Genomic DNA, 144,179 nt, shown 5'->3' on the forward strand with positions numbered 1-144,179 from the left:
GGAGCATCTGCTTCCAGACCTCGGTTGACCATGAGCAACCAAAATCATGGATATGAAGTCACTGCTGTAATTTTGTATTTAACAACAACAAAAAAAGGCCCCACAAGTTTCAGGCCCTACATACAGAGTATGGCCCTTCTCATCCTCTATATCCAACTAGCAAAGCTCAGATGGCTGTACTGTCAAAATATATTCATAACCTATCCCCTTCTCACCACTTGGATGGCTACTACTTCAACTCAAGCCATTGCCACCTATCACTGGGGTCACCATGATAGCCTCCTGACCAGTCTTCCTACTTCCTCCCCATCATTTCCCCTCCCAATAGTCTACTCTCAACAAAGCAGAGAGATATTTTAATAAAATTATTTAGATTATAGAAGCATTCTACTCAAAACCCTTTAATAGCTTCACATCCCACTCAGAAGAAACCACAAACTCTGAAAAGCAGCCTACACAACACTTCATGATCTGCCTTCCAGCCATACCATCCTCCTTGCTGTTCCTCAAACACACTACACAAAATTTCCCCTCACAGGTTTGCACTGGCTTCTTCTTCCCCCTAGAAAGTTCTTCCTTTGGCCATGCCCATAGCTTCTTCTCTTACCTCCCTCAAGTCTTTGCTTAAGCACCACCCTCTCAATGAGGCTTAAAAATTTCACCTACCCATTAACAATTTCACCCACCTACCACCCTTTGCACTCTTGATTCCACTTACCTTGCTCTCTACTTTTTTTCCCATAGCACTCATCACTTTCTAAAACACTGGACAGTTTACTTATTTATTGTATTTATTATTGTCATCTCTCCTCCTTCTAGAATGCGAGCTCATGGTCACAGGAGTCTTCATTTTACTCACTGCTATATCCTCAGTACTTATAATAGTGCCTGGCACCTAATAGGCACTCAACAAATACTTGTTGAATAAATGAATCCATGAATTCAGAGTGGTCCAAGCAGAGGAAGTGTGCAAAGATCCAGAGATGAAAGTGGGTGTGGCTTGCTTATTCAAGGAACTCAAAGAAGTCTCAAGGAGAAAGATCAGAAAAGAGAGTGGTTCCAGCCAAGTCAGGCAAGGCAGACAGGAACCAGGGGATGAAGGACTCTGTAAAGGATATTGAGCAAGGATATTGAACTTCAGAGCAAGGGAAATCCATTGAGGAGTTAGTAACCAAGTGAGTGGTGTGATTTCAACCAAGTGAATTTGGCGCCATCATTGGCAGTTGTATAGGAAATAGATCGGTGTGGCAGTGGAGTGGGGGTGGGGGGTGAGGGTTGAGGACTAGAGGCAGAGACACCAGTTAAGAGGCTTTTGGAGCAGTCCGGGTAAGAGGGGACAATCTCAGACTAATTGGGGCAGTGACAGTAGATATGGAGAAAAAATGGGAGAAGTGGAAAGATCTGTTGTTTAGGCAGTAGACTCGGGAAGTTCTGGATGAACCAAGGGCAGAAGGGGTTCTGATAAGAGTGTCGTCATCTGTGCTGACTGTTGCTGGGAGGTCAAGCTACCAAGGACTGAAGTGTCTGTTGGAATTAGTTACAGGGCAGGTGCTGGCAATCTTGTCCAGAGTATTTCCATGAAATGGAGATGGTGCAAGTCCACATGCCATACAAGTGACGAGTAAGTGGGGTCTGAGGAAGTAGAGGCCTCTTTCAAAGTCCACAAATCACCTGACACCTAGTAGGCTCTCAATACTTTCCTCCCTCCTTTCCTTGTATTCTTTTTTTTTATTTACTTAAGTAATCTCCATACCCAACATGGGTCTCGAACTCATGACCTCAAGATCTAGAGTCGCACACTCTCCCAACTGAGCCAGCCAGGAGCCCCCTCCTTTCCCTGTATTAATGGTGTTGTACATCTGCAACAGTATTGCCGATTAAAGTCTAGGTAAAGAAAAGATGTTAAATTAAAATAATATCATAAGTAGTCAAATATTTACTATTCCTTTGGTATCAGGTTTCTTAAGGTAAAATATTAAATTCAACTATTAATGAGGAAAACAGCTGGTACTGAATATTCAAGCTCCCAGGGGACTGCATTAATGAATCATTTTTAAAGCTGGACAGCTTCACACTTAATCTGTTCGAGGAATAGGAACACAGTCATTTCTCAATTACTGTTTTATAAAATGAATATAAATTTCCGATTAGTCTGTTCCTGAAATGGAAACAGCCTTTTAGCATTATAATAATAAATGTTTGTTATAGGAAATTCAGGCATTAACCTGGTGCATCAAGAAGATAGGGGATACAGAGTTTCAGCTTTGTAAGAGGAAAATGTTTTGTGGCTGAACAGTGGTGATAGCTGCATAGCAGTATGAATGTACTTAATGCCAATCAACAGTACAATTAAAAATAGTAAAAATGGCAAATTGTATGTTATGTAGATTTTACAATTTAAAAAAATAGTTAAGATGGAAAACAGTATGTTATATATATTTTGCAATTTAAAAACTAAAACTTTAAAAAAGAAAAAAAGAAGAAAGGGAATGGTTACCAGAGAGGAGGTGGGGGGGGGGGCAGAAAGAGGTAATGGGGATGAAAGAGGGCACTGGTCCTGATGAGCACTGGGTGTTGTATGAAAGTGTTGAATCACTATATGTACACCTGAAATTAATATAACACTACATATTAACTAACTGGAATGAAAATAAGCTTTAAAAAAGAAAGGGAAGACCACCCCCTAATCCCACTGTATAAATTAGCATAAAGGATTCATTATTCATTCATTCACTCAACAGATATTTATTGCATGCCTGCTATATGCCAATCCCATGTCTAGGTGCTGAGAATACAGGAGTGAACAAAACAACGTCCTCCCCTTGCAGAACTTACTTCCAATGGAGGAGAAAGCACAGAAACAGGGGAGTATGTATTATGTCTGATGGTAATAAATGATATAGAGAAAAATAAGGCAGAGAAGAGAGAAACTGAATGATAAAGAAGTTGTAATTTTATACAAGAAGTCCCCACTGATTAGGTGACATTTGAGCAAGGATCTAAAAGAAGAGCATTCCAGGCAGCAGGAATAGCCAAGGCCAAGGTCCCAAAGCAAAAGCAAGGCAGTTTGGTGTGTTCAAGGACCAACAAGAAAGCCAAGGTGGCTGGAATAGAGTCAATTAGGGGAATGGAGGAGAAAAGGAAGTCAGAGAGGCATGGAGGGGCACAGATCATGTGGGACTTTGAAGGCCACTAAAGGACTTTGGATTTTACTTGGAGGGAGGATGGAAATCATGTAAGAGTTTGAGCAGAGGAGGGACCTGATAATAATTCGGTTTTTAAATAACACTCTGGCTGCTGCATTGAGATTAGACTGAAAGTGAGCAAAGCAAGAAGTGAGGGAAAAAATTAGGCTATTGCAATAATCCAGGTGGAAGAGATGGTGGCTGAGACAAGGACCGCCATGAAGATGGTGAGAAGTGCTCAGACTCTGGACATAACTGGAAGGCAGAGCCAACAGCATTTGCAGGGTTAAATATAGGTGGGGGGCGATGTAGATTTTTGTGGCCTAAAGCTTCTATAACTTGGTGGAGGAGATGCTCTGTTAAGAAGAAGATACAAAATTAAGTACAAAAGTGAATGTTTTGGGGATGACTGGGTGACTCAGCGGTTGAGCGTCTGCCTTTGGCTCAGGTCATGATCTTGGGGTCCTGGGATCGAGTCCCGCATCGGGCTCCCTGTAGGGAACCTGCTTCTCCCTCTGCCTATGTCTCTGCCTCTCTGTGTGTGTCTCTCATGAATAAATGAAATATTTTTTAAGTGAATACTTTTTTCCAATGAGAAAATAAATCCCAATATATTACAAATTTATAAAAGCTGACAAGGGGCGCCTGGGTGGCTCAGTCGGTTAAGAGATCCACTCTTGGCTTCAGCTCAGGTGGTGCTCTCAGGGTCAAGACATCGAGCGCCCCGTCCCCACCCTGTAGGGCTCTGTGCTTAGCGGGGAATCTGCTTGGGACTCTCCCTCTCCCTCTGCTCCTCCCTCAAGCTCTCTAAAATAAATAAATAAATAAATAATTTTTTAAGCTGACAAATATTACAAATATCGGAAAACTTGGAAAATAATATTAACTTCCTGCCACACCCCTACAAGGTCTTTTGCCTATATTGCTGGTTGCATACCATTTATTCACCTATCCATATGATGATTTTTACAATATTATCTATAAAAGAATAGAAGGATAGTTCTTTCTTCTAGCATAGTTGATCAAAATTTTTCTTTTATTACTGATACTTCCATTTATTTTACTATTGACCGAGTATTTGTCATTGTGATAATAAGACAGGTTTTGACAGGCTGGTCTTTCTCTCAGTTTACAGATTTTGCTTCCTTCCTATCATATTTAAATTCTTGTTCATTAAAAATTGCCAAAAACATACAAAACTGATCTGAAAATAAGGCATTTATACAGGCAGTTAGAATGTGTTTAAAAATTTGAGGCACCTGGCTGGCTCAGTCAGTGAAGTGTGCAACTCGACCTTGGGGTTGCAGGTTTGAGCCTCATGCTGGGTGTGAAGATTACTTAAAAACAAAATAATTTTAAAATTGGCACTGTATTGTATTATATAATTATATAATTAAATATTCTTAATATTGTGTACATTGATTTATTGATTAATATGTTTAGGCTTTTTTGTGACTAGAACACTTGTTTCTTTTTTTTTTAATTTTTATTTATTTATGATAGTCACAGAGAGAGAGAGAGAGGGGCAGAGACATAGGCAGAGGGAGAAGCAGGCTCCATGCACCGGGAGCCCGACGTGGGATTCGATCCCGGGTCTCCAGGATCGCGCCCTGGGCCAAAGGCAGGCGCCAAACCGCTGCGCCACCCAGGGATCCCAGAACACTTGTTTCTTCAGGCTATCCTGCTGGGTCTATGACACTTGAGTGTGTCATTTCATCTGAAACTTCCACGCTTCATCAGAACAAGTTGAGTCAGATACACTAAAACACAATGTGATATGCTAAGATGCATAAAACATGCAAATTCATACGTGGAAAAAATCAGTTTGTAGTACTGCTACAGGCTTGTGGTCTGCAAACACGGGATTTCTGATAAATTCTAGTTCACAAGATTCCCATAGAAATGTGCTGTACCCATTATGGAAAACAGTATGGAGTTTCTTCAAAAACATAAAAATAGAACCACCACATGATCTAGCAATCCCACTTCTAGGCGTACATCCAAAAGAACTGAAATCAGGAGCTCAAACATCTGCATTCCTATGTTCACCGCAGCATTATTTACAAAGTCAAGATATGGAAACAACCTATGTGTCCACAGATGGGTGGATGAACAACATGTGATATAGATGCACAATGGAATATTATTCAGCCTTAAAGATTCTTTTTTTTTTTAAAGATTTTATTTATTTATTCATGAGAGACGCACAGATTGAGAGAGAGAGAGGCAGAGACACAGGCAGAGGGAGAAGCAGGCTCCATGCAGGGAGCCTGACGTGGGACTCGATCCGGGGTCCCCAGGATCACGCCCCAGGCTTCAGGCAGCGCTAAACCGCTGCACCACCGGGGCTGCCCTAGCCTTAAAGATTATTTAAAATTTATTTATTTGAGATAGAGAGAGCATGCAAGCATGAGAGAGCTCATGCTCCCAGGAGGGAGGGGCGGAGGGAGAAGCAGACTCCCTGCTAAGCAGGGAGCCCGGCATGAGGCTCAGTCCCAGGACCCTGGGATCATGACCTGAGCTGAAGGCAGACGCTTAACCAGCTGGGCCACCCAGGCACCTGAAATATTATTCAGCCTTAAAGAAGGAAATCTTTGCATGTGCTACAACATGGAAGAACCTTGAGAACATTATGCCAAATGAAATAAGTCAATCACAAAAAGACAAATACTGCATGTTTCAACTTATATGAGCCATCTAAAATAGTCAAACTCAGAAGCAGAGAGTACAATGGTGCTTGCCAGGGGCTGAGAGAGGGGGTAATGGAGTCACTCTTCAGTGGGTATAAAGTTTCAGTTATACAAGACAGATAAATTCTAGAGACCTTCTGTACGACATAGTACCTATAATCAACAATAATGCACCAGACATTTAAATTTTTATTAAGAGGGCAAAGCCTTGGGGCGCCTGGGTGGCTCTGTTGGTTAAGCATCTGCCCTTGGCTCAGTTCATGATCCCAGGGTCCTGGGATTGAGTCCCACATCAGGCTCCCTGCTCAGCAGGGAGTCTGCTTCTCCCTTTGCCCTTCACCCTGCTCATGCGCTCTCGCTCTCTTTCTCTCTCTCAGTCTCACTCTCTCAAATAAATAAATAAATATTAAAAAAAAGAAGATAGAGCTTCATATTAAGTGTTCTTACCACAATTTAGAAACTTGATGGTGCCATTATTTATAGTTGTGTAAGCTGCATTATTGAGTATATTAGTGACAGATGAGAATTCCCACTTTGACTAGGCAGTACTGAGTCCTCCATATGTAGTTTTGAAGGTTTTTTTTTAAGATTTCTAATTTATTTATTTGACTGAGAGAGCACAAGCAGGGCAAGCAGCAGGCAGAGGGAGAGGGAGAAGCAGACACCCCACCGAGCAGGGAGCTCAATGTGGGTCTCAATCCCAGGACCCTGGAATCATAACCTGAGCCGAAGGCAGACACTTAACCCACTGAGCCACCCAGGCTCCCTCCATATGTAGTTTTATAAGTCCTGTGAAAGGCAGAATTTTTCACAAGCTTGTTTCTGGCTCTGTACATTCCAAACCTCATTTCTCCTCAACTATCTGTATTTCCAAGACTGGGTGCTATAGGATACATTGGTACCAAGATGAGATCTGTGGCCCTACACCATTAATCAATATAGTGGAAGGTAAAAGTATTCCCAGAAGCCGTGCCTACACTGGGATGACCTAGAAATGACTGCAAGCCATGTAAATATATCTGATCAAACCCCAAAAAAATGTAAACCTAGTTCAATTTCCCCTTTGTATGACCCCAAAACATCCACAGCCCCCCAATGCCAAATCAGCCACAAAGGCAAAAATGACAGAGGGTAAGTTGGAGTGAAAACAGTGGAAACAAACTGTCTGAACTGATTACAATTAATTACTATTATTAAATTAAAGTATTTTACTCTGGCAAATTTTACAAATGCACGTAGTCATGTTGTCCCACTGTTAGGGCCTTGTGAGAAGCTGCCACAAATGAGGAGCTCCGATGCTTAAGCTTCATTAACTTCGTGGTGAATTTGGGACTAGATGTGGAGTGTGAGAGAAAGAGAGGAGTCGGGGGATAATGCCTGGGTTTTTGGCCTGAAAAACTGGGTGAGTGGAGTTGCCAGTTGCTGAGATACAGAAGATGAAGACAAGTTCTTGGAATGAACATCAGAAGTTCGGTTTGAGGCAGGAAAAGTTGAAGATGTATATTGGACAGCTAAGAGGAGCTACCAAGTAGGCAGAGGTAGGAGTCTGGAGTTTGTGAGAGGGGTAGATTAGGGAGACATCAGCACATGAACTGTTTTTGGAGCCATGAAATCGGGTATGGAGTGGGAAAAGAGAGAGAGGCAAGAGGTGGACCAGGAAGGAGCCCTGGGACACTCTAGCACTCGAGGACATTGATGAATAAAAGGGCTGAGAAAGAAGCCAGTGGGGTGGAGAGAAACCAGGAAAGTGTGGGGTCCTGGAAGCCAAGTGAAAACAGTGTTTCAAAGTGGAAGGAGCATTCAGCTCTTTCAAGTAATGAGGACTGAGAATTGAACATTGGACCTGAGATTGAACATTCACATCAATGAGGTCAAGGATGATGGAGAACTTACTGAGAGTTGCCTGAAATGAGTCGAGAAAATGGAAGAACAGAATTACATACATTGGTCATAGTTGGCATTCAAAAACCTGCTCTTGGGATTGCTCCCTATCAGCACATACAGATCTATTTTATCATTTTTAAGTTGTTTAGTGCAGGGGTGCCTGGCTGGCTCAGTCTGTGGAACGCAAGACCCTTGATCTCAGTGTTGTGAGTTTGAGTCCCATGTTGGGTGTAGAGATTACTTTTAAAAAATTATTTTTTGAATCTTAATAAAAGAAAAAATCTTAAAAAAAGAAAACATTGTTTAGTATAAGGATGACTATATTTCTCCAGTTCCCCTTTGATGGACATTTAGGCTCTTCATCTTGGTGATTATAAATAATGCCGCAACAAATCTCTTTGAACATAACATTTTTCTGCACGTGCAAAATATGCCTCTAAAATAGATTTCTGAATTCTGAAATTGCTAAATAAAGAATATGCCACATTTCCAGTTTTGACGCATGCTGTCAAATTGCCCTCAATTGACTTTCTCATCAGTAATATATGAGAATTGCCCTTTCCCCACACCTTTTATTTATTTTTTTAAAATATTTTATTTATTTATTCATGAGAGACACAGAGAGAGAGAGGCAGAGACACAGGCAGAGGGAGAAGCAGGCTCCATGCAGAGAGCCCGACGTGGGACTCAATCCTTGGTCTCCAGGATCACACCCCAGGCCGCAGGTGGAGCTAAACCGCTGAGCCACCGGGGCTGCCCTCCCCACACCTTTTACACCTTTTAAAGCACTGGATACTAATAACCTTTCCATCTTTGCCACTCTGACAGGTTTTTAAAATAGCAACATTATCTTATTTTGCATGTCTTTGATCACCAGTAAAGTAGGACAGCTTCTCGTGTTTACTTCCATTTGTATTTCTTCTTTTGTATCACAACAGGGGTCTTCGTCCATTTTTCTATTTGAGCATGTGTCCTCTTTTTATGCTAATCAATTTGTTACAAACGTGTCATATGTGTTACAAATATTTTCCCCAAAATGGTGTTTGACTTGCAACGTTATTTATGGGGTTTTTGTAGAGTTTGGGTTTTTTCTAGGTGGTCTAAGCTTTCATTGTTTTCTTTTAATGGTTGCTGTTTTCCATATCACAGCTGATCGTTTTTTAACAAGAGCCACAGAAATGGATTTTAAGATTATTAACCCAAAGCTTAAAGAGAACACGTTCTCTTTTCATAGCTAATCAGACATCTGCAATAGAGACAAAATTGCCCCTCCCCACCCCCCAACTTTAATCAAGACATTTCTCTTTATATTATTGGCAAAAACTACTGCCTAATTGAGACTTCTGTGTACTGGATGAATGCGTCTGTGTATTTGGCCTCACAATGCCCAGGGGCTAATAGGACCATGTGCTTTCTCTAACAAACACGAGAACAGACATGAGTAAGACAGCCTATTATGGGCTTTTTCAGCCCTTTTGTAAAATATAACATTTGCAGCATGCAAATTACATAAAATGGTAATAATGCAGTTTTCTAGGTTTGAATGCATTTCAGTTCATTCCGTTCATAAAGCAGACTTGAAATAAAATAATTCTATTCCAAAATATTTTTCTAAAGACTTTATTTATTTTACAGAGAGAGTGTGTGCAAGCAGGGGGAGAGGCAGAGCAAAAACTCAAGGACACTCCCCAGCTGAGCACAGAGCCTGATGCTGGGCTCTATCTCACAACCTTGAGATTATGACCTGAGTCAAAACCAAGAGTTGGATGCTTAACCAACTGAGCCACCCAGCTACCCCCAAATACTTTTTAAGTGTGAGTTTCTTTAAAGTTCTTTAGATAACTTGTTTTTGCCTTACATGAGTTAGAAACCATCACTGGTCCATTAAATTAAATGGTTTCCACATACATGAATATTGCAAGTTGAGTTTTTTAAATTTATTTTTTTAATTTCATGTTTTTACTTAAATTCTAGTTAATTATAATATAATATCAGTTTCAGGTGTAGAATTTAGTGATCCATCACTTACATATAACACCCAGTGCTCATCACAGGTGTCCTCCCCAATACCCATCACCCATTTAGCCCATCCTCCACCCACATCCCTCCATCAATCCTCACCCAGCCCATCAACCCTCCATCAACCCTCAGTTTGTTCGCTATAATTAAGAGTCTCTTAAGGTTTGCCTCCCTATCTTTTTTTTTCTTCCTTCCCATATGTTCATCTGTTTTGCTTCTTAAATTCCACATAGGAGTGAACCCAAATGGTATTCGTCTATCTCTAACTGATTTATTTTGCTTAGCATAATACTCTCGTTCCACCCACATCATTGTAAATGGCAAGATTTCAATCTTTTTAATGGCTGAGTAATATTCTATCTCATATATATACCACCTCTTCATTATCCATTCATCAGCCGATGGACATTTGGGCTTTTTCCATAATTTGTCTATTGTTGGTAATGCTGCTATAAACATCGGGGTACATGTGCCCCTTTGAGTCAGTATTTTTGTATTCTTTGGGTAAATACCTAGTAGTACAATTGCTCAGTCATAGGGTAGTTCTATTTTTAGCAAGTTGAATTTTCTTTAAATCTGAAAGCTGACAAAAAAGAGTTTTGGTATGAGCTGAATTGATATAGCAATTTTCTTAATGATTAACAGATCAACCCCTCAAAAATGCTGTCAGCAACACACAGAATAAAAATCTCTCAATCTTGTTTCTTTCCCAAGGTATCCCAGATGTTTTAGAGGTAAATACTGAATTCAGTAAGTGAACCAAAGCAAGAAAAACTAAATAGAGCACCTCAACTTCAATTACTACCAAAAAAGTTTACGAAACCTTTCAGATCACCAGAAACTGTGAAGTTGTGAAAATATCAGAATGCAGACACAGACACTTCAAGCCCTCCTGTCAAGGAAGCAAAAGCGGGAAAAAGAACATTCTCTATTTTAAATGTTTTCCTCATACTTATCTGAAATGGCTGCTTAAAAGATTATCATATAAAATCAATAATCAGACTTTATCAAAGAAGAAATGATCCAACAATAGTAATAAAACCCATAAGATATCTAGGGCTAAAAAATGAGGAAGATGACCTCTAGAGAGAAAACTATAAAACTCTTGTAGGACATAAGACTTCAATAAATGGAGATATATTTTACCCCTAAATAGGAAGTCTCAATATTATAATAACATCAGGGACGCCTGGGTGGCTCAGCAGTTAAGCATATGCCTTCAGCTCAGGGCATGGTCCTGGAGTCCTGGGATCAAGTCCCACACTGGGCATCCTGCATGGATCCTGCTTCTCCCTCTGCCTGTGTCTCTGCCTCTCTCTCTGTGTGTCTCTTGTGAATAAATAAGTAAAATCTTAAAAAACATATATATATATATATATACACACACACACACACACACACACAACGTCAGTTCTCCACAAATCAACCTAGAAATCTAACGCTTCCATGATGAAAATTCTGGAAAGAAATTCGCTCAAGGGAGAGATGGAGAACTTGACAAAATTATCATAAAATATGCTAAAATCTGGAAAAGGAAGGTAATAAGTAGAGATTAATCCTACTAGACAGTAAAGGATATTATAAAGCCACACTAATTAAAAGAATGTGATATAGAGCGCCGGGGTGGCTCAGTGATTGAGCACCTGCCTTTGGTTCAGAGCATGATCCCAGGGTCCTGGGATCAGGTCCCACATTGGGCTCTCCACAGGGAGCCTGCTTCTCCCTCATCCTGTGTCTCTGCCTCTCTATGTGTGTGTCTCTCATGAATAAATAAGATCTTTCTTTTTTAAGTGTAATACAGAAATTGACAGGAATTGGCAGTTTAAAGGATCAGAATGGAGTAGAGAAATAGACTCAAATATATGGGAGAACATAGTACTATATGATAAAGTTGACATTCATTCATTCATTGAACAAATATTTATTGAGCTGTATGTGATATAGACATGCAATACTCAAAATTTCTGTCTTAAGTGGAGTTTAAGTTCTCAAGGGAGGAAAAAAAATACAATAAATAAAATACATAGAACAGCAGACAGTAATTAGTGCTATTCCCTTAGTGTGTACTTGAACTGATTCCTTGGAAGAAATTGCTATTAGTTCAGGATCATCTATTTTTTAAAAAAATATTTATTTATTCATGAGAGACACAGAGAAAGAGAGAGAGAGGCAGAGACACAGGCAGAGAGAGAAGCAAGCTCCCTGCAGGGAGCACGATGTGGGACTCGATCCCAGGACCCCGGGATCATGACCTGAGCCAAAAGCAGACACACAAGCACTGAGCCACCCAGGCATCCCGAGGGATTGTGATTTTTAAACAGAGTGGTCATCTCTGAGAGGGTGACATTTCAGCAAGGACCAAGAGGTGAAGTGAGGGGCCATGTAGATATCTGGGGAAAGAGTAGACCAGGGTTTTTCAACCTGGGACATACTGACAATTTGGGTGAGATAATTCTTTGCTGTAGGGAAAGCTGTCATGTGTATTGTGGAAGGTTTAGCAGCATGTCCTAGCCTCTACCCACTGGATGCCAGGAGCAATTTCCCCCAGGTTGTGACAATCAAAAATGTCTCTAGGGGCACTAGGCTGGCTCAACCAGTGGAGCGCACAACTCTTGATCTCAGAGTCATGATTTCAAGCCCCACATTGGGCATAGAGCCTACTTTTTAAAAAAATTAATTTGGAATCCCTGGGTGGCGCAGCGGTTTGGCGCCTGCCTTTGGCCCAGGGCGCGATCCTGGAGACCCAGGATCGAATCCCACATCGGGCTCCCGGTGCATGGAGCCTGCTTCTCCCTCTGCCTGTGTCTCTGCCCCTCTCTCTCTCTCTGTGACTATCATAAATAAAGAAAAGAAAAAAATTTAAAAAATTAATTTAAAAAAAGGTCTCCAAACATCACCAAATGTCATGTGGGGAGCAAAATGGCCCCAAAATGAGAACTTCTGAATTGGAGAGAACAGTGAGGGCAAAGGTTCTGAATGGCTGAGGAGAGTGATTGGCATGTTAAACGAATAGCAAGGAAGCTATTGTGACTGGAGTGCAGTGAGCGTGGTCAGGGATCTAGGTGGGAAGGGATGCTGGAAGGAGAATGTGAGGTAATATATTTCCAGGGGAGCAATCTGCAGGAGGTTGTATAGGACCTTATAAGACACTGTGATGCCTTGATCTTTTATGCAGGATGAGATGAAAAAACCATTGGAAGATTTTGTGCAGAGTGATTTGATGTTTTTTATTTGCAAAGAACCACTCTGTGTTCTTTGTTGAGAGTATATTATAGGGAGCAAGGGAAGATGCAGGGATACTAATTATTGTGAGAAGCCAGAGAAGTGATGGTGCCTTCCAAAAGGCTTGGACTAGGGTCATAGTAGTGGACATGGGGAGAAGTGGTGGATTCTAGATATATTTCAATGGTAGAGTCAATAGGATTTGCCAACAGATTCGAATAAAAGAGGGCTATTAAGAATGAGCCCTAAGATTTTAGCTTAAGCAACCGAGAGATAGAGTTGACATTTACAGTTATAGGGAGAACTTCAAGCCTTGCAAATTTCGAGAGAAGATTAGAAGTTGGGTTTTGGACCTGTTGAACTTCAGTGACCTTTTGTACATCAGAATGGAGGGGATGTGGTCAGTGGATATGTGGCTCTGGATTTCATGAGAGGTCAGGGCTGGAAATATAAATTTGAGATTATTGGCATATGGGTGGTATTTAATGCCTTGAGAGCAGATGAGATCACCATAGGAGTAAATTCAGACAGAAAAAGATCTAAGGACTGAGCCCCAGGATAGCCCCATGTTAAGAGGCCAAGTATGGGGTAGAAGGGCATGGAGAGGAGTGAGGAGCTGGCAAAGGAAACTAAAAAGTCAAGTCAAGAGAGATGAAAGAAAACCAGGACAAGGTGTCTGGGAGGCTCAGTTGGCTAAGTGTCCAACTCTTGGTTTCGGCTCAGGTTGTGAGATCAAGCCTCACGTTGGGCTCCATGCTCATCATGGAGTCTGCTTGAGATTTTCTCCCTCTCCCTCTGCCCCTTCCCTCCCACATTCTCTAATAAAATAAATAAATCTTTTTTTAAAAAGTGTCTGATTCTTGATCTCAGCTCAGGTCTTGATCTCAGGGTCGTGAGTTTGAGCCCCACATTGGGCTTCACACTGGGCATGGAGTCTACTTAAAAAAAAAAAAAAAAGGAAAGATAAAGAAAACCAGGAAAGTCTGTTTCCTGGAAACCAAGATGAGAAAATTCTTCAAGGAGGGAGGAGTAAACTCTGGAAAATGAACAAGGGGTAGTGGAAGGGGAGGTGGGCAGGAGGTTGGGGTGACTGGGTGACGGGCACTGAGGGGGGCACTTGATGGGATGAGCACTGGGTGTTATGCTATATGTTAGCAAATTGAACTCCAATAAAAAAATATACAAAAAGAAAAAGAAAAGAAAACGAGGGAGGAGTAATCAATTATGTCAAATGTCACCAGCAGGTCACTGGATTTAACAACAGGGAAGTAATTAGTCACCTTTACAACAGAAGTTTTAGCAGCACAGTGAAGGTGAAAGAATGGCTGGCTTGAGGTTTATGCGAGAATGGGAGAGGAGGAATTAGAATTCCTGAGAATGGGAAACTTCTTTGGGGAGCCTTGTTTTAGCAAAGAAAGAGAAAGTAACTAGAGGAGGAAGTGAGCTCAACAGGGAATTTTCAGATGAGCTCTAGAAATAACGTCTTTGCATGCCTCTCAGAAAAACACAGGGATCCCTGGGTGGCGCAGCGGTTTGGCGCCTGCCTTTGGCCCAGGGCGCGATCCTGGAGACCCAGGATTGAATCCCATGTCGGGCTCCTGGTGCATGGAGCCTGTTTCTCCCTCTGCCTATGTCTCTGCCTCTCTCTCTCTGTGACTATCATAAATAAATAAAAATTTTAAAAAAGAAAAGAAAGAAAAAAAAGAAAAACACAGTGGAGAGGCACCTGAGTGGCTTAGTGGTTGAGTGCATTTGCCTCAGGTCATGATCCCGAGGTCCTAGGATTGAGTCCGGGATCAGGCTCCCTGCAAAGAGCCTACTTCTCCCTCTGCCTCTGTCTCTGCCTCTCTCTCTTTCATGAATAAATAATATCTTCAAAAAAAGAAAGACAGACACAGTGGAGAGAAAACAGGAGAGAGGAGATTGCTGGATTGAGATCTCTGCATAGAAGGGAATGGAATCTAGCATACACACACACAGAGATGAAAAGGTACTACCAAAAGAAATGTGAAGAGCACTTTTGCTCTTATGAAAAAAGCTGTTACTGAACTACTGTAGGTCTTTCATAAAAGTGAAGTGGTATAGGGGCTCTTGGGTGTCTCAGTTGGTTAAGCGTGGGACTCTTGGATTCAGATCAGGTCCTGATCTCAGGTTGTGGGATCCAGCCCTGAGTCAGGCTCCACACTCAGCAGGGAGTCTGCTCGAGATTCTCTGTCTCCGTCTCCCTCACCTTCTCTCTCAAAATCAATAAATAAATCTTTTTTTTTTTAGATTTTATTTATTCATGAGAGACACACACACAGAGAGAGAGAGAGAGACAGGCAGAGAGAGAAGCGAGCTCCCCGCAGGGAGCCCGATGTGGGACTCGATCCCGGAACTCCAGGATCATTCCCTGAGCCAAAGGCAGACGCTCAACCGCTGAGCCATCCAGGCGTCCCAATAAATCTTTTTTAAAAAGTGAAGTGATGTAACGCAAACTTTCAAAGAGTGGAGGATATTCTTCGCTTTATGCCATTTGGGTTTACAAAAGGATTTGAGTCATCATTCTGCTTTTGGATAGTGAGGGAAACCTGAAGAAGGATTTTTACTGTAAAACAGTTTCTAATAGTAAAATCTGAACACACATAAATATCTATCACAGGGCACTGATTTTTTTTTAATTTTATTTATTTATTCATGAGACACAGAGAGAGAGAGAGAGAGGCAGAGACACAGGCAGAGGGAGAAGCAGGCTCCATGTAGGGAGCCCGATGTTGGGACTCGATCCTGAGACTCCAGGACCACGCCCTGGGCCAAAGGCAGGCACTAAACTGCTGAGCCATCCAGGGATCCCCAAATTTTTTTAAAATACCATATACCCAACAGTGTAATATGCTGCAGCACTGTACAAAGATTGAGGCACCACTGCAAGTGCTGACACAGAAAATTACTCAGGCAATATTTTAAATGGAAAAAGCAAGTTGCAAATCACAGGGAAAAGATGATCTTATTTTTTTAAGAAGAGAGAGGGAGAAAACTAAAGCACCATGACCCAATGACAGTGGTCTCTTAAGGGTGGTGGAAATGGGGCAGGAAAGGGGGCCCAGAAAGCTTATACTTTTTACTATATACAGTTCTAAGTGACTTAGTTTCTACAACAGACATTTCTTAATTTTGTAATAATTTTTAGATAAAATATTTTTAGAACGATCAGACAAAAACAGAAAGATATGCCACATTTTTGGACAGGAAAACACAACATTAAAACATATCAATTCTTTCAAAGTTAATTTATAGATTTAATATGATCCCAGTAAAATTGCCTACCTTGGGGTCTTAGAGAAGCTTATCTAATGATCATATGGAAAAAGAATCAAGGAAGAGTAACCAGAAAACTGCTAAAAAGGTAGAATAATAAGGCAAGAGGGACTAGTCTTATTAAAGCATATACAATATATATAAATAGCAAGGGTGTGTATTGCAGCAATATTTGTATTAGAGACAAACTGTAGGCCACTGAAATAACTACCAATAGAGGAGGAGTTAAATATAATATTGTTCATCCATGTTACAAGTACCAAGCAGTCATTAAAAATAATGAAATAGAAGGGTGCCTGGCTGGCTCAGTTGGGCGGAGCATGCAGCTCTTCATCTCAGGGTCATGAATTCAAGTCCCACATTTGGTGTAGAGATTACTTAAATTAATAAAAAAAAACTTTAAAAAACATAATGAAGTAGAGGTGCTGATATGGAAAGATGTTCATGATGTATTGCAAAATCCAAAGAAAACAAGTTGCAAAATAATGAACATAATTTAATCCCATTTATGAAGGAAACACACATGCACATATGAGCACACATATATTACATGTATGTAATGCATGGGGATTAGATGGAATTGTGCCCATTGAACTGATCACAGTGGTTCCTTCCGAGGAGAGCACTGGGATTCAGGTGGTGGGAGGAAGGGTGATAAGATTTGTTCTATAGACTTCTAGGATGCTTGAATCTTTTATGATGAGAATGTATTTGTGTATTACCTGTGTAACTTTAAAAACAATTTTTTTTTATTTTAAGTAGGCTCCATGCCCAGCATGTGGCTCAAACTTAAGACCCCGAGATTAAGGGTCACACTCCACCAACTGAACTAGCCAGGAGTTCCCTACCTGTGTAACTTTTTTAAAAGTAGAATATAATTTCACTGCAAGAGCAGTCGCAACCTGCTTTTTTGTCAGTGTTTGGCCAAACTGAACCACAAGCAATTTACAAATGAGTTGATGCTGATTCATTCGGTCACATGTTCATTTCTTCATTCATCCAACAAATATGTCTTAAGTTCCTGCTAGGTGCCAGACAGTTGGTGTCCTTGGTGATTAACAAACACCTATCCTGAGGCAGCTCTCTCACAGGCTGGTTGCTAAAGCCCACACTCAGCCTGAAGTGACTGTACCACAGGAGCAGTTGATATCAATTGTGTAGGATCAACAACTATTAATAAAATTAGAAGTTACAGCCTATCTCAAGAATGTCCAAAAGTTGAAGAGAACGTGACAGAAGTTGAAGGTGGTGGGTTTTTTTAAGTTTTTAAATTTATTTAAATAATCTCTACACCTAACATAGGGATCAAACTCACAACCCTGAGATCAAGAACTGACTGATCTGCAGATGAAGCCAGCCAGGCACCCCCAGAAGCAGAAATTTTGAATCTAATAATAGAAAAGGAGAAAAGTAAGCAATATCAGAAACATCCAACATGTCTCTTGTGAAATGTTTGCCCCAAGCCTTTCCGGCTCTTGGAATTGATGCTGCACTCACTTGAACTTGTCAGGCTGCCAGAGGGGAAACCCACCCATGGAACTCTGCATTTTTCTTCTATGCCATCATAGACTCAGGGAGAAGAGAGTGGTAGGGTACTGCCAAGGCAGCCAGTGGGGACCTCAGGAACCACAGATTCATGGCTAACTATCCAGATCCTCTCATCCTGAGGAAGATGGGTCTTATGGAGCCAGAGCCAGAGCATGAGGCTTCTACCAGAAGCAGCATAGTCTGCCAAGAACCTGAATAGCAGGTCAAGTCAAAGCCCTTAGGAGAAAGCGTAGCTCTGATCACCAGGATGCCCTGGTGCCAGACCAAATCCAAAGAGCCAGGAGCAAGATCCAGACTGAGCCAAGAATTTGGTGCTGTGTCTCCACTCAGTTTGCCTGCCTCCATCTCTCTGAGCTACTGAGCTCCCTCCTCACATTCTCCTTTCTGTCCTCCCACACCCTCTGGACTCAATGCATGATGTTGGCTTTCCTGTTACAATGTTGGCTCTTCTCCACACAGTGCCTGGCTCTCTGCCCCAGGCTGCTGGAAAGTCCTGAGACAACCCAGCCCCTGGGACCCTGCTGCCCAGAAGTCAAGCCCGTGGCCAGCACTCCCACTCATCTGCCCTAGTCCCTTTGGTCAGGGGGAGACCAGGACCCAGAATATGGGCATGAGGATCCCACTAAAAGACCCCTGGCAAGGCCCTTGGCAACATTGCTCTCTTGGCAATACTTGCAAACACTTGGCAGGCATATGTTTCAGCATTCTGGATTAGCAATCCATCACTCGTAAATTTAGATAGGGCAATTCTGTCCCTAGACCAGAATGCTCCTGAGGAAGCCAACAAGACAAAGTTCCTGAATCTTCAAATTTGACAGACACTAGACCCTTTCAGAAACAGACTCCAAGCCCCTGGGAGGCCCTGCTCATAGAGCCAGCTGGTTTCTTTCTTTGCCACCTCATCATGGCAACAGGCAGAGTCTAAGGGATGATCCTGAAATGTAGGATCCTCTCTGGAAAGGCAGGCTTAAAGAGGGCCTCCAGGAGAGTCCCCGGGGAAAGCGTAGAAGGTATGTGAGCATATGGCGGCAAGGAGGGATCAACAGCAAGAACAAAGATGCAGAGTGGCAAAGTGGTTAAGAATATGGGTTCTGGAGGCCCCTGGTTGACTCAGTTGCTGAAGTATCTGACTCTTGGTTTTGGCTCAGGTCATGATCCTGTGGTCACGAGATCAAGCTCTGAGTCAGACTCTGCACTCAACATGGAGTCTACTTCAGATTCTGGCTCCCACTCTTTCTCTCTCTCTCCCCTCCCCTAAATAAATAAATAAATATCTTTTTTTTTTTTTTTTAAAGAATGTGGGTTCTGCCTGTGTTTGCCTCTCAGCCTTGCCACTTAAAAGCTGCGAGACTCTGGGCAAGTTAATTAACCTGAGGCTCAGTTTCCACATTTGTAAAATGGAAACATAATAGGACTTATGGCTACATTAGTAAGAATTGAATGAGATAGCGCCACAGAAGACAAAGCACAATGCCTGGCACAGAGGAAGCACTCAAGAAATATCACCTGTTTCTAGAGGAGAGAGTACACCTAAGGACATTCCAACAGGGAAGAAACGAGAAATGAAAGTGAGGTGACAAAAGCTCAGATAAACTTTACCTGGTTCTTACTTTTTCCCTAGGGCCAACCTTGAGTATTACAGGCATTTACCCAGAATGCATTTGCATGCTTTGTACATTTCCCTGTCATTACTGATTTCCAGTCTCAACTCTGTCCTTGTCTAGTTGCATGACCTTGGGCCAGTCTCCTGATTGTTCTATGCCTCAGTTTCTCCAAATGTAAAAACAGATGGCTATAGTAGAAAAATCTTAAGGTCACTCTTATCTAACCATCCTGTTCTAGCTTACATTCTTGTCTTTTTCTCTAGGAAAGTGCTATGGGTTGAATGGTATCCCCCAAAAAGGTATATTGGAGTCCTAGTCCCTGGCACCTATGAATGTGACCTTATTTGGAAATAATTACAGATGTAATCTCATTAAGAGGAGGTCATTAGGGTCAGCCCTAATCCAATATGAGTGGTGTCCTTCTAAGAAGAATAGAAAACATTCGGAAACACATAGGGAAACATTTAGCTGTGAAAAGTAGGTCAACAGGCACATAAAATAAGTGTTTCATTCCATTTTTACACTCAGAATCATGCTTTTAGAAACAACTGTATTAAGCATCAAATAACATTCACATGAAGATAACGCAACCCAAAATACTTTTAAAAATCATCAAAGAACTTGATATACCTTTCAAACTATGTATATCTGTATGATGAAGTAGGATTTCTACCCTAAAATTTTCTCAAAATAAGAAAATACCCTTTAACAGATTCTCTAGTCTTATTTTTCTGACTTCTGGGGCATTTGATAGTAACTTAAAACATTATGAGACATTCTTAAGTACTTTATAGCAGCCTGCAAAATTTTACTCATAAACTTTCCAATAGACATTAATGAAATTTGTATTACTACAGTAGTATGTATATAAAATCACAGTTCCTCAAATTTCAATTAATGAGCTGAAAATAAAGCTACCAATTGTTAAATATAGTGTACTTAATCCTTTCATGAATATAGAACCCACACCAGGGTGTCCGGAAGGCAGGCTCATTCCATATGCCTTTTTTTCTAAAATAGTATCAACAGCAGCCAAAAACTATAACCTCAAGGGAACCATAAAGTTTAGAGCACCTTAACTTTTAACATTTCCAATAAAATGGTTTAGTATATGCTTTTGTTGGGGTGCCTGACTGGCTCAGTTGGTAGAGCGTGCAACTCTTGATCTCAGGGTTATGAGTTAGAGCCCCTACATGAGGTATAGAGTTTACTTAAAAATAAAATCTTTAGGGGGCAGCCTGGGTGGCTTAGCGCCGCCTTTGGCCCAGGGCCTAATCCTGGAGAACCAGAATCCTGGACTCCCTGCATGGAGCCTGCTTCTCCCTCTGCCTGTGTCTCTGCACCCCCCCCCTTTGTGTGTGTGTGTCTCTCATGAATAAATAAAATCTTTTTAAAAAATAAAATAGGGATCCCTGGGTGGCGCAGTGGTTTAGCGCCTGCCTTTGGCCCAGGGCGCGATCCTGGAGACCCGGGATCGAATCCCACGTCAGGCTCCCGGTGCATGGAGCCTGCTTCTCCCTCTGCCTGTGTCTCTGCCCCTCTCTCTCTCTCTCTGTGACTATCATAAATAAATAAAAATTAAAAAAAAATAAAAAATAAAATAAAATCTTAAAAAATATACATATATGCTTTTGTTTAATAAAAAAGGGAAAAAAGAAGGGCACTTGGGTGGCTCAGTTAGTTAAGTGTCTGCCTTCAGCTCAGGTCATGATCCCAAAGTCCTGGGATCGAGCCCTGCTTCAGGCTTCCTGCTCAGCAGGGAGTCTGCTTCTCTCTCTCCTGCCACTCCCCCTGCTTGTGTTCTCTCTGTCTCTCTCTCTGTGTGTGTGTCAAATAAATAAATAAAATCTTTTGTTTCTGTTTTAAACATTTTATTTATTCATGAGAGACACACAGAGAGAGGCAGAGACAGGAAGAAGCAGACTCCCTGCGGGGAGCCCAATGTGGGACTTGATCCCAGGACTCCGGGATCATGCCCTGAGCCAAAGGCAGACACTCAACCACTGAACCACCCACGCATCTCTAAAATCATCCTTTAAAAAAAAGGAGAAAAAGAAAGAAATACACAAGGAGAAGACACCCATGTAATGACAGAACCAGAAACTGGTAGGATGCCTGGGTGTCTCAGTCAGTTAAGCAACTGACTCTCGGTTTTGGCTGAGGTAGTGATCTCAGGATCGATCCCCGCATTGGGCTCCAGACTCAGCGCAGAGTCTGCTTGAGACTCTCTCTCCCTCTTACTCTGTCCCCCCTCCTCCTCATGTGCTGGCTTGTGCCCTGTCTCTGTCTCTCTCTCTCTCAAATAAATAAATGTTTTTAAAAAAAGAAGCAGAGACTGAAGCAATGCATCTACAAGCCAAGGAACATCAGCCACTGTCAGCAAACAACAGAAGCTTTGAGAGGGAGAGAAGAAATGCTTCTTCCTGAAAGGTTTCCAAAGGAGTAAGGCCATGCTGATACCTTAATTTTAGACTCCTAGCCTCCAAAACTGTAAGAGAATAAATTTCTGTTGCTTTCAGCCACCCAGTCTGTGGTACTTTCTCATGGCAGCCCTACAAAACTAATTCAGAAAGTTTTCCCCAAATCATGTCTATCTTTTACTATCAGACTGTGATTTCCCAGGGTCCTGACTGCTTCCCTATCTCCATTTCTAATTAAAAGCAGATTAAGCGCAGCATTCTAACTTCCTGATTTAGTAATTTCATTAAATGATAAAAATTAATGCATGATATACCAGATATTCAGAAAATGTAAATTGCTAGAAGATTGTTATAGCAACATCCATACTAATTATCATGTCTTGAGAAAGGCCATGCATGTTTAGCAACTAATTAGAATCATACAATTAAAAGAATAAAGAGTACTTCCTTGGGGACATAAAATAAATAAATAACTACAATATTTTCATTAGATAGTTGGCAGTGTTCCTTTAAACCTATTTGAGTGTTAGAAATTGATGTATAAATTAAATGGTTTTATAGTTTAGATTTGATAGAAGACTTAGGCCATTAGAGAAAATTGTTTTAAAACGTACCATTCATTTGAGAAATGCTATGATGCTTATGATGCTATGTGAAGAAAATGAACTGTAACTCATCTCAAATCTTGAAGAATGTTTTAGGGACTCATTTCCATATTCTTATAAGACCTGAAAAAATCCCAAAAGTTTAGAGGGTTTGGTTAAAAAATACACCAATGCCTAGACCAGGGGTTGCCAACTATAACACACAGGCCAAATTCATCTCACCACTGGCTTCAGCCCATAAGTTAAGAATGGGCTTTTTAAGATACTCTGATTTGTTTTAAATATATATATATATATTTTTTAAATATTGCCACAAGTTTAGTGGATTTCATTTTTTTAATTTTCATTTATTTATGATAGTCACACAGAGAGAGAGAGAGAGAGAGGCAGAGACATAGGCAAAGGGAGAAGCAGGCTCCATGCACCGGGAGCCCGATGTGGGATTCGATCCCGGGTCTCCAGGATCGCGCTCTGGGCCAAAGGCAGGCGCTAAACCACTGTGCCACCCAGGGATCCCTATATATATTTTTTTTATGAAGTAAACTCTATGCCCAACGTGGGGCTCAAACTCACAACTCCGAGATCAAAGGTCCAGGCTCTACTAATTAAACCAAACAGGTGTCCTTCTAATTTTTTTAACATCTTTTTTTATTAAAGCATAGTTGACATACAATATTACATTAGTTTCAGGTATACAACATGGTGATTCATGGTGATGTTTTTGGTCTTGCTTTTTTTAAAGATTTATTTTTTTGAAGATTTTATTTGTTTAATCATGAGAGACAGAGAGAGAGGCAGAAACATAGAGAGAGGGAGAAGTGGGCTCCTCTCAGGGAGCCTGATGTGGGACTTGATCCCCAGACCCGGGATCACGCCCTGAGCCGAAGGCAGATGCTCAACCACTGAGCTACCCAGGCATCCCTCATTTGTTTATTTGAGAGAGAGAGAGGGAGAGGGAGAGAGAGAGAGAGAGAGAGAGAGAGAGAGAACGAACGCATGGCAGGAGGGACGGAGGAAGAGAGATTCTCAAGACTGAGAACATGGAGCCTGACATGAGACTTGATTCCATAACCCCGAGATCACGACCCGAGCCAAAACCAAGAGTTGGACACTTAACCAACTGAGCCACCCAGGTGCCCCTTGACAAGTCTATATGTTATGCTCTCCTCCCAAGTGTAGCTCCCATCTGTCACTGTACAACACTATTACAATACCATTGACTATATTCCCTATGCTGTGCATTTATCCCTGAGGATAGTCTTTATATATTTAAATGGTTGGGGGGGAAAAAAAACAAAAAAGCATAATACTTTGTGACATACAAGAATTATACAAAAGTCGAATTTCAGTGTGCATAAAGTTGTACTGAAACATAGCCTCCCTTGTTCATTCATTTACACATTGTCAGTAGCTACTTGTATTACCGTCCTACTTTGTATAACAAATCACAACAGACTTAGTGGCTTAAAACCACACAAATTCATTACCTCATCGTTTCTGTAGGTCACAAGTCTGGGCAGGACTTAGCTAGTTCTCTGTTCAGGATCTCACCAGGGTGAAAGGAAGGTGTCAGCTGGGGCAGAGCTTTCATCTGAGGCTCAGAGTCTTTTTATCAAGCTCTCATTGTTGCTGGCAGAATTCCTTTCCTTGGTTATAAGACTGAGGCCTCCTGTCTCCTACTGGCCATCAGCTCTGTGCTGCTTTCAGCAACTGAAGCCCCCCCACCGCACACCCTGCCATTCCTTGCCACATGGCCCTTCCATCTTCAAAGCCAGCTACAGAGAATTTCACGTTGAACTTCTTTAACACGTTGGGTTTGTTTTTTTTTTTTAAGATTTTATTTATTTACTTGAGAGAGAGAGAGAGCACAGAGGGAGAGGGAGAACAGACGCCCCGCTGAGCAGGGAGCCCAACACGGGGCTCGATCTCAAGACCCTGAGATCATGACCTGAGCCAAAGGCAGAGGCTTAACCCACTGGGCCACCTAGGCGCCCAAGCACTTTGAATCTCTCTTACTGTAAAGAGTCCCATTCCTTTTAAAGGGAAGCAGTTCAGCTGATTAGGTAAGTCTACCAAGGACAGTCAGAGCAGCACCTAGATTAGTGTCTAATTGAGCAACTGGAATAAAGTGTGTGTTCAGCAGGGACCGGGAATCTTGAGGACCATCCTAGAACTCTGCCTGCCCCATTGCTTTTGAGCTACCATGGCAAACTTGAGTAGTCGCAGCAGAGCTCATGTGGCCCACAAAGCTGAAAATCTTTACTGTCTAGCCCTTGACAGAAAAAGTTGGCTGATTCCTGCTCCAGATGAAACTGAGTTTCAAATTCAAATACTGTATGATCCCTGTTCAGCAAATACCAATAAAGCTGGGGCAGTGTAAACAGCAAGAGGCCACGAGGGTGGGAAAATAGTAGCATTAACAAACTGTTTAAGCTCTTAACTCAAGCATACACCAAAATAGATGATCCTGAACTGGTTCGCCTGGGTGGCTCAGCGGTTGAGCATCTGCCTTGTAGTTCAGGGTGTGATCCCACAGTCCAGGACCAAGTCCCGCATCAGGCTCCCTGCAGGGAGCCTGCTTCTCCCTCTGCCTATGTCTCTGCCTCTCTCTCTCTCTCTCTCTCTCTCTGTCTCTCATGAATAAATAAATATTTTTTAAAAAATAGATGATCCTGAACTAATAGCAATTTCTTCCAAGGAATCAGTTCAAGTACACACTAAGGGAATAATAAAATAATTACGTCATGGCATGACATCATCATTACCCAACTTTGTCAAGTTTTCATATATTTGCTTCTTTCTAAGGAGCAAAACAGGGGCACCTGGCTGGCTAAGTCAGTAGAGCATGTGACTCTAGATCTCTGGGTCATGAGTTTGGACCCCGCGTTGGGCATAGAGTTGACTTGAAAATAAAATAAATAAAATAAAACTTTTTAAGTAGCCAAAACAGATACAGTTGAAGCTCCCTGTTGTACCCTCCTCTAATCTCCTACCACCGCCTCCCACTGCAGAGGTTAACCACTACCCTGTGACCCCATGTTCCATAGACAACACATGTCCCAGTTTATCATGTCTTAAACTTTACATAAATGGAATTATACAGCATGTATTCTGCAATTTGCACCTTTTGTTCTGGGTGCTTAGAGGTTCATCCACAATGATGCGTGTAGTTACAATTTGTTCATTTTTACTGCTGTATAGTATTCTGTTATACAAATATACCATTCTTTGTCTATTGTACCAGTGATATACATTTGGGTCATACCCAGTTGTTTGCTGTTAAAATAGTGCTGCTGGGGCACCTGGCTGGCTCCGTCGGTAGAGCATGCAACTCTTGATCTCAGGGTTGTAAGTTTGAGCCCCACATTGGGTGCAGAGATCACTTAAAAATCTTTTTATAAAAAAATTGAAAGATAAAAAATAAAACAATGCTGCTATGAATATTCTTGTGTAATCTCTTGACTCAGATATGGAAATTACCTCTAGTGTAATGTGCATGCTTATCTTTATTAGATATTACCAAATTCTTCTCCAAAATGGTTATGCCAACAGTGAACAGAGTGCTCTTTTCCTCAATCCTTCCCAATAATTGGCATTATCAGACTTTTTGTCAATTTCTGGAGGGGGACATGGTGCTTCATTATAGCTTAATTTTGCAACATCTCGATTGCAAATCATAGTAAATATCCCTCCATATTTTTATTGTCCCTTCAGCTTTCCTCTTTCAAGAATTATAATTAAAAATTTTCCTATTGAGGGGTGCCTGGTGGCTCAGCTTTGGGTCAGGTCATGATCCCGGAGTCCCAGGATCCAGCCCTGCATCGGGCTCTCTGCTCAACCAAGACCCTGCTTCTCCATCACCTTTGCCCCTCCCCCCACTCGTGCTCGCTCTCTCACTCTCACTCTCTCTCAAATAAATTTAAAAAAATCTTAAAAAAAACAATTTTCCTATTGAGCCATTTGTTCAAAAGCTTCTAATGTATCTGTAGTTCTTTATACTCTAAATACTAATCCTTTATCATTTATATTAATTTATTCATTTAGTTTTATTAGTACATATCAGGGGATAGACATGGGTTGAGAGCTAAGAAATATGGCAATCAACAAAACAAAGTCCTTGTCCTCAAGGAGCTTGAATTCTAGGGGAGAAGTGGGCAATAAATAAATGAGCAAATAGATACAGAATGTCAGGTAGTAGTAAGTGGTATGAAGAGAAAACAGAGGATGACGTGACAGCAGTGTTCTTTTCAATAAGGAGGTCAGGAAAGCCTCTCTGAAGAGGTGACATTTGGACAGAGACATTAGTGAATCAAAGGAGAGAGCCAAATGTGTATTTTGACGAAGACTGTTACAGGCAAAGGAAGATCAGTTTCCAAGGATCTGAGGTGGGAGCAAGGATGACACAAATACCTTTTCCTCGTCCATGCTTATTTTTTCATCTTGCTCATGATTTATTTACTTGTACACAAATTTTAAGCTTTCAACATAGTAAAATATATCAAGCTTTCATTGATGATTTATTTACTTATGTTTTGTTTAAAAAATCCTCTCCTATCACAAGAACATATAGATATTTGCCTATATTGTCTTCCAAAAGTTTTCAAGTACTTGTCACATTTAGGTCATAAAACCACTTTGAATTTGTTTTTGTATATGGTGTGCAATCAGGATGTAATGTTATTTTTTTCCATATGGATAACCAATAGTTCCGGCAACATTTACTAAATAATTCCTCCTGACCAGAGGGGAAGGGAGGGAAAAATAAAACAAGACGAAATCAGAGAGGGAGACAAACCATGAGAGACTCTTAACCATAGGAAATAACCTAAGGGCTGCTGGAGAACGGGGTGGGGGTTTGGGTAACTGGGTGATGGGCACTAAGGAGGGCATGTGATGTAAGGAGCACTGAGTGTGATGTGCAACTGATGAATCAGTAAATTCTACCTCTGAAACTAATAATACAGTATATGTTAATTGAATTTAAATTTTAAAAAAGACAAAATAAATAAAAGTTAATAAATAATTCCTCCTCTCTGCAGGGGTCATGTATCAAGTTTCCATTTATGCGCGGGTCTGTTTCTGGGCTCTCTATGTCGTTCCATGGGTCTATTTCTTTTTCTCTGCACTGTCTTAATTACTACCACTTATAAAAAGTGTTGACATCTGCTAGGGTATATTGTGCTGCTTTGATATTATCTTGGCTATTCTCAGTACTATTTAGAATTTTAATTGAAATTGCATGAAATCTCTAGGTGAATTTAGAGAGACTTGATATGATTACTTATTAAGTTTTCCTATACAGAAACATGTTTTATCCCTCCATTAACTTAGGTTTTCTTTAATGTCATTCAACAAAGATTTATGCTTTTCTGTATACAAGTCTTACATATCTTTTGTTAGATTTATTCTTTTTCTTCAAAGATTTTTTATTTATTTATTCATGAGAGACACAGAGAGAGAGAGGCAGAGACACAGGCAGAGGGAGAAGCAGGCTCCATGCAGGGAGCCGACGTGGGACTTGATCCCAGAACCCCAGGATCACAATCTGAGTCAAAGACAGACAATCAACCACTGAGACATCCAGGTGCTCAGTTAGATTTATTCCTGGGTGACTTTCAGTATCTGCTGCTACTGCAAGTTCTATTGCACTAAATTCTATTGACTTTTACATATTGCTTTGATTCTCAACCTTACGAACTATTCCTAATTTTTCAATAATTTGTATATTCTCTTGTATTTTTATGTAGACAGGCATGCCATCTGCTAATAGTAACCTTTGTTTCTCCTTTTTCAATCCTCACTTTTTATTTACTTTCCTTTTCTTACTATACTGATTGGGACCTACAGGGATTTGTTGAATAGAACTGATAGTTTTGCTCCTTTATTATTGTAGTGATTCAATAAGTTTTTCTTTTAAAGATTTTTTTTATTTATTTATTTATTTATTTATTTATTTATTTATTTATTTATTTATTAACAAAGGGAGAGGAAAAGGGCACAGAGAGAAAGGGAGAAGCAGACTCCCTGCTGAGCAGGGAGCCTGAGACAGGACTTGATCCCAGGACCCTGAGAAAGGTAGATGCTTAACCCTTAACTGAGCCACTCAGGTGCCCCTTAATAGATTTTCCTAATGCTAAAATATTCATACTACGGGGGCACCTGGCTGGCACAGTCAGGCGTCCAACTCTTGGTTTCAGATCCTGGGTTGCTCTGTGCTCAGCACAGAGTCTACTTCAGATTCTCTCTCTCTCTCTCTCTCTCTCTAATAAATAAATCTTTAGGGATGCCTGGGTGGCTCAACAGTTGAGCATCTGCCTTTAGCTCAGAGTATGATCCCAGGGTCACGGAATCAAGTCCCACATCAGGCTCCTCGCATGGAGCCTGCTTCTCCCTCTGCCTATGCCTCTGCCTCTCTTTATCTCTGTCATGAATAAATAAATAAAATCTTTAAAAATAATAAATCTTTTTAAAAATTCATATTACAGAGATGAAAACAACTTGGCCATAAGTATTTTTATACATTATTGTTTCTGATTGCTTGTATTTTGTTTTGCATTTTTGGATGTATGTTCATAAGTGAAGTTAGCCTGTAACTGTTATTTCTTATACTAGCTTCACTTCATTTGGTATCAAGATTATGTTAGCCTTATAAAATGAGTTGAGGGCAGGGGGTGCCAGGCTGGCTCAGTTGGCAGAGCAAGCAACTCTTGATCTCTGGGTATCTTCTTGAGTCAGTTTTGGTAAATTGTAGTTTCATATGAAATTAACCATTTCATTTAAGTTTTTAAATTTATTGGCATAAAGATGTTCATAGAGTTCTCTTATTACTGTTTCAATATCCTATTTACTGTATCAGTTACTTTATACCTATTCTCATTCTTGTTCATTTGGACCTTCTCTCTTTTTCTGTCAGAGAGTTGTCGGCATTATTCATCTAGTCTGTTCTATTCATTTTTTCAAGCAATCAGGTTTTTCTTGTATTTTTTTTTGTCTGATTTGTGAATGCGTTTACTGGATGGACTTAAGGCTAAACCACATTTTATCCTCTATTTAATCAATATTTATCAGAAAGAATAAAAGTACATTAGAAGAAATACACATATTAATAACAGCAATTATCTGTTAACATAACAGGCATATCTGGCATGTATATTTGTCATCTTTATATTCATATTTTTAAAAATTTTATTTTGTTGTTCCTCTTGATTTGGCTTGGTGTTCTAATGCATTAATTTCTTTCCTTCTACTTTTGTGTCATTTTATTTCTAACTTGACTTACTTTTTAGCATTTCACCTTTTCTTTTCTAATATAAGAATCTAAAGCTATATATTTCCCCCTAAGTACCACCTTAGCTGTATCATTACAAGCACTGGCATTTAGTTCTAAATATTTTCTAGTTTCCAGTACAGTTTCTTCTTTGACCTATATGGTATGTGATTATAAATATCCAAGTATATGTGGCCTTATTTTTTTAAGGTTTTAAGTTTATTTATGTAAGTGATCTCTACACCCAAAATGAGGCTCAAATTCACAACCTCAAGATCAAGAGTTGCATGCTCTATTGGCTAAGCCAGCCAGGCACACCATATGTGGCTTTAAAATTATCCTAGGGATGCCTGGGTGGCTCAAGTGGTTGAGCGCCTGCCTTCAGCTCGGGGCATGATCCCAGGGTCCTGGGATAGAGTCCCGCATCAGTTTCCTCGCAGGGAGCCTGCTTCTCCCTCTGCCTATGTCTCTGTGCCTCTCTCTCTCTCTCTCTCTCATAAATAAATAAATAAAATCTTTTTAAAAAGTTATCCTCTTGTTTATCATTTCTAACTTAACTTCATTAGGGTCAGAGACCTCCATGATATGATCTCCGTGACAAATATTCTTTGATATTTGTTATGTATTTGGCAAGTTAATGATCCATTTTTTAAACATTTATATATGTGCTTGAAAAAAAATATGTAACACCGAATTGTTGGATGTAAGATTCTATGTATGTTCAATAGAGAAAGCCTATTAATTGTGCTTTCAAATCTTTTATACTTCATTAATTTCTTGTCTTTCTGTATAACTACTCAAATATGAAGAGAAGTATGTTAAAGTCTGTCTTATTTGTCCTTTTCTCCTTGTAATTTTGCCTTTTTTGCTTTTTTATGATACTATCATTAGATATATACAGGTTTAGAATTTCTATGCCTTTTTTAATTTTTTAAAAAATTTATTCAAGTAGGCCCCACACCCAGCGTGGAGCCCAACATGAGGCCTGAACTCACAACCCTGAGATTAAAAACTGAGCTGAGATCAAGAGTCAGACACTTGACCAACTGAGCCACCCAGGCACACCATAATCTCTATACCTTCTTGATGAATTATTCTTTCATCATGATGTATGCCCTTATTTAGGTCTAATCATGTTCTCTACCTTAATTTCTATCTTGCCTGATATTAATACTGTGGCATTAGTTTTCTTTGAGTTATATTTCCTGGGCATATTTTTTCCTGTCCTTTTACTTTTAAACTTTCTATGTCCTCAGTTCAGGTGTCTCTCTTATAAACAGCGTAAACCTGGATTTTTCAAAAATACAATTTCTCAGGGTACCTGGGTGGCTCAGTGGTTGACCATCTGCCTTTGGCTCAAGTCGTGATCCTGGGGTCCCAGGATCAAGTCCCACATCAGGCTATCCACAGGGAGTCAGCTTCTCCCTCTGCCTATGTCTCTGCCTCTGTGTGTGAATGAATGAATAAATAAAATCTTTCAAAAAAAATACAATTTGTCAATATATGTTGTTGAACTTATAAGTTTCATCTGTTTACATTTTCATTGCTAGTTTATTAGATTTCTTCTTACCACCTTAATTTGTGCTATTTACCCCACTTTTTTCCCCTTTGTTTGCTATTTATTTGTGCCTGTAGTATTAGAGTTATTTTCAGTCTGTGGCTGGGTTTGTAGGGAGAGGGGGCATGGAGTAGAGGGGTATTTGTTTTTGCAGTTTTTTTAAAGATTTTGTTTATTTATTCATGAGAGACACAGAGAGAGAGACAGGCAGAGAAAGAAGCAGGCTCCATGCAGGGAGCCCGATGTGGGACTCGATCCGAAGCCTCCAGGATCACACCCTGGGCAGAAGGCAGGCGCTCAACCACTGACCCACCCAGTCATCCCTGCAGGAATCTTTTTAATCCATATGTACATTTTGTAAGGGTTTGATTAATTGAAACAAGATCATATTATCTATGAATTCATTTAACTTGGCATTGTAAATGGCCAAACTTTGCAATACACCGGAAGTTGAGGATCTAGTGCAGCAGCACTGCCAACCCTGCTGTGCAGGGAACCCCTGAGCTTCTCTCAGGATACCTTGCATCCTGCTTCTGCCAGCAGTCAAACATAAGACTAAGTGAATATGCTCATGATGCTAATATGTAGAATAAATATTAATATCTTACTTTTTGGTTTAAAAAATGAATATATATTCTAATATTTTTATCTCCCTCCTCAACAGGGTTAGTGCCATGGGTTGAGCTATAGCCCCCCAAAAAAGATATGTTAAGCTCCTAGCCCCTAGTACCTCAGAATATGACCTTATTTAGAAAGAGGATCCTTACAGAGGTCATCAGGTTAAAATGAGGTCATTAGCGTGGGCCCTAATCCAACATAACTGGTATCCTTTAAAGAGGGGAAGTTTGGACACACAGAGACATAGGGAGAGCTCCATGTGAGAATGAAGACAACAATGTGTCTACAAGCCAAGGAACACTGAAGATTGCCAGCAAAGAACCAGAAGCTAGGAGAGAGGCGTGGAAAAGATTCTCTCTCACAGCCCTCAAAAGAAAAGAAACCTGGGGCGCCTGGGTGTTGCAGTCAGTTGGGCATTGACTCTTGGTTTTGGATCAGGTCGTGATCTCAGGGTTGTGGGATCAAGCCCCGCATCAGGCTCCACACTTAGTGTGGAGTCCGCTGGGGATCTCTTCTCCCTCTGCCCACCCTCCCCCAACACATTCTGCCCCTTCCCCCTCTCCCTCTAAAATAAATTTATTAATTTTTTTAAAAAAATAAAAGAACCCCAGGAGCACCTGGCTGACTCAGTTAGTAGAACATGTGACTCTTGATCTCATAGGGGTCCTGAGTTTGAGTCCCATGTTGAGTGTAGAGATCACTTAAATAAATAAATAAATAAATAAATAAATAAATAAATAAATACAAACTGAAAAAAGAAAAGAAACCCTGCTAACACCTTGATCTCAGACTCCTTGTCCCCAGGACTGAGAGAAAATAAATATCTGTACCCAGTCTGTGTTACTTTGTTACTGCTGCTGTGTTAGCAATATAAATGAATATTAGTGTTATTGATGCAGTTGTGAAGCATTGACCTTGTCCACCACATTACTGGAACTAGATTCCATAAGGGCAATTCTTTATTTCTCTAACACACAACTTATTTTTAAGATTTAATTTTAAGTGATCTCTATGCCCAACGTGGGGCTCAAACTGACAACCCCAAGATCAAGAGTTGCACGCTCTACCAATGGAGCCAGCCAGGCACCCCTCTAATATACAACTTTTAAAGTGCTTTCATTAGATAATAGAAGACAATAAGAGGATTAATAGAGTATGGTATTCCAGGGACAAATATATGGACAGTCAGTAAGGATATTGTTTAAGTATATATTTTTGTAAAACAGCAATAGAAAAGAGACTGAGGGTAATGCCCCAATAAAAAATCATAATCCCCTGTCCAGTTCCTGACCTGAGTCACTTTTCAGACCCAAAACCCATTGACTAAAGAGGTGGCTGGGTTCCCAGGAGGAAGGACACGGCATCACCATGGCAATTACATACCATAATAATAGTACCAGTCCTGGACAGCTACATGCAAAAGAATGAAACTAGATCACTTTCTCACACTATAAAAATAAACTTGAAAAAAAAAATAAATAAAAAAAATAAACTTGAAATGGATGAAGGACCTAAATGTGAGACCTAAAACCATGAAAATCCTATAAGAGAGCATAGGCAATAATATCTCTGATATTGGTCGTAGTATAATCTTTCTTAGATCTATCTCCTGAGGCAAAGGAAACAAAAGCAAAACTATTGCAACTACGTCAAAATACAAAGGTTCTCTACAGCAAAGAAACAATCAACAAAACTAAAAGACAATTTATCGAATGGAAAGAGATATTTGTAAATGACATATCTGATATAGGATTAGTATCCAAAATATAAAAAGAATTTATACAACTCAACACTAAAAAACAAATAGTCCAATTAAAAAATAGACCAAAGGGGCACCTGGATGGCTCAGTTCTTTGGGCATCCGATTCTTAATGTTGGCTCATGTCATGATCTCAGGGTCATGAGATTGAGCCCCACATCAGGCTATGTGCTCGGCAAAGGAGTCTTCTTGAGATTTTCTCCCTCTCTGCCCCCCAACCCCTCTCCCCACCTGATCTCTAAAATAAATAAATATTTTTTAAAAATGGACCCGAAGACATGAACAGACATTTCTCCAAAGAAGACATACAGATGGCCAACAGACACATGAAAAGATGCTCAATATCACTTACCAGAACAATGGAAATCAAAACCACAATGAGGTATCACCTCATACTTGTCAGAATGGCTAAAACCAAAAACAAAGAAACAACAGGTGTTGATGAAGATATAAAGGAACCCTCTTGCACTGTTGGTGGGAATACAAACTGGCACAGTCACTGTGCAAAATAGTATGGAGGTTCTTGAAAAACTTAAAAATAGTTACCATATGATCCAGGAACTGCAGGATGGAGTATTTACCAAAGAACACATAAACTAATTTGAATGGATACATGCACACCTATGTTTATTGCAGCATTATTTACAATAGCCAAGCTATGGAAGCAGCCCAAGTGTCCATCAATAGATGAATGGAGGGATCCCTGGGTGGCTCAGCAATTTGGCACCTGCCTTTGGTCCAGGGTGCGATCCTGGAGTCCCAGGATCAAGTCCCGCGTCAGGCTCCCTGCATGGAGCCTGCTTCTCCCTCTGCCTGTGTCTGTCTCTCTCTATCTATGTCTATCATGAATAAATAAATAAAATCTTTTAAAAATTGCTAAAAAAAATAGATGAATGGAGGGGATCCCTGGGTGGCTCAGCGGTTTGGCACCTGCATTCGGCCCAGGGCGTGACCCTGGAGTCCCGGGATGGAGTCCCACGTCAGGCTCCCTGCATGGAACCTGCTTTCCCTCTGCCTGTGTCTCTGCCTCTCTCTGTGTGTCTCTCATGAATAAATAAATAAAATCTTTTTTAAAAATAGATGAATGGATAGGGACGCCAGGGTGGCTCAGCAGTTGAGCATCTGCCTTCAGCTCAGGGCATGATCCGAGGTCTGGGAATCGATCCCTGCATTGGGCTCCCTGTGAGGAGCCTGCTTCTCCCTCTATGTCTCTGCCTCTCTCTCATGAATAAATAAATAAAATCTTTTAAATAATTAGATAAAGATGTGAGAGATACATGTATTGTGTGTGTGTGTGTGTGTGTGAACATTACTCAGCCATAAAAAGGAATGAAATCACTATTTGCAACAACATGGCTGGATCTAGAGAGAGTATAATGCTAAGTGAAATAAGTCAGAGAAAAACAAATGCCATATGATTTCACTTATATGTGGAATTTAAGAAACAAAACAGAGAGAAGAGACAAGCCAAGAGACAGACTCTTAGCTATAGAGGACAAACTGATGGTTACCAGAGGGGAGGTGGGTGAGGCATGGGGGAAACAGGTGAAGAGGATTAAAAGTACACTTAGATTTATGAACATTGAGTCATGTACAGAATTGCTGAATCACTATATTGTACACCTGAAACTAAACTAATACAACACTGTATGTTAACTGTACTGGCAATTAAAAATTTTTTAAAAGTTCGTTCTTCCCTGAAGTAACTTAGAACTGTTACTTGGGTGACTGTACACTGGGGAAGGGGGAGACATTTAGAGGATGATAGGATGTTAATGACCAGAGAGATCCAAAGTGTCTCTCTAGCAATGGGTAGATAAGAAACAGGGAGATAGCTTATTAATAGAGGAATATTCCCCCTGGGATACAGGATTTAACACCCTGACAAGGACCCTGAAAGATGACAGAAACACATGGCTAGGATGGATCCTAGAAACACAGAAAACACGTTGGCTGATACTAAGTTGGGTAGAAATGCCTGAACTGCCCAGACAGGCAGTGATCAGAAAGCTCAGAGGTGGGCATGCTGGAATGGATAAGTTACATAAGGCCAGAACAGTCACAGGAGGACTAGGTTTCACAGAACAGCTTAGGGAACACACCATTCATCAAGGCCATTAGGAATGTGCTAGTGAGAAGGATACCAACAGCACTAAGACGTTCAAGTGCCTCTTCTCCATAGGTCAGGGCAGACAGTAGGAGAGGCAATCACAGAGCTGGCCTCATAGCCATAATGGGACATCTTCCAACCTTGAAGGACCAGCGATTCATTCTCACAGAAATGGACACTTATCCTGGGCACGGTGTTTGCCTGTCCTGGCCCCAGGACCTCGGCCAGCACCACTATCCAGCACTTAAGGAATGCCCGATCTACACCATGGAATTAAACACAGCACAGCATCTGACCAGGGACTTACTTCAAAGCAAAGGAAGTATGGGAGTGTGCCTGTGACCACAGGCTGAGCATGTCACATTCCACACTACTCAGAAGGGGCTGATTTGATAAAGCAATGGAGTGGCCTACTGAAGATGTAGCTAAAGCACCAGCCCTGCAAAGATGGGGTACCATCCTCCATGATCCAGTGTGAATGCTAAATCAATGACTCTATAGGACACTATCTCCCCAAGACGAAAAACACATGGGTGCAGGAACCAAGGGATGGAGGCAGAAGTGGCCCCATATACATTCATTCCCAATAACTATGAAGAAGATAATGTCCTTTTAGTCCCTATTATTTTGAGGTCTGCAATGTAAGAGGTCCTTGCCCCCAAAGGTGACATACTCCTGCCAGGGGCACAGCAAGAGTCCCATTGAACTAGAAGCTATAGCTGTCACCAATGCACTTGGGAGGCCAGAAAGATAGAGGTAGGAAACAAAAATACTGTCACAAGGTATCTGTCCTACATGTTAAACAGTACAATATTATTTGAAGTTAGACTTAGATTAGTTAAAAATGTGTGCTATATGGGCGCCTGGCTGGCTCAGTTGGTATGTGACTCTTGATCTCAGTGTTGTAAGTTAGAGCCTCACATCTGGCATAAAGATCACTTAAAAATAAAATCTGGTTTTTAGAAAAAAGCTCAATTGCAACCATAGAAGACAGAAAAAGAGGGTGGGAAGGAAACAAAGAACAAATAAATAGAAAACATAAAGATGCAGATATTAATCTAACTATATCAATAATCACTTTAAATGAGAATAGTCTAAATGCACCAATGAAAAGAGATTGTTGGGCAGCCTGGGTGGCCTAGCAGTTTGGCGTTGTCTTCAGCCCAGGGTGCGATCCTGGAGATCCAGGATCGAGTCCCATGTCAGGCTCCCTGCATGGAGCCTGCTTCTCCCTCTGCCTGTGTCTCTGCCTCTCCCTCTCCCTCTCTCTCTCTCTCTCTCAAATAAATAAATTTTTAAAATCTTAAAAATAAAAATAAAGTAAAAGAGATTGTTAAGTAGATTTTAGGGACAGCCCGGGTGGCTCAGTGGTTTAGCGCCGCCTTCAGCCCAGGCCCTGATCCTGGAGACCCAGGATCGAGTCCCACATCGGGCTCCTCGTATGGAGCCTGCTTCTCCCTCTGCCTGTGTCTCTGCCCCCACCCTGTCTCTCATAAATAAATAAAATCTTTAAAAATAAATAAATAAATAAATAAATAAATAAATAAATAAATAAATAAATAAAGTAGATTAAAAAAAACAAGATCCAATTATATGTTGTCTATAAGAAACTCACTTTAAATGTAAAGACAAAGGGATGCCTGGATGGCTCAGCGGTTGAGCGTCTACCTTTGGCTCAGGGCCTGATCTCGGGTCAGGGGATCAAGTCCCACACCGGGCTCCTTATGAGGAGCCTGCTTCTCTCTCTGCCGACGTCTCTGCCTCTTGTGTTTCTCATGAATAAACAAATAAAATCTTCAAAAATAAATAATAAATAAATGTAAAGACACAGATAGTCTAAAAACTAAAAGGATAGATACAAATGTAATAGGAAAACACTAAGCAAAAGATAACTGGTGTAACTGTATTAATATTAGACAAAGTAGGCTTCAAAACAAGGAAGACAATCAAAAATAAAGAGGACAGATGACCTAATGATAAAGGGTCAATTTTCAACAGTTGAGAATGAAAATAAAAAATGGGCAGAGGACATGAACAGACATTTCCCCAAAGAAGACATCCAACTGGCCAACAGACACACGAAAAGCTGCTCATCATCACTCATCATCAGGGAAAAGCAAATCAAAACCACAGTTAGAGGGATCCCTGGGTGGCGCAGCGGTTTGGCGCCTGCCTTTGACCCAGGGCGCGATCCTGGAGACCTGGGATCAAATCCCATGTCAGGCTCTCAGTGCATGGAGCCTGCTTCTCCCTCTGCCTGTGTCTCTGCCTCTCTCTCTCTCTCTCTCTCTGTGTGACTATCATAAATAAATAAAATTTTTAAAAAAACCACAGTTAGATCTATCACCTCACACCTGTCAGGATGGCTAAAATCAACAACACAAGAAATAACAGGTGTTGGCAAGCACATAGAGAAAAAGGAACCCTCTTGCATTGTTGGTGGGAATGCAAATTAGTGCAATCACTCTGGAAAAGAATATAGAGGTTCTTCAAAAAGTTAAAAAATAGGATTACCCTATGATCCAGCAATCATAGTACTGAGTACTTATGCCAAATACAAAAACACTAATTCAAAAGGATACATGCACCACTGTGTTTATAACAGCACAATAGCCAATTGTAAACTATTATTTACAATAGCCAAGATAGGGAAGCACCCCAAGTGCCCATCAATTGATGAATGGATAAAGAAGACATGGTTTATATATACAATGGAATATTACTCAGGCACAAAAAATGAAATCTTACCATTTGCAATGACATGGATGGAACTAGAGAGTATAATGCTAAGCCAAATAAGTCAGAGAAAGACAAATACCATAGGATTTCACTTACATGTGGAATTTTTTTTCTTAAAGATTTTATTTATTTATTCATGAGAGACAGAGACAGAGAGAGAGAGACAGAGAGAGAGAGGGGCAGAGACACAGGCAGACAGGCAGAGGGAGAAGCAGGCTCCATGCAGGGAGCCCGATGTGGGACTCGATCCTGGGACTCCAGGATCACGCCCTGGCTGAAGGCGGCACTAAACCGCTGAGCCACCCAGGCTGCCCATATATGTAGAATTTTAAAAACAAAAGAATCAAGCAAGTTAAAAAAAGGAATTGAGCAAAGGTGGACAAAAGAGAGAGATACAAAACCAAGAAACAGACTCTTCACCATAGAGAACACACTGATGGCCACCAGAGGGGAGGTGAGGGGAGGAGTGAAATAGGTAATGGGAATTAAGAAGTGCACTTGTCATGATGAGCAGCGGGTATTGTATGGAATTGTTGAATCACTATTCATACACCTGAAGCTAATATAACACTGCATGTTAACTATACTGGAATTAAAATAGAAACTTTTAAAAAACCAAATGTTAACTTCATACAGAAACACCCTTACAAACACACCCAGAAAAAAAAAAGAAGAAGGGCACCAGGCTGGCTCAGTCAGAGGACCATGTGACTCTAGATCTTGAGGTTGTAGGTTCAAGCCCCATAGTGGGTGTAGAGATTACTTTAAAATAAAATCTTAAAGAAAGAAAGAATGCCCTCTTTAAAAAAAAAAAAAAAAAAGGAAGAGCATTACCTAATGATAAAATGTCAATTCTCTACAATTGAGAACTCTCTTTTTTTAAAAGATTCTATTTATTCATTCATGAGAGACACAGAGAGAGGCAGAGACGCAAGCAGAGAGAGAAGCAGGCACCCCACAAGGAGCCCAATATGGGACTCGATCCTAGGTCTCAGGATCACGCCCCGAGCCAAAGGCAGATGCTCAACCACTGAGCCACCCAGGTGTCCCGAGAATTCTTTTTTTTTCCTAAGGATTTATTTATTTTAGAGAGAGAGTGCAGTGGGGAGGGTCTGAGGAAGAGGGAGACAGAAACTCAAGCAGACTCCCCACTGAGTATGGATCCCAATGTGGGGCTCGATCACAGGACCCAAGATCATGATCTGAGCAGTAATCAAGAGTCAGATGCCAAACCAACTGAGCCACCCAGGCACCCCAACAATTGGAAATTCTTAACAGCCCTGAATGTATTTGTACCTAGCCATAGTATATCAAAATAAATGAGGCAAAAACTGACAGAACTACAAGGAAAAATAAATATACCGACCACTATAATTGGAGACTTCAACACCTTTTTGTCGGTAATTACAGGTCAAGTAGACAGAAAATCAGTACAAGTATAGAATGCACACGGGAGAAAGGAGAGGCTGAGAACCAGTGGAAGCCCTAAGAGTAACTAGAGCACGGTGTAGCGCTTGGCACTCACCTCTTCTAGGTTTCTCCGCAGGAAGAGAAGTCCACAGGAGCATTGAACATGTTCGGAGAAGCGCATCCATGCCGCACCAAGGGTGGGCTGTGGTGGGTGGGGCTGCACACTGGCTCTCTCTTCGGGTGAGAGTGTGCCATATACCTCTGAGGAGCGCCATGAGCTGATGGCCTCCAGCTACAGAACCTGGCAAGATCAGCTGCAGCATTCTTGACAAGACCACATGTCCTTTTGGAAAATTCTAGCCAATGACCAAGCACAGTGGCAGTACCAGGGCCTAGCCACTTCTGCCCAACATGGGAGCCTTCTAACAGGCGGTCTTTCCTCCAGAACTCCCCATTGGGTTGACCAAGACTTTGCCACATCTGCCTTGCAGCCTAGGGTAATTCTGCCCATTTCCCTGACTCCCCCATCCCTTGCACGTGCGCGTCAGATCCCCTTATGGTCTAAGGGCTTTCCCTGCCCATTCTTGCTCCCTGCCCTTGCTTCTTTCACAAGCATTGTCCCCAGTCAACATCTTGCATTCCTAACTCCCCATTAGCATCTGCTTCCTGGAGGACCCAAATTGGCACAATTAGCCACTCACCACTGCCATCCACTTTGGAGAAATTCTGCAGAAGACACTTAATCAAGCATTTCAAGAGTCTCTTCATTATGATCAAAATGTTTGCAGCAAGTTCCTCAGTTGATTTCAAAGCTAGGTAATTCAGACCATGAAAACCATTTAACACTCCAAACTCCTGTCTCCACCCAGGCGTATGTGCTACCGCTATATGGCTTTTGCCATCCTGGCATTTAGTTTCCCTCACGTGGCACAACACCAATGAAGCCTGTCGTAAATTTGGGTTGTTCAAAGTCAGTCCTCGTCACATTTACGATCATTCAGACTGAAGACTGGTTCTTCCTCCCAGAAAGACACAGATTTTTCTTAAAGCTCAAATAGTCAAGTGACAACTTTAACTTATGAAAGTCAGTGCAAAAGCAGTTATTTATAATCATCTCCTGTCTCTTCATAAAGCTGAAGGAAAAAAATTCTGAAGGTAACTGACAAGCATTAAGTGCCTCCCCTATATCTTCATGAGTAGCTCAGGTGGAGGGCTTCTCTGGGGACAACCGTGTGTAGATATGTTAGTCAGGGTAGATCAGTCTCTGCTATGGTAACAAAAAAAAACCCGAGGGGTGCCTGCGTGGCTCCCTTGGTTAAGCGTCTGCCTTTGTCTCAGATCATGATCTCAGGGTCCTGGGATCAAGCCTAGCATCGGGCTCCCTGCTCAGCAGGGGGTCTGTTTCTCCCTCTGCCTCTGTGGCTCCCCCTACTTGTGCTCCCTCTTGCTCTCTCAAATAAATTAAAAAATCTTTTTAAAATAGCAGCCCAAGGGTACAAATCCTCTTCCACCTCTGCCCCAGGGTAACCCCTAGACTCATTATAATGCATTTGCTTTGTGGGTATAGCCCCCTCCGTGGGGAAAGGCTGCCATGCTGATTCCAATTCCCTACAAACCTTGCAGGGTCAGGGACACCTGGGTGGCTCAGCGGTTGAGCGACTGCCTTTGGTCCAGGGCGTGATCCTTGGGTCCCAAGATCGAGTCCCACATCGGGCTCCCTGCATGGAGCCTGCTTCTCCCTCTGCCTATGTCTCTTCCTCTCTCTGTGTGTCTCATGAATAAATAAATAAAATATTTTTTAAAAAAACCTTGTAGGGTGAGAAACTCTCCCTCCCAACCTGTGGGAGGAGCCCTGCAAGTGATTGGAAGCAGCCTCCATTAGAAACCACCTTGCCCTTGAGGCAAGACCCCACTCACAGAAAAGAAGAGGACCTCCGCCGTACCGCAGGGCAGCTGCCACCTCTGGTGCCTGCCTACTCTAGCTCCCTTACCTTGAAAGTGTACTGGCCTTAATAAAACTGCTTTCTGCTTTCACTTTGGGCACTGATCACTAATTTTTTTTTTAAGATTGATTTATTTATTTACTTATTTGAAAGAGAGAGAGCATTTGAGTGGGGTGGGGGTAAAGACAGAGAGGGGGAGAGAATCCTCAAGCAGATTCTCCACTGAAAGCAGAACCAGTCATGGGGTTCAATCCCAGGACCCTGAGATCATGACCTGAGCCAAAAATCAAGAGTCAGATGCTCAATAGACTGAGCCACCCAGGCGCCTCTGATCCTTACTTCTTTATTACGTGGGTACTAAGAGTTGAGACACCATGCTTTTTGCACTGACACTAGGTCTTCAGATAGGTACTAGAGATGTACCACTCTATCACTTGGACCATCTCCTAGACTTGTAAAAATACTAGCAGCCAGGAAACTATAAGTATCATGGGACTACTGAAATTTGGATTACTAAGGTCTGGTAACGGGAGTTAATTATATTCCATTATGTGACAACATAATTCCTGATATAGAATAAGTACTGGATAAATATTTGTGGAACAAATGAGTGATTGATGGACTGAATAAAAAAGGCTCACATATTTTAATATGAAACCTTCCTGCTTCAAACATCATCAAAACCTTTTTTAAAAAATTTATTTATTTATTTATTCATGAGAGACCTAGAAAGAGGCAGAGACATAGCAGAGGGAGAATCAGGCTCCCCACAGGGACCACAACACGGTACTTGATCACCCCAGGATTACAACTCGAGCCAAAGGCAGACACTCAATCACTGAGACACCAGGTGCCCATCAAAACTTTTGAAGCAGGGGCACTTGAGTGGTTCAGTCCATTAAGCATCTATCTGCCTTGGGCTCAGGTCATGATCCCGGAGTCTTGGGATCAAGTCCCTATGGGGCTCCCTACTTAGCAAAGAGTCTGCATTTCCCTTTCTGTCTGCCCCTCCCCCCACCCTGGTCTTGCTCTAATATTTTTTTTTAAAAACTTTTTATTTTTTTAAAGATTTTATTCATGAGAGACAGAGAGAGAGAATGGCAGAGACGCAGGCAGAGGGAGAAGCAGGCTCCATGCAGGGAGCTTGATGTGGGACTCGATCCCGGGACTCCAGGATCATGACCTGGGCTGAAGGCAGGCGCCAAACCGCTGAGCCACCCAGGGATCCCCTAAAAAAAAAGTTTTGAAGCAAAATGGAAGGCTATTTGTGCATCACCTAAATACTGTGTGCCAAGGAATAAAAAAATGCAAAAGCCATAGAAGCCACATTTTATGGTGTTTATTTTTTTAAGTTTAAGTAATCTCTACACCCAACATGGGGCTCAAACCCACAACCCTGAGATCAGGAGTCACATGCACTTCCAACTGAGCCAGCCAAGTGCCCCTATGGTGTTTACATTTCATTGCAAAGGCTAGAGATGCTGAAGTCATTGTTGACTTGCCCACACTGCTGCAAAGACATGGTGGAAATGATGACTGGGGATAAAGCAAGTGGCTCTGTCAAATTCCAGTTCATTTTTGAACTCCAGATGTGGCTATACACATAAAATGGCAAATCGCCAATTCTGACAAGGCTAAATGTTTATTCACTGCAAATGGAGGAATCCATCGATCTTGTGAATTTAGCTAATCTTCTGCTATTTATCATACATGACATAAAAAACTTCAGGAAGACATTGTGTTTTGTTAATCTTTGCTAAATTGTACAACTGACAGAGATCCCATTTGTCCCTCCCTTTTTCCCTTCCTGTAACTAACAATTGCAGAGCACTATGTGTCAACCAGCATTCCAGGCACAGGGGAGGAAAGAAAAGCAGCAGATGGGGAAAAATGCTATACAGAGAATTGAAATAGAGCAATGTGGCAGAGTGAACGGGGCCCTCTGTAGATTGGGTAGAGAAGCCTACACCATGAGAGGAGGTAATATTTCAGCTGATCTCTAAATGTCAAGAAGGAACCAGCTCTGCAAACATCTGGAGAAAGAACTCTCCAAGCAGAGGGAGCAGCTGCTAGAGCAATGGTTCTCAAAAGGAATGGCTCTGCCTTACAGGGGGCCTCTTGCAAGTTGGAGGTGGGGGTGTCACAACAATTGGGGTACTCTACTGGCATTTAGTGGGCAAAGGCCAGGGATGCTGCACATCTGCAATGCTCCAGAATGCCCATAGATCCTACCAGACACCAGTGGAGGTGGAAATGCTGTTAATAATGATCAGAGCTGAGAACTTAATTCTGCTTAACCCTCAAAGAAAAAGCGTGTTTTGCGCAGTGTTTCTGTACACAGAATTTTCCAAGGAATACAAGTACCATGCAAAGAGAAGGTAGGGGGCAGCCAGGGTGGCCCAGCAGTTTAGCGCCGCCTTCAGCCCAGGGTGTGATCCTGGAGACCCTGGATCGAGTCCCACGTCGGGCTCCCTGCATGGAACCTGCTTCTCCCTCTGCCTATGTCTCTGCCTCTCTGTGTCTTTCATGAATAAATAAAAATCTTTAAAAGAAAAAGAGAGCTGTTCAACATTTCAAAACCAACCCCTCCCCAAGGGCAAGGCAAATGTCAGAGAAAACACTGCACCAAATGGAAATGCTTCAGGGGAAAGTGATGGTGGACAAGAGGGTTTTTTAACTAATAAAAAGATTTTTTTTATTGGTAAAAAGACAAGAGAGGGGCAGAGCAAACAGTACTGTGGGGGAGGAAAAATGATCTCTGCCTTCCAGGATACTTCTAGCTGGACTAAGAATTGAACGGACAATGAGGCACAGTGACAGGAGATCAAATTTAATTTCATACGCAAAGGGAATCCACACATACATGAGATTCCAAGGACAGTCAGGCAACATGAAGTCATCCTGAACTAAGGAGAAGGGGAAAGGGGTCTGAGACTTCAAAGGGAAGGGAAGAATGAAAAAGAGCAAAGGTTTGGTGCACAAACGTTTACTGGTCCATCTAGAAACAATGGAACACAGAGAGGACTTTGATCAAACAGGCCTTGCTAAATTCCTCCCTGTCTACCACACCTCGTGCATATTAGTGCAACGTAAGTATATCTGGTGATAGCTCCCTTCCAGGAGCAGACCCCCAGGCCAAATTCCTTCAGGCAGTTTTTTGGGGAAAGTGAAAGTTGATTCCTGAATTGTCTGGGCCTTGACTGTTTTCAGCTCAGCAGAATCTGCAATGCCAAAGTGGCACACCTTGGGGGCAGTGGGCCTTGGCCCCTACAACACAAAAGGGCACAGTCAGAAGTCAATCTCCCTGGCACCTCTGTTCCCAAGTCTCCCAGTTTCTTTTCCTACAGATAACCTGATTCACAGCTTTTTTGGATATCTCTCCAGAGGAATTTTATCACTTTTGCTTAAAAGGAGGGAAGGAAGGAAAGAGGGAAGGAAGGTAGGAAGGAGGGAAGGAAAGATTCAATAGTAAAAATTCAACTGATGGGATGCCTGGGTGGCTCAGCGGTTGAGCATCTGCCTTCGACTCAGGGCGTGATCCCACGGTCCTGGGATCAAGTCCCATATTGGGCTCCCCGTGGGGAGCCTGTTTCTCCCTCTGCCTATGTCTCTGCCTCTCTCTATGTGTCTCTCATGAATAAATTAATTAAATAATTTTTAAAAATTCAACTGAATAAATTTATTTTTTAAGATTATATTTATTTATTTGAGAGAGAGAGCACACAAGCAGTGGGGAGGGGTAGATGGAGAAGCAGACTCCTCACCCAGCAGGGAGCCTGATATGGAACTTGATCCCAGGACCTTGAGACCATGACCTGAGCAAAAAGCAGAGGTTTAACCCAGGTGTCCTCAACTGAGTTAACTTAAAGGCCAAATTGGCTTTATCCAGCGATTTGTGAATTGGGCAGTATCCCATCTAGCAAACAGTAAGGAGCTCCCCTGAGCAGCCAAAAAGAAAAGTTTTCTTCAAGATGGGGGTCGGGCAGGGTGGTATTATTAGCAAAGAATGCATTGTTTTAAGCAAGGTGGCCCTCCTAAGGGGCATGGAAGGCTCCATCAGCCGATTACCCACTAATGCTGACCAGAAAAATTCCAGGCTGTCTGGTTAAAGATCACATTTCTGGGAGAAGCTGGGAAGCTGCAGTTAGATTAGATACTAAGTTCTGGTGAGGTTTAGCATTAAGTAACTCCATTTTTTTTAACCTTTTTTTTAAATTTTTATTTATTTATGATAGAGAGAGAGAGAGAGAGAGAGAGAGAGAGGCAAAGACACAGGCAGAGGGAGAAGCAGGCTCCATGCACCGGGAACCCGATGTGGGATTCGATCCGGGGTCTCCAGGATCGCGCCCTGGGCCAAAGGCAGGCGCCAAACCGCTGCGCCACCCAGGGATCCCAAGTAACTCCATTTTTAACATAAGGAAGGAACAAAGGGAGGGAGGGGAAAAACCCATGTAAACGAATATTTGAGCATTAAAAAAATGCAAGGAAGGATGCACACGTGTGCACCAAGCTCTTACCACTGGTTTCCTCAGAGCATATGCAAGGGGACTTAACCCTCTTTAATACGCTTCTGTACTGTGTATGGTAGGTATATACTACTTTTGTAATTTGCGAAATTCCATAAGGCTAAAGAATAAAAGATAAATTAAGAGAGTAGGAATCAGCCAACATTGGTATGATTATAGCAAGATAAACTATAATCTGAGAAACATCAGCAAGTCAAACTGAGGTAATATAGTGATAAAAAAAGAAAAACAAGTGCAAATTGGTGTCACTGGCCCCCTATGACAGCATGCCAACATTTAACTACAGTTTCCACCTGTAATTAATAGTCAGTCTGAAACGTGCTGATCAGCACTAGTAATCTGCATGATAAACACCCCACCATTCCCTTCCCCTAAAAAAGAAAATGTCTTGGCCTACAATGATCCTTTCTTTTGCTAATAACTTCTTGCCCTACCACCCTCCTGCCCAGAACAACCTTTTATTTTGTATAGTTCCTCTGAGCATCTCTACTTGCCACAGTGTATGCTGCTCCATTCAAGAATCACTTAAGAAAGCCAAAGAGATCTCCAGGGGCATCTGGGTAGCTCAGTAGGCTAAGCATCCAACTCCTGATTTCGGTTCACGTCATGATCTCAGGGTCTTGAGATCAAGCCACACATTGGGCATGGAGTGCTTAAGATTCTCTCTCTCTGCTGCTCATACCCTTGTGCAGGTTCTCTCTCTCAAAAAAAAAAAAAGGAATGAAAGAAAGCCGATTAGATTTTCAAAATTATTCGGTTGAATTTTTTTTCACAGTACAATGGAGAAAAGATATCATATAGAAGAGAAAGCAAAAAATGACAGTTGTTGAATTTAAAACTCTTAGCATCTCCCAGGGCCTGACCAGGGTGACAGGAGGCTGCCTATTGCCTTTCATCAGCCAGCCACCTTTCTCCTTATGTTAAATGACTGTTTTACTAACTGCCCCCTTTTTAAATGTTTATTTTAAAGTAATCTCTACACCCAACATGGGGCTGGAACTTACAACCCCAAGATCAGGAGTCGCATGCTGTACCGACTAAGCCTGCCAGGTGCCCCCTGCCTCACTTTTTAAAAGCAATTATACATTTATTCTCACATCAGCTGCCTTTTCCAAAGTTGTGGGTCCTTAACCAGTTGTGTGTCTTCACAGACTTTTCACCAAATGTGCAAAAGCAGCAGTAAGGTTAGCCTGAGTCTACAAGGCACAGTCCAAATACGGGACACAGTCAGGAATTGATTTATGTTTAAGATCAATATACATAATGCTCCCAATGGTTAGTAAATGAATGCGGCTCTGGTTGAGTAAAATATTAACGCACCTCATTCTGTTAGTGTTCTATCACGAAAAGATAGAAGGTGACAAATATACACCTTGCTATTACTCGTTTTACCATTCAACGTACCTGTAGTGAAAAAAATATGTACATTTTTACCTTCTAGGTTAAAATAAACCATCAGTGGGGCACCTCGGTGGCTCATTTGGTTTAGCGTCCACTTTGGGCTCATGTCATGATCCCAGGGTCCTGGGATCGAGCCCTGTGTTGGGCTCCCAGCTCAGCTGGAAGCCTACTTCTCCCTCTCCCTCTGCCCCTCCCCCTCCACTCATGCCCTGTCTGGCTTTCTCTCACTCAAATAAATAAATAAAATCTTTTTTAAAAATATTTAAAAAAAAAACAAACCATCAGCTCAGGATTTCTCCTGGCCCACAGCTATGAAACAGAAAAGCAGTTTTTCTTGCCTCTGGCTCATCTGAGCATCTCATTCCTGCCAAGGACACAAAAAATGGCAGTGTAAAGAAAAGCATGTCCGTCCCCTGTCGCCAGGACGGGTACAGCTGACACCCTCACACAAGCTGCCTCAAGACAAAACAAAAACCACTGGGTTGAGCCAATCTTCATACAATGGAGTTATCGCATCAACTGTGCCATTCTCAGGGCAGAGCACCCTGAAAGAACTTGAGGGACAAAGCGCCACTTGAAAGTTTCCTTACTGTTGTCCCCCCACGTTAGGTTCAAGGCCTCTCTCTTCAAGTCCTCGGTCATAATCCTCCTTTCTCTGGCCTCCCTCGGCCGTGAGGTTAGCTGATGGTAAGACAGGAGAAGTCACAAAATAAGAAAAGTGTTCTGGGGCGCCTGAGTGGCTCAGTGGTTGAGCGTCTGCCTTCAGCTCAGGTCGTGATCCCAGGGTCCTGGGATCCCTGTAGGGAGCCTGCTTCTCCCTCTACCTATGTCTCTGCCTCTGTCTCTCTGCATCTCTCATGAATAAGTAAATAAAATCTTTTTTTACAAAAAGCTTATAGAACTATTTGAGTTTTTAGAACTACATACATGTATAAATAAGTTTGATAAAAAGACAAAAAAGATAATCAGAGGCACATTAAAGCCCCTTTTAGAAAAGGCTTCTTGAATACTTTCCTCCATCCTCCCAACTCAGGTTGGGGTCCCTCTTCTGTGCTCCCCACAACATCCTGTGCTCAATTCCATCAGAGCATTTAGCATACTATACTAGGGGCACCCCTGGGTGGCTCAGTGGTTGAGTGTCTGCCTTTAGCTCAGGTCGTGATCCCAAGGTCCTGGGATTGAGTCCTGCATCGGGCTCCCCCCAGGGATCCTGCCTGCTTCTCCCTCTGCTTATGGCTCTACCTCTCTCTGTGTGTCTCTTATGAACAAATAAATAAAATCTTAAAGAGAGAGAGAGAGAGAGAGAGAGTTCTCCAGTCTCTGAGAGCAGAGCAAGGCTTTGTGAGCAGAGCAAGCCCTCTCAATCAAGGCCCTATGATGCCTTTTAGAAAAGGCTCCTTTATCGTCCCACCTGTTAGTAAATTGTGGGAAATAACTATACAAGTGTGAAAGCAACTGTGTACCTGAATGTTTTATCCTCACAGATTGCCAACCGACCCTTTCCTTTGCATTGTTATTATGAACATGGCTTTACAAAAAGAGACAGGGAGACACTTGGAAGTCTTCTTGAACTTGGCATAAATCTTCTTGGATTCTGGCCAAATTCCTTTCAGCCCTTCTGTGCCTCCATTGTCCTCTCAGGCTAACAGAGCCACTGAAGATGTCCCTACTTGAGTTATACTCTGCAGTCACAATGGATGCGTAGTTGTTAGTTGGCACAAAATTGACCTAGATTTGAATCCTGGATGCCCCTAGCAGCTACGAGCTAGAGAGCTTGGAGCTAGAGTAGGTCAAGCTCGCTGTTTTGGTTTCCTCTTCTGCAAAATAGTAGCTAATCATAGCTAACACGTACACGTCATGCTGTAGGCACCAAGGGCAGGCGGTTCCAAGATGGGCCACTCTGGCAATGTGGACTGTATTGAGCTGAGGCAATCACAACCACAGGAGCTCAGGAGAAACTTTTGCCCCTCCCTTAACTATACAAAAGAGTCTAAATTCGGGGTCTTTTCCAGGATAAAGGTTATTACCAGAGATAAATCTTATCTGAGTGACACATCTGTCTGGCAGGGCAAACATCTCATTGCCAAGTATCTGCTCTTCTTTTTAAGATTTTATTCATTAATTTGACAGAGAAAGAGACAGAGAGTGAGGGAGCACACGCAGGGGGAGGAGCAGGCAGAGGGAGAGGGAGAAGCAGGCCCCTGTGGAGCACGGACCCCATGCAGGGTTCCATCCCAGGACCAGGGGAGCATGACCTGAGCCAAAGGCAGCCATTCAACCCACTGAGCCACCCAGGTGCCCCCAAAATCTTCTCTTCTTATTGTCCTGTGAAGTGCATTCCCCTGTGAAGTCCCAGACCCCTACCCCCTTTCTCCTTAGTCCAGGATTACATATATACCTTGTCTTGCCCGACCGTCTTTGGAATTTCCACGCCTGTGGTTTTCTCCTGTTAATCTGTCTCATGTCAATTTGATACTTAATCAGTGTAGAAGGACACGGAAGGGAACTGCAAATTCTTGCTGCCCAAGGGTGCTTCCCTGTGTCATTGCTCATTTAATCCCTACAACCACCCCCTGGAGGAAGAAACTATAGATGAGGGACTGAGGCGGAGAGAGAGGTTGGAGTGACCTCCCTAGGGTCACACAGCTGGTGAGCTGCAGAGCCAAGATGCTAAGGCAGGTTCCAGAGTCCAGGCCACACCTCCAGCCTCTCCAAACGAGGGCAGTAAATGAGGACATACCTATTAAGGGCTCCTTTGAGGATTAAATGAGATAATGCACAGGAAGCTCGACGTTTTGACAAGTGTGATAGGGAGCAGGCCTGTATGACAGGTTTCTTTTCCCCTCTGCACTGCGCAACTGGCACGGCCTCTTCTTGGGGCAGAATATAAGAGGTCGGAGGGAGGAGGGGCCCCGCCCGGCCGGGGAAGGAAGAGGGCGAGGTGGAATGTGGAAAGGGAGAAGGGAGAAGGGGGGGTAAACAAGAGCGGGGGGGGGGGGGGGCGCTAAAGACTTAGGGAGCCGGCGGGGCCGGAGAGTGAGGCGCCTCTCGATCGCAACAGAATCCCGCCGGCTGAGGAGCACGGTGGGTGCGGTGGGTGCGGTGGGTGCGGAGCCTCGGCCTCGCCACCCCCACCCCTACCCCCAGCCCCAGCCCGAGGCCGCGCGGGCAGGCGTGGACCCGGCTTCCCGTCCGGGCCACGGCCCGCCCCACGCCGGGCGGGGCCCGGATCTGCGGCCTCCGCGGGAGCCGGAGTCGGCCAGGAGCTCGCTGGGAGCTCGCGGGAGCCGCAGCCCCAGCCACGCGGACCCCCGGGGCCGGGCCGGGCGGCCGCGGGGCGATGGCGACGTGGCGGCGGGACGGCCGGCTGACGGGCGGCCAGCGGCTGCTGTGCGCGGGCGCGGCGGGGGCGCTCAGCCTCACGGTCACCGCGCCGCTCGAGCTCGCCACCGTGCTGGCCCAGGTCGGCGGCGCGCGGGGCCCGGCCCGGGGACCGTGGGCCGCGGGGCTCCGGGCGTGGCGCGCCGAGGGGCCCCGCGCCCTGTGGAAGGGGAACGCGGTGGCCTGCCTGCGCCTCTTCCCCTGCAGCGCCGTGCAGCTCGCCGCCTACCGCAAGTAAGAGCCGAGCGGCGGCCGGGGCGGGAGGTGGGGGCCGCTCGAGCTTGGGGCCCCAAGGCGCGCGCGAGCCCCCTCCGAGCAGTGGGGCCGGGAGGCGGCACCTGCGCAGGCCCCGGGGTGCACTTCGGAGCTCCCCGCCCCGCCCGGTGCGGTTTTGTGGGACGCAGCCCCGGCCCAGAGACGCTCACCAGAGTTGCACGGGCGAGGAGGTAGAATGGCGCAAAAGGAGATCCGAGGGGAAGGAGTGAGAGATGGCTCCTGACCATTCCCACCGTCCACTAACTTGGAAACTTTGCCTTGGCTGACTTAGGAGAGACAGACCCCTTGGAAGGTCTCTGTGTGCGGTTATACCTTTGTGAGCAAACCCCCAGAAAGTGCTTGGTGGGGGGAGGGGGCCCAACCATTGCCGCAGAAGGCCACAGGTTTCTGCCCAACCACCCCCGCCTCCCACCAATGAAGCTTTGCCTTTAGGGCCCAACTGGAGGCTGCAAGCAGGTCCCTCAACTTAGCCTCACCCTACCCTCTACCCACTGGCCTCATTCTTTGTGCTGCTTTCACCTTCTCTCAACCCAGCTGCTCCTTTGGAAACTATCTAAACATGCAAATGCCAGCTGAGTCTTCAAAGATTCCTCAGAGCTCAGAGATATTTGCATTTTAACTGAAAACAAGCATAAAAGAATGAACCGGTACTGATGGAACTTCAGGAAGAGTGAAGTTTCTGTGCTTGGGGGGATGGTCCGTGGGCACAGTGCCAACTCTGAAGACTGGCCTTGGCTTTGAATTAGACAGAGTCTAATTCACAGTCTTCACCACCTAATTCAAGCCTTGGAGATTAACAGTTAGGATTTTCACCTTTGGTGCTGGAAGGTTCCCCCATCTGACAAACCAGGAATCCTCCTCCTCACTGAGCCCTCAAGGCCAGCACAAATTACCCAGGCTTGGGAGAAGTTCTCTTCTCTTCCCGTGGAGAAGAAAGGTGGTGAGATCCTGGGGCATTTGCCTCAAGGCTCTCTTTCCTCCTCAGCCACATCTGGCCTGATGTCTGTAAACAGTTCTCCCCTCTTCCCCCTATTCTCCACAAAGTATTACGAAAATCTTCCTTTGGAATGTATACCAAGTAGGATTAGGAGGCAGAACTTTACTGGCCAGTTTAAGTACACGGCTGTTCTGGTAATCACTGTCTGGGAGGAAGAGCTTTCCCTCTGTCCAAGGTTCTTCTAGCCTAAGAATTAAATTGCCACGAGACAGATTAACAGGAGAAAATCAAACAATTTCCTACATGTGGGGGATATGCACACGCGCACGCACAAGATTCCAAAGATGGCAAAATGAGGTCTCTGTGTCATTCTGAATTGAGGAGGAGGAGGTGGGGTCTGGGACTTCAAAGGGAAGGAATGCAACCCACAGTGGGATGAAAAGGAGTCAATGTTTGGTAAACAAGTGTTTGCTGGGCCACTCAAAACCGAGAGGACCTAGAGCGGAATTTTAACAGACTTTGCTAAATCCCTCTGGGTCTACCACCCCTAGTTCGCGTGTTGTTTATGATCACTCTCTTCCTGGAGCAGATCCTGTATCTTCATGCTTTTTAGGCAATTGATGGGGAGGTCAGAATTTCTGCCTGAGTCTTGGGCCTTGATTGTTTTCAGCTCAAAATAATCTACATACCATTGTTGCCTACCTTGGGGAGGCCTGCCTTTGGCCCCAATACCACTTAGTATATATGCATCATTGGATTTTTTTAACAGCCTCATTGAGATATCTTCGACATATAAAAAGTGTATATATTTAAGGTGTACGACTTGATATTTTGATATGCATATTCATGGTGAAATGATCACCACAATCAAGCTAATCAATATAGCCATCACCTCTACATACTTACCCTTGTGTGTGTATGCGCGCGTGCACATGCACAGACACAGGTGTGTACATCATTGGATTTCTACAACTCCTGCCCTGTAAGGTTCATTGGGTGGGAAGTATCATGCCCATTTTACAGATGCAGAATTGGGCCCAGACCAGCCACACCACTCCTCAGGGATGGGGCTTAAGGCCCCATCACCTGACCTTCTGCCTCCAAATCCATTACTCTACTACATCTTGCTGCCTTTCTCTCACATTCATTCGACATTAACATAGCCAGACTTCATTAAGTACCCCCTGCAGGCATGACACTGGGGACAATGCAGGGATGGAAGGGGCATGGTCCTTGTGCCCCAGGGCTTATAGAGGAATAGAAGACAACAGCATGTGGCCAAAGTGCTACAGAAATTCACACTTCTGAGGCCCCTGGCTGGCTCAGTAGGTAGAGCATGCGACTCTCCATCTTGGACTTGTGAGTTCGAGCCCCACATTGGGTGTAGAGCTCACTTAAAAATAGTCTTTAGCTTTCTGTGCCAACAGCACTGTCGCAAACATGGTGAACATTCCTAAAACCCACCGGACTCGCTGCAAGAAGTATGGCAAGCACTGACCCCACAAAGGGACACAGTACAAGGCAGAGATTCTCTTTATGTCCAGGGAAAGCAGCATTATGACAGGAAGCAGGGTGGCCATGGTGGGTCGACTAAGCCAATTTTCTGGAAAAAAAAGCTAAAATTACAAAGAAGATTGTGCTGAGTCTTGAATGTGTTGAGCCCAACTGCAGATCTTAAGAGAATGCTGGCTATTAAGAGATACAAGCATTTAGAGCTGGGAGGAGATAAGAAAAGAAAGGGCCAAGTGATCCAGTTCTAAGCTTCACATTTTGTTATCAAGACAATAAAACCTTGAGGTTATGTTCACTTCATTTGGTTGCAGTTGGTCTTTTAAGAGGGAAATAAACTAGTGGCATCAATAAAATTCTCCTTGTGGGGCATTTTATACTTGGAAAAAAATAAAATATTTTTAAAAACAACAAGAAATTCACACTTCTGATGAGGAGGAGAAGAGGTGAGGACTTCACAGAAGAAAAAAAAAAACCACCTGAGTTTGGTCGCGGGGGGGGGGGGAGGGGGGGGGATGAGTAGGAGTTTTCCGGGCATAGATTGCAGGTATTGTCATGAGCTAAGGCATGCAGCCTGACCGAAACATGAGGCGTGCCCACAGCAGCAATGGGAAGGTACAGCCAGAAAAGCAGATTGGAATGCAATCTCCGAGGGCCAGGTGAAGGAGTTTGGACTTGGTTCAGTATGGCCAAGGTTAGCTGTGGGAGATTTTTGAGGAGGTGGTAGGAGTGGGGGGTGATTAAAGCAACTCAATAGGAATTACTGTCACCTGGTAGCAGGGTAAGGCAACTAGCAGGAGGAAGACTGGGGGGGGGGGGGGGCAGGGCCAGTTAGGAACCTGTTGTGCTGGTCCATGTGGCAGCTGAGGGCACCTGACAGAGGCTGGTGACTGGGAGAGGAAGAAAGAGTTCCTTGGCCTGAGTTTGCTAATGTTTCCTGCGAGATTATGTTCCTTCCAGAAATGAAAAGAGAGTATATCAATGAATGGCTAGGCATAGAAAGCAAAGTGGTTGATCAATCATGGTCTCTTCTTTACTGGCCATGAGTTTGCAAAAACAGCTGGCTGAGGGTAATGGTATAGCCTATGGTTAGGATTTTGAACAAAGCATAAACGTCTAGAATATTCAGGAAATAGAGTGATTGACTTGTAGCACATAGAATTAATGGCAGCACTGGAGCTTGAAACCAGGTCTTCTGGCTTTTTAGTCCAGGGCTCTGCCCACCATTGTGATACTGACATGTCCTCTCACTTGGATTTATGATCAAAAGTCCACTCAGTAGAGTCTATTAGGAGCTAGACCCTTGCAATAAATAGTATGCAACACAGTGGATGGCTTTCAAATACATCAACCAGTAAATCCTCATCCAACTTTACTCCACAACTGCTTGTCTAGCTGTATAACATTGGCTTGGGTCCCTGCAGCTCTGGAATAGCTCATAACCAGCACCACTTTCCTATTATATAACCACTTCATGAGCTTGTGTTTGGCTGCTAAGCTGTGTTAGGCTGAAGTGTTGGCAGTTCTAAGTGCATATACCCAAGGCACGCGTGATACCCTGTGCCTCAAAGGAAGGGGTTACTGCTGTTCATCAGCTTATCCAGTCTCTCTGGGAAAAGCTTCTGTGCTAGTAGGGGAGAGGGTGCTGGGGAGAAGAGCAGAAAGGGGAACACTGCTGCCCCAGCCAATAAGACAAGAGCTTAAGACATGGGGCCCAGGAGGATGTCACTGATGGCCTATCAGGGTTGCTTGCCTTGACTCTGCAATTCTAAGGGGAAGGGTTGGTAGTCCTTGTCTCTATCAGATAAGAGTCAAGAAGAAAGGCCTTTCTCTGGTTCTTTTGAATTTTGTATATTTAATAGTAAGACCCTACCTTATAAACCAACCTGATATAAGGTTCCGATTCCTAGTCTATCAAGTCGTGCAGTGAACCAGGGCCCTCTGTCCTCTCCCACTGCCCCTCTCCACCACTGCTTTGGGAGGACTGTTGAGCTCTGTTAGGATCTATGCTGAGTGCTAGCACTGTGTCTGGCATATTGTAGATGTCCGATAAATGGGTAATCATTCGTGCCCCAGAAGTGGTCGGGTGGGATAGAGAATAGGGCAAGGCGATGAGAATGAATTGGGTGTTTCTTTTGGCATTTTGAGGTCCCACCATCATCTAGACTGTTCGAGCTTGCTGCAGACCACCCCTCTGGTCAAGCATGCCCCTGTCTCCCCTGCCCCTCCTCATGTTCCCCTCCAGCTCTACCGGCCAGGGGAGAGAAAAGGGAGGAAGAAGGAAGTGTGCAGTGACACAGGCCAGTGGCCCATTGGTGAATGCCTGCTTTAGTTACCTGCATCTTTCAAAGGTAGCTGGTTAACTCATGACTGTTCTGATTTTTTTTATGGCTGTTTCAATTAGTGCAGTTAACAGTAGTCAATGGTAGGTTGACAAAATGAACTTAAGACTTTCCTACAGCTTGAAGGAGATGCTTTCCTTTAAAAAAAAAAAGATTTTTATTTGAGAGAGAACAAGCAGTGAGGAGGGGCAGAGAGAGAGAAGCAGACTCCCCACTGAGCAGGGAGCCTGACATGGGGCTCAACCCCAGGACCCCGGGATCTTAGCCTGAGCCTAAGGAAGACACTTAACCAACTGAGCCACCCAGGCGCCCAGAGATGCTTTTTTTTAAAAAAACAAGATTTTATTTATTTATTTGAGAGAGAGTAAGCAAGCAAGCACAAGGTGGGTGGGCGGGCGGTCCAGCCCCCCCCTCCCGTGCAGAGGCAGAGGGAGAAGAAGGCTCCCCCCTGAGCAGGGAGCCTAACACAGGGCTCCATACCAGAACCCTGGGATCAAGACCGGAGCAAAAGGCAGACACTTAACCAACTGAGCCACCCAGGCACCTCTAAGGAGAGGATTTTAGTCAATGAGTGTTTACTTGGGAGCAAAGAAACTGTCCTAGGACCCTTTAAATGATTTCACCTGAATACCCACTTGTCTTATTTATCACGCAGAGGGTCCTAGCTTCCTGCCAGGCTAAAGGAGGACACACCTCTTCATGGGAGATTTGAAAGCCAAAGAACTGGAGACAGTCTCATTTTTAGAAAGACACAGGACACCTGGGTGCTTTGCCTCTGGTCATGATCCCAAGATCCTGGGATGGAGCCCCATGCCCAACTCCCTGCTCAGTGGGGCCCAGCCTGCTTCTCTTTCTGCCTCTGCCCTTCTACCCCACTTGTGCTTGCTCTCTCTCAAATACATAAAATCTTGGAAAAAATAAACAAAAAGATGCTTGTCTTCTAGCCTAGCCCTGATCACTTTCCTTTTAGTCACACCCCTTGCTATTCCTCTCCCTCTCCCCTACCCCATTCTCTGGTAGAAAATATTGTTTTTCCTGGTTTCCAAGCCCTTCTTGTTTTTGTCCTCGTAGGCAAGGAGTAAAATTCCTTTGCTTCCTGGGCAGGGAATGTGTACCATGTAAAAGTACCCTTATAACAATTTCTGCCAAGGTAGGTCCTCATGACTGGGGACGCGCTGCTTCCAAAAAAAGGGGACTGTAACAGAGTGGCTTTCTGGCTTGCGTTTGGAAAAATCCACACAAAGCCAATTCTGACCACATTACAAAACTGTAGAGAAATGCAAAGAAGAGTGCTCCTGTACCCACCATCCAGAAGAAACAGCATGGAAGACAGTATAAAAGATACTTCACGTAGTTTTTTTAATACAAGAAATAAAAGATTCTGGAGAAAGCTGAGGTCCTTATTCCCAGCCCCTTCCCCCCCAACCTTCCTGGAGGTCTATTTTACACTTTTTTAAAAAAAATATGTAGCTATAGCTGCCCACAATTAATATAATGTATGCTTTTATGGATGTGTTTCTTAATTTATATAAATGGTTGTCATACACTATAGGTCACCCTGCAATTTGCTTTTTTCACTTTATACTTTCATGATTATCCGTATGAACACATAGTCACAAGCTCATTTTAACTGTAGTATCCATTGTATGACTACTATAGTTTATCCATTCCCCTATGAATGGACTTTTAGACTTTTCACACTAACATGCAATGTTGTATATATCTTCACATGTACGTGTGCAAGGGCTTCTCTAGGATATGCACCTGGAAATGGGATTGCTAGGATGAAAGGAGGCATTCTTTCAGTTGTGCTAGATACTTCAAAGGGGCTGTACCAATTCACATTTCCAGCAGCAGTGGGTGAGCATTCCTGTCTCCACATATCTTCCCCATCATCTGATATTAACAGACTTTTTCATCTTTGCCAGTCTGCTGGGTGAGAAATGGTATCTTATTTTTATTTGTCATTTCCCAGACTAGTGGGGTGGCACATCTTCTAACTTTTAAACCAATACATTTTTTAAAGATTTTATGTATTTGAAAGACAGAACACAGGTGCCAGGATGGTGAGGGGAGGAACAGAGGGAGAGGGAGAAGCAGACTCCCTGCTGAGCAAGGAGCCCGACACAGGGCTCAATGGGACCCCGGGATTACCACCTGAGCCAAAGTCAGACGTTTAACCAACTGAGCCACCCAGGTGCCCAAACCAGTACATTTTTTAAACTTAATTATGGGGGGGAGGGGTGCAGTGGCACTTGGCTGGTACAGTCAGTAGAGCATGAGACTCTTGATCTCGGGGTTGAGTTCAAGCCCCATGTTGAACTTACTGTGGGGGAAAAAAAAAAGCCTCAATTACTGAGGATGCTCAAAGTCATCATCTCAAGGGGTTTCATTTAAGTTCAACAGAACCAAAGGAGCACGTTCCAATTCAGTATTTACTAAGTGCTCCTATGCATTTATACCCCACCAGCAAGCCAGGGTTAGCAGTTATACAGATAAAGGGGGAAATGCTTAAAACGAAGCAGGAAGAATTCAGCGTAGCATAAAGAAGAGGGTTGGGCATCTCCTTATAGTTAACAAAATTCTGTAAATGTAGAACTGAACGTGCTATTCATTAATCTTGATACATCAATAATTTTCACTTTGTAAACCATTTCCAAATACTGGGAGGCACTGCAATAAGTAGTCATAGGGCACTCTAGCCCACCCTATAGCTGATTCTCTTGGTCTTCCCCCCTCCCTTTTATTTTCTCCCAGGTTTGTCATGCTGTTCACGGATGACCTGGGCCATATTTCCCAGTGGAGCTCCATCATGGCTGGGAGTCTTGCGGGCATGGTGTCTACCATTGTGATGTACCCCACAGACCTCATCAAAACCCGGTTGATTGTGCAGAACCTGCTGGAGCCATCTTACAGAGGGATCCTCCATGCTTTTTCTACTGTCTATCAACAGGAAGGGTTCCTAGCCCTTTATCGAGGGGTTTCCCTTACTGTTCTAGGTAAGATGGAACTTTTCACCTAAGGAAATGTTGTGTTCTTTGATAAATATGAATATTTTATACCTTGTATACCCATTTAACTGGTTACAAACCAGTTTTTTGAGGTCAAGGTCATATGGATTCAATCCATGTAGAGCCAATTAGCTTCATTTTATTCCAAAGCCATGTACCCCACTCCTGACTTTGGCTTATCACATCCCAGGGAGGGGAGGAGTGGAGAGAGAGTGAAGGTGTCGCCAGCCCAAACTGATAGGAAGACTATCCTCCACATCCCATCTGACTGCGGGAAGGAGTCTCAGTGTGCATGCATACACGTGTGAGCACAACCAGGGTAGCAACTGTGGCTTCCAGTCTCTGGAAGCCTTGCCAGGACTACACATGCACAAGTCACCCCAGTCCCTAGTTGCCAAACCCGGCAGACTCTCACCCAATATCTGATCTCTTGTAGCATTTGATGAGACTGACCACTCCTTCTTCTGGAAACTTGGCTTCTAGGACCCCCACCATCTTCTGGATGTGTCTCGCACCTCTCTGGCAGCTGTCTTATCTGGCTCATCTGATGCCGCCAGCCACTCCCTCCACGTGTCACTGTTCCCTCAGGCTCCTTCCTTAGCTTTCTTTTCACTCTCCCTACCCTCCCCAGGTGGCCTCAGCTAAGCTACTGGCTTAACCAAGCATCATTATACTCAAATAACTCCCAGCCTCAACCCTGTAGCCACGGTGACTAACATTTATTGGCGCTTGCTCTGTGCCAGCTACTGTGCTGAGCACCTTGCCTACGGTTTGTCATTTAAGCCTTAGTTTACAGACAAGGAAAGAGCTGCTTAGGGAAACTAAGGGACTTGCCCAAGATCATATAGATAGAAAGTGGAAGAACCTAGCAATGTAACCCCAGAGCCCTCTGATTTAACCACTGACTGCTACCAATTCCCAACGGCAGGATGAGTACCTGCTATTGGACACCTTCATCTGCTGCTCCCCTGGCACATCCAACTCGAGACTAAACCTGATGTCCTCGTTAGTCTCACACCTGCTCCTCCTGGGTTCCCTAATGAGTGAGACCGCCGGCCCTTCACCCTGTGGCCCAAGCTGGAAGAAACCTAGACCCGCTTCAGCTCCTCTCCTCTCTCCGCTGTGGCTTCAGTCACCAAGTACTGTCAATCTGACCTTTTCATTCTCAGTCTGTGGCCCTCCCCCATCCCCAACCCCTCTGCCCTCATCCTTCCCACAGACCTTAGGAGAGCTTCCTACCTGGTCCCAGTCCCAGGTCTCTCCTACCCCAGACCACCCTGTGCACCGCTGCTGGGGCCTGGCGACCCTTCCAAACCCACATCAGTCACTTTGCCACCCTCACTCCACTGTCCTCCATTAAAGCCCTGGCCAACTCCCGAGCTACAGGAAAAAGCCCAAATTCCTTATGGCACACCATCAGAGCCTTCAGACATGGCTCTGGCCAGCCTGTCCCACCTCATCTCCTGCCACACCTCCACCTGCACTCATGCACCAGCCAAAACAGAAAAACTTGCAGTTTCCTGGAAAGAACAATCCCTTTGCACCTGCTGTTCTCTCTGCCTGGACAGCCTGTCCACTCTCCTGATATCTGGCAAACTCCTACTCAATCCTCAAAACCCCAATGGGAAAGTTCTCTCTTCTGTGATGTCCTTCCTGATTCCCCTAGGCAAAATTAATCCCCCTGATCCTCGTGTGCCTAAAGCACTTTGTATAGCCACTGCCCACTCCCACCCCATTACGGCACATATCATCTGTCTGCCTCCTCCACTAGATGGTGAGCATCTCCAGGAATTAGCCTACTCTTCATTGTATTCCTGGCAACTGGCATAGGGCCCAGCACATCACATAAACTCCACAAATAATTTCTGAATGAAAGTAAATGGGGTGGGGGGGTACTTCACTTGTAATGTGTTTATTAAATACATACTATGTTTTCCTAAAGACAAGCAACCCCACTGATGCTAGCCCCTCTTTTTTTTTAATTTTTTTTGAACATTTTTATTTATTTATGACAGTCACAGAGAGAGAGAGAGGCAGGGACATAGGCAGAGGGAGAAGCAGGCTCCATGCACCGAGAGCCCGACGTGGGATTCGATCCCGGGTCTCCAGGATCGTGCCCTGGGCCAAAGGCAGGCGCCAAACCGCTGCACCACCCAGGGATCCCACTAGCCCCTCTTTTAAATCTCATTATAAGAGAAATTTAGACCCGCTGTAAACTTAAGATAGCTCCCACAGTTTCTAGAAGTTTCTTGAAAGGGCCACCTACTGTACTGCTGGCTCGCCATCTTTTCCTGGGAAAGGTGAGCATGCCACGCATTGTAGGGTGGCCCCCTGGGCCCTGATACGGTCACATCATTCCCAAAAGCAAGGTCAAGTGTCCTCCCTCACCAGTACAGTCTCGCTTTCTAGTCCGCACAGAACGCTTCCTTCTCAGCCAGAAACCAGTCCCTCCCAGCCTCCAAAATCTGACAAATACCACTCGCAGACTTTTTCTTTATGGCAACGATTCTTTTTTCCCCAAAATTTTATTTTTTAGAATTTTTACCACCCAGAAAAAGGACAAGATTCAGAAATACCCACATGCCCACCATCCAGATGCTCCAGTTAACACCTTGCTTTGTCATGTATGTGTCCATCCCTCTCTGGCCATTCATCAGTCCATCATACTGATTTCTGGATAACTTCCATATAATTTGCAAATATCAATGCATTTCACCCCTCAGCTACTCAACATGTGTCTCATTACCTAGAGTTCAATATCCGTGGTTCTTTGTAACATAAACTTTACACACAGTAAAGCACACAAACTTTTGGTGAACGATTTGATGCATTTTGGCCAATAACACATCCCCTATTAAAACGGAGCACATTATTACCAGCGAAGAAAAGCTGCTTCGGGCTGCTCTGGCCGAAGTGCCTTTAATGAGCTCAGAGCCAGGCGCTTAGGTTCTCAAGCCAGGGGCACCCAAGGTGGCAGCAGCCTCTTTCTGAAGCCTTCCTTCTTCTTTTTGCAGGTGCTCTCCCCTTCTCCGCTGGCTCCCTTCTAGTTTACATAAACCTGGAGAAACTCTGGAACGGACCCCGAGGACCCCGAGATCGGTTCTCTCCCCTCCAGAACTTTGCCAATGTCTGCCTGGCCGCTGCTGTAACCCAGACACTCTCCTTTCCTTTCGACACAGTGAAGAGAAAGATGCAGGTGAGGAGTTATCTGGGGGAGCGGGAGGGGCAGGGGGGGCATCAGGTAGGAGGGGTGCCTTGGCGTGTTTGCAGGCTATAGTGATTGCAAAGAACAGTGACCTTGAGTGATGCCAGGTTTCCAGGGAGCTCATAAAGGCTACACAAATATGATGCAAACCCCACCCCCACACCTCCCAACTCCGGGGCATTTCTGCTGCTAACCTCAGGGCTGCTGGCTCCAGCCCAAGCAGCCTCCCTATTCCCATACCCGGCTTTTTTAGGTATTTGATGAAGCCTCCAGATGAGGCCCACTTTTATATCCTCTCTTCCTAAAGTGGTCTCAATGAAAGGGACTGGAAAGAACCAAAGTCAGCCAAGAACTACCGATCATAATTCAGTTGAATACAATTCTAAGTGATTGGTCCCAGCTGAGTTTGTCTGCGGTCTCTAACTTGTCCCTCTGCTGGCTCAGTTACCAGCCCACCCCCACCTCCCGCCGGCTTCTTCCCCTTGCATCTTTCTTGGTTGAGGCTTGGGTCTCACCCTCCTCCGCACTAAAAAGTCTGAAACTACCAATCTCAACCTATAAAGAAAAACTGCCTTCAGAATAATACACATCACAATGACACACCCCACCCCACCTCAGTTCTGTGCCCTAATCCATCAAAGTTCATCTGTCTGGGTTGTATTCTTTTCTTGTCCTTTTCTCCAAACAAATAAATGATGGTCACATATTGTGATTATAATGTAGGTGTAAGTTTAGCACCTGCTTAGTGCCCATCTCTTCACAAAACCTATTATTCCTAATTTTTAAAAAGATTTATTTGAAAGAGAGCATAGGGGTGGGGAAGAAGCAGGTTACCCTCTCCCCCCCACCCACCCCCACCACCACCAAGCAGAACCCTGGGATCATGACCTGAGCTGAAGGCAGAACTTTAACTGAATGAGCCACTCATGTACTCCCATTATTCCTAATTTTAAAAGTAATGTACATACCTTTAAAATGATCAATTTTATGTTATGAATGTTTCACCACATTCACTTCTTGGCCTTTTGGCTAAGATCAAGTGTAGTATGAATGTTTTACCACAATAAAAAAGTAAATGCACATAGATTATAGAAAATTTGGGACATACAGAAAAGTATAAAAAAACAATAATTACTTCTCAACCTAACACCTATGCACTACGATTAATAGTTTTTCTGCATGTTTGTGGGTGTACATAAATATATATAATACATGTATATGGGAGGTTGTTTTTTTATAAAATGTGTTCCCACCATATATAAAAATTAATATCCTTTGTTTTTCATTTATTATATAATGGATATTGCCCCAGGCCATCAAATATTGAGAATGCCTTTTTAAATTTTCACATAACATTCCACCATATGGATGTCCCATAGATTTTTTAAGATTTTATTTATTCATGAGAAAGAGAGAGGAGGGAGGGAGGGAGGGAAGCAGAAAGAGAAGCAGGCTCACCATGACCCCAGGATCATGACCTGAGCCAAAGGCAGATGCTTAACGGACTGAGCCACCCAGATGCTCCAGATAATTTTTTTTTTCAAACAATGATTTATTCTTGCAAAGTTCTGCTGACTAGAATTTTAGTATCACAGTGTTGGCAGGGCCATGCCCCATTTGAAGGCTGTAGGGGAGGATTCTCCCTTGTTTCTTCCAGCTTCTAGTTGCCCTAGCATTCCTTGGTTTGTGGCTGCGTAGCTTCAGTCTCCATTGTGCCATAAATAATAATTTCTCAGTTTTTAAATATTTAGGCTATTTCTCATTCCTCAGTATAACATCGCAGTAAAAACCCTTGTATTTTTCACATCTGTGATGACACCCTTCAGCTATATTCCTACAAATCGACTAACAGTGCACAAGATAAAAATAATTCTGGGAGGGCAGCCCGGGTGGCTCAGTGGTTTAGCGCTGCCTTCAGCCCAGGGTGTGATCCTGGAGACCAGGGATCAAGTCCCACGTCAGGGGACTGCTTCTCCCTCTGCCCGTGTCTCTGCCTCCCTCTCTCTCTCTCTCTCTCTCTCTCTGTCTGTCTCATGAATGGATGGATAAAATCTTTAAAAATAATAATAATTCTGGGGCCTCTAGGTGACTTAGTTGCTTAAGCATCAGACTCTTGATCTGAGTTCAAGTCTTAATCTCAGGTTTGTGAGTTCGTCCAGTGTGGAGCCTACTTAAATTATGAAAAAGATAAAAATCATTCTGATGCTCTTAATGAACTTTCCACCCCAGAAAGGTTGTAAGTTTACACTTGTACCAGCTGTGAGTGGTTCATCTCCTCAACAATCAGCAGTGATTACTATAATTCTTTTTTTTTTTTTTATAAACCACGATACTCTACTATACACTGGGGAAAGAGACCCTAGTAGTGGGTGCTTGGGGATAAACTTGATCATCTTTCCCTGGTATGGAAACCTTCTTGATAATAGATACCCAGAGCTGCAACAAGAAGCTTTAAAATAGATGCAAAGTCATGATGGTTATTTAAAAAAAAAAAAAATCCGAAAGAGGTAATTGCATGGTTTTCATAAAATATGATCAGCATCCAATTATGAATATCATAAATATCATCCAAAGACAAAAGAAGTGAATTCCTAGGGCTGCGGCCACGGCGTTGTTTTACAGGCATTAATAAACATAATAATACCTCAGCCACACTACTTTAAAAAAAAAAAGTAACTCCCTAGACAGAACCCACAGGCGGCTTTTCCACGAAAACATGCACTGCTTCCTCTGACCATTAGATGTCGCTGCAGTAAACGGAGCGTTTCTGAGCACCCTGAGGTTATTAGCCTTGCAGCCAGCAGCCAGTGATCTCTGTCAACAACCTCCTAATCCCTGCTTGAAACACACTTTCAGTTTGGAGGACAAGGAGCCCAGAAACAATAGGCTAACCCTAAATTCTGTTGCCGTGGTGTGTTCCTGCAAAGCACACGATCCAGCTTCTCCAAGAGAGAGCTTCAGTAGCAGTCCCCGCCCTCCACCGCGGGAGCCAACAGAATTTATAATGAGAGAACTTTGCAGAGCAACCAGGCTGCTCTGAACTGAGCACACTTAATGGTAATATTTGCATTCCCCTGGCTTTCCTCCTTGCACGGCCCATCCGGAAGCAAATCGAAGCAAATCAACGTCAGGTGTGTTAGGTAACCAGCTGGACGAAGGGTTGTCCCAACTCCCACACTGACTGGCCACTTTATCTGAATGTCTTGTTCTAATACACTTTTGTCCAGACACACATATACACACACACATATGTATACACACACTCAATCTGCCCATTTAATGCCGCATCAGGTTGGAACTCTCTTGAACATTAATGACAATAATCAGAAGTCTTTAACCAGCTGAGCCCTTCCTTTCCATGCTTCCACTCATTTTATTCCTTTCTCTTTTTCTTGCCCTGACCCCTGGCTGGCATGCTAGAGAATGGAGAGGTAAATAAATTATGTATGTGCATGTTTTGATGCAGTGGTTTCTGGTAGGAAGGGGGGGGTGGGTTAGCCCTGTGCACAGATGGAATGAGGTGCCTCACACACACTCACACACCAAATCTGGTGTGCTTTCACGGAACTCCAGACAGTCCTGCCTGAAATTGCCTTAACCACGATTGAGTGCATTGTGGCCCAAGGTCTTGCAGGTATAGCCTGGTCTTTTCATCTTCATTATCTCCCACACCTGGCCCAGAGCGTGGGCCTGAAATGGCTTGTAGCACTGAAAAGCTGAAAAGCTGCCCTGAAACTCCAGGGAGCAGCTGAGAACGTGGGAGCCTTGGAACCCGGTGGGCCCTTGGAGAGGATCATATCAGAGACACCAGGCACAAGACACCTGGGACACCCCTCCCCTGCGGCCCATATTAGGTGTCTCCATTTTATCAAATATAAAACCAAGTGTCCGCCTGTTGCTCTATACTCCAGGGGGACTTTGACCCCATCAAGGCTCACAAGGCAAGCAGGATTGGGCCAGGTCAGCATTTGAGCTGAAAGTACATAAACTGAAGGACAAAGGTAGAATCCAAGTGGCACAGCTGACCAAGCAGAATACACATGGTCCCCAAGCTAAGAGAGGCCCCAGCCTGTTCAAACAGAGATGCTGGGCCGGCCCAAGATGCTTAACACTGTGGGCTGCCTTAGCCAAACTGGGCACACAGGCACTTGATCCATCCTCTCCCAGCGCAGCCCTCCCTTCCTGGTTTCTCGTGCTCAACTCCACAACTTCAGCCCCAAACCACGCTTCTCACTGCCTGCTGCACGGCACCATTTTGGCTAGTACCTCTACACCACCCCTTCTAACTTAATATATATCAAACTGACTTCTTCCCCCGAAACTTCCTGCCCAGAGTTTCTTATTTCAGTATCATCACCCCCATTACCCAGTCACCCAGGCTGGAAGTCCAGAAGTTGTCTTTGACTCTTTCTCTTGCCCTCCCCCAGGCAACCTTGAGCCCAGTTGATTCTGCGTGCCTACTCCTCCCACAGTGGTCTTTTTGTTGCTGCCCCCACCCAGGCTATGGCAGTAATCCTCTAGTTGGTCTCCAGGATTAATTCTAAAAATGATAATCATGGAGCACTAATGTACTAGACATTGTGCTAAAGGCTTTAGGCTCCTTATCTCATTTAACCTTACAAGGTGGGTACTGGTCATAGCAAGCCCATTTTACAGATGAGAAAACAGAGGCACTGAAAAGGCCTGGAGCCTACCCCAGTCCATGCACCCTGTAACTGGGCTGAGACTTCAGCCCGGGGAGTGTATCTCCAAGGTCAGTACTCATCTCAGTCCCTCCAGCCCAGGCCCCTGGCTCCTGGCTCCTGCCAGGCTGATTTTTTTTTTTTTTTAAGATCTGCCCATGTTCCATCCTTCTTTATTGCCCCGAGAGAATAAAGGCTGAGGCTCAGCCCCTTGGCCTGGCGTGCCGCCCTTACCCACTGTGCCACCCTCATTGCACAGAGGTCCTATATTAGGAGTTGCCAAATCAAATGCAGGCAGGAACTTGGCAGTAACAGGAAGAAAATGCCGGGAAACCCAGATAACGTGCACTCACCCACTGAAGACAGCTTTCAAAGGCGTTCTGAGCCTTCACGGGCTTTTGGCTTGCAAAGCATTCTGGGGAGCTAACTTGCTCTGTGCTCTCACACAATGTGATTAGCATCTAAATACCTCCAGCAGGAAGGAGTAAAGCAGGACGGTGGAGGCCAAGGCAGGCCCCTCTTCTGCAAGGGTTGGATGCCATTTTGAAATGTGGGCCCAGATTTTCAAGGGAGACGAAAATCCAGATTTTTGTGTAAAATCTCCCAATGTTTTAATGTTGGTGAGTACAAACTGTCGAATCTTGCGTGGGCCAACTAAAACATACCTTTTCATAAACTCTGTTCTTTTCAAGCCTCCAATCCCATCACAATGACCTTGGCCCCCTCCCCAGCCAGCGCTCTAAAGAATAAATGAGTGGTTTTTTTTTCCACATTCCTGTCACCTCTGCCTGGAGCATCTGTCTTCCTCTTAAAGGCTCCACTGAGATTTGCCTCAGTGGTGGGCTGGCTCTTCTGACCCAGTGTAGCATGTCTCTGTTGGTTTTATTTGATAAATGAGTTGGCTTTTCCCACCCCCAAACAACTATCCTATCCTGACAGATAAAGGCAGGTGTTTCGCCCCTTACAGAACCACAATGGGGGTGTTGCAGACCGCCGAGGAGGAGAAAGAGGACTGTTGGGCAGGAGAAGCCCAGTTAACTCACAATGAGCTCTATCGATAATTGCAGATACTCTGTTTTCACTTTCACCCCCACCTCCACCCCCAAGGGCATAGTTATTTTGTTCCAAGAGCTTTGTGGGTGACTAATCCCTTTTAAATGATGCCCTTAGTCTATAAGTGCTCTCAGAGCAAGCCAGTTTAATTTCCTCCACCTTTCTCTCCGGGCCCACCTTCTCCCACGTCCACTCCATTGTGTCCGCCCTACCAGCGCCATCCCCTTCTGAATGCCCAGGGCTCACTCTGGCTCTTTCCAGGCTCATGTCCCCCGCTTCCCAGTGTTATAACCTTCCATGCCCTGATTCCCCGGAGCCTGTAAGCTCTTTGCCTTTGGGAAGTATGACTTACCCATTTGTATGTCCCCACAGCACGCAGCCTCCTGTAGCAAGCACCTGATACTTGTTAAAAAATGAATGAAGTTCAGGGCCGGCTTAGGAGATCTGTCTGTGGGTGCAGAATTGAACCTTAGCTGCCATGGGGTGAGCTCCAAGTCATGTGCTTGTCCCTAGCCATGCCGAGGGTAAGGACAGCTTGCCCTTTCCCCGGCCTGCTGGTAGGCACACCTTCACTAGTCCCATCTCAAAGCGCCTCTTGTCCTCCCACTGATAACTCACTGTCTTCCGCTGCCTTCCATAGCAGTCAGGTTCTGTGTCTCTCAGCCCAACCAGCTGTGCACATTTCAACATAGGTAAATAAGCTCAAAGGACAAAGTAAAACCATTTTGACACCATTTTGATGGACAGGCCCTCTTCATGGCAACCCCATACTGCTCTGTATGGTGCCCGAAAGGGCTTGACACGTCATGGCATCATAGAATTTATATGTGTTAGTTTGCTGATTTCCGTAAACACAACCCGAGGTAAATGAATGGGGTCTAAACTAGTGTTCTCTTGTGATGGGGAGGCTTTCATCAGGGGACAAAATATGTCAGGAGGAGGGAATGAAAAAGAAAGCTTCCCCTGGGATTAAGAAATTATAACCTGATAATAACTACCACTTATTGGTCATTTAATATGGACAGTTTATTATCCAATTTCATCCTCTTTATCAAGCCTATAGAATAAGTGCCATTATTATTCCTATTTTCTAGATGAGGAAATGAGGCACAGAGAGTGTTGAGTTACTTGCCCAACAGCCACACAGCCAGTAAGTGGTGGAGCTGGGACTGAACAGTGGTCTCTCCTTCCTCTGGCCCATCCTTTATACTCCCAGAAGGAGTACAGTTCCTAGATGCTAGGTAATCTCTTAATTTCTTTCCATTCCCTTGCCCTGGGTGCAGGAGTAGAGGATGAGAGAGGAGACCTGACCTTGGCAATTGGGAGCTCACAAGTCTCAGTGCAAGAGCGGTTGGAAAAAAACAACAACAACAACAACAACAATGTGCAAGCTCCAAGAAATGGACAGGCAAGAGCCTGGCTTTGGTCAGGAAATGGTTAACTCAAGCTAAAAGGGGATGGGGGGGGGAGTCTTTAGAAAATCAGGCTACCCAAGGGCCAGCTCAGTTTTAGTCCCTGGCAGCCTGACAATGGAAGGCTTGCAGCCAGCAGACTTGACCATAGATCATTCAGCAGCCATGGGCTTCTAGCTGGCCACAAACTGACCATGGCTGTTCGGAGGCAGTGGGAAGAAAGCCCCAGTGGCTCTCTGAGTCCCTGGGGGAGCAGGCACAAGGTCCCAGGGCAGGAGGTAAACTATCATCATGCCTCCTAGGAAGTGCCAGCAGGTTCAGGTTTTCTGCCTAGCTCAACATTTCTTGGTTGACACAGAACCTATTCCCAGTAGGGACAGAGCCCTATTTTCCCAGCAGAGCCACTTCACCTGTTCAGAAGTACAAACACTGCCGAGTTCTGCTCTCCCCAGTAGCGGAAGAGGATGGGAACATTGCCTTTACTTTGTTGCATTTTCACCTCCTTGCCCTCTGCCAGTTTACTTTGGGGTCTGGCCCCTCTGGGGACTAACCTCTGCCTAAATCAGCAGCATTGTCTTGGCAGTCTGCAAGAAAAGGACACTTGTCGGATCCAGGGAGATGTGTGGACATCCCTTAGGCCGGGTGGCTTTGTGTGAGCATCATTGTTTGGGTGTTTGGGGGTAGGGAAAGGAGAACTCTCCCCCCTCGTTTTCCCAAAAGGTGGAGAGTGCCCTGAATACTTGAGGGATGGCAGTCGTTGATCCTGGAAACAAGACTGTCCCTTGAGGGCAGGGGAGCAGGCAGTAGGGAGGAGCCTGCCACTCTTGGTAGAATCGCTCTGCCCTTCCCTCCCAACCCAAGCTGGCTTACTCCTTCCAGATCAAGTCTGGGAAGCAAAATGGCCATCCCAGGCTAAGCAGGCTTCTCTGAGCTCCAGCTAGACAGTAACAGAGCCCAGACAGAAGCTGACCGCCTTGCCCACCCTCCCCCCTGCACAATGAGGGTGAAGAATGAGGTAGGGAAAGGGAATTAGGTCCCAGGAAAGGCCTGCTGTCAGCCAGGAGAGACCCAAAGCTCCTGCTGTCAGGACCACCCCCCCACCTCAGCCCCCCACTAGTCTCAAGCCAGCTCAGAAACGCACACTGTCCCAGTTGTCCCCTCCTTTCCCCCACAGAGCTGTTGCTTGTTTGGTTTTGACAGCTGTGCTTATCTGAAAGCTCCAGTGGGCATGCTAGCTCAGTGGGCATGCTAGCTCAGCGGTCAAGAGCGTGGGCTTTGGATGCCAGCCCTGCCCATTACCCCTGCGTGAACCGGGGCGGGCCACATGGCCTCTCGGAGCCTCCTCTTCATCTGAAAAACATGGGGGTGAGCGTCGTGCCTGACTCACACACAGGAGAGGACGTGCCCGAATTGTGTGCATGCAGATAGGGAGCTGGGCACATGACACTCAATAAGGCCGAGGTGCTATTTTTATTGTTCCTGAAGCATCTCTTCAGAATCTATGCGTGGCATGGAGGCCTGATTAGATCTATAAAAGCCAGCCCAGGTGTGTTTCTGTGTTTCCCATGATTGCTGGAAACACACAAAGGAGCTAGCTAGCATCACAAAACCTCAAAGGACCCTTGATCTCTGGAGACAATGGTGAGCACGGATGGTAGGAGAGTTCATTATTCATCTGTTCGGTTAGCTTACCAGGCACTTACCTAGAGGCCCCCATGTGAAAGCACTGCACAAATCGGCATATTCCCAGCCTTCCGAAAATGGCCTTACAGTCTTCTCCCTCAGCCCCATCAGGGTGACACTACAAGTTGGCTCTTTGGGGCCACTGCTGCTCTGCATGCTGCTCCCAGAGTCTTAGCCTGGGCGGCTCCACTGGCATCTCAATGGCTTCCTCTAGTCTGGCCTGGCTGCGATTCTGGCTTCCTCACCGCTGACCCCCCAACTGGCACACACACCAACTGGCTGTTTCTCTTCTCTCTCCCCAAGCACAATACTAACTGGCTGGCCCTCTGCTGGCTTCCCCGCCATCATGGCGACCACTGCGGACTTTCTGGCCAGTGAGTTGGTCCCCAGAGGGTCTGCTGAGAGGTGAGGTGTGGACAGCCACAAGGGCGGAGGGTAGCTTGTAGGTGGCCCACGCTGGGGTGGCCACCCACACCCACTTGTGCAGATATCCCCACTGCAGAGCTGGGGCGCTTCCCAGCTGTGTAAGGATAACTCCTGGAGGGCTGTCTCTGCCAGAAACTTGGGCCATGTGCTTCACAGGACAGAAAGGTCCTTTTACTCCAATACGATTGGCCTCTTGTTGGTGTTTGATTATTGGGGATGGGCCAAAAGACAAAAGCTTCCTACCACAATTGCCTTCCGCGTGTATATGTCCTTAGATGGTTTGGCAATTGGACAGCTTGGTCTTCAGGTTGTGTCTCAAACGTCTCTGGAAGATAAAAGTTGTCTCCAGTAATAAACAAAAGGTTCTGAGCTCCTGTTTGCTCCAGCTAGAAGACTCCTTTTTTCCCCCTTTTCTTTCTTTGGTCTCTCCTTTTAAATACTCTTTTTAAAATTAAGACTTGACTTTTTAAAAAAGCATAAAGCTGCTAGGTTCAGAGCAAAATTGAGAGAAAGGTACAGAGATTTCCCATACCTCCTCTGGCCCCACAGATGCACAGGCTCCCCCATTATCGACATCCCCCACCAAAGTGGTACCTTTGTCACGACTTAGGAGTCTACACTGACACCTCATCAACACCCAAAGTCCATAGTTTACCTGAAGGTTCACTCTTGGTGTTGGACATTCTATGAGTTTGAATAGGTGTGTAATGATGTATATCCATCATTACAGTGTAATCCTCTGTGCTCTGCCTACTACTCATCGTCCCCCCAAACCCCTACAACCACTGATCTTTTTACTGTTTCCATAGTTTTGCATTCTCCAGAGTGTCACATAGTTGGAATTATAAAGTATACAGACTTTTTTTAAGTAAACGCTACCCTGCAACATGGGGCTCAAACTCACAATCCTGAGATCGAGTCAAACGTGCTACCAAGTGAGCCAGCCAGGTACCCCTTAGTATATAGACTTTTCAGGCGTGCTTCTTTCACATAGTAAGATGCATTTAAGGTTCCTCCATGTCTTTTCATGGCTTGATGCCTCATTTCTTTTTCATGCTAAATAATATTTCATTGTCTGGATATGCCAGACAATAGTTTATTTCTCCATTCCCACACTGAAGGAGGACATCTTGTTGCTTTCAAGCTTTAGCAACTGTAAGAAAGTTGCTTTAAACATCCATGTGCAGGCTTTTGTATGGACATAAGCTTTCAACTCCTTTAGGTAAATCCCAAGATCTAATCTAATCAGTGCAATTGCTAGACCATGTGGAAAGAGTATGTTTAGTTTTATAAGAAACCACCAAACTCTCTTCTGAAGTGGCAGTACCATTTTGCATTCCCACCAGCAGTGAATGAGAAGTTCCTGTCGCTCCACATCTTCAGAGGCATTTGGTGGTGTCAACGTTCTAGATTTAGGACATTCTAGTAGGTGTGTAGTGGTATCTCAGTGTTGCTTTAATTTGCCTTTCCCTAATGACATGTGCTAAGGAGCATCTTTTCAGATGCTTATTTGCCACCTGTATATCTTCTTTGGTGAGGTGTCTGTTAAGGCCTTTGGCCCATTTTTTAATTGGGTTGTTTGATTTCTTATTGTTGAGTTTTCAGAATTCTTTGAATATTTTGGATAATGGTCCTTTCTCAGATGTGTCTTTTTGCAGATATTTTCTCCTAGTCTGTGGCTTGTCTTCTCATTTTCTTGATGAATGTTCTTTTAAAATTCAGTTATTCTACCTTCTGCATAGGTAACATGCGTTTGGTAGAAAACCCATAAGGTGCAAAGAGTATACATTGAAAAGCAAGTCTTCCCAACCTTTGCCCCTTGGCCTCTCAGCTCTCTGCAGACAACCCGGTTTCCAGTATCTCCTCCGAATCTCTGCAAAGAGGGCCTATGCAAAGATATGCATAAACATGCGCATTTATGTTTTTTGCTTTTAGATCAGCAGCAGCATATACTCTTCCGCACCATTTTTTTTTCTCCTAAAAATGTGTCTCAGAGATGGTGCCATATCGGTGAGATGGAGCTGCCATATCTTTGTAAATGGGGACATAGTATTCCATAGTACAATGATTTCTTTAACTAGCCCCCTATTGGCAGACATTTAGATTATTTCCAATTTTCTGCTGCTACTAATGATGCTGTGACAAAAATCTTTGTAACACAAAACATCGTTTCCCACACGGACAAATATATCTGTAGAATAAATTCCTAGAAATAGGATTGCTTTGGTCAAAGGATGTATGACTTTTACATCTTTAGAAATCCCATTTACTGATTTCAGTCCTCATGGAAAGGATGAACAACCCAACCTGTTACCTCTTTTGGAAGGCCTCTGTGGACTTTATCACAGAAAAAATCAAATGCTTCACTTTGAAATGTTTTTTATTTTCATTTACTGCAGGTCTATTCCTTCTTTCCTTCAATATGCATTAAGCACAAACTGTGTTAAGCACAGACATGTACTAAGCATGTTTGTTGGTTGGCTTTGGGGATAAAACCACAAACACGACAGACATGATCACTGCCCTTGTGGTGTCTCCAGCCCTGGAGGTGGGGTGAGGGGAAAAGACATGGATGAGATAATTATACACTAAATCATGACAAACTGTGTCACAGGCCCTGAGGGGGAAACACAGGGCATCAGAAGTGTTTCCTAGGCTTCTGATTTAGGCCAGGGGGTAGGGGGTCTGAGAAGATGGCCCTGAAGAAGCGATGTGTATTCTGATCAGTAAGAGAGGTAAGGGCTAGGTAGAGAAAAGGGCAGGTTCAAAGTCCTAGAGGCGGGAAGGAGTGTGGAGCAGGCCAGCAGCAGGGATCGGAGGAGCAAGAGAGGCTCTCAGGGCCAATCTTCTTACTTGATATGTGAGGACACCAAGGTTCAAAGAACTTCAGGAGCTGAGCAAGATCATCCAGATATGGGCAGAGCCAGAATGAAGGGCCAGGTCTTCTGTGGTTTTCCAAATGGTGCCCCGGCACATTCTGCAGCATGCCTGTCCTGGGATAGTTGTACACGACAGTTACTCGGGTCTGTGTGACAGGAAGATGCAAGTTCAGGCCCTCGTGAATAGCAGCCTGACAGGTTTCATTTCTCTTTCCTAGTAAGCTACAGCTAAGGCAAACGGTAGTCTTGAGCTTCAGTCTGGTGAGTTGGCCTGGTCTTCAGTAAACTTGTCTCTTCTCCAAGTTCAGATAATAAATAATAATGGCATTCATCACGATGGTTACTTGCGTAGCACTTGCTACACGTCGAATGCTGGCCTCAGGGCTTTATGTGGATTTCATTTAATCTTGACAACAATCCTACAGGGTAGATATTACGATTATCCCCATTTTACAGATGAGGGGATTGAGGCCCGGAAGGGTCATAGCATTAGCTCCAGGTCATCACAGATGGTGAGTGGCCCATGTGCTGTCAGTGTCAGCAGCAGGCAGGTGGTCTCAGGTCTGCACCCCAAGCTGCCCTGTGCTGGGGAGGGCCTACGGTGCTGACCCTCGACCCTGTATGCACATCCGAAATAAACTGCCCACGTCTAGCCCTCACCCTAGGTCAGCTAAATCACAATCTCTGGGGATGGATCCCGATCACTGATGATTTTGAAAAGCCTCCCTGGTTAGTCTCATATGCAGCAATGGGTTGAGAAGCACCCATACGTGCCATTACCATTCCTTCTTCCTCCAAAGGTATCTTAGTCGGGCCACAATAACAGAATACCGTAGACCCAGTGACTGGAACAACAAAACTTACTTCTCACAGTTCTGGTAGTGGCACATTGGTTGTCTGGTGAGAACCCACTTCCTGGTTTGCAGACAGCTACCTGCTCGCTGTGTCTTCACAGATTGGAGTGAGAGAGATCTCTGGTGTCTTTCTTTGTAAGGGCCCCAGTATCTCCTCCGAATCTCTGCAAAGAGGGCCTATGCAAAGATATGCATAAACAAATTCATGAAGGCTCCACACTCAGGACTCGATCACCTCCCAAAGGCCCCACCACCACATACCATCACATGGGGACTTCAACATAATGAATGTTGGGGCACACAAATATTGTCCATAGGAAGGGACAGCCAGAAATCTGTGCTTGCCTTTATAGTCCTTTAGTTTGAGACTGGAAAAGGCATTTATTCAAAAATACTATGAGTGGGACATCTGGGTGGCACACTTGGTTAAGTGCCCAACTCTTGGTTTCAGCTCAGGTTGTGATCTTAGTATCATGAGATTGAGCCCTGTGTTGGGCTCCATACTTGGCATGGAGTCTGCTTGAGATTCTCTCTCCCTCTGCCTCTCCTGCCCATTCTCTCTCTCTCTCTCAAATAAATCAATCTTTAAAAATCATACCATGAGTTCCGGAGTACCTGGCTGGCTCAGTCAGTCAAGCAGGCACCCGGGCTGCCCAAGGGTTGGGTTTTTGTTTGTTTGTTTGTTTGTTTGTTTGTTTTTTAAGTAAACTCTAGGCCAGGGATCCCTGAGTGGCACAGCGGTTTGGCGCCTGCCTTTGGCCCAGGGCGTGATCCTGGAGACCCGGGATCAAATCCCACGTCGGGCTCCCGGTGCATGGAGCCTGCTTCTCCCTCTGCCTATGTCTCTGCCTCTCTCTCTCTCTCTCTCTCTCTCTCTCTCTCTGTGTGTGACTATCATAAATAAATAAAAATTAAAAAAAAATAAGTAAACTCTAGGCCAAACATGGGGCTTAAACTCTCATCCCTGAAATCAAGAGTCACATGCTCCATCAACTGAACTAGCCAGGCACCCCTACAATAAAGTTTTTTTTTTAAATAAGAGATAGGAGGGGTGCCTGGGTGGCTCAGTCAGTTGAGCATCGGACTCTTGATTTCAGTTCAGGTCATGATCTTGGAATTGTGGGTGGGATTGAGCCTCACGTCTGGCTCCATGCTGGACATGGAGCCTGCTTGGGCTTCTCTCTCTACCTCTCTTTCTGCCCCCGAAGAAGAAAAGAAGAAGAAGAAGGAGAAGGAGAAGGAGAAGAAGAAGAAGAAGAAGAAGAAGAAGAAGAAGAAGAAGAAGAAAAGAAGAAGAAGAAGAAAAAGAAGAAAACTTCATTAAATTTTTTTTAATTTTTAAAAATGATTTTTTTCAAAAAAAATAAATAAAAATAAAAATGATTTTTTCTCCTCCCTCTGTTCCCTCCTCCACCACTCAAAAAAAAAAATGAGAGATGGGGCTCCTGGCTGGCTCAGTCAGTAGAGCATGCAACTCTTGATCTCAGGGTTGTGAGTTCGAGTCCCATGTTGGATGTAGAGTTTATGGAAGTGTTGAATGTCTATACTGTGCACCTGAAACTAATATAAACACTATATCTTAACTGGAATTAAAATTAAAACTTCAAGTAAAAAATACATAAATAAAAAATACATAAATAAATGTTAATCTCATCTTAAAAATACCTTTATGGCAACATCTGGACTGGTGCTAGACCAAGTATCTAGATACCATGATCTAGCCAACTTGACACATGAAATTAACTATCACAGACTGGTAGTGGAAAATAAAACTGGAAAGACAGGTGGCCACCAAATTGTAGAGGGTTTTGAATTCTGTTAATTTTCTCTTTAGAAGACTTTTCTTAGAAAATTGGGAGTTGGTGAGGGGTTTCGCAGCAAAGCAATGAAACCACCTGGTGAGTTTGGAATAATACCTGGCTGCAGTGTGGAGGATGGGCTGGAGAGGGCAGAGACTGGAGGTGTAGGGATGGGTAAGGAAATCGTGTCAATCCCTTGCTCACATTGAAGAAGTATGCAGGAGCTGATCGTGTAGGGCTTACAACTTTCTGTAGTGTGCTAGAGCCAGCTCCTATTGGCTCAGGAGAGCTGATTATTGAATTGCAGGAAATCCAGGAGCTGGTGGACCTCACAGATGGTAGCTTGAAATCGGCCATGTGGGAGTATTTACACCATTGAAACTGGCAAATGCTACAGCTCAGGGCTTTTTTTTTCTCCCCAGAGAATCAGTTGTTAAATATTTACCACTACATTACCACCACAGCTTGTAGGTAACAGTAATAAATGTAGACTTTATTCTAAGTGTTCTATAAAGTCATTGAAATATTTTCTTTTTTTTTTTCATTGAAATATTTTCAGCAGATGAATAAAAAGATCTGATTTTTTTTAATCTCTCCAGTGACTCTAAAGAGAATGGACTATAGGGGGCCAGGCAAGTAGTCTCAAAACCCTCTGTCCCAAGGAGACCAAAAGGGAGCGGCATAATGGTCCATGTCAGCAATGATGGTGGCTTGGCAGCAAAGGTGGAGTGAAGTAAAGGCATGTGGAAGATGGTTAAGCTCCTAAGATTGAATATAGGTGGTCCTTGATTCATCACAAGTTGATTATAATTGCCCTGTTCTGTAACTCATATAGCTTGCTTAGTGTCTTTTTTGTTTTAGTTGGGGAGGGGCATCAGATTACATAATGATTGCCTTGACTCATGACTCAGAGCTTTTTTTTGTAGTTTTACTGGAAACCAGCAGAAGATAAATCAATCATATGATTTCATAACAGAATAAGAAGGTTAATTTCCTGCATGAACATAATCTCTTTTCAATATGTCAGTCTCACAGTAGCAGAAGGAACTTCAAGTCTTTGGCAGATTCTAAAGGGAAAGGAAGCTTGTACTATCTATTTGGCCATGGTTCTTTATTGGTGGGTTAAGAAGTAAAGGAGGCCAGGTTACAACAATGTCCAAGTAAACACTTTAAAGTAAAACATTCACCAAAGACCCCTGACCATTTGGACTCCTAAAACTCCAGGCTGGGAGACTCAGCTTGTCCATTTCATGTTTTGTTTCTCATACTCTGATCTGTACTTGACTGTTACTGTACCCCAAAGGGAAGGGCTAACCCAGAGGTTCACCCTTCACCTTGATACAGGACTTTATATGGTTAAAGCAAAGAACATCGATCCCTTTAAGGGCACCTAGCTGGCTCAGTTGGAAGAGCATGCGACTCTTGATCTCAGGGTTGTGAGTTCAAGCCCCACATTGGGCGTAGAGATTACTTTAAAATGAAATCTTTATGGGTACCTGGGTGGCTCAGTTGGTTAAGCGTCTGCCCTCAGGTCATGATCTCAGGATCCTGGAATCGAGTCCTGCATCAGGCTCCCTGCTCAGCAGGGAATCTGCTTCTCCCTCTGTCCCTCCCCCCTCACACATAAGTGTGCTCTCTCTGTCTTCCTCTCTCTGTCTCTCTCTGAAATAAATAGAATCTTTAAAAAATAAAAATCAAAGTAAAAATAAAATCTTTAAAAAAAAGATGTTAATCCTTCGAGCTGGATTAATGAGGAAAGATACAACAATCTTTCATATAAAATGAAGAACCGTGGAACCTAATTAATTTGCATGGCACTAAAATTATAATAACAACCCAGGGTTTGGTAAGGAAATTAATAATATAAACAGCATGAGGTATTATTCCCCCCATTTTTGAAATGAGGAAATTGAAGTTAAGAGACATTAAGGAACTTGCTTACGATCACAGAGCTGGTGAGGAGAAGAGACAGGGTTCCAATCCAGATCTGTGTGATGGTAAAACCCATGCCTGAGACCTCATGCTCCAGGTAGGCTTCCACAAACTGCTCAGCTCCACGTGAACATAGGCGCCCAGAAAGTTTCAACACTCTGCTGCCCTCTGTCAATCTAGTTTCAGTCATATATAATCAAATGGAATATTCTTCCGAAATTTCATATTTAGGCTTCACTAATTTAAACTACCCCCCCCACACACACACATGTACATACACATTGGAATTAGTGACATTTTCTTTATTGTTTACCGAATGCCCTTATGGTGGGGGTTCATGAGAGAGGCTGAAGTCTGATGAGAAAGAGGATGACTGTCCTTGCCAGGGCCAAGCAACAGCAAGTGGCAGGGTGGGGTGTCCTGCAAGGGCACAAGCTAGGTAGGTGTCAGGTGCAGCACACGTTGTCATTTTATGTCTTGAAACCTAGAGACCAAGAGCAGGGCATCAGTGAGAGGTAGGGTCCCAGAGGGCAGATTGCAATGGCCCAAGGGCTCGAGTCTCAGCTTTTGTCACTCTCGGTCAGTCTTCCTCTCAAGATCTTGGGTTTTCATCTATAAATGAAGTCCTTGGATTAGAATATCTTTTTTTAAAGATTTTATCTTTAAGTAATCTCTATACCCAATGTAGGACTCGAACTCACGACCAAGAGATCGAGCGTCGCAGGCTCCTCTGAGCCAGCCGGGTTTCCCCATTGGACTAGAATATCTTAAGGTCCCTTTTTTATCTGAGTCTGTGGTTTGGGGGTTCAGGGTTATTGGGGCCTGGAGTAATGAGATCTAGGAACCAAAATGAGAGCAAAGGAAGGGCCAGGCTTCACGGTCAGAAACAACAAAAATCTACAGTTCATAAGGCCTGAACTTCCGGGTAGTTTGTTTCAGTGATTAAAATTGAGTTTTAGCACTACTTCTCTGGTTGTAATTTGTTCATGCAGACTACAGAGTTTTATGGAGGATGGAGAAAAGAGAAGCTCAGTAAGACATAGTCCCAGCCATCAGGGATCACAGTCTCCTAGGGGAAAGAACATGAACTAGAATAAAATGTGTAACTTATTAGCCATATGACCTTGATCAAATCACTTAGCCCAGGGCACCCCAGGTGGCTCAGCGGTTTAGCACCTGCCTTCAGCCCAGGGTGTGATCCTGGAGACCCCGGATCGAGTCCCGCATCAGGCTTCCTACATGGAGCCTGCTTCTCCCTCTGCCTGTGTCTCTGCCTCTCTGTGTGTGTCTCTCGTGAAAAATAAATAAAATCTTTTTTTTAAAGATTTTATTTATTTATTCATAGAGACAGAGAGAGAGAGGCAGAGACACAGGCAGAGGGAGAAGCAGGCTCCACACAGGGAGCCCGACGTGGGACTTGATCCCGGGTCTCCAGGATCAGGCCCTGGGCTGAAGGCAGGCACCAAACCGCTGAGCCACCCAGGCTGCCCTGATCCTTGTTTTCTTTTCTTTCTTTCTTTCTTTTTTTTTTTTTTTTTTTTTTTTTTTTTTGGTGATCCTTGTTTTCTAAAAGGATTCTCTATCGTATAGGTTTTGACCCACTATTTTTATAGTTTGTGCAGAACATTATGTCAAAATGCTTTTAAAATTCCAGACCACTCCTGTACTGAGCATTTCAGTCATTTATTCAGCAAACCGTTCGCTGAGCACCGGCCATGTGCCAGCTGCTAGGGAAGGCACCAGAAATACAGAAATGAATAAGACCAGTCCTTATAGAGTGCATAGCCCCCTGGGAAAAACAGGCATGTGGATCAGATATGGTGAAAGGGACCTCCTGGAAAGAGCTGTCCATGTTCGCCATCTCCAGCCATTCTCTTGTGATCTCTCTTGAATCATTCCAATCAGACTTTTGCCCTCACTACTCAATAGAAACTTCTCTTCTTAAGGTAAAAATGGTGACCTCCATTGTCACTAAATCCAATGGTCAGGCTCAGTCATCATCTTCTGTGGCCATCAAGGGCTCACCACTCCCTGTGATGCACTCAGTGCCTGTATTGGCTTCCGAGATATCACCTTGCCTAGTTTCCCTTCTAAAAGCTGACTGCTCCTTCTCAGTCTTCTTTGCCAGTCTTCCTCTTTTCTTTGGCTTCTGAATGTCAGGGTATCCCCAAGTTTGAGCCGTGAGTGATATCATCTAGTCTCCTGGATTTCAATACCATCTAGTTCTGACCCTCTCTCTTCTGAGCTGCACACTTGTGTAGCCAACTCCCTATCTCCATTTAGATGTCAGAGGTATCACACAATTGAGCTCCTGATGTCTCCACACACCCTCCCAAGAAAAACCTGCTTCTCCCAGTTTTTCCCATCTTGGTTAATGGTGCTTCCATCTACCAGTTGCTCAGGAGTCATAAACCCCCACTGACTCCAGAAACTTTGAAGTCATCTACCCCTGCTTATAATCTCCTAACCAGTCTCTCTCAATCCTTCTACCCTTTACCCCAGCCTTGAATCTTCTCAACACAGCAGCCAAAGTGATCCTATTAAAATATTAAGTAGGCTATGTCACTCTTCTATTGAAAACCCAGCAGCATCTCCCATTCTCACTCATTAAATTGAAATACTTACAACGGCCTACCAGCCTTATGGGATCCAGTCGTGATGCAATCGTAATCCGGTCATGATCTAGTCGTCAGTTACTTTTCTGATGCCATGTCTGATTACTCTCTCTTTTGTTCATTCCATCCCCACCACATTGGCTTCCTTTTTGTCTAACATCCCAGGCATGTTCCTGCCCCAGGACCCTTGCAGATAACTATACAATTCTCTTCCTTTGGCTCTTTACTCAAATGTCATCTTCTTGCTGAGTATTCCCTGACCACCCTAATAAAGACTTCAACACTCTCAAGGCACTCCCTGCATGTTTTCCCTGCCTTTATTTTCTTCAGAGCATTCACTGCCTTTTAATATTTGGTATCATTATTTATTTTGTCTGTTCCCCCAAAAAAACTAGAATTTCAGCTCTGTGGGGAACAGGGACTTTTGCCTGTTTGGTTCACTGCTCTATCCTCAGTGCCTGGCACATAGTAGGTGCTCAATAAACATTTGAATAAATGAAAAGTCTTCATAGGGGATAATGGGAGCTAATAGAAGTACAGAAATATTACAAAGGAGTGCAGGGGGTGAACAATGCTTTTAATGCTAGGAAAAGTCATTTAAGGGCTTTGTATGTCATTCTAAGGAACTTGGATTTTATCCTATAGGTGGTAGAAAAGTCAGTGAAGGAGTCAGTGGTCCCTACTGAAATGTTAGAAATGCATTCTGAATGCACTGGAAAGGTCAGGAGTGGGTCCAGGAGGCCAGGAAGAGACTGCTGCAGTGATCCATGCATGAGATGCATGAGATAGTGGTAGCCTGAACTAAGAGAGTGGCAGCTGAGAATGTAGAAAAAGGAATGGATCTGAGAAGTACTGTATTTAGAAGATGAAATTTATTTTTAAGATTTTATTTATTTATTTGAGAGGGAGAGAGAGAGAAGGCGCCAGAGCACACGAGCAGGGAGAGGGAAAAGCAGACTCCTTGCTGAGCAGGGAGCCTGATGTGGGGCTCGATCCCAGGATGCTGGGATCATGACCTGAGCTAAAGGCAGATGCCCAACTGACTGAGCTACCCAGGTACCCCTAAAAGATAACATTGATTGTACTTGATGATTGATTGGCTAGGGCAGTTAAAGTGAGCAAATCCCAAGTCCCTGGCCTGGGGTAGCAGGTTGAACAGTGGTACCATTTACTGAGATAAATACAGAAGAGGGGTGCCTGGGTGGCTCAGTCAGTTAAGTGTCTGATTCTTGACCTTGGCTCTGGGCTTAATCTCATGGTCATGAGTTTGAGCCCCACACTGGGCTCCGTGCTGGGCATGGAGCTAGCTAGCTAGCTGGATAGAAGTACAGAAGAAAGCATAAATTTGATGTGGCCAAGGTGAAAGGCAACAATGAGTTCTAGGTGTGTCAAGTGTTGAGAACCTGTGTGCTATACAGGTGGAGATGTCCAGCAGGCAACTGGATGCTTGATTATGGAGCTCAGGGTGGGAGGTCAGGGCCAAAGAGAAAGACCTGGAAGTCATCTAACTGTAGATGGTACCTAAAGCCATGGCTATGGTAGCATTTCCTAGAGAAGTTGTATAAACTGAGGAGGACAAAAAGTCACTGGTTATTCGTGCCAAACACTGCCCCAAAAATCCAATACGAAAATATCCACAAAAAACCATCTACTGAATTTGGCAGGTAAGAGGCCCTAAGTGAATATATTTCATTTATTCAAATACTCCTTGAACACTTGCTATGTGTTAAGGAGACTGAAATACACGTAGTGAACCAAACACTCAATCATCCCCTCTCCCAGAGAGCTAAAATTCTAGTTGGAGGAGCAGACAAATAAGAAAAGAAATGAGTAAATAATACCAAATCTTACAAGGCAGTGAGTGCTCTGGAAAAAAAGAAAGTCAGGGAAATAATGCAGGCCTGGCTGGAAACAGCAAGCAGAGTAATGGGCACAGATGCCAGACTGCAGTGAGTAGAGCAGTGAGTAGGGAGGGCGGAAGTGGAGTCAGCCAGAGTCTACTGTTGTTTCAAGAAGAAGCGCAAACAATAAGAGGAATGGATGTCCATTACCAGATGAGTGGCCAAACACACGGTGCTACGGCCACACAACAGAATACTACTCGGCAATAAAAAGGAAGAAACTATTGATGACCACAACATGGATGAATCTCAGAAACGTGCTGAGTGAAGGTAGCCAGTCTCAAGGGGGGGCCTGGCTGGCTCAGTCAGAAAAGTGTATGACTCTTGATCTCAGGATCGTGAGTTCAAGCCCCACATGGAGTGTAAAGATCAATTAAATAAATAAGACTTTCAAAAAACCACTTAAAGAAGCCAGTCTCAAAAGGTCACATGCTATATGCTTCCATTTAGATGATAGTCTCAAAAGGCAAAATGATAGGGACAGAGAAGAGACCAGTGGCTTCCCAGGACTGGGGATGGGGGAGGCCTTGACAGCAAAGGGGCAGTTCATGAGAACTGTGGGGGCAGAAGGAGCAATTCTGTGTCCTGATTGTGATGGTGGTCACATAACTGTATGTGTGTTAAAACTCTTAGAACTCTACCCTGCAGGAAGATAATTTTACTATATATTAATGTGGGAATGAGAGGTTGGACTGTATCTAAAGGATAAAGATTGGAGGCAGGAGTTTGTAAATGAGAGGGACTTGTGTTTATGCATTTGCTAAGGAGAAAAGTCAGGTCTCTAGGGAAGAATGCCCAAGAGGAGTTCAAAGGTATGAGATCAGGCACCTGGGTGGCTCAGTCAATTAGGCAGGCGTCTACCTTCAGTTCAGGTCATCACCTCAGGGTTCTGGGATCAAGTCCCACATCACGCTTCCTTCGCAGTGGAGAGTCCACTTCTCCCTCTCTCTCTGCCTCCTCCTCCTGCTCATGCTCTGTGTCTGTCTGTCTGCCTGCCTGTCTGTCTCTCTCTCTCTCAAATAAATAAAATCTAAAACAAAACAAAACAAAACAAAAAGACAAAGGTATGAAGTCCAGGGCAGAGGTGGGAAGAAAAGATATTTATGCAAAGAAGCAAAAGTTGCGTCCCTGTACAATCTGTTTTCTCTATGAACCAGGAGACCAGGTCACCTACCTAGAGCAGAGGAACGGGTGCGGGGTGCTGGGCATCAAGGGGTGTGGGAAGGCTTGGTGGAGCCACCTTGAGGAACAGGCAAGGAAGCTTTGAAGGTTTAGTTCACAGTATGAAGGCCCAGCATAGGTTGGCAACTTTGAAACTTTAGTGGTGCCCATGTACCCTGTTGTGGATTCGTCTTCAGTGGCTTGGGGCAGAGAAGGCATGTGTGGATGAGAGCAACTGAAGGACCAGGGGAAAGGATCTGGAGGGTAGGAGCACAAAAAACAGCTAAGATTGGAAAAGGAAGCCACTGAAGCCAGCAGGGAACTGGTGCCCTGGGGGATACATGAGGAGGCAAGTGCCTGGGGGCTTAATGATCTAACCTTAATGAAAAACAGGAACCAGCAAGGGAGGGGGCCGATGGATGAGGACACTGTGGACCCAGAGGTTCTGAAGTGCAAGATTTCAGAGGTGGGTGTGGAGGACTAGTCCTTTAGGTAAGGTATTGTGTTGCTATTTATCATACTGAATTTTTTAAGATTTTATTTTATTTATTTGAGAGAGAGAGAAAGAAAGAGAGCATAGAAGCAGGGGGAGCAGCAAAGGGAGAGGGAGAAGCAGATATCTCACTCAGCAGGGAGCCAGACATGGGGGCTCAATCCCAGGACCCTGAGATCATGACCTGAGCCGAAGGCAGACGCTTCACCAAGGGAGCCACCCAGGCACCCCGATTTGGCATACTATCTATGTAATAGTAATAGCAATGCTAGCTCATACTTACTGATCCCTACCATGTGCCTGACACTGCTGATCGCTTTACATGCATATCTCATTGAATTCTCACAACAGCCCCATGAAGCAGGTTGAAGGAAACTGAGGATCTGGAGGGTTAGGTATGTGCCCAGAGTCACATGGCAGCAACAAGGAGTGTGGCTGAGGGCCATGAGCCACAGCGGAGAATTCTGGCATGAGCGTGAAGGAGTAAGGAGTCCGGGGACAGCAAGAAGCTAGAAGAATGCTGCTGTCACTCTGCTCTTCACCCTGGGACCTCCTGTGGTGTGGAGAAATGAGCAGCCCACTCTTGAGAGCGTCACAGAGGAGGCATCAGTTAAGAAAAGGAGACCTGGGGCGAGGGCCCTTTAAAAAGGTTAAGGGCGTAGGAGAATGTTTATCACGTCCAGGGGGGCATAGTTTGGGAACCAACTTTAAGTATGAAGCTTAGTCTGTCCTGAATTATTGCTTCCTTCCAAGCAAAATAGGCCACAAATATGTGAACGGAGTGTCGTGACTTCACTGTGTGGTAATATTCATTCTGAGCCCATTAAGCAAGCGCCCTGTGGCAGCCATTCTTGGCCAGCATCTGGGCCAGGTACACAGCAAGCAGATCCCAGACTCGAGTCCCTGGCTTCTTGGACTAGAACATTTATTTCCTGGTGACAAAATCACTATGTCCCATCTTCTATGTTTCCTGCCAGGCTCAGAGCCCACACCTTCCCCACCACGGAGGAGTGGATGTCCATTTCTCAGGAGCAGTGGACTGCTTCCGGCAGATAGTCAAAGCCCAAGGAGTCCTGGCCCTCTGGAATGGACTGACAGCCAACTTGCTGAAGGTGAGAAGGGTGGTCAGTCTCTTGCTTCCAATGCTAGCCTGTTCCCTTGCCACTCCCCTACAGGTGGCCTGGAGACCCCCCGTCTAGCACTGATGGAGGCACAAGGCCCATGAGTGCAGGCTGGGGGTCAGCCCTGAGACAGGGGGACCCTGTGCAGTGGTGGGGCATTTGACACCCCATCCCAGAGGAACTGAGCATTTAGTGTAGAGGTTCCCGACATGGGGGCTCATGGACTCCTAAGGGGAACCTAATCCCCCAGCCCAACATTGTATGCAGAAACGTGTAGTTATGTGCCTATGTGCATCTCTCTGGGGAGAGGATCCATAGCTTTCATCACATTCCCAAAGAATTTCATGACCCACCCTCCCTCCCCACAAAAAAAAGGTTAAGAACTTTGGACTAACCTTACACAAGTATCAGATTGTCTTCAGGCATATTCATCCTGGCCATGCATGCCCTTTAACCTCTGCCCTTCCTCTCCCCCCACCCACACTGTGCCAGCTTTCATTCTGCCATCTTCCCTGATGCCAAAAAGAATTGTCCACAGCCTTTGCCTTCATTTACCATGGTCCAGATTGACTGCAGATGCACTGACAGTTGTCTTTTTAAGATTTCAACATGATTTTCATTTCTTTTTAAACAGATAGTTCCATATTTTGGAGTTATGTTTGGCACCTTTGAGTTCTGCAAGAGAATCTGTCTTTACCAAAATGGTTACATTGTGTCTCCTCTGAGCTATAAATTGACCCCAGGGGTGGATCAGAGTTTGAAGCCCCAGGAATTACGGGAATTTAAAAAGTTCTTCAAAACTGGACAGCTAAAGTCTAAAAAACCAACCCTTTAAAACTGAATGGAACAAGAAGCACAGTTAGGGCATGTTACAATCATACAAAAATGTAGCTTCATAATCCTGTGTTCATGGAATGACAAGAGAATATGCCCATCTGCTGCTCTTGGAAATGAGAAGATTCAGCCACATACCAGCTCCAAGCTCCAAGCTGATGACCTGGTGCACACCCGTGCCACAGGAAAGCTTCCCAACAGGACTGTTTCGTGGCGGCATTCCACCAGATTTTATAATAAAATCTAGCATTCACGAAATGTGCAATTTACACTCTGTAAATGTGCAACTCACAGGACACCAAAGAAAGGGCATCGCCATGACCTCAAAGTGACATGCAGTTGAAGTGGCTGAGCAGGGATCCCTGGGTGGCTCAGCGGTTTAGCGCCTGCCTTTGGCCCGGGGCATGATCCTGGAGTCCTGGGATCAAGTCCCACATCAGGCTCCCTGCATGGAGCCTGCTTCTCCCTCTGCCTATCTCTCTGTGTCTCTCATGAATAAAAAAAATCTTAAAAAAAAAAAAAAGAAGTGGCTGAGCAAATACCACATCATGAGCTCAGCCACATGGTCACAGCTTGAACTAACTAACCCACACTGGCCTAGTTTTGCTCTATTTGACCCAAGTCCTCCTAATACAGTTGTTCTGAAAGTCCTAATCTTTGAGGAGTTCTGAGTGCATACACTATAGTGTAAATTATGCCTTATCAGAAACTGAATTAAAGCATTTAACATTTAAAAGTCATCACTGTCATCGTAGAACGGTGGTTCTTCTGTATTTAAATTTGAAGCATCTCAATCTTTTTTCAGGAAGGCAGTTTTTACCCTGACCACTTAATGCCCCCAAAGACCTTCTTCCAATTGAAGTCATGTACAGTTGAAGTGGCCTTTATTCTCTGCCTTTTTAACGTGCTTTGCAAGCCTAACCTGAAAATAAATTAGTCAACTTAAGTTATTCTCACAAGATGTCCCAATTGCCTAGAAAGGATCAAATAGAACATTTGACACACATATCAGAAAGAGAAATGGAACTGAACAGAAACACTTCAGGCTAATCATCTCTACTCGATGCTTTAAAAATCAAATTTTAGATTGTTCCACCTTGAGAACTCCATGTCAGGTTTATTTTTTTTATTTTTTTATTTTTTATGATAGTCACAGAGAGAGAGAGAGGCAGAGACATAGGCAGAGGGAGAAGCAGGCTCCAAGCACCGGGAGCCCGATGTGGGACTTGATCCTGGGTCTCCAGGATTGCGCCCTGGGCCAAAGGCAGGGGCCAAACCGCTGCGCCACCCAGGGATCCCCCCATGTCAAGTTTATATAACCATACTTTCAAATACTTACCTATGCATTAAAAACAATAATATTAAATTTTTAATTTACACACACACACACACACACACGGGCTTTCAGTATGTTGAAAGTATTTTTCCATGTTAAATTTATTTTCCAAAGAAAAATGTTGTTTGGTCATTTGTTACCTAAGGTAAGTGATAGCAGAGGAATAGCAGTTAATACACACAGGAAGATCTCATCTGTAGCCCAATCTGTTACAGTTGGGAGGGTGGCACATTCTTTACCCACAGCGGATAGCCATATTTATTAACTCTTCATTTTCCTTTCAGTGAACAGGTTTTTTAAAGTTCTGAAATCTGCAGGAAAAAAAATATGTTTTTATACTAGATCTAAAATCCTAACTCAGGTTACTTACATCACATTAATATCTTCTGTGTATTCTTCAACCCATATATGAGAGGGACAGCCACGCTCCAGCTACTATCACACACAGGAATGTTTTCTGAGCTGTAGTTTTGGCTTTTTCAATAAAGTTAAGTGGGGAAAAAGGAATGCCTCGTTTTTTCTAATTTCAGGACAACTCTTAAAACTCTAGTTTTGGGGGCACCTGGCTGGCTCAGTTGGAATACCGTGCGACTCTTGATCTCAGAGTCATGAGTTCAAGCCCCATGGTGGGTATAGAGATTACTAAAAAATAATAATAATTAATTAACTTTAAAAAAATTCTAGTTTTGTTCCTAAAAAAAACTTCCAGCTTATTTTCATTTTCTCAGGGGTATGAAAGGAGTGTTCTGCTTTTCTGCTTTATGATTGGCAGAGTACACTAAACTGGACTAAGTACTTTAGGAGGATTAGAAAGACATGTGATACAATATTAACCCAGGAGCAGCACAGTTTTAAGGACAAAACATCCCTACATACAGGAAAGGACTCTGATTACAAAGCAAATACAAGTGAAGACATGATAATGTGGTAACAACTGTCTATCTAATAAGACCACCAAGGGGCTCCCTGTATACCTACTGAATCAAGGATTAAAGGGATCATCAAAGGAGCACCTGGGTGGCTCAGCTCGCTGAGTGTCTTATTCTTGATCTCAGGTCAGGTCTTGATCTCAGGGTCATGAGTTCAAGCCCTATGTTGGGCTCCGGAGCCTACTTAAAAAAAAAAAAAAAAAAAAAGAAAGAAAGGGGTCATCATAGGTGAGAGAAGCTAGTAATGAGTCTTGAATTAAGTTTTGAAGGAGGGGAGAAGATATTAGTTGGTCAAGAATAGGTTGGAGGTAGAATAAGCCACAGAGAGATTGCAGGTTGAAGGTAGGACCTAGGTGGTGTCACACACATGGAAGCAAGCAAAAAGTGGAATACAGTAAGAAGACTGGGTTTCGCACATCAATTCAACAACTGTTAGGCCCTCTGGACACAGTGGTACATGAAGCAGACAAGGTCCTTGCCCTCATGGAGGTTATGATCTAGGAGGGTGACGGTCAATAAAAAAGTATCTCTGGGGCACCTGGGTGGCTCAGTGCTTGTGTGTCTGCCTTTGGCTCAGGTTGTGATCCTGGGGCCCTGGGATCGAGTCCCACATCGTGCTCCCCACAGGGAGCCTGCTTCTCCTTCTGCCTATGTCTCTGCCTCTCTCTGTGTGTCTTTCATGAATAAATAAATCTTTTTTTTAAAAAAGTAATCTGCAAGTCAGGTAATTATAGATTGTAATGTTGTGAGGGGAATAAACAGGATGCTTTAACAGAGAATTCTGCAGGGATGAGGGAAATATTTTAAGTCAGGGAGTAAGGAAAGGCTGCTCTGAGAGGTGATATTTGAGATTATATGTGGCCTTGGCACCATGAAAGAAAGTCAGATTTTAGGGCACCTGGGTAGCTCAGTTGGTTAAGCATCTGCCTCTGGCTCAGGTCTTAATCCCGGAGTGCTGGGATTGAGCCACACATCAGGCTCCCTGCTCAGTGAGGAGCCTGCTTCTTCCACTCCCCGCTGCTCATGAGCTCTCTGTCCAATAAATAAATAAAATCTCTCAGAAAAAGAAGTTAGATTTTATTCTAAATGCAGTCAGGAGGGACAGCCTGGGTGGCTAAGCGGTTTAGCGTCGCCTTTGGCCCAGGGCGTGATCCTGGAGACCCAGGGTTGAGTCCCACGTCAGGCTCCCTGCACGGAGCCTGCTTCTCCCTCTGCCTGTGTCTCTGCCTCTCTCTCTCTCTGTCTCTCATGAATAAATAAAATATTTTAAAAAATTAATGCAGTCAGGAGTCATTGAAGGGTTTATGTATAGAAGCAATATAATCTGATTTTCATTTTAAAAATATCCCTCTGGGTACTGTGTGGATAATAGATTAGAGAGAAGAAAGACTGAGAATGGGTTCAAGACATATTTTTGAGTTGAACTCAGCAGGATTTGAGGAGCAAGTGAATGTAGGGAATAAAAAGAAGCAATCAAAGATGGCACTTAGGTTTTTGGGCTTTGATTTGATTAACAAGGTAGACAATGTTGCCATTTGATAACGTAGGGTAGACTTTTGGTGGGGGAAGGAATTAGAAATTCTCTTTTGGACAAGTTAAATTCGAAATGCCCATGAAATATCCAAATAGAGAAGTCAAGCAGACAGCTGGCTAGAGCATAGGCTAGCCATGTAACTGTCCGACCAGTTGTGAATAATGATTCCCCACTCAAGGGTATCCACATCCTTATCCCTAAAGCCTGTGACCATTTATCTCACATGGTGAGAGGGACTTTGCAGATGTGATTAAGGGTAAGGACATTGAGATGGAGAGATTATCATGGTTCATCTAGGTGGGCCCAATCTAATCATGCGAGTCCTTAACCATGGAAGACGGAGGTGGTGAAGAGAGGTCAGAAAGATGAAAAAGGGGCAGAAGGAATGGGGCATGAGGAGGACTCGACTCATTGCTGCTGACTTTGAAGACAAAGGTGCCCATGAGCCAGGGCATAGGGTGGCCTCTAGAAGCTGAGAATAACCCTTAGCTGACTACAAGCAAGGAAAGAGGATTCTAGTCTTACAACCACAGGGAGTTGTATTCAGCCACAACCTGAATGAGCCAGGAAACAGGCACTCCCGTAGGGCCTCCAGAAAGGGCCTCTATGCTAGAACCCCTTGATTTTAGCCCAGTAAGTACCATGTCAGACTTCTGACCTATAGAACTGTAAGATAATCATTGTGTTGCCTAAGCCACTGAGTCTGTGGTAATTTGTTACAGCTGCAGTAGGAAAGTAATACGTCATAACAGTATTAATAATTATGTCAGAATAATAACACATAAACCAGGACTGTCCTGGGCAAATCTGGACAAGTCTGGGTGGAGTGCAGGGAGACTCGTGGCTGGAGAGAGAAATCTGGGTGTTATCAACATATAGATGGCTTTTAAAACCAAGAGACTGTAAGATGCCACCGAAGGAGTGGATGGATAGAAAGTCCTGGTGGAGGGGGAGGCAACAAGAAATGACACTGAAGAGGTGGTGGCTAAGACCTCACGCTGGGAAGGAACTGGAATTCCTGTACTCTGCTGTTGGGGATGTGAAATGGTACAATCATTCCCAGTTTTTTTTTCCTGGAGCAAGTACCCAATTTTATTTCTACCTTCCCCCCAGAATATCAGAGGCACTGGGCCCCATAGGGCAAGGGCACAAGCTCCTACTTCCCTCCTACTCCAAGTGGGGCTCCCAGCAGGCCACAAGAATACTCTCTCCCCAGAGACTTTCTTCACTCCTGGGATAGACTTCTCCCAGGAAGCCAGGAAGCCAGGAGCTAAGGGTAGGGCTTTGCTAAAGGAAGAACAGCAGGTTGACCCCCCCACCCCCCAACCCCCGCCTACTCCTCCCCAGCCCCTTCCCACCTTCCAGGGCCTCCTCTGGCCAAGTCCCTGGCAGGTATGGGGAAAGGCTCCCAGGAACAGGAGAGCAAGGTGGAGAGGAACTTTGAGTCCTGTGTCCAGGAGCCTCACATTCTGGCTGAGTTCTCCATTGTGCAGGGCTGGAGGGCTTCCACCCCTTCCTTACCAGCCCATAGGGTGGCATCCCTGCAGCGGGAACAGACAGTCTGACAATTCCACTTCTAGGTATGTACCCCAGAGAAATGAAAAGAGGGCCACACAAAAACCTGTACAGGAATGTTTATAGCAGCATCATTCATAACGGGCAAAAGGTGGAAATGACCCAAATGTCTATCCGCTGATGAATAGATAACAAAATGTGGCATATCCATCCAGTCAAATACTACTTTGCGATGAAAGGGAACTGGCTACTGAATCACAAAAAAGCACAGATGAGTCCAGAAAATATATATACATAGATATTGATATATTGATTTCAAGTGAGAGAGGCAGAGCCCCCCCCAAAAAAATGGTACATACTGTATTGTTCCATTTATTTATTTGTTGGTTTATTTATTTATTTAGAGAGAGTGTGTGCATGAGGAGCAGAGTAAGGGGGCAGAGGGAGAGAAAGAGAATCTTATGCAGGCTCCACACCCAGCACAGAGCCTGACACTGGGCTCGATCTCACGACCCCGGGATCATGACCTGAGCTGAAATCAAGTCGAACACTTAATCGACTGAGCCCCCCAGGTGCCCCAACCATTGATTTTTTTAAGTTTATTTTGTTTAGTAATCTCTAGTAATGTGGGGGCTCAAACCCATGACCCTGAGATCAAGAGTCACATGCTCTTTCCATTGAACCAACCAGGCTGCCCCATTATGATTCTGTTTTATATGAAATTCTAGGAAAATGCAAACTATAGTGATAGAAAGCAGATCAGTGCTTGTTTGGGGGAAAGAGGGAGAACTTGTGATGTGTGGTGATGGAAACATTCACTTGTGAGTGTGGTGATGGAAACATTCACTATCTTAATTGTGATGATTTCATAGATGTACACATGTGTAAAAAACATATCAAACTGTATGCTTTAAATAAGTACAGTTTTGGGGATGCCTGGGGGGCTCAGTGTTTGAGCTTCTGCCTTTGGCCCAGAGCGTGATCCCAGAGTCCTGGGATTGAGTCCCACATCTGGCTCCCCGCAGGGAGCCTGCTTCTCCCTCTGCCTATGTCTCTGCTTCTCTTTCTCTGTCTCTCATGAATAAATTAAAATCTTGGGATGCCTGGGTGGCTCAGCGGTTAAAGTGTCTGCCTTTGGCTCAGGTCGTGATCCTAGAGACCCAGGATCGAGTCCCACATTGGGCTCCCTGCATGGAACCTGCTTCTCCCTCTGCCTATGTCTCTGCCTCTCTCTGTGTCTCTCATGAATAAATAAATAAAATCTTTAAAATAAAAATAAATAAATAAATAAAATATTTAAAAATAAATAAATAAGTACAGTTTTATCGTATGACAATTATACCTCAATAAGATTGTTTTGCTTTTTGTCTTAAGCAGCTACCCCAGGGCTAGAATCCATCAAATTCTTTCTAAGCCTGTCCAGGGGAGCTAGAAATAAAATCCTTGGTGGGCATGGGAATGAAAAAGGCTTCAAACGCTAAGTGGAAGAGTTTAGGTTTGACCCACGAAGCAAGGAGGGAGGAGTCACTTATTTCTTCAACAACACAAGAGATGTGATAAAAATTGGATTTCGTGGTGTCTGCAGGGCTCAGTTGGTAAAGTGTCTGCCTTCACCTCAGGTCATGATCCTGCAGTCCTGGGATCAAGCCCTGAGTTGGGAATCCCTGCTCAGCGGGGAGCCTGCTTTTCCCTCTCCCTCTGCCTCTCTCCCCAACTTGTCTGCTCACTCTATTCTGCTGTCTTTCTCTCTCAGAAAGAAAGAAGAAAGAAAAAGAAAGAAAGAAAGAAAGAAAGAAAGAAAGAAAGAAAGAAAGAAAGAAAGAAAAAGAAAGAAAGCAAGCTGGATGTGAGCAAGACTGTTCCCGAAGCTGAAGTAGTAATGAGAGACTAGAGACAAGAAGATTGGCCGACAGTGAGCATTGTTTTCTCCTAACTGCATGGCAAACACCAGTGTGATTGATATTACAGTCTTCCATAGCACAAATGCAAGCCAGGTGGCAAAACTGAGAGTGCTTCTTCTGGGTACCTCTTAGGCACTCAAATGCTGTTTAAATGGTCTCTGATATGGTTACCAGATTATAGGTAGGGTCCTTATCTGGGACTAAGAACTGGCTTACTGCCCTACTTAAGCAAGGAGTGATTTGTCCATTAAAACTCAGAGTTACTCAACCTTTTTTTTTATTAGTATTTTTCTTAGTATTTTTTTAACCTTTTATTTTTTATAAGTGAACTGTATGCCCAATGTGGGGCTTGAACTCCCAAACCGGAGATCAAGAATCACACACTCTACCAACTGAGCCAGTCAGGTGCCCAGTGTTTTTTTAGTATTTACAAAATCTAACATGTACTGAATGCTCTCTATGTACCAGACTGTTTGTGCATACATTATTTCATTTAATTGTCCCTATGTCCTTCTAATGAAGGATAGCTGGAAGAAAGGCAAGCAGGGACAAGGGGCCCCGCCCTAAGAGGAAACCACCCTTAAAAGGACTTTATAGCACCCTGGAAGGAGCCCTCCGCCCTTTCCCACGTGACAGGTAGATGACAAAAACCTGATTGGGTGACAGGCCCATGAGGGTTAATCAGATTAAAACAGCCCACCAACAAGCCCATAAAAAAAAAAAAAAACAGACTTCCAAACTCTGGTGGCAATTCTCTGGGGTCCTCTCCCTCTTCCAGAGCTTTGTAGCATCACTCAGCAAGCTTTGCTTTGCTGCCCACCACTCTGTCTAGCCTACCTCTTTATTCTCTGAAGCAGCATAACCGAGAATCATGGGCACAAAGAAAAAGAAATCCTTTAATACTTTGAGATATAGGTACTGTTATCATTACCATTTTACACCAGAATAAATAAGTTTGGATGGTTTAAGCAACTTACCCAAGGCCTGACATCAAGTGAGAGAACCAGATTTGAATTCTAGCAGTGTCTCCAGAGCCCACCCTCCCACCACTGGGCTAAATTACCTCTCTCTCCCTATTTTGCCTCAGAGTCCCTAACTTAGATGCTCAAAGCCATTCAAATGTATAGATTCAAAGACTACATAAGATAGATAGAAACATAAGAATTAGATACATAGACTCTTAGAATTGGAAGAGGGCAGTACTCTTTTCAATCAACACAATCTCTACAGTGTCCCTAACAAGTGACCATTCTGCCTCAACTATTAACATCTCCAGCGATGAGAAGTTCCCCACATCCTAAAGCAATCCATTCCACCTTTAAGTAGTTCATATTTTATTTTATTTTTTAAAGATTGTATTTATTTGACAGAGAGAGCACAAGCAGGGGGAGCATCAGAAGGAAAGGGAGAAGCGGGCTCCCTGCTGAGCAGAGAGCTCCATGCAGGGGCTCAATCCCAGGACCCCAAGATCCCAACCTGAACTGAAGACAGATGCTTAACCAACTGAGCCACCTAGGTACCCATAAATAACTCATATTTTAGGAAGTTATTTCTTATTCAGCTGAAGTCTACCTTCATGATACCAGGCTGGTGTTGACTGACCATATAAAATGTCTAATCATCTTCTACCTGATAGTCCTTCATTATGAACACAGTTTTTTTTTTAAGTTTATCTAACTAATTGCTATACCCAACATGAGGCTCGAAATTCACAACCTGAGATCAAGAGTTGCATGCTCCTCCCACTGAGCCCGTCAGGCACCCCACAAACACAGTCACGATGTCCCTCCTTGACCTAAAACTCTCCTAGTATCTCATTCATTCAGCCATTTCTCATGCGACATGATTTATAAGCACTTCTATTGCCTAATGCCTTCTATGAATATGTTCTAGTTCGTTGATGTCATCTTAAACACGGCATCCAGAAGTAAGCATAAATCTCTCTGGGATGGCCAGCAGAGGCCCTGATCTGTTCACCACCATCCTCTTGGCCCAACGCAAGACTCATTACCAATTTTTGGCATTGCCAACTCATAGTCAATGAAGACTCCCCCCACCCCAATTCTTTACCATACATGCTACCACTAAGCTCTAGGGCCTCATCCCTTAACTGTCTTGCAATAAATAGAACATTAGAACCCTTTATTGTGGTCCATCCTATTTTATAAGCCTGGGTTTACTCTGGACTTTAGCCCTTCTGACTCAGTTCCTAGAGGTTTGTGATATTCTTTGGTCTTTATCCTTGGAAGTCCAGCCCTCCTGTCATCTATATATGTATGCACTTTTAAAATCTGAGATCATCAGAGAATAATCTATAAGGACACTTACATTCATCTCTCCCTTTGTAATTTCTCATTGGAATTTTTCTGAAGTGTATAGGTTTGAATTTTATCTTTAGAATCTCTTTCCCTTTTTCTCTTTTGGTATTTAGCCAGGGAATCTATTTATCTTTGATCTTTTTGATGTCTACCTGCCCCCTCACCCCCAACACACACACACATTAGTTAACCTCTCTGACCATGCCCAGAATTCTTCTGCTTAACAAATCCAGATGGTATGGGCAGTTTCCCCAAGATTCTTGTCACTTTCACTTTGCTAACTGGATCTTCCTTATTTATTGTCAGGATTAAGCCCAGTTTAGCAATTTACCTCACTGATTCTTCTGTCTTCTGAGAACTGTAATTATCAACAAGAGAGTCAAGAACATATCCAATGTACTGCTATCAGAATAATGAAACTTCCAGCCTGTATTCGGATGGTTTCTGCTTCTGATCCCCATCTCTCAGCTATGTGACGATTTTATGAAGTATTATTCATAGCTGTTATCTAACCAGGCAGTTCCTTGTATACTTCCACGACCACAACCACTTTCATTTCTCCCTTTCATTTTCACTGGATGCTTTTTCCCCTCCAGCCAATGAATTACTGGTTATGCCTTCTTGATATGTTACTACTCTGCTCTCCTTCTACATGGTATCTCTCTGAACCAGGCCTCCTCCTCCTTTTCCAGATACCAGTCAGAAGTCCTGATCTACCAAGTTTGCAGGATACCTATAAATTGGGTTTTCTTGCTTGTATTAACATTTTACATTCACTTTATTACCTATTCTGGGTGTGTGTCTGAGGCCTTCTGTATCATTTCTGACCTTCCTAGTTTTTTTCTTGAGAATTACTAGGCATTGCCTTAGTTTTAGTTCCTCTTTCTTAATTATACATGTATTCTGAAGATCTTCCAGAGACACAGTAGTTACTAATGCAGAGCCCCCACCAATGCTTCACTGGAGGAGTTTTTAATGAATTGACCAGCCATATATTACCATCAACATCATCATTATCATTAATATTAGTCTCTATTTTTCCTGTGCTCCTGCTCCTGGTTTCTTCCTTTTTTTTTTTCTCTTTTTTCTTTTAATTTTTTTTTAACTTTCAGACATGAACATTTTGCCCACACACACACAAAGTATAAAGAATTTCTATATTTCCTTCACTCAGCTTTTCCAAATGTTAACATCTTACATAATCACTGTAACTGAGAACAGTATTGGTAGAATGCTAGTAACTAATCTACAGATATTCAAATTTCACCAATAGTACCATCAATGTCCTTTTTCTGGTCCAGGATCCAACCTGGGATCACACATTGCATTAAGCTGTCATTCTCCTCCCCTAATCTGTGACAATTCCTCAGTATTTCTTTGTCTTTTATGACCTCGACACTTTTGAGAACATCTTTCTGACTCCTTGAAGCAACTAAGCAACTCCTTGAAGTCATAAGTAACTAAGAAAGCTCCTGCCTACAGTAGATCTAGCAAAATACCAAATCATGAAGCTGCTTTGAAATGACCTTTTATATCATCTTCAATAAAACTACACTTAGGCACCCAAAGACTGAAAAGGGACGAATTCTATGACATTATTTGATCATCTTTTTGCGGTAAGACAGAAATCTGACAGAACAGTAAATGTGAAAGTGCTTGAAACAGCAAAAGAGTTTTGGAATAGAAAGCAGTAGGGAGGGACCCCTGGGTGGCTCAGTGGTTGAGCATCTGTCTGCCTTTGGCTCAGGTCATGATCCCGGGATCCAGGATCGAGCCCCGCATCGGGCTCCCTGCGAGGAGCCTGCTTCTCCCTCTATGTCTCTGCCTCTCTGTGTCTCTCATGAATAAATAAATAAATCTTTAAAAAAATAAAAGAAAGCAGTAGGAAGGGGCACCTGGGTGGCTCAATGATTGAGCCTCTGCCTTTGGCTCAGGTTGTGATTCCAGGGTCCTGGGATTGAGTCACATATTGGGTTCCCCACAGGGCGCCTGCTCCTCCTTCTGCCTGTGTCTCTGCCTCTCTCTGTGTGTCTCTCATGAATAAATAAATAAAATCTTAAAAAAGAAAACAGTAGGGACATCATGCTCAAAGGGAATAGCAGATGTGGCCAGTGTAAGACAGAAGAAGGGCACCTAAGTGACTGGTGAGGGGTATCATAGAGTAATTTAATTTTTCAATAAAAATGCATTAATCAGAATGCCAAGAGTTCAAACTGGAAAGGTTCTGAATTGTAGCTTCTTTTTTTTAAGATTTTATTTATTTATTCATGAGTGACAGAGAGAGAGAGAGGCAGAGACACAGGCAGAGGGAGAAGGAGGCTCCATATGGAACTTGATCCCAGGACCTCAGGATCACACCCTAAGCAGAAAGAAGGTAGAAGCTCAATCACTGAGCCACCAAGGCATCCCTGAATTGTAGTTTGAAATGCATTCTAAAAACCACCTCTCGGGATCCCCGGGTGGCGCAGGGGTTTGGCGCCTGCCTTTGGCCCAGGGCGCGATCCTGGAGACCCGGGATCGAATCCCACATCGGGCTTCCGGTGCATGGAGCCTGCTTCTCCCTCTGCCTGTGTCTCTGCCTCTCTCTCTCTCTCTTTCTCTCTCTGTGACTATCATAAATAAATAAACATTTAAAAAAAAGAAAAAATAAAAAAAAATAAAAACCACCTCTCTTGGGATCCCTGGGTGGCGCAGTGGTTTGGTGCCTGCCTTTGGCCTGGGGCGCGATCCTGGAGACCCAGGATCAAATCCCACATCGGGCTCCTGGTGCATGGAGCCTGCTTATCCCTCTGCCTGTGTCTCTGCCTCTCTCTCTCTCTCTCTCTCTCTCTCTCTGACTATCATAAATAAATAAATAAAATTAAACAAAAAACCACCTCCCTCTAAATAAAATGCTCCATAGAGTTTTGTTTCGGCTGTTAATTCTCTCACCAGTAAAGGTAAGAGGACTCACTATCACTTTCAGAGAATATACTTCATCACCGAAACTCTACAGCAAGGTCATTTCTGTATCCAGCTGCATCACCGTTCTAATCAACTAATGAGAAACAGAGCCGCTTCTCATGATCACAGGTCAAGATTTCACCCAGGATCAGCAAAGCTGGATTCAAGACTGCTCTTCTTTCAACTCTCTCAGCGTGTGCTCACCACTTCAGATTCCTGGGAAGACTTACAAAATGCAAAGTATCATTAAATGAAGGACCTGATGTTCCTAGAGGAACCCTAGAATTGGGCCTTTCCATGGGCAGATCCGGAGAAGGTGGGAAAAGGCAGAAAAGGAAAGGGAGGAATACGCCTGCGTGTCTTCAGTGTGCTGGGCACTTCCCCATCCGCAGCAGTTGCAGTCTGCAACAGTATCCTCATTTTCCATAAACACTGTTGTGATTACTTAGATATATGATATGTGATTACATTCCCAGCTACTGTTCTGAACCCAAGAGAGTGCACTCAAGCTGGCAAGTAGGTTTTTAAGGACTTGTCTGGCAAATGCTTACCCACTGCAGGGATTAAGGGGCTCACTAAGCACTTGTCCATTGACACAATGGCTGTCAATCAAATTCTATTGATTCCTCTAAAAGCTTCTGGAGTTCAGGAGCTACTCAATCCAAGAGCACTTTACTTTGCGTCCAAGGAGCTAAATGCCAACCTGGTTCACACAGCCTCTTAACCTTCCTGGTACAACCTCTTTATTTGGCTTATGGCTAAAATACTTTTCCCACCCCCAGCCGAGTCCTCTGGACTCTCCTCCGCCAATTTCGGGTAAGATTTGCGTTAGTTTTTGCAAACCAGAGTCTGGGGCACGCTGACAGTGTCCCAACTCTGCTGTTCCCTCAATTTCCTCTGGCTTCACCGGGGAAGCTCCAGAGCAGTGCCAGGTCTAGAGTGAAAAGAATGAGGGGCACCAAAGAGGTGCCAAACAACTCAGTCATCAAAGCAGACCATTTTTAGTGCACCATTTTTAAAAAGTCAAAAAGTATGGCAAAACTCCATGATGAGCAAATTCTCAAAATTTAAAATACAGGATCGCACCCTGCACTGGCAGGACCCTGCCTCTACGGCCTCACCCTACTCCCAACCCTGGGGCTCCAATTCAACTTAATTAACAGAAACAGGCGACCGGCGTAGTCTGCCCACATCCTTTTTAGAGACACTGCATTAAATATTATTTCTGTTAGTTGCCGAGATTTTGTCGGCGTCCCCTTAAATACTGCAGAGGTCTCTAGGCGGGCACGCCAGGACCTCACCCGCCCTCCCCACTCACAGGGCTCTCCCGGAGCCCAGCTGCCGGGCCCGGGTATCCCCTGGGGCCGCCGGTCCCGGGGCCAGGTCAGGTGCCACGGCAGGCGGCGGGCGCGGAGGGCGGCCCCGGCCCGACTCACGGCTCCGCCCCCCGCGCGCCGAGCCACTCAGCCACCCGCCGGCCCGCGCGCTGGGGCTCGGCGCCCGCCCCGGCCCGCCCCGGCCCGCCCCCGACGCCGGCCGCCCGGGCGCCGGCTCGCCCTATATAAATCGGCCATTTGTGTCGCTCCGCCCCAGAGTCCCGGAGTCCCAGCCGGTTCCTACCGCAGTCCCGCAGGCGCCCGGCTCGTTCCTTTCAATATGACAGATGCCGCTGTGTCCTTCGCCAAGGACTTCCTGGCGGGTGGAGTGGCCGCTGCCATCTCCAAGACGGCGGTCGCGCCCATCGAGCGGGTCAAGCTGCTGCTGCAGGTACGTCCCGGGACTGGAGAGTCCGACCCAGGAAGTGGGGGAGGGGGCGCGCGGAAAGCCTCTGTTCCGGGGCTGGAGGGGGGCCAACTCTTCGGCCTGACGGGCGGCAAGCGGCCCGGTGCGGGCAGGGGTGGCGGAGGAGGCGGGCCGAAAGGCCAAGTCGAGGGAGGCGCTTTAGTGACCCGAACTTCTGGAGCTACGACGCGGTCGGGGCGCAGGGAGGCGAGGGGGCCCAGGGCCTTGGCATCCCGGGGACCGCGAGCTGGGAGGGGGCGGCCCGGCAGTGGCCGTCTTCCCGGGGCGCGGAGGGCAAGGGCGAAGCCTGGAAGCAGGTGCTGGAGGGAGGGACGCCCGGCCGTGCGGAAGGCCTCAAGGTCGCGGCAAGGGGATAACGGGCTCGCGGAGGCCATGCGGCAGGTCGAGGGGCCGCGCTGCCGGCGGCCGCGCTCTCCCCACGCGGGGCCGGAAGCCGGCGCCGGGAAGCGCGTGTGCCTGCTGCGTCCGCCCCCGCGCAGCCGCCGGCGCGTCCCCGCCGCCCGCCTCCCTGCGTCGCGCTCTCGCCCGCTCCGGCTCTAGAGGGCGCGCCCGCACGGGCGCAGGGGTGGTGGCCCGCGGGTCACCTCTAGGAGAGAGCAGGGGCGGAGCCGGAGGGAAGCAGCTCCCGGGACCCGAGGCCTAGGACACGGTCACCTCGGTGGCCGCGCCCTACGTGGGACAGGCCCAGGTGCCTCTGAACCTGGTCCTGAGGTAATGACCTTTCTCCCAGGTCTAAAGGTCACGGGTCCGCCCCAGCGTGCCCCCTCCCCACCCGAAGGGGCGGAGGCTTAATGCTTTCTAAGGGTGCTGAGCACTTCCTCGGTGATGGCCTCAGAGGGTTAGGATCTAGAAGATTAGATTCGGGAAGTAGCAAACCTTAAAGCGCGGTCAGCGAGACAGGATAATACTCTTCCTTTTTCCCCTTCTCCGTGGTTGTAAATCTCCCTGTTGGCCTCCTTCTTGTCTCTCAGGTGCAGCACGCCAGCAAGCAAATCACTGCAGATAAGCAATACAAGGGCATTATAGACTGCGTGGTTCGTATTCCCAAGGAGCAGGGAGTCCTGTCCTTCTGGCGTGGTAACCTGGCCAATGTCATCAGATACTTCCCCACCCAGGCTCTCAACTTCGCCTTCAAAGATAAATACAAGCAGATTTTCCTGGGTGGTGTGGACAAGAGAACCCAGTTTTGGCGCTACTTTGCAGGGAACCTGGCGTCAGGTGGCGCCGCTGGGGCCACATCCTTGTGTTTTGTGTATCCTCTCGATTTTGCCCGAACCCGTCTAGCAGCTGATGTGGGCAAAGCTGGAGCTGAAAGAGAATTCAGAGGGCTCGGTGACTGCCTGGTTAAGATCTACAAGTCTGATGGGATTAGGGGCCTGTACCAAGGCTTTAACGTATCTGTGCAGGGTATTATCATCTACCGAGCTGCCTACTTCGGTATCTATGACACTGCAAAGGGTAAGCTTGCCATGTGCTTCGAAGCTGTGTTTCTTTCATCTAAAAGATCATTAATACCATTCTCATTTTCCAGAGTCACAGATTTTCTGTAATTGCTGTAGGAAGTCATGGTCACCTAGTGCAAACTTAGTGTACAGATGAGATGTGGGGATGGGGATGGGGTGTAGAAATCAACAAGCCACTGAAACTCTGCTTTCTAGTAAAAGCATCTTCTTTCCTGTCCTCAGGAATGCTTCCAGATCCCAAGAATACTCACATTTTCATCAGCTGGATGATCGCACAATCCGTCACAGCAGTGGCTGGGTTGACTTCCTACCCATTTGACACTGTTCGTCGCCGGATGATGATGCAGTCAGGGCGCAAAGGAAGTAAGTTCCACTTGAGCAAAAAGATAAAGATGCGGCCCTTGACAGGCTGTGGCCACAAGCTAGTGATGCCTGACTTTAAAAATGCAGTCTGTTCTAATGGCCAGAATGGGGTTGATTGTGTCCGCCCCTCTGTGGGCCCTTTGGATGCCTATGAATGAGGGTGCTTAAATGATAATAGAGGTTAAAACCAATAAGTAGTCTACATACATAGCCCCATTGTTCTCTATTCACTCCATTAATATTTCAGGATCGCCCACATGAAATGTGCAAAATGTTGGGTTTCCTAGAACTACCATTCATTCTTGGAGGCGGGGCTCCAGTTTAGTAAATCCTGGGACTCTCCTCAGCCTTTGGTCACCAACTCCGTGTCTTTATTCTTTGCAGCTGACATCATGTACACAGGCACGCTCGACTGCTGGAGGAAGATTGCCCGTGATGAAGGAGGCAAAGCTTTTTTCAAGGGGGCATGGTCCAATGTTCTCAGAGGCATGGGTGGTGCTTTTGTGCTTGTATTGTATGATGAAATCAAGAAGTTCACATAAGTTATTTCCTAGTTTTTCCCCCTGTGAACAGGCATGTTGTATTATATAACATATCTTGAGCATTCTTGACAGACTGCTGGCTGTCTGTTTATCAATGGCAACTATTTACTGGTTGAAAATGGGAAGCAATAATATTCATCTGACCAGTTTTCTCTTAAAGCCATTTCCATGATGATGGGACTCAATTATATTTTTTATTTCAGTCACTCCTGATAAATAAATTTGAAGAAATAAAAAATATCTGAAGTATATTTTGTTTCTGACTTAATTTACATATTCAAGCGAGTGCTACATTTGAGTAAATGTTACATGTTTAATAAATGCTATAGTACCTCCTGAGGTAGAGAGCTTTCTTTTCAAACCAGTCTCTTAGCCCTTCACTTCTCAAAGAATACCTTGCTTGTGTGACCCATCAATATTCCAATACAATAGCAAGAGGAGGGACACCTGGGTGGCTCAGTAGTTGAGCATCTGCCTTTGGCTCAGGTGGTGATCCTGGGGTCCTGAGATTGAGTCCCACATCAGGCTCCCTGCATGGAACCTGCTTCTTCCTCTGCCTATGTCTCTGCCTCTCTCTCTCTCTGTCTCTTGAATAAATAAATTTTTTTTAATAAATATTTTCTTACAAAAAATAGCAAAAGGAAATTCTGGCCCAGTGTATCCAAAACCACAAGTCCATTGCCTGTGGAGGATCATAACTGAGCTTTCTCCAAAAAGGACTATGTACCCACCTTTCCAGGTCCTGTGATTATTAATCAGGAAATGTAAACTAAATTGTTTACTTTAAAATGATGGTTGTATGGATTTTATCTAAAGAGGAAAAAATAATAAAATATAAGGTAATAATAGCAACATTTCATCCAATTGCCTTCCCTCATTCATTTTTTACCTGGCCCATTCCATTTTAATCCCATTCAAAGTAGAGGATTAGAGCTGGCACTGTTTTGCAGTGCTGGCCAAGATTACAGAGGGAGCGAGACAACTGCCACCACCTCAAAACTCATTCCATAAAGAAGAGGAAATGTAGCCACTGCTGTGTTTTGTCAGACATGCTAATAAGCCTGGTCAGTGGAGGACATTTATTTCTTTTGGATAAGCCCTTACCCGGGATCCACATGAGAAGTGGTTTACAGTTTCTGTAGCTCCTGGCGAGGCCCCAGAAATTCAGTGGATTTCGCCTGTAACCTGAGGTTTGAAGAACAAAGCCATGGCTGTCAAGAAGTAACCCTGGAAGTAGAATGATGGGTGATCCGTGAGTCCAGGTGAAACCCATTGCTGAGGAACAGCACCCACTCTGGCATGTTTAAGTGCAGCTCACGGGCAGGGAGGGTCTGCCTGGTGGGGAGTCAACACCAAGGGAACCTAAGGGAGGTGCTCGTTGCACACCCCCTGGCTAAGCACCAGGATCTCAGTATGGCTCTAGTTAAGAACACTTCACAATGTACACTTATATCAAGACTTCAAGTTGTAGACCTGAAATATATACCATTTTTAGATGTTAAAGATCTCTAAAAAGCTTTTAAAAAACGAAAGCTGTGTTGTGGTATCAGAGAAGCCTGGACTCTGCTGTTTGGTTGTGCTTTTAAGCAAGTTATTTGATTTCTCTAAGCCTTGATTTTCTTAATCTATAAAATCAGGATAATAAGGCCTGCCTCAGAAGTTTGTTGCAAGAATTAAATAATTTTGTAAAGCACCTACCATAGAACATATGTAATAAAGACTCTGTAAGTGGTAACTGATCATTGTTAGGAGGCAGTGAAGGTTTCAGGGGCTCCAGAATCAGAAGTACTTGGATTTAAGGGGTGTTTGGCTGGTTCAGCCCATAGAGCATGTGACTCTTGATCTCAGAGCTGAGTTCAAGCCCCACCTTGGGTGTAGAGCTTACATACATACATATATAAATGTGTTAAATTTTTTTTAAAAAAAAAGAAGTACTTCAATTTGGATCCTGGCTCTGCTGTTTACTTAGCTGTATGACCTTGGGCAAATCAGTCTCTCGAGTCTCAGTTTCCTCATTCATAAAATGGGCATATAATGGTGCTAAACATATTTCCTAGGGGTGTTGTGAGTGAGGATTAAGTAATATAAAGCATGTAGAACAAGCATGGCATCTGGCATCCAGTAAGCAAGCATTCCAATGTGGATTTTTCACAATTATGCTCCATTTTGTTGAATGAAGATTTGCCTAAGCAGAGCACTACATAAGAATGAATTCAGCCAACAGACACATGAAAAGATGATCAACATCATTCATCGTAGGGGAAATGCAAATTAAGCCCACAATGAGATGTCCTCCCTCACACCTGTTAGAATGGTTACTATCAAAAAGACAAGAGATAACAAGCATTGGCAAAGATGTGGAGAAAAGGGAAGCCTCTTGCCCTGTTGGTGGGAATGTAAATTGGTGCAGCCACTATGGAAAACAGTATGGATGTTTCTCAGAAACATAAAAATAAAAATGCCATAAGATCCAGTAATTTCACGACTGGGTATTTACCCAAACAAACTGAAAACACCAATTCAAAAAACACATATGCACCCCTGTTCACTGCAGCATTATTTACAACAGCCAAGATATGGAAGCAACCAAGTGCCTACTGATAGATGAATGGATAAAGAAGATGTGGTATATATAATGGAATATTACTCAGCCATAGAAAAGAATGAGATCTTGCTATTTGTGACAACACAGATGGACCTGAAGGGTAATGTGCTAAATAAAAGAAATCAGAGAAAGCCAAGTACCATATGATTTCATTTCTAGGTAGAATCTAAAAACAAAAAAACAAGCCAACAGACACACAAACAGAAACAATCTCAAATACAGAGACCAAACTGGTGGTTGCCAGAGGGGAGCAGGGTGGGGGGATGGGCAAAATAAGCAAAAAGGATTAAGAGATACTAACTTCCAGTTATAAAATAATTAAGTCACAGGGATGTAAAGTCCAGCATAGGGAATATAGTCAATAATATCATAATAACCATGTATGGTGACAGATGGGAGACTACGGTTATCCTGGTGAACATTGCGTAATGTACAGAATCGTCAAATCGCTCAGTTGTCCTGAAACTAACATAAGTATGCCGACTATACTTCAATTTGAAAAAGAGAATGAATTCAAGCCTACTTTTCTTTTTTCTGCAACAGACTAGACATACTGTGTCACATTTATATAAAATAAACTTCAGCTTAGGTATTTTTCAGTTGTATATTTGATCCTGGAAAGGGATAAGGGGCTCTCCTCTTAGGGCCGCCAACCACAACACAATGGAACCCAAACCCCCTCTCCGGTTATTACGATAGATGTGGGCTCACTGATCTGATAGCTATTAAAATAAACCTGGGACCAGGCATTAATGATCAGAAAGCAAGAAGTGGTGCATCCTACAATTGGGTGGCTGACATTGATGAGGGGTTTTTTGTTGTTGTTCTTTCTATTCTTGTTGTTCAATGATTTTTGAAATTTAATTTAAAGACAAAGTGGTTTTAATCTCTCCAAGCTGTGCAGGATAGTGCTATAGAATTCATTATGTCCATTATGTTCATGCGAACATTGATGGTACACAATCTTAGCAACACCCTAATTTATGCCGTTGTTTTGTTACTATTCAATGCATAACAGAATCCGTGAAGCCTGATTCCAGGTGAGAGAGCCAGAATACAGGTCAGCTCGCGCACAGCCGCGCTTTCCATTCCAGGGGCCTCTCCACTCAGTCACTGGAGGCGGTGTGCTGCGGGTGCTCCGGACCGCCGGAGAAAGAAACCAGGGGTGTCTCCCCACAGGGGCAGTTTTCGTGGATGGTAAGTCATTTAAGCCATTATTTTTGTATGAAAAGAGATGCAGATATGTTAGAGAGTCTCTTGCACAATTTGAATGCATTTTAAAAACATAAGCTGCAAAGAGAGTTCTTGTGTACAGAGGACCATTGCTGGCACTATCCCCAGACCCCCGGGGGAACCTATTCAGCTCCTCTGCCATCATGGATACTTTGGTAGAAATTTTTTAAAAGTCCTGCCGTACCGGGTAACGGATTTTCAAGTGTCAGTGTTACTGGGATAAATTTCATTTCTCCTGTGAAGTTTGCAGGTATAGCATTTCTGATTTGGTGAGTTGTTTTTCTTTTAAGATTTATAACACAATTATTATCTCTACATGGTAATCAAAATCAAAGAGTAGAGGAAAGATACAAGACAGAAAGCAAATCTCCGTCCTCCCTCTCCTGTCCCCCGTGCCTCTCCTCAAAAGTAACCATATGAACAGTTTCTGGTAAATCTATTCCCTCCAAAATTGACGGGTATTGTAATAGGACCTGATTTATTTTTATCGGAATCATATTCTGACTGCTTGGATTCAAAATGGCATGGTTCTTTCAGACCAGTGTCAGATTGTGGGGTATACCGGGACTCACAGATGCTGTCAGAGGCAGGAGCATTGTGGAAGGGGTAGCCTCTGGACTCTGAGCAAGGATTTATTTCTAAGTGTGACCCTCTGTTAAAACCCCAAACCAGTGCTTTCCTTTCAGGTTTTAGCTTTGGTTGCTGAGCGACCTGGGGGCAAGCCACTTCTAACATCAGAGCTTTGGTTTCTCCTGTAAAGTCCCTTCCAGTTTCAGATGTTCTCGAGCTCCATCATTTTTACATAAAGCCGAATCGGTGAAAAGACTAGGATTAGGTGATTTAATCCTTCCAGAGAACATTTTTAAATATCTAACACAGTTGTAAGTGAATAGTCTCTGACTCAGAGCAGTCATTTGCAGACTGCGTGGGTGGGTTGGCGTTGGCAAGTAAAATTACAAATGTAAAGATTTACATTAATTTCGGGACCAAGAAGCTGAGCAACAAAATTACAGCTCAGAGTTTGGGTCAAAGGTGACCTGATTTACCTCCAAATAATTAACATCTGTCTTTTCAAAGCCCGATCTTATTATGTATAATGTGCACTTTGGTATGCAGGTGGAGATTTATTTGAACAACAAATACTGGATGTGGCAATTTCTGGACACAAAAAAAATGCCTTGTGTTCCACTTAAAATGTTTGGAGGAGCTTTCCCATCATTTCAGCCATTATTTGCTTTATGTGCAGGTGAACAAGTTCAGATGCATGGTGCTCTTCTTAGCCAAAGGCTTAAAAGAGCCTTTGGTATCCTGGCAACAAATATAAACAATGTTCAAGTGACAGATTGAACGGTTGTTTTTACTGGACCCTCTTCAGAGACAAAACTGAGTTAAATTAAAAGAGTCTATGAATCCATGGCTTTTCCATGACTGTCAAAGAAGGGGACAGTGGAAGAGAGGTCCGATTTTGATGGTCGAACGTTCATTCTGGGATTTCATTTCCTTGGGTCACTTTTGCAACGCAGGCAGAAGATGTGGCATGGTCGAGATTTAAGAGAACGTGCCACATTTGATCATATGACATATTTCACCGACTCTAATGTTTTCACTCCCAAATTGGAGATGGTTGTGGCTGCAAAAACAAGCCAGAGCAAAGTCTGTACTTCACTGTTTACAGACAGATTTCCCAGGGCCCCGCGTTTGGGAGTGAAAGGGAAAAGTCTTCTGTCAGATTCCAGTGGCCTGCTGGGCCAGGAGCAGAGACGTCTCATGGCTGGCCGGAGGCAGATGCACAGCGAAGCTAATGACACTTTGGCTTCAGAGCCACCCCTTGCCCGGTCCCCTTCCTAGCCCTGGAAGGCACCATAGCAACGTATTCATTTGGTCATGTGGTTTTGTCAAATGTTCAAAAAAGTAAGGTATGCTCGTGTTTTTGAAAAGAGGGTTCCAAAATTATATAAGCTGGAGTTGCCACAAAACCTGGACCTACTCCTGCTGGTGGAGTTGGGGTAGAGGAAGGGATTCAGGGCCAGCCCTGTGCATCGGGGCAGAGACCTCACCCAAGCTGGGGACTCCGATCTCCCCACTGTTCCCCACTTTCGCACTCAGGACTCGCTTGTGGGACTCTCGAGCTAGAGGTGTCATTTTTTTTTTTTGAGGTGTCATTTTCAAACACCAAACTTTCTCAGGTGACAACCAGCCAACTCAACTGCCTTGTGCCTCAGTTTCCCCATCTGGCATATGTGAATACCTAGAGTATCTACCCCACAAGAAGATATTAAAAGGGTTAATATGTGTAAAGCACTTAGAAAAGTGCTGCTTTACGTTATTTTCATTTTACTCATGGGATTTATCCCTGCCTTCCAGATTTTCTAAAATAGTCTCAAGAAAATGCCACAGGTACTTACAGAAAGTGAATCACATTCACACACACACACACACACACACAATTATAAAGAAAGGGATACTTTTGAACTGGACTGAACTGGAACACGAGGTTATAGTGATAATTCTGAGCTCTAACTCAAAGCACTTCTTTTACAACAATGATTATGAAAGGGAGCAAAGGCCAAAAAAAAAAAAAAAATTCCTCCTGCCTCACACCCAGACCCCACTCACTGCCGGCCCACTGGGTACTGTGTGATCACCGAGCAGCCTTGGCTCTTATAGTATTTCAGTGAATCCATGGGGTCCCGGCCTGATTTCCCAACCCTGTGACTTCACTCCCCAGGGAAAGAAGCTGCTGGAAAGAGGTGACTTACTAAGACCTTTGAAAGCAGAAGGATCTCTTTTCACTTTTTCAATGAAACTCGGAGCTCAGGAGTGCATTTATTATAAAAATGGAGACTTGGGGTCGATTTGTCCCAGAAGTGAAGGTCAGGGGGTAAAGGCAGGTGCGTGGGCCACTAGGTAAAAGCATGCCATTTGGCAATTAGGATAGAAAGCAGATTAGATAGAAATCTGGCCAACCGACATCATCATTCCACTTCAGCCCCGTGCTTCTCTGTGTGTCTTGGATCACATCATACCTCATTGTGGGCTAGTGCCTTGGTCCGTCCACCAGGAAGACTGGAAATCAGCTTTTCTTGTTGGAGTTACGGTATCATTTCTTAGTTCTCCTACTAGGGGCTTGTGGCCCTTTTCAGAGTTTCCAGAGCCAGACAGATTGGATGAAGCAAAGCCTGTTTCTTGTGATTAAACAACTGATGCAAACAAGTACCAGTGACTTTTAAACTAGAATCAAGATAAGAGCAATTGGACCCCTTCTACGTCCGATGTTGTGCTAAGTACTTCTCAGGACATGGAGGAACTCTCCTGATCCCCTAACAGGCCTGAGAGATAGGAATTCCAATTAATTCTATTTCACAGCTGACAAGACTGAGGCTTGCCCAGGCCAAGATAATGCACTTTGAGCTGTCTGACTTGACAGAGTTTCCAAGAGCACTGCAAGGTGATCCTGTCCAACTCTTTATGAGGGTCACAAAACATATTAAAATATGAAAGCCAGCTAGTTTCAATAACAAAAGACAGAATCCACTTGACAAATATGAAAGAGAAATTGTAATAACCAAAGTATGGTTTACAGAATCCATTTTTAGAGGATGGGTTATTTTCTCTTTGTAGCCAATTTAAGAATTACTGTTGTAAAAAAAAAAAATCACTGGCACCTAAAGCTCTAGTGTAAAATTTTACTTTATTCAAGTTTTATCAACTTTTTCAGGACAGACCCTCCTTCTAAATGAAGGCTCTTAGCAAAGAAAGCTGAGCCCCTGTAAGATTGCAGTCCTGGAGGCTCAAAATATGGGGCCCTTGGGTAGGCCAAACCGAATAACACAAGCACATGGCCAGGTGGTGTTTGGCGCCCCCTCGCCTCTCGCCAGGGTTGGATCCCAGAAAACTGCAGAGACCTGGCTGGGCCTAGGTCTATTTTCCCTGATTGCACCTTACCTGGAGAGACAGTCCTGTGCACCTCTCATTCTACTACGCTTTCTGTGCATGCTTTGCAGTCCCAAACCAAGCCACTTGCATTTGCTGGTCACACTGTCCATCCACTTTCAGGTTTCCAGGCTTTGTGGTACTATTACTACCCCCCCCAACCCCTGCCCCAGCCTGCCTCTTGGCCAGGACACCATCCTTCAAGACGCAGCTGAGATCACACATCCTTGTCCTCCTCGAGCCTTCCCCAGACTCCATCACACGGGCTCTCTGCCCTCTTCTTTGAATGGCTAAAGTAGTCAGTTTGTATCAGTTCCGTGAGCACAGTGACTTTGTCTATATTCGTGGTTGTATCCTCTGGGCCTAGAACAGTGCCTGGCACATAGTAGGTATTCAAGAAATAATCATTAAGTGATTGGAGTACAATGTTTATTTCACAGTATGGTAGCTACGTGTTTATTTGTCTGTTTCCATTAGGGCCTCTGTCTTGATCCTCCCTACATTCCTGACACTGAGCGCAGAACCTGACACATAGTGAATATGTAGTAAATGTCCAGTGGAGAGAAAAAGGAAGGAAGGAAAGATGGAAGGAATGACGGACATGTGGAATTTGTTCCTTTGGTTATCTATCAACATAAGTGAATTTTGGCTGCATCCAGCCTCTTGCTACCTGGGAACAATTCTGCAATAATAAACGGCATGGGGCCTTCCTGACTTGCATCTGTGGTTTGTCCAGTTCCTGGGCTTACAGGGAGGATACAGCAGGGGTTTGGAAATCCTGTACTACTGGTATGTTGTCCATGCTAGAGAACTAGAGAGCCAGGGGCTGGGGACACCTCCCTCCCCAAATCTGCATAAAAACGGGTCTGAGTCCACATCAGGTGCTCCTACCATCCCGGGAACATATGCTGCCCATTTGATCATAACCCCCTAACACAGAGCCCTCCATACCGTAAATACTTGATGGGTATCTGATTGTGATGGTGACAATGCTGAACACTGATTGTCACACAAGATGACTCAGGCCACTCCAGGGGAGAGGAACAGGCATGTTATTGGGGCACCTGAGGACGCTGCCATCAGAGCTGTACCAACTGCACACCCACGTGACCTATTAGGGCTGATTAGACCAGACATACTTCTGCGTCTGGGCCTGATGTTCCCAGCTCCTAAGACAGCATGGTCATTGAAAGCAGTCAGAACCCTAGAATGAACATGACCCTCTTTGACCTGCTCTGAAAGCGAGTGAGTTTGTTCTTTCCCTCCTTCTCCCCCTTTCTCTCTCCTTCCATCTCTGTCTCTCTGTCTCTCTGTTTCTCTGTGTGTGTGTCTCTCTCAGGTGGATGGGAAGTGCCTGGGGGTACCAGGGTCTTGGTCTCTTGCTGCTCACCCATAGTCATTTCTTGAGCATTTTCCTGTGGGCCAGGCACTCTTCTAATTGTGTTTGGATTCTCTCATTCAATCCTTTCAGCAGCTTTCTGGTGCAAGTGCTATGATGACCATTTCTCAGGCGAGAAAACCGAGGCACCTGACAAGCCACATAAAGCACCTGCGGCTGGACGCAGAGGCCCTGCCACTTAGAGAGGGCCAGGGAGCAGCGCAGGATGGTTTGGTGCCTGGCAAATGAGCAAGGAGAGCTGAGGAAGGGGAATGGTTCAGTCTGGGAACCATCGGCCTGTTTGGGGACTGATCCAACGTCAGTCAGCCGTGAGAAGCACTCGGTGTAGTGCTTTATTAAGAGCATGACTCTGCCTCTTTCCAGCTGCGAGGTGGTGGGCAGGATACTAAGCTCTCAGGACCTCAGCTTGCTCAGCTGTGAAATGGGGTCAAGAACAGCACTGTAGTGCGGAATAAATGAATCCGTGTTTGCGAGGTGCCTGGGATAGAGCTTGGCACCCAGTGCGTACGTAAGTGGGGAAGGCCTGCCGGGCCAGCCTCATCCTTTTAGAGGCCGGCTTTTTCAAGGGACACTTTGTAGGGGGCGCTCTCAGCGTGCCGGCAAGGTAGTCCGCTGTCAACGGGGGAGTGGCGGAGGGAAACGTCCTCACCTGCCACGGGCGGAACCGAGGGCGAGCACCGGGCAGAGAGGAGGGCTGGGTGGGCCTTGGGGGGAAACACGGCTGTCATGGGCCTCGTGGCGACTGAAAGCTGTTGGCAGTGCCAGGCAGGATGAGAGACGCAGGCTGAGAAAGCCCCAGCGCAGCGGCCGCGCCCCGGCCGGGCTCCAAGCGCCTCCTCGCGGCTGCCTGCAGAGGGCGCGCTCCTGCGCCCCCGCGCCCCTCCGCCCCTCCGCCCCTCCCCCCCGCTCCTGCGCCCCTGCGGCCCTGAGCCCCGCCCGGTCCCCCCTCCCCGCTCCTGCGCCCCCGTGCCCCTCCGCCCCTCTGCCCCCCCCCCGCTCCTGCGCCCCTGCGGCCCCGCCCCGTCCCCCCTCCCCGCTCCTGCGCCCCTGCGGCCCCGCGGCCCCGAGGCCCCTGCGCCCCTACGGCCCTGCACGAAAGCCCTGCACCGCTGTGGCCCGCGGGCCCAGGATGCGGTGCCCTCTGCGCAGGCTGCTCCCTCCCCATCTCCGGCCCCCCCACCTCTTCCAAGAAGCCCCCTCTGACTGCTACAGACTCATGCTTCCGACGACCGACTCCCAACTTTTCTTCCACACTGGCGTAATTTAGAACTTGGATACGTGCTGGCTGGTTCCCTAAGTGTGTGGATGCACAGAGCAAGTCTGGGCGGTGCAACAATAGCATAGCTGGTGTTTCTGCCCCCATCACACTCAGCCCCTGGCACACTGGGAGCGAGTGTCCAGCAAACACTTGACTTGCCTTTCTGAGGTCTCGCTATAGTGACTCCTGAGGGAGACTCTCAGGGTCTGATGTCACAGAGCCTCGGGGGTGGCAGAAGAGATGCCTGGCAGGATGCCTGCATGGCCTCCGTTTTTGCTTTGAACCTTCGCTAACGGGATGGGGGGGGGGGACTGGGAGGCAGAGCCTTGGTGTGGAGGGTACAGGTCTGCAGAAGAGACTACTGATGGGGAACATTTCAGTACAGAGCCCTGTGCTGGGCCCCAAGGGCACAGGTATAAATAAGCTGCTTCCCCTCATGGGAGGCAGCGTGGAAAAATGGAAACGAGAGATTTCAAGTGGAAAAATACCCCCCACTCTAGCTATGTGACCTTGGGCACACCGTGTCACTTCTTTTAGCCTGTTTCCTCACCTGCATCTCTGATGGGGTCTAGAGTGGGGTGGGGTGCTCAAAGAATACTGGAGTCAGGTCTATAATGTTTGCATTTTCATAAGGAGAATATATTTATCTACTAAGTAATTTATATTATATTTTACTATTATTTTTAATTTATTCTTCAAAGATTTTTATTATTTTTTTATTTATTTATTTTTTAAATATTTTATTTATTTATTCATGAGAGACACACAGAGAAAGGCAGAGACATAGGCAGAGGGAAAAGCAGGCTCCATGCAGGGAGCCCGATGTGGGATTCCATCCCAGGACCCCAGGATCAGGCCCTGGGCTGAAGGCGGCGCTAAACCGCTAAGCCACCCGGGCTGCCCTTTTAATTATTTTTTAAAGTAATCTCTGTACCCAACATGGTGCTCCAACTTACAACCCGCGAATCAAGGGTTGCATGCTCTACGGACTGAGCCAGCCAAGCACCCCTAAATTACATTTTATAGTTGAAAAGTAAAATGGCAGTGTAGCATGTTGTAGCAGTCAAATGATAAAATATTTATGAAACCTCTTTGTTCATTCAGAGAGGCTGCACAAGGCTTGATCAGTTTTTCCATTGCTAAAATACATAGTAGCCAGTTGGTAACTGCTTCTCAAGGAGAAAGAAAATGTTTTCCGGGTGATGATGTGAACAGAAGGCAAGTGACAGGATCCATATACAAATGTGAAAGTTAAGAATGCAAGAAAGTCTAACATGTGCCGAATGACTTGTCCAGACACTCGAGTTGTCCAGATGGCAAATGCTGAATGGCTTCAGAGTCGGGAACGATCGCCAATCACTGTGGGCTGGTGAAGGCAAGACTCAAGTCGGGCCTTGAGGACTGGACTGGATTTCAGTAAAGGAGCATAGGGAAGGGCATCTAGACAGAGGGAATGGCAGAAATAAAGGTGCAGAGGCAGGAAGGTATGAATGGTTGGGCACTGCAAGTGCCAGAGGGCAGAGAGCAGGGCTCTGCTTTGGCTCACTATGGTAGCCCAGTGACTAGCACAGTCCTTGGCACATAGTAGGCTCTCAGAGAGTGTTTGTAGAAGGAACCAACAAATGAGCAAATGAATTTGGCCAGGTTTGAAACCAAAGTTTCCCATAAATTCAGAAAGTCAGAGGACGCCTGGGTGGCTCAGTTGGCTAAATGTCTGCCTTCAGCTCAGGTCATGATCTCGGGGTCCTGGGATGGAGCCCCATGTCAGGGTCCCTGCTCAGCGGAGAGCCTGCTTCTCCCTCTCACTCTGCCACTACTCCTCGCTTGTGCTTGCTCTCTCAAAATAAATAAATAAAATCTTTTAAAAGAGAGAAAGAGAGAGTCAGGACAAACAAACAGAAACCAGAAGGACACAGTGACTTAAAGCAAGAACATCACTCACCCACACCCACCCCCCGCCAGATTGGAAGCACCCATAAGGGAGGACAGAGCCATGCCTGGCCTGTTCATCCCTATATCCTCAGCACCAAGACCAGGAACCAACACATAGAAAGAGCTCTAGAAACATTTGACGGAGAAGTGAGTGGGTGGATGTGGCGGTTTTCTCTGACTGTGAAGTCAGAGAGCCCTGAGTTTGAGTCCTGGCTCTGCTGATTATTGCTTGGCTGACTTCTGATGAGTTGCCTAACATCTCTGAGCCTCATTTCCCCTTCTGCCAATAATACCCACTTCACTGGGTTGTCCTGAAGATGCAGTGGCATAATGTGTATAAAGTGCCTGCTGCCACCCTCAGGAACAGGTCGGAGGCCTCGCCATCACACCCCTTCAGCTGGAGCAGATGTGGGTGTCCAGCTGGGGCAGCGGGAAAGATGGAGAGAAAGGGATGAGGGGAAAGGATAATCAAGGGGCTTTATTTTCAAAAGGAGACCACAGGGCAATGCCTGGAAACTAAAAGGGGAGATAGGAATGAGCTCAGAAAGAGACAAAGAAAAAAAAAAAAAAAGAAAGAGACAAAGACCTGCCAAGTGGGCTTTACCACCGGAAAGCAGGGAGCCCCCAGGCGACAGGCAGGAGGACCCAGAAGACTCACAGGGGGCTCTGCGGTTCCTGGTCAAGGAAAGGCCCCCTGGCTGCTTCCCAGAGCCTGCAAGGTTTTCGGGCAATGGTATTTCCCAGGACTTTTAGAGACTCGCATGCATTGTCTTCTCTTCTCCCCAAATGTCAGAAAAGCACAGTCCACAAGGGGGCAGCTGACATCTGGCGAAGTCCAATCACCGTAGAAACGCGAGGATGTGAAAAGGCTGGCTTCCCTTGTAGATGCCCCAGCAGGAGAGCCACCGGGAGCAGGATCGCCGGTGGCAGTCCTTCCCCCGCCTCCCTAGCCCGGGTGTGCGGGCTGCGGAGCCCTGACTGATGCCAGGGGACCTCGGTTATTGCTCAGACTTGGCACGGCTGCTGGCTTCTGGCCTAGCTCTCCGGCAGCCTTGCTGTTTGCATCTGCCTCGCAGGGCCCAAGGAGGAACAGAAGGGTCTGATGGCTAGCAGGCCTGAAGGGCTGAGCAGAACTCCTGCGAGTAGATGGATCTTGCCTGTGCCCACTCCATGCAGGGCCCCGGGATTGGGTGTTGGGAGGCGGAAATCCAGAAGAAAGCCTAAGATTCTTTTAACGACCTGAATCTAATGGAAGCGAGGAGGCAAGACCACGCTGAGTCAGAGATGGCTCTGGGATCAGAGAGACCTGGGGTCAGATCCCAGCTCTACTACTTCTTAGCTATATGTCCTAGGACAAGCTATTTAACCTCAGTTTTCTCATCAGGAAAATGGGGAGAGTATCAACAGTACACACCCCACAAGGTGGTTGTGGGGTTTCAGTGAGATAATGTGTCAATGAGATAGTGCCTGGGCAAACAATATTCAATAAATGGTAGCTGGAATCCTTGTTACTGTTCGTAGTAACAATGAAACAATCTGGTATTCACTGAATATAGAAAAAACATAGGAAGACACAGTGGCAGGTAGTTGGAGGTGGGTTTTATCCTGAGTTGTTGAAGATGAAGAAGCAGGAGTTGTGAGCACAGAATGGGGAGGGCATCCGGATAGAGGGAAGGAGACAGTGTCTTCAAGGTTGGCAGGTGGCTTCGTTTGGATGGCCCACTACGCCCGCATTGGCAAGGGTGGAGCTGCCTTACTGGGGCTGAGTGGCTGTAGGCACCGGCAGGCCAGACGAGAGAGGCTGCTTGGCTCCTCATCTCAGCATTAAGAAGCTAAGGAAGTGATATGAGGAAAAGAATGTCTCAGGTGTTTGGGAAAGAAGTCTCGTGGTCGCCAGCCTCAACGTTTTAGAAGAGGAAGGTAAATCCAGGTGAGCAAGTACATTCGAGTTTTCTATAGAGCAACAGAGCCAGTAGAAGATCGATATAGATCAATGAGAGAGAGAGAGAGAGATTTATTATAGGAATTGACTCATGTGATTATGAAGGCCAAGAAGTCCCAAGAACTGCCATCTGCAAACTGGAGACCCAGGACAATGGTGATGTAACTCCATCCAAGTCTAAAGGCCTGGGAACCATGTGGCCGATGGCATGTTCCAAGTCCTGGTCAAAGTCCAGAAGCCCAAGAACCAGAAGCATTGATGTCTGAGAGCAGTAGACGATGGATGTCCCAACTCAAGCAAAAGAAAAAAAAATGCAAATTTGCCTTTCCTCCATCTTTTTGTTCTCTTTGGGCCTTCAAGAGATTGGATAATCCCCACCTGCATTGGTGAGGGCAATCTTCTTTCCTTAGCCTACCCATGCTGATCTCTTCCAGAGACCCCCTCACAGGCACACCCAGAAATCATCTTTTACCAGTTAGCTGGCCATCCCTTAACCTAGTTGGCACACAAAACTAACCGGCACAGCAAGCCGAGGAAGAAGAGGCCCAGTGTTCTCTCTGCAGGTGCAGACCCAGGGGGAATAAACTGAGAATAGAGAATATTCTGTGTTCTGGACCCCAAGCACATACCCAGAATTCCAACGTGGTGACCCAGTAGGACCTAGAAGTCAGCTTCTACCCACAAAACCCTCAGCTGTCAGCTGCAAAATGCTCATCCCTGGGCGGTGCCCTCCCCCCACCCCCACCCCCACCCCCACCCCAGGCCAGTACTTTGGAAGGAGGTTCTCCATATTTTTAGTCCCAGGGCCTGGTCTAAGGCTTCCATTTCCATACTGATTTTATAAGCTTAAATTTCCCTGTTAGCACTTCCTCTCAGGGCCAGCAGAGCTGGGCTTATTTCCTGTCTGCCCAAATGGTATGTACCCCTCGAACCCTTGTTTCCTCAGGCCCTGGGGGGCAGGGGGCGCAGAGGAGGCCTCAGCCTGAATAGCCCCAAACAAGAGAGAATAGAAGAAAGAGCCTTTTATATTTAGCTTTAGGATATCACAAGTCATTTTTTGGCAGCACATTTCCCTTCCTACATAGGATTGGATTGGGCTAAATGAAAATTAACTTCAGGAAAGGCAGGAGAGCAGAGTGGTTAAAAGCATGTGAGCCCAGCAGCTGTGGGCTCGTCACCATGTGGTCCAGTTTCCGGTCGGCCACCACCACTTTCCCAGCTGTTCCATTTTTGTGGGGCTGAGTTTCTTCATCTGTAAAACGAAGACAGCCAGAATGCCTTCCTCGTGGGAGATGTCTGAGAGGAGCGCCTGGGAGGGAATGTATGTAAAGCCCTGAGCTCCATGCCTGCCCCACGGAAACATTCCAGAAAGGGTAGTGGTCATACCTACTATCCCATCATTACCTTTTGCCAGCAGAAGGGATATGCTTGGCAGAGAGGAAGCCTGGAGGTGGCCTGGGGCGGGGCGGGGGGGTGCGGAGGGGGTGCGGGAGGGAGGGAGTCAGAGCAGGAGTCTAAACTGTCAACATAAAATCCAGAAAAAAACATGCCACACCGGAAAACTGACTTATCCACTTGCCATCACCAAAGCCACCAGAACCTACTTTGGCTCCCCTTAGCAGGTTCCAGCTTGATGAAACAGGAGGCATTGGCCGATGCCCAGCTGGCCAGAGTCGACCGGGAAACACTTCTCCGCACTGGGGCCAGGCCCGAATGGGGACAGGGGCGTGTCTGCTGTCACCCACAGAGTCACCTTTGTCCACGAAGGGCGGACGACGCAGTCAAAGCTCGTGCAAGGACAAACTCCCTTCTGCCTTGGGCAGGGCTAACCTGCCTCCGCGTTTTTGCGGGGTCATCGGTTTCCTCATGCGATGTGCTTGGAAAAACTAGAAAACACACGTCTCTTTCTAGCCAGGATGTGGTTAGAAGACCTCCTGGAAATAACCTCCACAGCGAAAGCCCAAAGTGTGTCGCCCTCGTCCCAGCCCTGGGTGTGTGCAACATCTGCTTGGTCTTGCCACAGGAGTACCGGCGGGCTACCCGTTGGGGCCTGCAGCTCTGGCCATACTTTATCAGGGCTGGGTATACACGGAGGCCACTGAGGCCTTGCTCACGGTCAGCAACTTGTCATCTACTCCGATGTACTCATGTTCTTTACACTTCTGTTCGGGGTCAAGCCAACGCTTAGCTCTGACCGCTCTTTGGTGGTGGCTTTTGCCTGAGGCTAGGGTTAGAAAGATTTCGATGCCATGTTCTTCTTGGGAGAGTCTCTAGGGACACTCAGCTCAGCATTTGGGGTCGGGAAATAAACTGCAGGAGTTTCCACCCCCGCCTCCCTGCCAGAGCTGACTTTTTCAGAAGCATCCAAGCATCCAGGCACTGTCCTCATTCTCTTTCTCCCTCTCCCTGTCTGTGATGTGACTAGGGGACAGGCTGGACCCCTGCACTCACTTGATCCATATAAAAGGGCCTACAGAAGAAAGAAAAAAGGGGAAATGGGAAGGTCGCTCCTTGTCCTGCTCTGTCCCCATAAGGATTATAAGCCCAGGGAGGCAGCAGGACAGAAGAGCAAAGAGAACGGAGTCTGGGGTCACACTACCTGGGCTGGAGTAACTCTGCCATCTATCAGCTGTGTGACCTTAAGCAAGTTATTTACCTCTCTGTGCCTCAGTTTCTTCAACTATAAAATGGGGATGATAACTGGACCTGCTTTAAAGGGTCGTTATGAGAATTAATGAGTTAACAGATTGCAAAGCATTTATTTTTTTTTAAAGATTTTATTTATCTGAGAGAGAGAGGGAGAGAAAGAGAGAAAGATAGAGATAGAGAGAGAGTGCACAAGCAGGGGGAGGAGCAGAAAGAGACAGAGAAACAGATTCTCTGTTGAACAGGGAACTGGACTCAGGGCTCAATCCCAGGATCCCGGGACCATGGCGTGAGCCAAAGGCAAACACTCAACCGACTGAGCCACCCAGGCGCCCCTGATTGCAAAGCATTTAAAACAGTGCCTGGCATATGGTAAATGTCATATGTTTTAGAAATAAAAATGACAACTTTCATGTTAGTGGTTCCTATGTCGGATCCATGCCCCCCTAGTCCCTGGCTGTAAGTTTCAAGGCTTCCACTTATGGATCTGGGGCCCCTTGGTGCATTTTTTTCATAGTGGAAAAAGCCAAACGCTGTGGTGTATGGTGCATCTCTGACACAGAGGGAAGCCTAAAGGATAGACTCTAACTAGATAAAAACTCCTGTATGAAGGCAGGACTGTGCTAGCTGAAGTCCTACGACAAGGGCTTTTTCCTGGGGCTGCTCTTGGGGCCCCACTCCATCTCTAGGGAGTTGAGAAGAGCTCTCCCGGGAGCCTCCCCAGCCAGTGCCTTCTGGGAGAGGTTGCTCTGGCTGTTGAGCTGGGCTAAGCACTCAGCCTCCCCAAAGGAGCCTGTGCTGCCATGGCAACGGGCCTCCGTGGGGGGCGGGGGGCTGCAGAACAAGATACCAGCCCGGAATCCAGGTCCAGATCTTGGTGGGCATCGGAGTTCATTCCGCCAGATTGGTAGGCCAGGCCCCAGACAACAGAGGTGCCCTGCGCTCTTCAAAGGGCTGGGTCATCAGCCCAGCACCTCCTAGGCCTTCTCCTGTTTCTGTGTTAACCTGACACAAGCGCTGTGCCATCCAAGTGACCTAGCACCAGAAAGATTTTCAGAGTCAGCTCCACCAGGGGCTCCTGGAAAGTTCCATGGGAGGAGCCAGGGACTGTCATCTAGGAAGGCTTCAGAGCCTCAAGGGTGAGTCCCAGACAGCCTTCGGTCACCCTTGAAGACTCACTCAGGTTTTGGCAACCTACAGTAATGGGAACCCTAATGGCCCTGACCACGTACACCTACATTTCCTGTGCTCAGGCAGGACCAGGCCCTACTGTGCCAGTGCAGTAGGGGTTCAAAGAGTACACCACCTGGTCCCAGGTGTCACCCAAACAGAGTTTAGTACAGTTCTGTGGAAAAGGGGGGCGGGGTGCGGAGCGTATCCTTACCGACCGATCCACATGGGGACTCATTCAGCAAACCTTTGTTGAGTGCCTGCTGTGCACAAGGCCCTGTGCCAAGTATTAAGGGGAGGAGAAGAGGATACAGAGATGGATTAAGTGCGGTTCTTGTCCTAAAGACTTTGCCCTCTACCGGCGAAGCCCGCTCTATGTGTATATATATATATAGCTAATTAGCTAACTAACATGAGAGGGCAGCCCAGGTGGCTCAGCGGTTTAGCACCACCTTCAGCCCAGGGTATGATCCTGGAGACCCAGGATCGAGTCCCAGGTTGGGCTCCCTGCATGGAGCCTGCTTCTCCCTCTGCCTGTGTCTGTGTCTCTCATGAATAAATAAATACAATCTTTAAAAAAAATAACTATAACATGAGACCAAAGTCCTTTACTGATCTGACATCTGCTGAATACATATTCTGGGCAGGGCATAGCAGAGAACAAGAGAGAAAAGGTCGTACCCCCAAGGAGTAAAGGAGGAAGGAGACAATTACGATCTAGTGTGACAAGGGGGTTGATAGGGGTCTGGAGACACAGCCTTGGGAGCAGAGGACATGAGTGCCTGATCAGTGCTTGGGGAATCTGGGTAAGCTTCCACTTGGCATGGCTGCAATGCGAACGGCGCCCCCTGGAGTTGCACACCGTTTGTGGCAGCCCAGGCTGAGCAACACGTAAGAGTGAGCCAGGGGTACTGGCAGGTGTGGCAAACTGACAGAGGCTCACAATGGCTAGAGCGCAAGTGCCAATCAGTGTCTGTGGGTGGAGGGAGTGTGTCAAGCAGGCTCCACGCTGAGTGCAGAGCCCGATGGGGGGCTTGATCCCAGGATCCTGAGATCACGACCTGAATCAAAATCAAGAGTCGGATGCTCAACTGACTGAGCCATCCAGGTGCCCCAGAAACTTGTCATTTTGTGGCTATCAGTATAAGGATTGGATCAGACAAGAATTATCAATGAATGCTAAAACCGGTGGAGATTTTATTTTTATTTTATATTTAGAGAGGCAGGGGTAGGGGCAGAGGGAGAGAGAGAGAGAGAGAGAGAGAGAGAGAATCTTAAGCAGGTTCTACACACCCAGCCTGGAGCCCCACAAGGCCTGGATCTCACCACTCTGAGACCATGCTTGGAGCTGAAATCAAGAGTCCCATGGTTAGCTGACTGAGCCCCCCAGGCGCCCCCCAGTGGGGATTTTAATGAAAAGCAGGATATTTGATGGTCTTAAAGTGTCTCCCCACAGACTGTTTATTATATGTAAGGGGGGGGAGTAGCTACAGGGTAGAGAACTTGGACATTACCTTGGATTGGTGATCAAAATTATCATCACCAATGAGAGAGAGATATACACTGAGTGCCCCCAGATCGGACCCCATATTACCGACACGGTGTGCCAACAGAAGCAGATCCCCAATCTAATCATGAGGAAGCACCAGGCAAACACAGCATGATGAGCGGTCTGCTGAAAAATGTTGGCAGGAAAGAAAAACGCCAATATGTATGTTGGCAGGAGGGGAAAGTGATTTGTCCAAACCCAGCAAGGTCATAAAAGACCCAAAGATGCTGTGGGGTGTTCCAGATTAATTCAGGCTAAATAGAAAGGACACCTTTCTATTCGTGGGATATCTGACTCTAGAGTAGCTTCTATACTGGAAGGGAAGAAATATTCTAAAGGACATGAGTGTGTCACCTGACAAAACTGCAATGTGGACAGTAGATTAAAGTATTGTCATACTAGGGGCACCTAGTTAAGCGTCTGACTCTTGATTTCGGCTCAGATCATGATCTCAGGGTCCTGAGATCAAGCCCCACGTTGTCGGGCTCCACACTCAGTGGGGAGTCTGCTTGAGATTCTCTCCCTCTCCCTCTCCCTCTGCCTCTGGCCCTCCCTTCTGTGCGTTCTCTCTCTCTCCCTCTCTTAAAACAAAAAAGTATCATAACACTGTTCCATGTATGAAACTGAAAGCCCTGCTATGGCTATGGAAGAGGGTATCTCTCTGCTTAGGAAATTCACTGAAGTATAAGAATAAAGGATCATGATGTATACAACCTACCCTCACAGGACTCAGAAAAAAAATGTGTACATGCGTGTATAAAATGGATACACAGATGTGTATATATAATGTGTGTATATATAATGGATATACATAACGTGTGCATGCATGCGTGTGGAGGAAGAACCCAAATGGTAAAGGCAATAGAATAAAATGTTAATAGGCTTCTCTGGGTAAAGGCTATGCAAGTGTTCCTTGTGCTATTTTTATTTTTCCAATATTTTCTAAATTGGAAATTCTTTGCAAATAGAAAGTTAAAAAATGATAACCGGCTGTCAGGTACAAAGGAATGGGGGTTGGAGGAGCAGTGAGGGATGAAAACAGCAGCCAGCCCTTTGTTTTCTCAGCTTTAGGGAGCTATAAGTCACAGATAACATTGTGTAAGTTTAGGATGTACATGATGGTTCGCTACACTTCTCTATTGCAAAATGATGACCACTACAGTGTTGCTAATACTTCCATTGCGTCACATACCATTTCAATTTGGGCCGAGAACATTTAAGATCTACTCTCCTAGCAACTTTCAAGTATATAATACAGTCTGATTAACTATAATCGCCGTTTTGTGCATTAGATCTCTAGAATTTACTCATCAGTGCAAGTTTGTACCCTCTGACCGACATCTCCTCATTTAACAGCAGCCAGATCTTGAAGAGACTTGCAAATTATGATTGGAATCTGGACTTTAATCCTGAGGACAATGAGGTATACACGGCACGTATATACGTAGAAAAACAGACCTTGCACCACCATGCTGACGCATGTTTTGTTTTGTAATTTGTAGCTTTGGGTAGTTTACAGGTTTGGAACCCTGGTCACCTTCAGGGCATTACAGGGCTGCAGGGCTGAGAGAGGTAAAAAGTGCCTTCCCAACAAATGCAGGGAGAGGGGGTGGCCTCGGAGGACGAACAACCACAGAGGAAAGACCGGCCGGTTGGGCTGCCGGCTGAGCAAGGAAGGGAGAGGCATCGGGGTGATCTTCTGAGCCCCTGTTATGTTTGGGGGGCACTTCACCCTGGAGGGACAAAGATGAATGGGGCACGGGCTCCTCTTTCCAGGAAGTCCGGTGGCGTCGCCGTCCTGGAGGACTGGTGGCGTGGAGTCTCCGATCTGTCAGGGGCAGCCGCCGAGGGCTCGGGCTTGCAGAACTGTGCGGGGACTGGCAGGGCTGTGGTGCTAGGGGCCTGTCCCTCCGGATGGCCTACAGGGCCTGCGGGATGCGGCTGGGAAGAGAGACTTGCATTTTGTGAAAAGTTACCACGAAAGGCGAAAAGCCGCCTTCAGACTCCCAGGAGGCTTGGGACCCACCCACCCAGAGCAGAAATGGGGCGCTCGGGCACCTCTTCCGGTCAGAGGTGTCAGAGGAGAGAATGGGAGCTACTTCGACGGCCCCACCCCCAATTTCCTCTCCCGGGTTTCTGCCTCCTTTCTGGAAGGAAGCCCAGACCACATCCTGGGAGATCCTAGCGCTCTCACCCTGGGAAGTCTCAGATGGCTCCACCCTGGAGAGACTACTGGGAGGGAGGTTTCCACCCAGTCCTCAGCCAGGGCAATGCCGTCCTCTGGGCACACTTTCTTCTAGGTAGCCCCCTCAGGACCCAGCCCAGCCCCTTTCTGGAAGCCACGTCTCTTGAGTCCGAGGAATCCCCTCTGGCCCTGCACACATGCTGCGCACAACCCTACTCTGGGCCTTCCACTGACTTCCTCTCTGGTGTCAAAACTTACTTTTCACTTCACATTCCTTCCTTGCCGCCCAGGAAAATTCGATACCAGTAGGATAAATCAGGGAAGCTGGGTTCTGCCCATATGATTGAGAGTGAGCCAGCTCATATGTCAGCCCATGGCCCCAGAAATTACTGAAATAGGGAGAACTTTAGACACCTACGCTTGAACAGAAAGATGCATTTGGGCAAGTGGGCTTTCTCCTCACTGTTTTGGGCACATCGTTGGGGACTAGTTTATGGACAGGGCTGAGGACAGTGTGCGGGGTGGAGTAGGGATGCTGGGAGGACTGGAGGCAAGAAAGCACATGGAGAGGCTGTTACCGCACTTTGAGAGGTTGGTGAGCTGACCTAAAGTCTTGACCGGGTGTGCGGGGCTACCTTGATGATGCACGAATGTGCAGGATAGAACGGGCTTGTCCTGGTGGCCAAAGGAAGTATAGGGATGTGGGGTGTAGGAGTGGCCAAGTTTCCTGATTGGCCAAGTAGATGAACAGCAGTGCAATTTCTTGAGAAAGGGATCGTGGGACAGGACCGACTGTGGGCTTGAGGAGGGAGGAGAGGATGATAAGTGTAGGGTATGTGAAATTGCAGTTGCCTATGGGACGTCCAAGTGACACTTGGATTGGGGGCTCTGGAGCACAGGAGCCAAATCTGGTCTGGAAACAAAGTTTTAATATTTTCACACACACACACACACACACACGGACCACGGACACCAAAACTTCCAAGCTGGTATACTCAGAGGGTCATTCAGCCCAGTATTTGTTGACAGAAGCGGTGGATGTGCTCTCTGGAGACGGGCACAGACAGTCCATGCATGGGGTTTTACGATGCCTCCTTAACTGGAATCCAGCATTATTATAAGGACAGCAGTAACAGCGGGCCCAGAGACATCCCACTACCGGAACTCCAGGGCCATGCCTCTCTGTGGACTTCCTAGTAGGCCACCCCCCACCCCGAACCCCTATGAATGGTGTTGTCCAAAGGCGTTTGCCAGAAGATGTGTGGATGCTGGCATGCATGTTGGATGGGGCGTGGGCGCTTGGCAGGGAGTGGAACGCTTGTAAATCTGTCCCCTTGGATCTTCCCCACCCTTTCAGAGTGTATTGAACTCTGTGTCTGGGTCCTCGCCCTGGTCACTTCCCATCCTGTGTAATATAGAGAGTGGAGCCCCGGCCTCTCGGCTGCACAGGATGTTCTCAGGCTGCTGCCAAGAGAGGTGGCTCCCGGTCAGCACTTGGGCCAGCAGCCTCGGGCAAGCACGGGGTGGGGCGGCGCCCGTGGGGGTGGGAGTAAAGGTGACTTTTCTCTCAGGTTGGAAGGAACGCAACTGGCATCCAAACTTCCTGGTTACAAAGTCTAGCTGGTAAAACCCCTAGTGCGGGTAGGGGTGGGGAGGGGGAGTTTGCTCTCCCCGCAAGTGTTAGCAAAAATAAAGGACACTCCTTATGCAAGATTCCAAAAATGAGCGCTTCCACACAGGGCTCCACACTGTGCTTCTTCTGTTTGACCAGGAAGAAATCTTGAATGTCCGCCAGGCTTGCGCTCATTGATTCATTCAGTCACTGAGGGCTGGTCTTTGTACTGAGTGCAGGGCGGGGTGGGGCTGGGGACTGTGCCCTTGGAGAGCTGCCAGCCTAGGTGCAAATACAGAACACTCATTCATGCAGTGGCATCAGAGCAGAACATCCCAGCATGGCCCAGCTGTATCAGAGCAGTTGGACCTGCTAAGTTGCCTGGGGGTGACCTGGAGAGCAGAGACAAGTGCACGTGGCCTGGAAAGAAACAGGGTTCATCTGTGGCCTGCACACAGAGGATGACGCAGGATGCCGGGCAGACTTTTCCACCAGAGAGAGTCATATTCCAAGACACACCAAGCCAGTCAGCAAGAGGCCCAACCAAAGATCCAAAGTCACTGCCACCCTCTGCTGCTGAAAAGGAAATGGGCTCAAAATGTAGACTCCAAGAGGAAACACCGGACCACCCTCAGGAGTGACTTCCAGGGCTCTGGCTAACATCCTAGAGGCAGGAGGGCAGGGTTTGGCCCCCCTTCCCCAACCTACAGTCTCCAGGGTCACCCGCCCTTCTGCAAAGTCTTCAATAAGAAATTATAGCCCAGGAGTAGAACCAAGTGAACAGAGGGCTGAGCCTGAGCTCTCTCCTCCCTCAATCCTTCATCCTTCTTTCCCCTTTAGTCTTGAGTCCTTGCCAGATGTGCCTTCCAGAGTCACTGTGAGTGTCCCTGGCTCTCTTCCACCTCTGCTCTTTTTTTTTTTTGGCAGAAAGAGGCCACTCATCCATGGAAAAGCCTCTAGTGTCACTCTGTCCCCAGTGCCCTCATTCAAGGTGGCAACTAGGGTTAGCTCTGGAAATCAGGAGCTCCCCATCCACGGCAGTGGGCTGGGAGGTCCTAAATTAATGGCAGGAGTAGGAGTGGGGATGAGAGTCATTCAGGACCTGGACATATAGGCAGGCACAGGGGTGTGCTGGAGCTGGCTCCTTCTAGCAGGTGAGAGCCAAAGGATACATTGTCACAAATGTGAGCTGGTTATAGTTATAATGAAATAAGTTCTATTAAAAATTAGGTAAGAAATACCCTCAGACTCCTCACTTCCTACTCATTTTACTATACCTTTACTCTGATCTGTGCCCTTAAGGTTATTATCTCGAGCATCTATGTGGTTGAAACACTGTATGGTAGTGGGCAGTCGCACATACTCTCTCAATGTAGTGACTTGCTGGTGACTTGCAATTGGCCATGGGCTGAGTGCTCATGACTCAGAGATCAGTAAATACTCTTAATCAGGCTTCAATTTATTTATTTTTGTTGATTTTCTAGACCTAAGAAAGCGAATGGGATTAAACTCAACTGTGAGCCATGTCAGTGGCTGTCACATTGTGAATAATACCAAATAATGAGGAAATGATCTTCCAGCATCTGAAAATCATTATCCTACTCATGAAAGAAGTCATTCACATCACTGATGAATTAATGAAGTTCCAACATATGTTTTTGTTGTTTCACACATAAATGAAAAGATCAACCAACATTTATGTCAGAAATACATTTGTTCAGCAATGGCAACCACAAGTTGGTTACAGATACAAGGGTCTGGCAAAAATCAACGAAAGCATTCTGTGAGAATCAGTTAGCTTAATTTAATAATTAATATTAAAATTATTAATACCAGGATCCCTGGGTGGCTCAGTGGTTTGGCGCCTGCCTTCGGCCCGGGGCATGATCCTGGAGACCTGGAATCGAGTCCTGCATCGGGCTCCCCACGTGGAGCCTGGTTCTCCCTCTGCCTGTGTCTCTGCCTCTCTCTGTGTGTCTGTCATGAATGAATAAATAAAATCTTTAAAAAATAAATAAATAAATAAATTTAAATTAAATTATTAATACCAACAATGTCATTAAAAACAATTTGTTGAATAAATTAACAAAATTTATCAATAATTAATACCTTATTAATGATATTGTGTTTTATTGTTACATGTAATTTGTGTAGTGTACATATTTTATATCAGTAAAATTTAGAATTAACCTATGTACATATATACATGTGTACAGTTCCCCCCAGAGAGCTGATTGTTAAATATTTACCAAGACTCCACCGGTTAAGCCCAAGGTTCAGAACTACTATGTGTTTTTCTAAAAAGCCAACAAATAAAAACCTTTTTTGGCTCTCACGAGGCTATGAAGTCTATGAAGGTAGGTAGGGACTTTGCCCTTCTCTCATAGTGATATCCTGGGCACCTGCTCAGCGCCTGGCTTGTAGAAAGTGCTCAGTCAATTGTTCTTGAAAAAAAAAGAATGGTTCTGGGGCACCTGGCTGGCTAGGTCGGTAGAGCATGTGACTCTTGATCTTGGGGCTGTGAGTTGGAGCCCCACACTGTGTGGAGGTTACTTAAAAAGATCCTTTTTTAAAAAAAATATTTCATTATTTGACAGAGAGAGAGCAAGCACAAGAAAGAGGAAGTGGCAGGCAGAGGGAGAGGGAGAAGCAGGCTCCCCACTGAGGAGGGAGCCTGATGTGGGGCTCAATCCCAGGATCCTGGGATCATGACCTGAGCTGAAGGCACACACTTCACCGACTGAGCCACCCAGGTGCCCCCCCTCAAAATCTTTTTTAAAAAAATGAATGGTTCTTCTATACCAACTCACTTTGATCTAACTTCCTCACAGTGTTACCCAGAGATGGCCCAGACTGGAAACCGAGGCCTATAGGCCTTAGCCTAGAAATTCCCCTCTCCACAGGTTCCTTGCTTTGCCCTCAGTCCAGCCCTGAAAGGACTCCGGCTCTCGCATGCCACGTTGGCACCTGACAGGAAGGTCCACTGCTTTGCTTCCTGGGCACTGGCTCTGCAGAGGTTAGCCTAAGCGAGTTTGGTGCTTCCACCACCTGACAAGCCCCTTTGGTCTAGATGCCAGCTGTGCTGGTATGGACAGAATGAAAGGACATTAGGGTGGGGAGGGAAGGTAGAGGTGATGAGGGAAGTCCAAAAAAGTATATCCCAGATGGGAAGCCATTTGGCTTGGGGGAAAAAAATAGACCAGTCTTTCATCTAGACACCTATGGAAATTTCTAGTTCTACCTATCACTTCGTGCCTGTAAGAACTTTGACAAGTCACTTTACCTCTCTGATCCTTAGTTGGCTAATGTAGAAAATGATCTCGAGGGGCTTCTCTAGACATCCTTCACCAGCTTTGCTGGCACTGGGGGCTGCTGCTGGTACATACACCTGCAATCTAGCAGGGATTCTGATGCGCCAAAAGATGGTATCGCTTGATGCTTGAGAGAGGTGTGTTTTGTTTTTGTTTTTGTTTTAAAGGTTTTATTTATTTGAGAGAGAGAGCGAGCATGCACAAGCAGGGAGGAAGGGCAAAGGGAGAGGGGAAGCAGACTTCCTGCTGGGCAGGGAGCCAGATGCGGGGCTCTGGAACCCAGGCCCCTGAGATCATGACTGGAGCCAAAGGCAGACGCTTAACCGACTGAGCCACCCAGGAGCCCCAGGAGAGGTGTGTTTTTAAGAAAATAATTTCTCTGTAGGAGGAAGCAAATATGTGCGGAAAACATTCCAGTTGGTGAGGCAGACTGAAAAAAAAAAAAAAAAAAGCACTGTAACATCCGAAAAGCTTGGATAAATTCAAGGCTGACAGTTTACTAAAGGACTCAAGGGTGGTTGGGCCTAGGCATCCCATGACGCCCAGGCCCGAGTCGGAGGAATCGGGGCCTCCCCACAGTGCAGCATATTCATACTCTGGTGTTCTCATGTCCTTCAACGGCCCTGGGTCAAGTGCCTGCTGCCGCATAGGCATGCCCACACCTTCTCCCCACATCCTGAAGCCACCGCCCACAGGCAGGCAAGGTGATCTGCAAAATGAAGCCCAGTGGCTTCTGACAAGACAGGAAGCTTCCTCCTGGCCCCGCCCCCGTCTCGCTACTTCCTGTCCCCAACTGCAGTGTGGGCTCAAGCCCCTGTGAGTGTAAGTCCTAGGCCCCTCGCTCGGCCCCTATCTCATGATGCTGTGGGAAGGGTAAGGCTGGCACTTTTCAACCCGGCCACCACACGGCAGATATGAGTGGAGCCTTCCCCAGGGGTGTTTGCCTCCTGCTTCTCTTCTGTTCGGAATGTCTCTGACTGCCTGCTATTTTGAGTCCAGATTCATGGCCTGACTTGCAAGCAGAAGTTACCATGATTCCACATTCGCTCTGTGCCAGGCATCGAATCCAAGCATCCTCGTACCCCATGAACCCAGTAGCTAGTCTAGGTTAGGCTCTCCGCTATTTGTCAAATGAATGAGTGAAGAAGTAACCCTGAAAGGCAAGTGTTTTTATTCCTGTTCTACCAATTAGGAGAGTGAGGCATAGGGAAGTTAAATAACTTGTCCAAGGTCATGGCTGAAAAAGAGGAAGAGTCAGGATTCAAACCCAGGTCCTTCTGATTCTGAATCCTGGAGCTGTTTTGTATATATACATATATGGTTCTTCAAGGCTCTCCCATGTTCAGCCTCGCTCCCCAGAACCCCAGGAGGGCTCTGCCCTAGGAGACACAGCCCTGCGATATTTTTGGTTCCAGTTATTTCTGTGGAGGCAGCTGCAGCCCTTCAGGCAGGGGCACATTTGCCAGCTGCTCCATCTACAGGCACTGCCCAATGTAGATCCAGAATGGCCTGTCAGATCCAGAGAACTGGCCGGATAATAAGGTGCTGCCCCTGGCAAATTCCCCAGCCTTCCCGGGATAAGTCCCAACCCCTGGTACATCAGGCCAGCAGGCACTTCCTGGAAGTTTCTGGTGGTAGGATTTCCTTTCAGGCAGCTGCCAGGAGGATGGCTCCACCTTCTATTATGAGGGCCGCCTCCAGGTACCCCACTCTGCTGCTATGGAACCTACTGACCCCTTGTGGGCAGAGCATAAATGCACTGTGGCCAGACAGCCTCGGAGGGCTCAGCCCCTCAGCCGGGTTGCCTTTCCGGAAGCTGAGCTCCCTTGTTTTCCTGTTCTTTGGAAGCCGGTTACCCTTACCAGGTTTGATCTGTCTCTGACAGTGCTGGAGCAGGTAGGTCTCTTGACCTCACTGCGCCTTGGTTTCTTTCCCTGTAAAATGGAAATAAAGAAAAAGACCTCCACCGTATTTTAAGACATGAGAAAAAGCTTTGACTGGGGGAAATGTACGGGGAAATCCAAGATGCCAAGGCCCCAAGTGGACACTCAAGAAATTCTTGGTGCCTGACCAGAATTATTAGAGATCATTCAATAATATTAATCAACCTTTTTCATGTCACAGCACACACAGAAAATATTTGGCTAGCACACTGGGATAGAAAGGAAGAGGCTTCTGTGGACCAGAGCTGCCGCAGGCTCGGCCCAGCTCTCCCAAAGCCAAGGGCACGGACGACGCTGCTCTCCGGGAATCCTTGCACGGCACCTGAGGTGTCAGCGCTGCTGTGTAGAAAAGCGGCGGCGGAAGCGGTGGTGAGCCTTGCTGACGTTCTCTTTCCCCTCTTTCCTGTCTGCCAGCCAGCAGAGGGCTGGGGTGGGAGGCCTTGCTTTCAGAGACACGGGTGGGAGTGGTCGCTGAGCAACAGGCGAGGGTCTTCTCTGCCTGGCTTTGGCCACAGGCAGTGCTCTGGACGCTCTGGCTGGCTTCCGCTCCTTTCCTAAAGCGGGAAGGTGAGGCGATCACAGCCACCCACAGACCTCTGGGCAAAAGCAGCTTGCATGTCGGGATGATCTGGGTCTATCAGATGCCCAAGACGGGACATCTAGCGGAGCAAAATCGTGAGATCGGGGCATCTGCCTTCCGTGTCGCCCCAAGCTTCTTGGGAGTTCTCTTTTCTTCTCCTGCTACCCCCTCACACCTCATTGACTCATTCATCCTCAAAGCCCTTAATAAGTGGCAACCACTTGCCAAACGCCGTGCCAGATACTGGGATTATGGGATGGAACTGTTGGCTTCAAGGACCTCAGTCCGGTAGAAAGAAAGACCTGGAAGGAGAGGCAGTGAAGAAGGTGCCGTAAGTCCAATGGATGTCTGTAAAGAGGTGGGGAAAGCCAGGGGCGGGAGAGAGCCTCGGAGTGCCTGGAAAGTTTGCAAGGACTCTTGCAGAATAAATGGGGGGGGGGCGTGGGGTGGGGAAGGGAGCAATTAGGCAGCTTTCCCGGGGGAAGAACATGTACAAAGGAGGCATTGAGACAGGAGAATGAAGCATGTTCAAAGCACTTCAAGTAGTTCCAGTTGTGCGAGAATAGAAAGGACTAGATGGGGTGGGGTGGGGAATTGGTAGTGAGGAAGCCAGGCAGGCAGTAGCCAGATCAGAGAGGTGCCAATTACAGGAGTTTTTACTTTACGCTAAAGGCAACGGGGCCACGGAAGCATTTTGAACAGGGGAGCTTCATGATTCAAATTACTTTGGAGAAACACCGGTCCAGCAGCAGAGGGAAAGGCAGGTGTCAAGGCCGAGAGAATGCTGAGGAGGCTGTCACCATCATTTGGGTTATACAGGTCCAAAGCTCGAACTAGGACATTGTCAGTAAGGGCATGAGGGAAGGATTCTAGAACCTTTGAAGAGGCGGGATCAACAGAACGTGATCGTTGTGCAGAAGTAGGTGACAGGGAGAGGGGTCATGCCGAGAATAGTGCCAGTACTGGTCTCGAGTATGAGGTGGTCCCACTCGCAGGGAGGACCTGGGCAGGGCAGGGGTGAAGACAAGAGCCATGGTGGATAGGCTGGCTTTGAGGTACTTGTGCGACATCGGGGGGTGGGGGTGGGGGATGTTTAATAGCCACCTGGATATGACAGTGTTATCACGTAGCAGCAGAGGTCTGGGCTGGAGATAGGCATTTGGACACCTTCAACATATGGGGGTAGTTGAAGCCATGGTCATGAACGAGATCCAGAATAAGAAGAGAAGAGGGCTAAGGGTGGAGCTCTGGACATCACAGCATTTTAGGAACGTAAAGCAAGTGGGAGGGAGCCACGTGTCCTGGAAATGAAGATCGGAGAGAGTGGCCGTCAGAGCCAGATGCCCCAGGGAGGTCAAATAAGATAGGGCAGAAGCCAGACTGCAGTGGGACGGTTCCAGAAGCTTAGACCGCCAAGTGGAAGAAACAACAGAGGCTAGAAGGGGGCCCTGTGTCAAAGGTTTTTGTTGAAGATAATTGTTCACATTTCCATGCCAATCGGAGGAGATGGAGGGGTGGGGAGGTTGAAGCTTCAGGAAAGAGAGCAGATGTGAGTGGTGGAGCAAGGCCCAGGGGAAGGGGAAGGGGACTGAACCTGAGCATGCTGGGGAGGTGGGCCTCAGCCTTAGGCAGGAGGGAGGGGGTTGGGGGCAGGAGACGGGGGTGTGGCAGGTCGGCTTTGCTGGGAAACCAGTTCTTTTTTTTAAGATTTTATTTATTCATTTGAGAGAGAGGGAGAGGACAAGCAGGGAAAGGGGCAGAGGGAGAAGGAGAAGCAGGCTCCCCGATGAGCAGGGAGCCTGACACGGGGCTCGATTCCAGGACCCCGAGAGATCATGACCTGAGCCAAAGGCAGACGCTTCACCAACTGAGCAACCCAGGCATCCCAAGAAGCCAATTCTGAGATAAAGATCAGCAGGTTTATTAGGGAGTGCTCTTGGGAGCACTACCACCACCCATGGAAGGGAAGGAATGGGAGTAGCATGGGAGGAAAGAGATGCCGGGCTGCACCATAGGTTCCCCAAAGCCTCAGGTGGCCCCTTGGGAAGCTCTGAAGCTAGGAGCTGGGACCAAGGGGCTGAGCCTTTCCACCCCATCAGTCCTTCACTGGGTGCAGGCTGCCCTAGGAAGGGAGCATGCCCTTGGGCAGAGCAACTTTCTTCAGCTGAGATGGTCCCCACAAGGGTCTGAGAGCTGAGGGCTGCTGGCCATAGGAGTCCTTCAGTCCTGAAGGGGGTCCCCAGAGCACATCCAATGCCAGCTACGGAGGGGAAGGGGGCGCTATTGCATTTCAGTTGAGCCTGTGGGTCAGCCGGTGACAGTGAAGAGTTGCTGATCAGGGACATACAACAGGATTGCCAAGTGGTGCTGGTGTCCTAGTTAACACGAAGGATTTTGGCAGCCCCAAATAGTATTCAGATTTCAAGGTCCCTCATCCTTGGCCACATGGATCTGTCCTCTCTCCCTTGGATTAGTTTGTAGCAGGAAACGTGTATATTATTTAGAGAAGAACATTGTAGGACACTGTGTTCCTAAATTCCCAAACTTTTTACCCAAACTATTTCCTTTTTTAAGATTTTATTTATTTATTCATGAGAGACACAGAGATAGAGAGGCGGAGACACAGGCAGAGGGAGAAGTAGGCTCCGTGCAGGGAGCCCAATGTGGGACTCGATCCCTGGATGGGGATCACTCCCTGAGCCAAAGGCAGACGCCCAATCGCTGAGCCACCCAGGCATCCCAACTATTTCCTTTTTTAAAAAAGTTTCTTTTTTGTTGTAATCTATACCCATTGCGGGGCTCGCACTTACAACCCCCGAGATCAAGAGTTACATGCTCTTCCAATTGAGCCAGCCTACCTAAACTATTTCCTAAACAGGACTCAGATCCAAGGATCTGGGTAGATAACCGTTATTTCTGTTATAACAATAGTTACTTATGTTCATGACAATAATCTAGCTAATAGGCAAATAAAATTATGCGGATATTGCATGTTCTAAAAAATCAATCAGAAAACTATTTCTGAGCTGACAATGAATAAACACTTGTCTCTGAGCAGATGAATGAAAACTACAGGCGTCAGGATTAAACCTCATTACTAGGCAAATACAATATGTAGAAAATGACAAAGGAAAACTAATTATCAAGCTACAAAGGAAGGCCCACGGCGATGGTGACCCAACTTAGAATAGGTGGCTCAACAGGTACTAGAGTGATAAAAGGTAAGTATGCTGCCCAATTAAATGGGCTTTACAAATCCATGCAGGGATTACATAGATGAACGTTCAAAAACAGTGCCGTGCTGTTCTGAAAAGAAAGGGTCCCTGCATGAGGGGGGTGGTGTGGGCAGAATGAGAACTCCCTCGGCTTCCAGTGTGGGCAAGGCGGCCAACTGTGCCTCACTCAGGAAGACAGCTTGACACCGATGAGCAACTGTGAGTGAGTAGCAACAACTTTTCTAACCAGCAGTAGCAATATGGCTCCTAGGGAAAAAATGAAATATCCAAGGAACAAAGTCAACCTTTGTGACGGGGCTCACCCTGTGTCCCTGCACACGTTCGCCACTGAGCTTGCATTTTAACAAAGCCTTTGTGGCTCAAGCAATGAGTGACGCTGATCGGAGAAACGTTAGGACACAGTGGCTGATCCGTAGGGGAGCTATTTAGGAGGGATCACCTTGGTGTGCCCAAAAATCATTCTAGATAGGAGGGGAGTCAGTCCTGCATCCAGCCCCGCCTTAGGGGAGAGATGGGGCTACCTATGCCTTCTATGGGGCAGATCCGTCTTAGCAAATACTGTCTGGTAGCTCTTGCCACCAGCCTGCCAGACCACTAGGCATGAATTCTGGGAGGGCCAACTATTGTTCCCCATCCCCAACCTCAGAAACACACACACACACACACACACACACACACACACACACACACACACACACAGGTGATCTTCTGAATTGCCAATGATAATACCTACCTTACCATGTTCCAAACAAGCTACTAGGGGCTTTGCCTTGTCTGTTTCCCTCGGGAACCCTATAAAGTAGGTCCTGCTGTTATCCTCGCTGTATCGATGAGGACATTGATGCAAAGAGGTAAAGTGAGCTGCCCAAGATCACAGGCGGTTATGTGACAGAGCAGGCATATAAACATTAGCAAGCTGAAGGTAAGGTTGTGGGTTTCCCGTATGCTATTATGCCTCCCACATTTTGAGTATCAGACTGGTGACTCCTGACTGTTCTTTCTTCATGGGACCCTCTGGTGAAATCAGTGAATCTCCTTCACAGAAAAATGCCCACCTCTCACATGCACACAAAACATATTTGATTTCAGGGAGTCCAGGGACTCTCTGAAGCTCCACCTGAACCCCGTGGAACCCAGTTTAAGAACTTCTGTTGTAGGCTAGGCCACTCCCAGGCAGCAGCTTGGCCCAGACCCAACTTGGTTCATTGTGCCCCTAGCTTCCCCTGGGAGAGCTGATGTCCACTGCTTTGGGGCTGCCCTCACAGCTGAGGTTCAAAATACTCTGGCTTGTAACCCTACCCTCGTGCCGTCCTATTTTCCCCAGCATACCGTGTCTATGCCAGCTCCTGCCGCACTGGGATGAGGTTTCCAGTGGGCTAGCTCAGCCCTGGCTCAGAGAAGATAAGAAAGCTCTATAATTTTCCACAAAGAGACTGGGGCACTGTCTCCAACAGCAGAAGCCAAGAGGGAGGGAAATAGAACTCCCCAGCAAAGCCAGTGAAAACGGGTGATGCCAAGGGCACCCCAAGCACTGCCACAGGTCAGAACTGGAAATGAAGTGGAGAAAGGATACAAGGGGCCCCAGACAGAAACTTGCTCTGAGGGCATCTAGGAGGGGTGCTGCAGCTTGGCTTCCCCTCCCAGAACTGCAGTAGGTATGAGCTGGTCCAGAGCTCGAAGAGCTGGCTCTGTGGCAAAGACGGGCGAGACTCCCCCTTGAACTCAGGACGAGTGGGGGCAACCACATTTGCAGCTCATTCACTGAAGCAACAGGTAGTGTCTGGCATTTGTTTAGTTACCCAGCACGTACCAGATACCCGGCGCCTGTTCTAAGCACTTTACAAATATGAACTCGCTTAACGCCCCTAACGCCAGACGAGATGGGTGCTACCATCGTCTCCACTTGACGGACGGGAACCAAAGGCACCAGGGAGATAAGGGGACTTGCCTGAAGTTATGCGGCTAGTAGGTGGCAGAGTGGGATTCAAACTCAGGCAGTCCGGCCTGCAGCGCCCATGCTCTGCACCACCATGCTCCACAGACAGGGTGATCAGGGACTGGGCCAGTGACCAGAGACGGAGCTGTGAGCCATCCCTGCCCTTGAGGGGCTGACATTTTAGTGGCCCCAGGGCGACCAACGGGTGATCCTGGGCTGTCATGATGCATTCCTCCATCAGGGTGGGGAGGCTGTGGCCATGCCCCAGAGTGGGCCGAGGGCCCAGGCCCCAGGGCAGCAGCCAGCAAGTTGTAGGGACTCCTTTACTCAGGCCCAGGACCAAGGGAGCCACACGGCAGGTGTGGGACCACCCGTTCAGCTCCCACTCCGAAGCCTGGAATCCAAACAGCTGTGAGTGAGGCTCCCGTCAGGTGCGAGAGGAGCGCGGGGGGCCGAGCAAGCATCCTCACTCCTGTCCGGGGTATCAGAACAGGGGGTCCCTGTCTCTTCATCACTCGCCCCTTGCAGAGACAGTGAGCTCCCTGAGAGCAAGACATAGGCTTGTGTCTCTCTCCATCATACCTGCGGTGCCTAGCACGGGGCTGGCACCTAGTCAGCACTCAGTAAATGTTGATTCCATTCACACATTCAGCCAATGTTTACTGAGCATTAACTATGTTACCAGGACCTCTCCTAGGTTCTGGGATACAACGGTGCCCCCCCCCCCCCAGAAATCCCTCTCTTAACTTACATTACAGTGGAAGTGCCAGACAATAAAAACGAGCAACAAAAATATATGGGGCCTCAGGGGGAAATAGAAACAAGGAAGGAGGGGTTAGGAAGTGTAGGGAGGTGAAGACATTTTAGATAGAATGGACAGGAGAGATTTCTCTGAGGAAAAAAGACATTGAAGTCAAGACCTAGGGCTGGTGAGGGAGCAGGCCATGCCAGATACCTGAGGGAAGAGTGTTCCAGGCAGGGGAACAGCAAATGCCAAGGCCTCAGGGAGGAAAGTGCCTGGTGTGTGTGAGAACCAGGGAGGAGACCACAGTGGCCAGAGGCGAGTGAGTTGAGGGGGATCAGAGTAGGAGCTGGGAGTCAGAATGAACAAACCAGTAGTGGAGATTGTGTGTGGTGCCTATGAGCTGTGGCAACTGGTTCCATAGCTTGGAAGCCCTCCAAATCCTGCTGGGACTCACTGGGGGAGGGCGGGGAGGCCCCACAGGAAAGTCTATTAATAACTCACTCTCTCTGGAGCTCCATTCCAAAGGCATGACTGGATTCCCTACTCCACCCCCAACCCCAGCCACGGTGGAGGACAGGCAGGTGCTTCCTGGAAGCTTATACTCCTCAGTCGGAGACTGGGGCTGGGCTCGCAGGAGCAAGCTGAGATTAAGAACTGACCTTTAGGGGTGCCTGACTGGCTCCACCGGTAGAGCATGAGACTTTGGCCTTAAAAAAAAAAAAAGAATTAACCTTTCAAGTTTACACAGCCTATCCGACCTCCAGAGAGTACTCCACTCACTTGTCCTTTCAGAGTGTGATGGAGGGCACGGTGGGCTAGAGGCCCCTATTCCCTCTGGTCTGGTCTGAAAGAAAAAACCCTTTCAGTTGGGGTCTTCAGACAGCAAAATCTCTTTCCAAGCCCTGCTTTCCCACTTCCCTTCCACTCTCGGCTCTACTTTCAGAAGCAAAAAGAGTAAGTGTCCTTGCCCTCTCTCTGGGATGTCTGTGTCTGAGTCCCCTGGCCTGCACTGTCCCCCAAAGAGTCCAAAGTTAAAAGATGATTTGATTTAATTAAATCAAATCTTTGATTTAAAAGATGATTTGATTTGATCATTAAGAAGATGATTTGTAGTTCTCTAGAGATTTGGGACATGAGATTTATACTTTTCCATATTATAGGTATCTTCACCCACTCTGTGGTTTGCTTTTACACTCTCTTAATGGTGTTTTTCTTGTTGAACGGAAGCTCTTAATTTTAATGCAGCCAAATGTATACATCTTTTATGGTTAGTGCTTTTTGTGTAATGAAAATATTTTACTGTATTATTTTCTAGACTTTTTTAAGAAGTTTTTTTTTTTTTTAAAGTAAACTCTAGGGATCCCTGGGTGGCGCAGCGGTTTAGCGCCTGCCTTTGGCCCAGGGCGTGATCCTGGAGACCCCGGATCGAATCCCACGTCGGGCTCCCGGTGCATGGAGCCTGCTTCTCCCTCTGCCTATGTCTCTGCCTCTCTCTCTCTCTCTCTCTGTGACTATCATAAATAAATTAATTAATTAAAAAAATAAATAAATAAAGTAAACTCTACACCCAATGTGGGGTTTGAATGCATGACCCTGAGATCGAGAGTTACATGCTCTACCAACTGAGCCAGCCAGGTACCCCATTTTCTAGAAGTTTTAATTTTACCTTGCTCATTTAGATCTATGATTTATCTGGAATTGATTTTTATGGATGATATGAGGTAGTGGTCAAGTTTTCTTTTTGCCATGTGGCTAGATAATTGTCCTAGCAAAATTTTAAAAAAAAATTCTTTTCCCATGGAGGAGCAGTGGCACCTTTGTTATATATTTGTTATAACTGTATGGATCTGTTTCTGGACTCCCCATTCTGTTCTATTGATCTATTTTGCCTATCACTGGGCCAATATCTTCATTGTTTCAATTACTTTCACTACATAATAAGACACTATCTAGTACAACCATCTTTCTACCTACTTCTTCAAGAATGCCTTGGCTATTTTTGGACCTTTTCCATAGAATTTAAATTACCTTGTTAAGTCTCCCCCCCGCCACACACACACACATACACACAACTGTTGTTTTCTTTTTTTAAGATTTTATTTATTTGAGAGAGAGTAAGCAGGAGGAGAGGCAGAGAGAGGGAGAAACAGATTGCCCGCTGAGCAGGAAGCCTGACATGGGGCTTGATCCCGGGACTCTGGGATCATGAGCTGTGCCAAAGGCAGACACTTAACTAAGCCACCCAGGTGTCCCACAACTGTTGGGATTTTTGAATGGGGTCTCATTGAATCTATAAATCAGTCTGCAGAGAATTGATACCTTTTTTTTTTTTTTAGAGAATTGATATCTTAAAGCTATCAAGTCTTCCAACCCATCAATATCACTCCATTTATTTAGGTTTTAATTTTTCTCAATAACCTTTTATATTTTCTATGTTTTCCTAGATTTATCCCTAGGTATTTTTTATGCTACTATAATGACTAAATTTTTTAATCTTAGGTTTCCAAATGCTTGTTGCTTATATAGAGAAATGCAATTGATTTTCCATATTGACTATGTGCCCAGCACCTATCTAAATTTATTTATCATTTAAATGTTTATTCTTCAATTATTTTGCATATTCTTTATACACAATTGTGTTTCTTACAAATGATGATGGAATTTTTTCCTTTCTAATCTTTGATGTTTTTATTTCTTTTTCTTCTTTTATTGCACTGGCTAGGATTTCCAGTACAATGGTAATAGAGGGAATCCTTGTCTCATTTCCAATTTCAGGAGGCAAGCTTTCAGGTATGATACTTGTTGTACAATTTTTTGTAGATATCTTTGATCCTAATTAAGAATTTTCTTCTATTCCTAATCCCTTACTCCCATGTATATCCTTACAATAAATCTCTATTATTTAAGAGAACTTGAGTATCTGTTCCTAATGTCCAAAAAAACCTAATTATTTTTTTTTTCAAAAAAACCTAATTAAAACAACATTTTGTCACTTCCTTTTACATATTTATACCTCTCAATTTTTCGTATTTATTTCAGTAAGGTAGAACTTCCAGAATAATATTGAGTAATAGCAATGATGGCAGGCATCCTAGTATTATTCCTGACATTAATGAAAATGCCTCTAGAATTTCACCTAAATTCTACTTGTTAATATTTTATTTAGAACTTTAGAACATCTAGGGATGCTGGGGTGGCTCAGGGGTTGGGCACCTGCCTTCGGCTCAGGTCGTGATCCCGGGTTCCGGGATCGAGTCCCGCATCAGGCTCCCTGTGAGGAGCCTGCTTCTCCCTCTGCTTATGTCTCTGTCTCTTTCTCTCAGTTTGTGTCTCTCATGAATAAATAAATAAATCTTTAAAAATATAACTTTAGAACATCTATATTCAGGATTGATTGATTTTAGGGGAGAGTGGTCCATACATTTCTTTTTCCTGCTATCATTGTCAGGTTTGGTATCGGTTATCCTATTTTCACATGAAGAATTGGGGAAAATGATCTTTTTCTATTCTCTGAAACAGTTTAAGAACTGTTTGTCGAAGTTCTGCTAGAACTCAGTGACACATTCTCATTACCCAGAGGTTACTGCTGTTAATATCTCAGTGCACGTCCCTCCGGATCTTTCCCCTCCCCATGTGTATGCACACATGAACAGATATACAATAAACCAAGTAAGATCACTCCATATACTGTTCTGCAAATTGTTCTTTTCACTCAATCTTCATCATTTAATACATTTTCTTCTCATCTAATACCACATATTTATTTTTTTGATTGACCCCAAAAGGGCCCTTATGGTTGGTTTATCCAAAGTATGACCCAATCCAGAATAAGGCATTAATTGCATTTGATTTCTTTGAAAAGGAAAGTTTTCCTAACAATTATATCTGCCTTAAAATGGAAATGGCTGCTTTGGGAAATTGTAAGACTGGAGACTCTAAAGCAAAGGCTGGATCAATGGGGGGGGGGGGGTGTTGCACAGGGAATTCCTGCATGTGGGAGGTTAGAGTACATGAATTTTAAGGTGTTTTTCCAAAGTTGAGTGATGATGCTACTGTGTCTGATTTTCTACAAATCGTATTATTGTATCGCTTACGCATTGGATCCTATCCTCTTCTGTCTACTCAGGTAGATTACTCCAATAATTCTCTCTCCTGCATTATCAACTTTTACTTCTCTCTTGGCTTTTTCCTCATCAGCATTCAAATATGCTGTTTTTTCTTCTATCTTGAAAATACCTACTGTCAATCTTATTTCCCACTCCACATACCACATTTCTCTTTTCCTTTTACAGCAAAACTCCAAAAAAAAAAAAAAAAAAAAAAACCCAAAGTCATCTGTATTCACTGCCTCTAATTCCCCTCCTCCCGTTTTCTCTTGAACTCACTCCTGTCAGGCTTTTGCTCTCACCACTCTATTGAATTGCTTGTCAAGGTCACCAATGATCTCCAGTAAATGCAACACTCAATTCCAAGTCCTCATCTTACTTACACGTGCTAGCCATTTGCCTATTTGCTCTTGGAGCCATTCCTCCCTCCCTCAGCTCTGTTGTGTAGTATAGACAACTGCATTTCCCAGGCTCTCTTCCTCTCTGACTTCCTGACAGGTTTGGCCAATGGGAATTACTGGCTAAAGACTGGAGAGCAGGAGAAGGGGGAGAAGCCAGGGAACTCCCCTCCCTTTCCCTCTGTATTGAGGGTCATCTCTAACAGTGATTGTATCTCTTCTGTGGCTCCCCCTGGATAGGCCCTCCCTCCACAGACCAAGCTTTTCCTGGGCCAGCCTTCCTGCTTCTGCTGGGTGGTCCCTGATCCTAGATTTGAGTAACACCACCTTCTACTTTTACCTCCTGTACAGGCGAAGCAGCTTCCTGCTGTTGCTAAATTTCTGGGTTAATTCATCATCCCCACCTTGGCTTGCCAGTGCTTCCTGAGAAGAATAGCTCTTGCCTGAGTAACCAATTCCTTAAGTTCTTTCTATTTAAAATTCTGAATGTGAATTTTTCTAA

General features: G+C 45.4%; 2 protein-coding genes and 1 pseudogene across 4 annotated transcripts; all 3 read left to right on the top strand.

Moving 5' to 3' along the window:
* The first annotated feature begins 51,042 nt into the window (after positions 1-51,042).
* On the top strand, positions 51,043-94,794 carry SLC25A43 (solute carrier family 25 member 43). Of its 3 annotated transcripts, none has more exons than XM_049107892.1 (5): positions 51,071-51,420; positions 59,008-59,249; positions 62,276-62,457; positions 86,334-86,468; positions 94,379-94,794. In XM_049107892.1, exons 1-5 carry the CDS (start codon positions 51,146-51,148, stop codon positions 94,514-94,516), a joined length of 972 nt encoding a protein of 323 aa, XP_048963849.1. In that variant the 5' UTR covers positions 51,071-51,145; the 3' UTR covers positions 94,517-94,794. The 3 variants fall into 3 exon arrangements, with proteins under 3 accessions (XP_048963851.1, XP_048963849.1, XP_025287161.1); XM_025431376.3 differs by lacking the exon at positions 94,379-94,794 and adding an exon at positions 87,112-89,150 and having other exon boundaries at positions 51,131-51,420; XM_049107894.1 differs by lacking the exons at positions 86,334-86,468; positions 94,379-94,794 and adding an exon at positions 76,664-76,838 and having other exon boundaries at positions 51,043-51,420.
* On the top strand, positions 51,427-54,211 carry LOC112649220 (60S ribosomal protein L36a-like; annotated as a pseudogene).
* Positions 94,795-101,326: 6,532 nt separating the features above from the next.
* On the top strand, positions 101,327-104,209 carry SLC25A5 (solute carrier family 25 member 5). The gene is made up of 4 exons (XM_025431557.3): positions 101,327-101,554; positions 102,562-103,048; positions 103,276-103,416; positions 103,801-104,209. Exons 1-4 carry the CDS (start codon positions 101,444-101,446, stop codon positions 103,956-103,958), a joined length of 897 nt encoding a protein of 298 aa, XP_025287342.1. The 5' UTR covers positions 101,327-101,443; the 3' UTR covers positions 103,959-104,209.
* Positions 104,210-144,179: the final 39,970 nt, after the last annotated feature.

Source organism: Canis lupus, chromosome X, assembly GCF_003254725.2.
Source record: "Canis lupus dingo isolate Sandy chromosome X, ASM325472v2, whole genome shotgun sequence".
NCBI lineage: Eukaryota > Metazoa > Chordata > Mammalia > Carnivora > Canidae > Canis > Canis lupus.

What these genes read in the sequence shown, in the direction of transcription:
- SLC25A43 (XM_025431376.3), top strand. Translation starts at nt 51,146, where the DNA reads ATGGCGACGTGGCGGCGGGACGGCCGGCTGACGGGCGGCCAGCGGCTG. An exon ending in GGTTTCCCTTACTGTTCTAG is followed by an intron (nt 59,250 to 62,275) that starts GTAAGATGGAAC and finishes TTCTTTTTGCAG; the next exon opens with GTGCTCTCCCCTTCTCCGCT. An exon ending in CAGTGAAGAGAAAGATGCAG is followed by an intron (nt 62,458 to 86,333) that starts GTGAGGAGTTAT and finishes GTTTCCTGCCAG; the next exon opens with GCTCAGAGCCCACACCTTCC.
- SLC25A5 (XM_025431557.3), top strand. Translation starts at nt 101,444, where the DNA reads ATGACAGATGCCGCTGTGTCCTTCGCCAAGGACTTCCTGGCGGGTGGA. An exon ending in GGGTCAAGCTGCTGCTGCAG is followed by an intron (nt 101,555 to 102,561) that starts GTACGTCCCGGG and finishes CTTGTCTCTCAG; the next exon opens with GTGCAGCACGCCAGCAAGCA. An exon ending in GCAGTCAGGGCGCAAAGGAA is followed by an intron (nt 103,417 to 103,800) that starts GTAAGTTCCACT and finishes TATTCTTTGCAG; the next exon opens with CTGACATCATGTACACAGGC.